We start from the raw sequence: 144,179 nt of genomic DNA on the forward strand, positions 1-144,179 counted from the left end.
TTTAATTGATCCTTTGCCAATACAAAAATAAGCATCCACAGAATGTTTATTTACTGTTTAAATTACTCCACATTTTTACATACTGTGAACAGAAAATATATTTTACCTCACATAGTAAAAGCAAATAAGTGCAATTTTTCAAACATTAAAAATCATAATCAAATCTGTACAACAGATAAATAAACATTTACTTCTAACAGTTAGCTTATAAAAAAACAAACAAAAAACATTTATTGCCCAAGTCACCAGTTTACTTAAAATTCTACTACAGTCAAACATCTCCATCATAACAATGTGAATCTTTACTGCACATGTTTAGACTGATAAATATTTTTTTTAATGGGAGGGATAATAGGAAATACCAAAATGGTTATAAAGAACTTTCCAAACATTGGAAATAATATACAAAAATTAATTAGGGAGGAGAAAACATTAAACCACAGGGTAACTGGTATTACACTGCTAGAGCTTAAGGAAAAGAAATGGGTGTATGTTTGCACTGAAAAGGAAAATTTGGCCTTTTTATAAAAAGAAGCAATGACAACATTAACAATGATAAAACCCTGTCATGGAGCCTTAGAACAATTCTGAGAGACAAAGGGTACAAAGATTTAGACTTGTATACCTGACAACCACAGTAAGGACAAAAATCATGTCAGCAAACATGAACAAGCAGAACATGAATACATATAAATTAAAGGCATACTTTATGTTCATCATTCCATGTCATTGCACATAAGAACACAATACTGCAAGTCATTCTTGAGTAGAAAAGTTTTCAATGAAGTAGAAGTTCCACAATGAAGACAGGCACAGACAATCTTATTACCACAAATTTAGTAAATATCAAAACAGTGGTGTCACTAGGCTAATTAAATCATCTATACTTTGTACTGGAAAGGTAATCATTTCCCTGCCTTCATATGTTAACTTAAAATCATTATAAATGGAAAATAGCTCCAGTAGAAAAGACTTTTCACATGCACTCCTATGTTGCATTCTGGTTCATCAATTTTTTCTTAGTATTTCACATCAGGTATGTACACTGCAGATATATACAACCACACTGTTCAACAGACATCCCTAAACTGTTCTTTTGCCACATGTTTGTATTTACACAGACATTTGTATTCCCAGATAGATCCTTTTCTTCTCCAGACAGACACAAAGTAAGCCTGAAGAGTTTTAAGATTTTTGAGATTTTAGGAACCTAATGTCTTGATTTATCTTGAATGGACGATAAGATGAGTAGTCCACAAAAAAACACAGCTATACATGCCAACCTTTTCAAGAGAGATGAGTTATCTTTAGGAATAATAATCTGTGCAAGATCATTAGTGATCTGAGAAATTTCATGTGCCACACAAACGAAGATGAAAGTGCTGACAATGATGTTGAGCATAGGGTTTCCAGGTATGAGTACCAAAATACCCCTTGTGTCGGCTGCCAGCCATATGTGATACTGACAAATAAACAGCTAGGAGAAAAAATATTTGAAGTTAGACATGTACATAGGGTCCATGAATAAATCACAGTTTTTCTTAATTCACTCAATATTGGCCCTGAAAAGTCCAGTGCCATTTACTCTCCAGAATTCCTACCTCTGTATGCTCTTTCTTACAAGTGAAGCTGAACAAAATGAAGACTAACTTGAGAATGCAAATTTTTCCTACTTTAAACTTCATAATATTAAAATTAATCTGATTATGATATAAATTCTATTGTTTTAAGACATTCTGTTTTAAATAATAAAACTCAGACTATACAGTATATATCTACTTAAACTGACTTCACAGGTAATATTATATTATGCATCTCACAAAAATGTAATGAATTTAAATATTTTCCCACAATTTTCAATCATAATAAAGGTAAATTTTATTATGATAAGCATCAATAATCTGAATTACAGAAACATGTTTAATTATGGAGATGAACAACAAATCAAAATCCCACCAGCTTGATTTCATTTATATCTGGATGAGTATTTTTCTCTTTTGATCTCAGTATCTTGTTTGTGCTCAAATGCTTAAGACATTATGAAGAATGTTTTGAAATTATCTTCATCTAGTCATTTTAAAATAAGGCTTTAAAAATATTCTAAAGTACTTTAATGTTTTTAAAAGTTCTGAGTCTTTTCATAATTTTATAAATAAAATAGTTTTGGCTTTAAAAAGGTGTGTCAGGTCTACACACTCACATTGTACACTCATACACAATATCTGGTTGTGAAAGATAAAGCAAAATATGAATGCACCAACCTCTAATGAAATTTTTCCAAACCAAGCAAAAAATGAACTGTAAACTGAACGGGCATATCCAGGAATATTCCTTATTAGGATGAAGGCTAAAATCTAAGGGAAAACCATACAGGTAAATTTCATTAACATATTTATTAAAAAGTATTTTGCATAAAGTTTTTCCTTTCAGTAAAAAGTTTGTTCTTTATGTTCTCGAATTTGACACATATACATTTAACTTTGAAAAGGTGATGTGACCATTAAGTGAGAAAATTATATGAAGTACTTACTATAGCATACATTGCAAGTCCTTTAAAGAAACATTAGGTAATTAATAGTATAGGTAGTATACATAAGTGGTTAAAAAAATCATAAAGGTGAGACCTAAGTAGAATTCTCAAACATAAAACTACTTAATAGACTATTATATTTAAAATATTACATAAGTTGTGATATAAAATACTAGAAAAATTGACACATATAAATCATTAGCCTGAGGGACAGAAAATGTGGAAATAGTCACATGACTCTTCCCTTCTTTCTGTCTGTAATCTATTATTTTCCAAGATTTATTTCATTTCTTTAGTATGTTCAAATCTTTCATTGTGTCATATTCTTAGGAATGTCATTGGGGGAGAAACTCAAAAGAAATAATAACCATGGAGAACAAAGGTGAGGTCTGAAAAATTATTACTTTAACACAAACATAATGATAATGTTTAAAATCTGACCATTATTTACCACTTGCTGGGTACTGTGCTAAGTATTTAACATACATTATTTATGATTAATCACCTGTTATACAGGTAAGCCCTTTCTGAAATTTCTAACCAGACATATAGGCAAACACAAAAGGTTGGAATTCAAGACTAATACATAAGCCTTCTGATGGGTCAGGGAAATAAGTTTCAATAGAATACTAGAAATCTTTAATATATTTAAAATTTTAAAGGAGCTGCCTCATATTTTATATATATATATATATATATATATGTGTGTGTGTGTGCATATATGTATATATTATATTACATATATATTATACACACACACATCCTTATATGACATATAATCACAATGTCCTATGATATACAAATACACACATACACACTCAATACACAAACACACACACACACACACACACAAATACATACATCTGTTCACACCTTAAAGTAAGAGTGAAATATGGGGCCGGGGATATAGCTCTGTTGGTAGAGTGCTTGCTTTGCATGCACAAGCCCCTGGGTTCAATCCCCCACACCACCACCACACAACAAAAAAAGTGAAATATGGTCTGGAATAGAATGTAACCTATAGTATATGAAGCTACTTGGATGCTGTTGACTTTTATAATGTGGGACCAATTTTCTTAAAAAGAAGTAGCAGTTGGGCTAGGGTTGTGGCTCAGCGGAAGAGCGCTCGCCTTGTACGTAAGAGGCCCTGGGTTCAATCCTTAGCACCACATAAAAGTAAATAAATGAAATAAAGACCATATTGATCCAACTAAAAATATATATATACATAAAGAAGTAGCAGTCAATGTAACTTGTGCTTGCTTCAAAATGTATGTTTTCAGTCCATTCTTTTAGTTTGCAATGGAGAAGTTAAAGCTCTCATAAAAATGGTAACTGTGAAAACAGGAATATATGGAGGATGGAGTGCTTCTATTAGTGTCATTCTATGTGCTGGTACCCTCTCCCTTTGCTTTTCTTATGTTCTTCTGTATGGGTGCACTGTAATGCTAATGTTCCCTCCTATCCTGTGAGTCATGGGGCTGATATATGATATACAAAGCATTACTAATACTGTCTATAGAAGTCATGAAAATGTTACTTGAATATAGTATAAAATTTCATTATCAGTTGAATTTGGAAAAATCTATCATCTGCTTGGTGCCACTTAGTTTACAAAGGTTTAAAGGAAACAAAATAGTCTCTGTATGGAAAAGAAGACTTAAGAGAAGATTCTCCAGGAACTCTCCCTGCTCCTCTAGGTTGGTCTACTCATCTTTTAGACTTCAACTTAGACACTATTTCCTCTAAGAACCCTGCTCTGAAGTCAAGATAAGTTAGAAAGAACTTCTACATGTTTCCAAAGCAATCTGTACTTAATCATCCCCATACTAATCACAACGTACTTACTACTAGAGGTGCTATACCTCTGCAGAATATCAATCTTATTTTAGTTGTCTCCATCTCTGTACTAAGTGCATACTTTTCTGGATTTTGGCTCTCTGAGTTCCAACCTCAGTGCCCTTTCTTCAAGTTCCTTGAATATACCATGCTCCCCTCCACTACAAGGCCTAAGTTTTTGCTTCCCACTGTGCCTTCATCCTTTCATTCTCAGTTTAATTTTCCCAGGAAAATCATCCCTGGCTCCTGATCACCTTCCCCTCAACTCCCAAGTAGGTCTCATACCCTTATTATATTCCATTATAGCATTATGTATTTCTGTTCAGACTTATGTATTTATTGTATGATTACTATCTGTATGATAAGAATGTACGCACCATGAGGGTAAAAACTATGCCTGATTTGGTAACCACCGCATCCCCGGTATAATATCTAACATATAGTATAAAAAATTGTTAAATGAATTAAAAAGTGTTAAATATTTATTGACCCATATCTCTATTAGGGTGTAATTTTCTTGTGGACAGGTTTTTATATGAGAAGGAAATTAACTTTTCTTTTTTTTTTTGGTGGTGCTGGGCATTGAACGCAGGCCCTTATGCATGCAAGGCAAGTACTCTACCAACTGAGCTATATCCCCAGCCTAGGAATTAACATTTCCTAAGTGACAAAAACCGAGTTACACGATTTCCACATGTTTAATACCACAATTCTGAGACAGATTTTAAGGAAGGCAGGTCTTGAAAAGATTAAGCTATTTCCCTACATTTTCTGGAATTTGAATTGAAATCTCTATCTCTAAAGACTATGTTGTTATAAAAAATTAAGGAGTAAAATTTTCCCTAAATCAAGATAATTACCTGCACCACAGAAACAGATGGGTGGAGTTCATTGCACTCTGCTTTGTTTTTACAACTGCTAGCCCAGATGGAATAGGTCTACAACAAAAAATGTACCCATAAGTTCATAAAAATAGGTAATTCTTAAACAGGAAATTCTCACAATTTTTAAATAGTTTTCTTCATTTAAAAGAGTATAGTTCCACCTATCTGCAGGTGTATTCATCAATATTCTAACTTTATTGTACACACAAGAAAACAGGGGAAAAGAGATTTGTGTTTTTCTGGAAATAATGATCATAAAGCAGTGATATCAAACATGAACTCTCATGTCAAACACCTTATAATATATTTTGTCCCAAACTGATTATAACTTTTGAAACTCCTATTTCACTGAACTCTCAATTATTCTTTTTAGAATTTATGTGCCACTTGGAAACTATAAGGTTAAAAATGGAATTTTAAAAGCATATATCTACTTATTAAAAATAACTGATTATGTTCCTATATCTTAAAGTTCATTTGCTATACCACTTAAGATTTTGGTAAATGAGAAGATTACATCTTAAAACTTACCAAGAAAGAAACTACTGAAATAAACAATAGAAAGTTTGAAATTTTGTTTGAAAAAAGAGGTTCACCCTTTCCTTCAGAAAGTACTTGACGCTTCTGTAAAGCCAAATAAATAAAAGCAAACAGCATTCCATGGAAGACTACCTGAAAAAGAGAAAATCTGTTTTTAATAGATACTTTCAAAACCTAGCAAATATATCTGGTTAATAAGAACTATATTAATAACAGTAAGTAGGTTGAAAGCTTTAAAATTTGGAATTCCTATCAAGAAGCTAAACTTCAAAAGTAAAACTTTAAACAACAAAATAAAGCCAATGATAGTTAAAAACCACCAGCAACAGATAGGCAAACATGACTGGCAAAACTATGAGATAAGGGCTGGGGTTGTGGCTCAGTGGTTGAGCGCTCAGCTAGCATGTGTAAGGCCCTGGGTTTGACGCTCAGCACCACATAAAAATAAACAAATAAATATTAAAAATAAAACAAACAAAAAACTATGAGATAAACCTGGTTCATTTTCAGCAATCCCACTCAATGTTTACTCAAAATCCCAACTAAAATTTAGTTTTCTAAAGTTAGAATCAAATTTAGTTTTCTAAAGTTAGCAATTGTAACAAAGGCAATTTACTTATTTAAATTTTGTTGGTATTGGGAATTGAGCCCAGCATGCTAAGTTACTGATCTATACCTACAGCCCTAAAAATTTTAAAGTAATAAGAAAATCTCATAAAGAAACATGATAAAATTTAAATATACCCAACAATGATAAAACATTTTTTACTGATCCTTTTAGTCAAATAAAAAACAATACCACCAAATCATTCTTTTAAAAAGGAGTATATGCACATAAGAATGAAAAAAATGTTGGAGCAGAAAGAACATGAACTTTTTTGTGTATGTATGTAGTCTTAAAAAAGACATACATACATACATACACAAAGACAATGTGAATTATTATTATAGAATAAATATTTGTGTCCCCCTTCCCAAATTCAAATATTGAAACATAATCCACAATATGATAGTTTTGGAGGAGGAGCCCCTTTGAGATAAGAAAAGGTCATGAAGATGGAGCCTTTATGAATGGGATTAATGCCTTATAGGGCCCTTTTGCCTTTTCCATCATGTGAGGACACAGCTAGAAGACAGCAGTCTACAGAAAGTAGGCCCTCACCAGACACCAAATCTGCCAGCACCTTATCTTGGACTTCCCAAGAGAAACAAATTTTTAAATTGTTTATGAGCCACCCAGTCTATGGTATGATGTTAAGGTAACCCAAAAAGACTAAGATAGGTATATCATGTAGAGTACTCCCATGAGACTTTAGCAAAGATTTTTTTATTTATGCAGTTTGGAAATGCATTGGAAAGAGCATAGGTACTGAAAATCAGGAATGTCACAGAATAGATAGTAAGAAAACAATTGTTGAAAGAAAAAAGAAATTGTTGTTGAGGCTGGCTTTGAACCTGCAATCCTCCTGTCTCAGTCTCGGGGGCAGGGGATTAGCAAGGATGGTGGAATGTGATAGACATTATTACCCAAAGTACGCGTATGAAGATACGAGTTGGGTGTCAAAATACTATATATACAAATAGAGAAATGAAAAATTGTGGTATATATGTGTAATAAGAATTGTAATGCATTCTGTTGTCATTTTTAAAAAATCAATTTAAAAAAGGGACAAAAAAAGAAAAAAGAGTCAAAAGATGGAAAGAAAAGAGGAATGAAATAATATTTATTGTTTAGTATTTTCCAGTGCTGTACTAGATGTTCTATATTTTCTCAGCCTGTTAAATCTTAACCATCTTTCAAAATTAAGTTCATGGAACTTAAGTTCATCCAACTCACTGCTTTTCTTCTTTGCATATATCTACCATAAAACCCATTTTCACATAGTTTAGTATCCCACTATAACTAGTTATAGTGGATTTTAAACTACATTATTAAGGCTTAGAAGCCCAGTGGTACATCTTCTTTCTTTAATATATACTTCATCACACTAACACCTAGGACATGCACTGAAACTTAGTAAATGTATATTTGTGTGTATATAGATATGTGAATCACCTATAAGTTAAAATTATAACTCAGACAAAAGTCACATACTTTATAGACAATATTTTTACATTTTCCTGCTAATAAATACACCCATGCATGGGTGGGTTTGGACTGCTTTGCCTTACTAAATCAATGTTTCTTTATTCTAAAATTAATCAAAACTAGATAGAAAATCTCCAAATCATTTTGTAACAGTATAATTTGAAAAGGCATAATATCATAAAGTAAATACATACATAACGGTCTAACCGCCATCTGAACCACCATTCATATACATTCCCTTTCAGTTCAAAACACTTGGACAATGGCCAAAGAGAAAAGATCTTCTCAAATGCACCCTAAGAAAAGAATCCAAAAAAATATTAAGCTAAGATGATATATGTCAATACTTGCTTTGTAAGCCTATTGTAAAATTTAGTTTTCTAAAGTTAGGATCAATAACGGTTCATTCACAATTTTTAAATTCTATTCATTTCATATGACAATATGACTTCATTTGAAATTCATTTTAAAATAAACTTACCCATGGCTAATAAAATGACTTAAAGCTTTTTCAACTGATTTGGATTTCACATAAAGCTACTGACACTGCAAAAATTTAAAAAACTGTAGTAATTAGGAAATTATTCTTTTCAAATTTTTAGTCTAGTATACAAAACAATTAATATTTACTAATCTACCAGAAAAATACAAAATAATTAAACTAATATGTTAATACTATTCCAAAGAATGATTGTTAATGTTAAAATATAGTTTCTGGGCTGGGGATGTGGCTCAAGCGGTGGCGCGCTCGCCTGGCATGCGTGCGGCCCGGGTTCGATCCTCAGCACCACATACCAACAAAGATGTTGTGTCCGCCGAGAACTAAAAAATAAATATTAAAAATTCTCTCTCTCACTCTCTCTCCTCTCTCACTCTCTCTTTAAAAAAAAAAATAAAAAATAAAATATAGTTTCTTTCTCTAAATATCCTTAGTAATGTATAATTTACTACTGGAGTTAAAAGAGTGCTCTGAATTAGTCACCTTACCCAAATGCCATTACTAGCCTTTGAAACAGTTTATACGTTTACTTTGGTCAAGTTAGTGAATGGTACCCTCTTAGTAATCTGACAGCTGGAAAATCTGGGAATGAAGAGGCAGAAGTCTTGGGTACATTCCTGCACATTAATGAAGTCTTTTAAAAAAGAGAACAAAACCCTCAATTTCTAGGGTAAGGAATGATGACAAACTCTATTAAGGAAAGCTCCATTTTTATCCCTAATGCCACAGCATATGGCTTTAAAAAAGTTATTAAAAAACAGGAAATAAATGAAAATAATATTTTAGGTAATGATGGATCCTTAAGTCAGAAGAACTTTATTACTTTATAACAAAATGCAATACTCTTCACTTAAGCACAGAATTAAGAAATGCATATAGCACATTAAAAATAGGTTCTATTAAAATCTACAGCTCAGAAAATTAAGGATAATTTTTACAGAGTTGCAACCTGAAATACACTGAAACATAGCTATGTTATATATATCTATATTAAATACAGATATATGTATCTCACAGATCACATGTGTAGCATATCTGACAATATATTTGATATATTTAAAATCTAAACTTTTATTATGTGATCAACAAACAAGTATTTATTGAGCATTCATTTTAAAAAAGATAGTGGGCTACACTAGACTATGTGCTTTTTTGTTATCCAGTGGTCAACACTGACCTAAAGCTGAGGAAACCCTTTTATATGTTCTATTCAATCAGCTTTCTTTTATTTCCCTTAGAAGTGCTCACAGTGTTGGGAATATTAATGAATTAATGTCATGTAGTCATTCCTGTTACCTATTTTTTTTTATACATTTGTCTGTTGCTTTCTTTTCCTTTTTTTTTAACATTTTGTTTTTTAGTTGTAGTTGGACACACTATCTTTGTTTTATATATTTTATTTTTATGTGGTGCTGAGGATCGAACCCAGCACCTTGTACGTGCTAGGTGAGTGCTCTACCACTGAGCCACAACCCCAGCCCAGTTGTTTTCTTATTACTTTATCTCCTATAAAAAACCCTGGATGTCACAGAATAGAAATGTTTTAAGTACTTTCAAGTATGAAAATAAGTACAAAATCCTCCCTTTCCTACCCCAAATCTCTCCCCCAAACATCCTTGCAGAATCACACATATACACAATGTATCTACAGTGTATTTACACCTGACACAATCAGGTATAAAACAGTGCTGGAGATGTGAGTAAACTGTAGAATGTGTCAAAACTATAGACATTCAAATTAAAATATTTTGTTATAAATATCATGCTGCCCAAATAGCATGCCTGTGGGGTAGATTTAATCAGCAGTTAGACTGTCACCCTGACAAAATAACAGAAAATCTCAACCATCAGAATAGGGGGATATAAGGTCAGAGATGGGATGATGACCAAAAATTTTAATAAATTAAACATATGACACATATACAAATCTCTCTTCGCCTAAGTTGGTTTTACTAACTGCCAAAATTTTACTTTGTGCAGTTACAGAAAAATCAAGTTACAGTTTGATGCAATGAATAATGCACAAACTAAGTTACAAATTCTGTCAAGAGAATTTTGATTTCCACTTAGAGGAGTGTCTTATAAGAGGCATTCAATAAACGTTTGATTGATCAAAGTCAAGTAAAATGGATCTTGAACAATTGGCAGAGGAAGAGCTTTAAATTGCTCTTACAACAAAAACAGTGGTAACAAAAGTAGATAGGTCTCAAAAGAACTATACTGAGTAGTCAACTACAGAGTGACACTTTTATTACAGTCATTAAAAAATGAAGCTAAAAAAAAGCTCTGATTCTTCTCACATACTTTAATAGACTTGAACTTTAAAATAAATTACAAAATATAAACTGAAAAGACTGTACCAACCTGAGAATATGCCAAAAAACATATGCATAACAGCAAAAAGCCTAGTTTCAACAATAGGCCAAAATGCCAGAAACAATTTCCTAAGAGAGAAAATATTTAGTTTACTAAGAAATAAAAATTTATATTAGAAAGCATATTAAATATTCTTAATTTAACATATTTATACCCTTAATAGTTCTTAAAATAATTTAAGGCTGCTTATAGGGATATGCAAAATATAACTACATAGTATAAATTACAGTAAAAGAAAAAAAGGCGGAGGATTCTTGTGATGAATGAGGCTACAACATATAACTGATACCCTATGTACCTGCTGTTCATGTATTATAAATATATTTAGAAATTACATCTGGGTTCAATTATACCTGTCCATTATCAAAAGATACAACACAATATAGAATGATATGCTCAATGTACTATTAAAAACTCATGCTGAATATAACTTAGGTAACATTGCTTATAACACTGAAGTTTCAAGAAGAGAGCCTAACCTCTCTAATGAACTAGGATTTAATCATAAAACATATTTTAACATGCATATTTTAAGTTATGTGTTCAAAGTTTAGGCATATTGATTGTTTAGCTGATTAATATGCTAGGTTTGTAATTAATATGTTAGGTTTGTAATAGAGAAATTACACAATAGAAACTGCACAAAGACACTAACAGACTTTAACAGAGGATGGAACTCTTTCTTGAAAATTATTCGTTATTATAATGAACACCAATGGAAAAATATTTTTGATACACAACATTTATTTGAAAGTTAGATACATTTGTAAAAATAAAAATTTCTTTATTTTTCCAAAAAGGGGAAGATTTCATTTTAAAGATATAATCTTGAGAGAAAAAAGCACTACATAAATGACCTTGGCCTTACTTTGAACATGATCAATAACAGGGTATGGTAAATCTGAAAATGACAACCCTTTGAACACTTTAGTTACTTATATATAAAACAGGTTGATAATAACTGCTTAAATGGTTGTCTAGATGATAAAGTATGCTAATGCTTTTAAACTTTGACAAAAAAATTTACAAAGTGAATGTTTACTCAAAATCTCAATATATTTAAGAAATATAAAAGGTTCTAATATTGAACCAAGATAAGAGGGGCCTGAAGCCATATTTGGCTTTCCCTTTTCTATTACAGCTACTTTTACTCTGGCTCTTTACAAGGCAGTATGAAAACTGTTTCAATTAACACGTGAATTGTTTCAAAAAATTTAAATTTAAAAAACAAACACACACCAAACATAAATGTAAATTAGTATTCTGGAGTGTTATATTACATTATATTATATTCTACAGTGAGTGACTTACATTTTAGAAACATTTTTTTTAATTTCAAAATATGAGAACTACACATAAACTGACTACTTAATAAAAATAATAGCTTTTAGTGACTAAAGAGAAATTTAATACACTGAAAGAAATTAATAAGAAAGTATACTTACCGTTTGCTCTCTTTTGGATAATCTGTGGCCACAGTGCTAAAGTAACATATATGACCATGAACCATACAGTGACCAAGGGAACAAAGTAATAGAATTGATAAGGCCGATCCATTACTATACATAACACCACTACCAGGAAATTGAGACGAAATAAGACCTATTAAAAAGGAGAAGAAAATGGTTTACATTTCAAGTATTTGTGAAAAGCAAAGACAGATTTTCTCTGACAGAGTATTAAGACGCAAATGACAGTACATTTTACTAATTTTTTTTTTTAAACAATCACTGTAAAGAGCTGATGCATCCTTATATTAACTATGTCCCAGCAAAGTCCTAGCCTGAGTTGTCAGGCTACAAGTGCCACCTTGTTAAATGTAGGGGGAAAAATAGTAACCCTCCTTCATAGGGCTATAGGTAAGCAGAGATTAGATGACCTCGAAAAAAGCGTACCTGCCCCTTTCACACAAATGATGTCATTTTACCCAATTTGGGATTAAAATTCAGTGTTGTTTTAACTATGAAGTAATATTACTCAAGAGAAAAAATGTCCCTGGGGCCTTTATAACAGTCTTTCAGATACCTGTTTGAAGTTACTCAAAGGACAAAATTTGAGCAGATTTAATTGGGAGTTCATAACCCACTTGAATCTAATGTATGAAATATGATATGTCAAGAGCTTTGTAATGTTGTGAACAACCAATAAAAAAAAAAAAGAAAAAAACTCTGAAAAAGAAACAACAAAATTTGAGCAGATTTAAATAGTGCTCTCCCACTTACTATGTGATTTGATTATTTAATCTCTCTGAACCTCAGTTTCCTCATTTATAAACATGAAGATAACTAAGAGTTGCAACAGAGGATAAATAAAAATAATGGTTAGAAACTACTTAGCATGAGGTAGAAAACAGAAATTCTCAGAGAGAAAAAACAGAATATAATAATAATTCCAGGTAACTGTGGATATCTCTACAAAACTAAATTAAAAATGTTGTTCCTTGTTGATCAGTGCTTTTATTATATATTCATAAATACTCTCTAAATTATATTTTCCTTCTATCCCTAATAAATTATTTATCTTAAATTACCAAATACAGAAATGCAACTGTGAAGTGCTATTGTATAAATTCTAATCATTCATGTTCTTAAAATGACCATATTTATATTTTCCCAACAGTTAGGCACAAAAGCATTAAAAAAAAAAAATCCATTCTTACCTGACATACTCTATGGATTCCAAAGTCTCCTTTTATCCAAAAATATGAAAAATGTCCATACCCTGTCTGAAACAGATATGCAGCAACCAGGACTCGTATGTGCATATACACAGGCAAAAACTGTTGACAAAAATAGATAAAACATAAGATGGAATAAACTATACCTTGAATCATCATAACAAGTACATTTAATGAAGATAACAAAATAGCATTTTAATTTGGTATTAGATTAATGAGAAGATTATTGTCAATAGTTAAGGATCATAGCAGGAATTACAACAATGTAGATTTTGGAATCGGACAGATGTAAGTCCAAAGTCTAGTTCTGTCACTTTTTAGCTATATGACTTCGAGACTTCTAATCTGCAGAATAGCTCAAAATATTAAAAATATTATCATTTCAACATACAAGGAGATATTTTGCATTCCTTTTTTATATAAAGTTTTTGACCTTAGTATGAATTTATTATAAATAATCATACTTAATCTGTGATGTATTTCAAATGTATAGCACATCTTAATTTTTACTACTTGTACTTCAAGTGGTCAATATGGCAGAGCTACCACAATGGAGAATCTAGCTCTGGAGCCATTTGCTTGGGTTAAATCACTTACATCTGATGGCTCTACAAGTACTTGAAAACAAATGTCAAACCTATGTTAATATCCCCAATGACTCCAACCACTCTCCTTATAACATGTTTTCAAGCTGCTTTAATACTGGGACTAAGACTGCAAAGTTGGGCTTGGTTATTATACTAAAACAGTAAATACAACTAACTTAAACTGAATTAAATACTATTACAACAATTTTCTAAATTCTTACCAATGTTGGCCTATTATAAACTTCATGAAATATTTTTCCTTTTTTTTCTTTTTGGGTACCAGAGATTGAACTTTGGGGCACTCAACCACTGAGCTACATCTCTAGCCCTGTTTTGTATTTTACTTAGAGATAGGGTCTCAGTTGCTTAGCACCTTGCTGTTACTGAGGCTGAGGCTGGCTTTGAACTCTCGATCTTCCTGCCTCAGCCTCCCAAGTTACTGGGATTGTAGGCATGCGCCACTGTGCATGAGTTTTCATAACTCTTTAAGATACTTATGCTAACAGAAAAGTTCTAAGACCAGTACAATGAACATCTATATAGCATGGTGAAAAAATTAAAATTATGTTATAGAACATGTAGCAGCACTCCTAAATATTTCACCATTTTATCTCCTAGGAAGAAAGGATAGTTTCTTACATGACCACATTATAGTGATCATATCCAAGAAATTTATATGAATATAATTTTATCTACTACACAAGCTCTACTTAAATTCTGATTATTTCAGTAATATCCTATATGATTAAAAATGCTTTTTAATCTAGGACTCTTAAATCAAGAATCATTTGCATTTAGTTGCCATAGCTCTTCAGTATCTTTTAATCACAACTGTTTTTCTGGACTCCTAAGTCTTTCATGAGTTCAGTGTTTCTTTTAACAAAATTTTAGTATTAAAATATATATATGGAATTTTAACTTCATTAGATTTAATAATTAAGCTAACTTCTGGTTCTATTGTTTTACTAGTGTCCCCAATTTTTCCTCACAAACTTTCATTCAGGTCTCTTGTGAAACTTTGAAAGGAAAAACCACTACCACTACCACGCCCCCCCCCCCCCACAAAGGCACAATGGAACACAAAATCATCTATTGTCCACACATGAATACATACATACATACATACATATTTATACACAAATATATTTGTTTGTGTTGGGGGGTCCTAGGGATTGAATACAGGAGAGGAACTCTACCATTGACCTATACCCCTTTTTTCTTTTTTATTTTGAGACAGGGTTTCATTAAGTTGCTGAGGCAGGCCTTGAACTTGTGATCTTCCTGCCTCAGTTTCCTGAGTCACTGGGATTACAGGCATGTGCGACTATGCCATGATACACTTTTTTTGGGGAGGGGGTGAATAGCAGGGATTGAACTTAGGGGCACTCAACTACCAAGCCATATCCCCAGCACTATCTTACTTATCTATTTATTTTAATTTTTGTAGTTGTCAATGGACCTTTATTTATTTATATGCAGTGCTGAGAATCAGACCCAGTGCCTCCCTCGTGCTAGGCAAGTGCTCTACCACTGAGCCACAACTCTAGCCCCCCAGCCCTATCTTGTATTTTACTTACAGACAGGGTCTTACTGAGTTGCTTAGTACCTTGGCTTTGAACTTGTGATCCTTTTGCCTCAGCCTCCCAAGCCACTGGGATTATGAGCATGTGCCACTGCACCGGGCTACACATTACATTTTTAAAGCATGTTTGTACTAACAAGTACAATGTGCCAGGCCATCTGGGTTATTTTAATAATTCTGTTGAATTTTGAAAGTTTTTCTCTTTTAGCATAAAAACAGTATAACTAAAAGTTTGGCATATTTTACTCAAAATATTCCATTTATTTATTTTAATTGTAGATGGTCACAATATTTTATTTATTTATTTTTATGTGGTTCTGAGGATGGAACCCAGGGCTTCATGCCAGCGAGGCAAATGCTCTATCACTGAGCTACAACCCCAGTTCCTGTACTCAAAATATTAGATTAGGTAATAAAAATAATCATGGCAGTCAAAAAGTTTTTAGTGAGATTAATGTCTCAATGATCTAAGAATCAGGTCCCAAAAACATCTATATTAACAATGTTTTGCTAATGGAGAAATTGGTAATTTTAACCACAAAATTTTATCTAATACAACAGGGATATTTGATTAATCATTATAAATGACCTGTTAAAGAAAAGTATATCCTTTTAGAACAGGTTTTTTTTTTTTTTTTAAATTATATATTAGAATATATTGGGATGCAGCCTAAGAAGATATATTAGAATGTTAGGCTAGTAAATGATTATAAGAAAATCCAAATTGCCTTCATTCTTTTATGATTTAAATCCTTTCTAGAATCACTGAATCGAGGAAGTTAATCTGCCATTAATTCTTTCTACCTAATTTTTTTTAATAGTAGTATCACCTTTTAATATGTCAGCAATTAATTATGTCTCTAAACGGCATTTTCAAACAAAACACTTTTTTTCCCCAAATTAATTCAGTCTTCATTCATATGTCAGATATTTCTAGGATTCAATATTCATCCCTACATCTTTCTTAGAGAACCTATGGATTTATCCAATTAATTCTCAGCTAGGTTTACAAACTAAGTCTTACCATCTCCATTTTTCTTTGTCTTGGATCTCTTTTACTTTCCTGGCTCAACCAGAGTTCCTTAAATCCACCATCCCCTTTCAGCTGCAGTAATCACAGAATTTTCACTGCTCCCACAAACATATATATCATAATCAGTAAAAATTACATTTCATTCCTTTGCCTTCTACCCTCCAAACAAAACATCCATAAAATCACCAACAGTTTTTGGAAATTATAGAGAAAATGAAGTATAATATTGTTTTCAAATTTTTAAAGTCATCTGAAAATACCCCAGTGATAATATTAGTTACCTTCTTAATTAGCTATTAAATTTTCAAATTACTCTGTTTTGAGCACTTTCTCTTATCTCAATTTATCATTGATTCAAATACTATTTATAGATATGTGCTTTATATAAGCAAATACAGCAATACAATAATTTAGTTGTTCCCAAATTGAGATTCTTAAATTTTTAAAACATGTTTTATAGAAGTCAGTTTGGATCCTTACTCTAATAGCTGTGTGAATACAGGTTGTTAGGCTCACCTGCAAAAGCATGTTTTACCTGTAAGTTAGCTGGAATGTTACAACCCAGAATGAACACATCTTTATCTAACCCTACCATATCTAAGGTAGCCACAGATCATGAAAATACTGAGTCTTTTAAGACACCTAGGAACATCAAAAGGAGTTTGCTTAGGTACAGAAGGATCAACCACAATACCAAGGAGGAAATGCTCAGGAAGTATGGTATACCCAACATAGTCTACAATCGCAGTTCATGTGTATCTGGATTCTCTAAACTGAGGAAAGAGAGTTTTGTGCTTTTTTGTTTTGGACACAATAGCTTTATTTTGTTTATTTAGTTTTTTTTATGTGGGCTGGGATCAAATCTAGTGCCTCACGCAAGCTAGGTAAGCTCTCTACCACTGAGCCATGAACTCAGCCTGACAGTTCTAAGCTTCTTAAACTTTAAAAATGTAAAATTAATTGGTAAACTTCACAAACTATAGTGAAGAGTAAAATATAAACTAATTTGTTTACTTTGATAGTTACCTGCCTATTCTAAATAGTTTGTCATCTACAAAGTTTGTTGAAAACCTTGCATTGGCTATTCAACAAGATGACATCAAATAATACCCTGAGACATCAGCTGTTCCTATTATATTAAGGCCAAGTTAATATAAATCAAGTAAAGTATTGCTTTTCTTTTTAAATTTATTTTGCTTTTAAACTAATAGATTCTCAGAGTTAGGAGAATGAGAAAGATTGAGAAATAAAAAGGGTCTATAACCCGTAGAGAGAAACAAACAAACAAAAAACCAGTATCCCTGAAAAAATGTTAAACTGACATTATTTCCTATATTTTCTGAACTTAAATTTAAAATACTCACAGTACTTGCTCCAGAGATGTGATAAATCAAAATCACAAGTTGCATCCAGCCCTTCCACTCATCTGTTTGTTCTCTATTTAATACTTTAGTCTGTAGAAAGGAATAAAAATCTGTTTTAAAATCTACCAGGAAGTAATTATTTGAACAATATATATCAACTATGTTATAGTTTTCTTATAGTATATAAAGCTAATGCTTTTGTCAAAAGACTCTTGATTATGTGAGTGGTGGAGATGGTTACAAATTATTATTTAAAAAGATCTAATAAATTATTTTGAAGTTAAAAAAACTATAAACTAAAAAGATTCTGAATGTTTAAGTTGATCCTTACATTCTTATTTGGTGATCTTTAAACTATGACAGATGTATTTATAAATCTAAAAATGGCATTCAACAATTTATCAAATTTTAGAATTTCAGAGATTAAAAAAAGATTTTACAGTTCTCTTACATTTTACTGACAGCTCTATTATTATAATTTATTTTACTACATATTCTCATTGGAGATGAATAGTCGATTAATCATCCTCATTTGAGACTTATTTTTTTAAGTTAGAATTAATTTAAGTAACTCATGCCTTAAAAAGCAATTACACAAATATTCTGAGGAATGACAGCAATTCTAAATTAGGAAATTAAGCATATTAGGAGTAGTGGCCACATCATCATGTAAATTCTAATTAGTGTGTGTATATGTATATGCATGCCCACACACGCGCGAGTGCGTGCGTGCGTACACACACACACACACACACACACACACACACACACATTTGTTAATACAATTTTTTAAATGAAAGAAAATAAAATAGTAGATTCTAGTTAAGCCTTAGATGGGGCTTAAAGACCATTATAAAATCAGAAGTGCTTCTACTTTTCTCCATCCCCAAGTAGGCAAAATAACACTAAGTCATGACTTCTTTTGCACAGGTCATACTTTTCCAACTTTTCAACAATCTTCACTCAATCCTTTGAACTTTTTCCAAACTATTTCAAAAAAATTAAGTTAAAAATCCACTAAGTGGGGAAAGGAACAAAAAGATGGAAAGGGGAGGTGTTGAAGAAAAAAATATATCAAATTATCTTAATGCATGTATAAATATGTTACAAAGCATTCCACCATTATGTGTAATTATAATGTATCAATAAAATAAATTATTTTTCTAAGAAAGAATCCACTAAGTAGAAGTACAAAATTCCTTCATCCTCATCTGTATACATGTTTGTATATTCTGGCATAATAAGTAATATTACTTCTTTAACCTAAATTTTGGAATAAAATAAGATGAACAGTAGAAACTAAAAAGAGAACGATTCTTACCTCTTTAGTATTTTCATTGTAAAATACTCCCAAAACCAAGATGTAGATAATTGGAATAAAGAAAGATGAATGTGTATAAAACTTGTTTTCCTTCATAAACAGATTTGCACGGTCACACATGTAGAAGTAAGCCATAATCAGGCCAAGTTTGCAGAAAGATTGTAAAAGTATTTCTAATGGAGATGCAGGGTTATTAATAATATTTTTCTTTTCCTCACCACTTTCCAAATCAGTACATGGCTTATTCTTTCGATAAGCATTACGATGAATTACATAAAAAATTAAATATCCAATAATAGATAAGGTGAAAAAACAAGCAGCTAGTTTCTGTATGAGAGTAAGAGGAGGCTGGGGTTGACAACAGGAACCATCTACAGGCTTCAAAATCTTATTGCAGTACACGTTCATAAGAATCATTGCACTCTGTGAACAAATCAAGTTATTTGGTTATTATCTTGTCAGTGATGTATTTCACATTTGATTTTTCTCCTATGAATATTGCTGAGTTTTAAACACTGAAACCAAAATGGACTGTATATTTTGTAACCATTTCCAAAAAAAACTCATGTAAATAAATGTATTCCACCAATCTGCAATGAGTAGCTCAGGGTGCTTCAAACTTCTAGGCTATGATCCATGATAAAAAATTCAGTTTATAATGTGACGCAGGAAGCAATTTATAGGAAACGATACCTGTCTTTATTACTTGAAATACGCTTTTGATATGGCACTATCCTTTGAGAAAAAGATGGATTTCATGGCTGCCAATGGATCATAACCTTTGGTTAAAAAAATAATGATGAGTCCAGGACCAAAGAATTTTAATTGGCAGACTTTCAAAACAGAACATACGAAAATATTTTAGCATTCCAGTCTTTTGAGGTTAAAAAAAAATGTAAAATAACTGCCATCACCAAATTAATTCTTAGCAAATTATTAATTCTAGGCATATTAGTAATAGCTTATGGACATTTAGGACTCTGCAGTTTTAAGATTTCTAATGTTAAATAAAATGTGGAATTTTCAACATGGTATGATTATAATAAAAATTTCTAGGTAAGCTGATGAGATTCTATTTGAAGACTCAAACTCTAGTTTTATGAAAACTTTTATAGTTTAGACATCTGTGAAACTCTTTGAGATCAATTATTTAATTAAGCTTAGCCATTCAAATACTCAATCAAGTGTTCAGAAATATCTCATCATTTTAGCCCTGGGACTTCAGGAAGTTCAATGCTTGGTACTGTTGTAGGTCCGAGCCTACAAATTCCATAACAAATTTCTTAAAACATTTTTGAAGGAGTCCACAACATCCTTTAAAGTATGGAGAATTATATGTATTGGCAAACATATATTTTTCTGCAGGAGATAAATAGAACCACTGTTTTTTACCAGATACCCAAAGGGCTTATATGACCCTCAAAAAGGTTAAGCACCATTGCTTTATTAGAAAAAACAAACACAAAAACACAACTGTTAAATAATCTGTTCTACTATGTGTGAAAATTTATAATTATGCAGGTTTATTTTCACATTTAATATAAGTCCCTTTCTATTGGTTAGCCTGAATTTGTTCACTGTCAACTCTATACCTTGAATAATGCTTAAAGTATAACAGCTATAAGAAAATAAAGAATTATTTTCTATATTAAAATCTGTGCTCTTCCCCGAAGTTTAATCTTATAAGCTTAAGGGTTACAATGAGAAAATAGGGCAGTAGTTTTCAAACATGAGTGAGCTACGAACTTATATCCTCCTTAGAAGATATATTAACAGTGATTAGCACTCAATAAATGAAGTTTCATTTCCTTCCTTCCCTAATTTCTTTTTCTCTTAGACTAAAATTCTCACTTATGTGTTCAGCAAGATGAGTCAAAGCAAAATTATTTCCAGATATATCTTTAGCTAGAATAACTACGAGTGATTAAGACTGTAATAAAATATGTATAATCATGTTGTGAGACTATAACCAACTGATGTTATAGTCTCCATTACAGAAAAATATAAGAATTCTTACAGTTTCTCTGCTTGATTCAGGAAGATGTAAGCCATCCAAAGACTCCATGATGGTTTCTTGAGCAATTAATTTGGAAACACTGAACATCTTAACATTTGACTTAGAATTTCTGGTGCTACTATTCAAAATACTGACTGCAGCTTCATTGTAGGCATCTATCTTCTCATTAGTGATCATTTTTCTATTTTCACTTAATAGATCTTCATAAACTGGATCTGTACATGAAACACATTTTTTAAAACAAATTTATAAAATCCCTACCAGTAGAAATTGTGATCATGTAAGTTAGTGGATCATACATTATATTTTGTTCTTAAACTTCAGTTGATAACAGGCACCAAATAATGATTTTTACATAAAGCTGACCAAGGTTTGCAATAAATTCCCTACCTTACATTTAATTTTTGAGTCAGTCGTTAGCTCCCTCAAATTTAAAGAATGTTTACTCCTTTTCCATATACACAGCTTTGAGGAACCATTTTTGTGTTCTAGTATGTCTTAAAGAGTTTAAATTTTTTTATATTGGTAATAAGAAGTTAAAACTTGATTATAAAAGATTGCCTGATAAAGAATAGCAGTTAATTTTTTTCTCTTTTCACCTAAGCTTTGTTCACATAATTCAAAAGTAATATTGAGGACTCAGGTCTGTCTATTTGCTTGTCATTTATTATAAATAATTTTTTTTTCATTTTAGTAAGAGAAATGCTATGAGTCTATGAATAAATAGGAACTGTGGAACAATATCATTGGCCTTTCTTGTTCTTTTCACCTTGACATTCAACTAGAAAGTAATCATAAGAATTTCTGACAAACAACTTCAGTCGTTAAAATATCCAAGGCATCTCATATTGTGTTAGGCATTAAGTAATGGACATTCAATAAATTCCTGAAATGAGTTGACCTAATAACTACTTTCTCTTTAAGAATTTCATTACCAAGTATAAAGTAGATGGTCTGAATTTAAATTTACTTGTCAATTTGAAAATGATTTATTTCCAATGACTGTAATGTTATAAAACAGATTTACTAATAGTTTTTTATACATTTTGCAATCACAATAAATATATTTTGTAAAATATTAAAGAATCAGAGGTAACCAACTTACTTGTTTTGGATTTATCTCTTTATTACATTCTATAGCCATTCTGCCTATTGAAGTTCTTGGAGAATATTTATTATTTATTTATTATTTATTTATTATATTTTATTAATCTGTTCCTTAAATTAAAAAAAAAAGCAAATAATTAAAGTTTATTCTAATCTTGCAAACCTTATTTCAAAGTTTATTCTCATAAAGCAATAATTTTGCTTCTTGAAGCAGGAGATAATAAAGCACATGCCTTAAAATATATACAAAATGACATTTTTTCATTACTGATCTCTTACCTTGTAAGACCCAATAAACATCACTAGTCTTTGCCAATTTTTCTAAAAGCGGTGCTATGGAGGTAATGTTCATTTTATATTGAGAAAGTGCTTCATTGCTACCATTGTGAATCTTGATGGACCACTAAGAAGTAAAAATTAGCATTTTTTCAGTATTTGTCACAGAAAGTTTAAAGTATATAATTTACCTATTGTAAATTCCCATTTTATTTAAGATTAGAATAAAATTTGGTAAAATTATTTCATGAAAATAGTTACAAAAAGCTGTTATAAAATTAGACTTTCAACATATAATACTTCAGAGGAATAAAACTATAGATATAAAATAATACTGAGATTTAACACTAGTTTATCGTTTGCTCAGATTTTCTATTAAAATTAATCTACTATAATACAAATAAGAAATTAAATATAAATACAATCAAGAATTAACTTTTTCTTAGCATGACCTTAAGTCTGAAACAAAAATCATCATGTAGAATATCAGGTAAGTACTTACTGTGGCAGCTCCTGCTACAATCACATGGGGCTTTGCAACAGAATCCTAAAGGAAAAAAAACCATTATAATTATTCTACACCAGTACAGAGACTGAATACCTTTTTCCTCAAAATTTAAGTTCTTCTTCCTCCTAAATGCATTTTAAGTTTCTAGACTTCTTCTCTGAATTCTTGTTATAACAAAGATATATATGGGATGCCTAAACTCTTACAAGGCGGTGTGGTTATACAGAATGGCAAAACACTTGTTAATTCTTTTGTTGTTCTTAGGAAAAAAAAAAACACTACTGAACTCTAACATGACCTAATATTATTCTGAATTCTGGGTAAATTGCTTAGAGTAAAGCTTTAGTCAATTATATCAACCAATTAAAAGGTATTCGTGGAAGCCTACAGGGTACACAGTGTAAGTGTTAAATAAAATACAAGATCAGTGCCCTAAGGAAATGTAATCTTTTGGAGAAGCTGAATCTAACATGTATTTAACAAATAAACTGATCATTATTAAAGGTTCCATGCAAAAAAGGGAGAAATCTCTAGAATAATACACTAAAAGTGTATTATTTACAATATGCAGTTATGCTATAATAATATATGTACATATAGTAATATATATAGCATCATGATTATATAATATTTAGTAGTTTTACTATTTTCCCTTAAATTATCTCATTTTAATATAGATTCTTACCACCCTATGAAGTAGGCACAAAGATATAAAACCTATAAAACAAGGATACAGACTCAGTTATTGCTGATCTGTAAGGTTATTGCTAGTGCCTACTAGGAACAGTCAAAAGTTCACTTTTCAACTTTTGAATTTATGCACTTTTCACCACATGAACAACCCAATATTATAATAATGTATACAAGAAACAATTTAAAAAAAGCAAGAAACCTAAAAAGATTTTTTATCTGACCCATATAAAAAATTAAAATGACAGTTATTACCTTCCCATTATCAAGATAATAAATGTTCAGTATAGTACTCTAAGAAAATAAAGAATAACAAAATGAATCATTTGTCTTCAGAGATAGGCCCATTTCTAGTCTAGCTTGCTTCATTGTATACCATTACAGAATTTGATAAAAAAAATTTCTCATTAAAATGAGATTTCATTAATTTTTCAGTAATGAAGGGAAAAAAAAAAAAAACTTCATCCTCATCCCTGGGTAGTTCCCTTTCTCATTCTTCAGGAAGAATCCCAAGTCTTAAATTCACGGTTTGTTGGTCCTATTCCCCAGCATAAAGTCTAATTCTCAAACTTTACAAAGAAACAATTCATCTAATACATGAGCTCTTGCCTTCTTGCCTTCACTCTTATGACTTCATCTACCTGACAAGAGAGGAAAGAAATGTGTCCCTGTTCCCAACAGCTCATTCCTTATGGTGTTTAAATACTTCCCTTTTCATTTCTAGGGCTATCGTCCATGATAACTTTCAAAATGTCAATTTTGTCTCCCTCTTCCACTCTCCTTCCTTCTCTTAACCTAAAAGTTCAATCATGTTTATCCTCAAAAATGTTTCCTTTAATGCTGTCTATTCTTAGTCTTCTTCATCACATGCCTCACCCATAGATTACCTGAAAGAGTATTCTGTCCTTAGCATGCCAATTTCTTTCTCTCTCAAGCATCACCTCAATTTATTATGTTTTGAGTTGTACTTCACCATCCATTTAAACTGCAATTAGAGCTCATTAACAAACTCTCGATTGCCAAATCCTGGATCTTCTTTCTATCTTATCTAGTTTCTAAGGACACACTACTGACTATCTACATTTTATTCCCCCCCCCCACATATGATATCACAGTTACTTCTTTTTTGTTTTTCTTTCTACCCCTTCTAGTACACTTCTCAGAAGCTTTTTATAATTCCACTCACCACAAACTCTTCTCTTAAATTTCTAAATTCTTTACTTTTTCAAATTATTCCATTCAAACAACTTCAAGCATCACTTGAACCAAGATTTCTCAAACCCATCTTAATAGTTGAGCTATTTTCTCCACAATTTAGCTTAAGTTTCTCCCACTTTCAACTCTTTCTCTCCAATCTGTTTAAAACTTTCAACGTTCTCTACTATCTTCAAAAGATTTGTTCCAATGTCTTTATTTCAATAAAATTAAGTTAAAGTATTTAGAATAACTAATAATCTAGTATCTGTCTACTTCATTGCTTATCAACTCTTCCCAAAATAAAGTACATAAAAAGAACACCAAAACCAAACATAAATAAATACTTTGTATGTTATTTCTAGCCACACTAAAACTGCCAATGATTCCTTGAATAGGGTACACCTTACCTTACCTGTTCTGTTTGTGTTTTGGAAACCTGAATAGATTTTTTTTTAAAGAAACAAAATTACAAATGGTGGTTAGGTTCCCACATTATCCTCCAAAGTCTATTACTGAATGATATGGTTCAGTGCTAAATATTTACTGTGAAAAGGAAAATAAACAAACAAAACAAAAAAATCAAAACAAAAAACCCCAAACCAGACCAAAAGAAAAAAACTGTTGCAAACAAGTAAGCAAAATAAGGTCAACAAAACTGAATATTGTTTATCCATACCAAATGCAAATGTCTCTAGGAAAAAATACAGGTATAGTCAAAAGACTGATCTGAAACTTTATGGAGGCTACCACAGAGATTGTAAAGAGGATTTATGACAATTAAGGGATTTTTCTGAGGTTAACAGCATACTTGCCCTTGTATCTAATTTATCTTCAAAAATTATGAGCTAAAATATACTAGTCTTATCTGCTGGGTCTTCCCTTTAAAAGGGAATAAAGTCTATACAACTAAAAAAGTTTTCTTAAGTACCTGGACAGGAGTTTGAAGGACAGTATGGAAAAATGCTCATGTATTAGAAAACATGTACTGTGCAGAAAAAAGATTACTCGGGTTTCAATTAGCTGAGTTATCTCAGTAAAAGAAAAATTTCAGTCTAGAAAATCTGGTATAAGCATCATCTGCCTTAGGATTGTAATGGTGATAACAGGGCAAAGACATAGGAGCTACACTTGCTGTTTGTTCTCAGTGAAGTGTTAGCATCAGTCTGGTACAGCTTAATTGCTCTCAAGAAGGTGGGAGAAGTACAGGAGAGTGGGACAGGTGAGTAAAGGGAAGAAAAACATGGTTGCTCATGAGTTTTTAAAAAATTTGATTGCTCACCAAAAAAAAAAAAAAAAAAAAAAAAAAAAAAAGCCTATATTTGCAAATACAGACCTCAGTCCACACTTTGATACACTGTTTCATAGAACCATTAACTTCTGGATGCCACAGAAAATCCTAAAAGAGAAATGTTAGAAATAAAAAAAAGTACAAAATACTAATATTTCCACCATTGAAAATAAACACTAACAACATTCTCTCAAAGAATACTTAAAAACACCCAGTCTAAAACATCTTCATCTCCTATCTATCTCAAACTTGCAAAAGTCTCAAGCAAGTCTCCTCATATGCACTTTTGTTCTCTTCCAGGCTCTACACTTATACCAGAGAAATCTTCAAGAAATTTAATCTGACCTTGCCACATTCTTATTTAAATATTTAATCTGATCTTGCCACATTCTTATTTAAATAAAATTGGCCTCAGAATAAAACCCAAAATTCTTTAAAATTGCTAAGAAGGTAGAGAATGTGGCCTCTACCTGTCCTGTTTGACTTTTCTCTTGCTTCCTTTTCCTTGCTCTGTTATAGTTTGAATCTAATATGTGCCCTGCTGGCCAGGTACTAAAGGTGTGGTCTTCAGCTAACAATGAACTGAAATCTCTGAAACCTAAACCAAAATAAATCTTTCCTTTATTGTTATTTTCCCCAGGTATTATGTCATAGTGACCATAAGCTGACTAACATGCTAAGTATCTTTTCAGTTCTCTTTCAGCTCCTTGAGTGCTCCACATGCTCCTTTGTCTCTAGAGTTTTCCCATACACTGCTACTTCTACACATACTGTTTTTAATGTTCGTGGACTCTTTCACTGAGTTTGACCAATCCTACTTATCCTTGAGGACTATGTTAAAACATCTCTTCTTCAGGGAAGAAAACTGTATTTAATTCTTTGCTCTGTACATTCCTACTTCTCCACTTTTTGTTTTCTGCTATCCTATCCCACCTGTATTTGCATGCAGAGAACTACAATGACCTACAAGTTCCATAGGTGAAGGACATTTACATACATTCTCGGGCTGGGGATATAGCTCAGTTGGTAGAGTGCCTGCCTCGCATGCACAAGGCCCTGGGTTCAATCCCCAGGCCCGCAAAAAAAAAAAAAAAAAAAAAAAAAAAAAAAAAAAATTATATATTCTTTTCTTAACATTAATCCTGTATACATATTCATTTCAAATTACTATACAAGGTTATTTTCTCCTGGATAAAAATTTGAGAGATAAATAATGTTTATTACATGAAACAACTTACATAAAACATTTATTCCAATTACTATATCAACTCTCAAGAATACACTTAAATCTATTTAGTACGTATAAAGCACTAGTTGATCTACAAATAAACTGACCAATGAATATAGCTTACTAGTATAGAAACTTACCACTTTAACTGATGCAATCTTGTCTTCAAAAGGAATGTTTTCATGCTGCCATTTAAAAAAGGAGACAACAGAGAAGTTTGTTGTATAGGTTAAACTTGTGTAAATAATATTCCCTTTAGCTGTTTTTGTTGATCTATTTTTACATACCAATTCTCGGTTATCTATATGTTCAACTTGAAAGGACAAAACAAATAAACGACAACAACAAAAAGTACATAACACACCAAAAAAGTAGGGGCTGGAGGCATAGCTCAGTGGTACAGCACATGCTTTAATAAGTGCAAGGTCCTAGATTCAATCCCCAGCACGAAACAAACAAAAACAAAACAAAACAAAACAAAAAAATGACACCAGTTGTTTATGTGCGATTTTCAACATCTAAGATGTGGATAAGACAAAACTTGAGCTAAAAACAAGTAGATGCATGAACATATCTATATAAATTATCTTTCTGCCAAACCTGCTATGAATCCAATTAAGTACTAGTATTACTATCTGTAGCAGAGACAGACTGCTTTCCTACATTGCCTAAAACCCGGCCAGTTAGTCAAGGCCATGATTAGTTCTGGCTAATGCAGTATGGCCAGATGTGATGTGGGTCACTTCTAGGCTGAATTTCCCAACACAGAAGGTAATTCCTCATTTAGTGCCATGTATTTTAGATGGGCTGGCAAAAGGCTTTGTTCCACACAAGTCATTCAGGGATTGCTGCTATTGGAATTTTTTACCATTTTCTAGTGTACTTTGGAACTAGCTCACCTGACTTCAGAGACTGAGGAGGCTGAATGCTCCAGAGAATACCAGGTATTAGAAATTCCAATAGCAGAAATTCCTGAATGATTGTGTGGAACAAAGCCTCTTTTCAACCTATAAAGAACATGTAGCACTAGGTGAGGAATCATCTTGCATTTTGTTCAGATTGTAGTTTGTGGCTAAAGCAACATTTCAGTCCATTCTCAATGACATATTAGTAATGGGCCCTGATTGAATAGGAATAGATGTACATGACTCTAAGTTATGACAGGTTTTACTTTGAAAACAGGAGATAAACATCCACTTGTATAAAAAAATTAAAATTTGGAGACTACAACTTCTTGTTATCAGGCAGTCTATACAAAGAATGGAAATCCTTTCAGAGTTAGACATCCTGGGAGGGTGGAAGCAGGGGTGGTCAATAAGAAGCCATTCTGTTTCTAAAAATAAGGCTGAAATGTTTTCATTAATTTAATCAAATAATATTTAAATTTATTTTCTCTATGAAATAAAGTTTACTTTTATCAACTGACTTCTAAGATTCTTGTTGATTCTCTTAAAGCTTCATTTCCCCCCCCAAATCTTGGGACCATTAAGTTAATGAAAGGTTAAGATTTGACATATGAAAAGCATTTCCTTGATGGAATAAATCTGGCAAACTAAACCAAACAATATCACTCTTTGTTCTATCCCATCCCCTATCTTTTAAATAAATTCAGAGAAGTGTGTTGTTTTTCCTTCTTTTGCATACTTTGATTAATTCTACTCAATCTCTTTCTTCCTTTCCTTTACTATTTTAATATCTGAGATATATATATATATATATATATATATATATATATATCTATATCTCACACACATTAAAGTTGCAAAGTAAAGTAAAAAGCAAATACTCATGAATCCACGATACAAAACAGAGCATTACCAATGCAATGACCTGCCTGTGTAGTTCACTCCCTTTCTTAATTCCTGGCTTTGTCAAAAGAACTCCACTGTCTTTAATTTTGTGTTATACTTTATTACATTGCTTTTATCATGTATATATGCATCCCTAAACAATACAGTGTTTAGTGCTGTTGCCTTTCCAACTTTTAATTTTGAAAAATTTTAAAGTTATAGCAAAGTAGGCAGTTAAATAAACACCTAAAACCCTTTGCCAATGCTTAATATTTCCTATGTCAGTTCCATCTCTCTCCCTCTCTATATACGCAAAGAGTTATTCTCTTTTCCTGAACTATATGAAAATATATTGTAGACACCATAACTCCATATTGTTGGCATATAAATATGCAATAATTTTTCTTGTTGACTTTATTTACTAGTGCTGGGGATTGAACCCAGAGCCCTGTGTGTGAAAGACAAGTGTTCTTCCACTGAGTATATATCCAGCCCATGCAATTAATTTTTAACAACTTTATTAAAGCATTACAACTAATGTTTGTACATTCATCTTGTAATCAGCTACCTTAAAATCTTTATTACTTCTAGTAAATTTTCCATATATTCTTTGGGTTTTTCTATGTAGATAATTGTATCGTATGGACTCTTGAGTTTTCTTTCTTTCTAATGCTTAATTTTTATCTTTCTTCAGTTAACTCTTCTAATACAATATTGAATAGAAACAGTAATAATGAATATCATCGTCTTTTTCCTAATGTAAATTATACCATATCCAATGTTGCACGTTAAAAACACTTGCTGTAGGATTCTAGAATTTTTGTCAGGTTAAGTGTGACTATAAAATACATTACCTGAAAAAAAAAATAATAATACCAATTTTCTGATACTATTGAGACATGGTTAATGGTATAAAATGTGATCAAAATGTTTCTTGTGTGCTGTGGAAAAATACATTCTTTAATTTTACATTATGACTTATTAAGCTATAAAGTTGTAAAAATCAAACATGTTAACAGTCTATTATATGTTTCCTTTAATTTTAAGGCTAATTTAGTAGATGGTTTACAAGTTTAAAATTTTAATGATTTACCTTGTTAGTCATTACCAACTTTCTGTATTCCTGATAATGTTTTTGCCTTAAAATCTATTTTGTCTTGCATTGATATGGCTTAACTTTCTTTAGCATCTGGTGAATCTTTATTCATTTTTAATTAAAATCTTTCTGTGTCCTTTTATGTTTTTAAGCAGCAGGAAGTTTTCAAATTTTTTTCAAAACATCCAAAAATCTAGCTCAAAAAATTTAGCTCAAAAGTTTAGTTCCTTGCATTTATTTGGATTATATTTCTACCATCTTACTTTTTGATTTCTATTCCCCTACACGTAGTTTGATCATATACATATTTTATTTATATATACACACACACACACACACACACACACACACTGCTTTTTATTTATACACGTGATTGTACTTATATCTATGCATGTTTTACCTGAGTATATATGTGTTTGCATGCACATATAAATACATGTTTGACACTAGATTAAATTTTGTTTTGTTCTGTTTTGTTTCCTTTTCTAGTTTAGAATTTACATCCTCATTCTCTTATTTTAGTTTTTACCCTTGAAGTTTTACTGTATTCTTTACCTTAAGTTTTAAAGAAAGATAATATATTAGTATAGAGTACAATAGAGCATTTAATTGGACAATTCTTTAGTTATCTTTTTACTAAGTGCAAAAAGACAACATTATTTTATATAGATAGGTTTATATACATATTGTTTACTATTTTCTACAATCATTGATTACTATATTTTTAGATCATTTTTTTCTGAATATTTCCCTTTTTCAAATTTATTTTTTAAATACACGACAACAGTGGAATGCATCACAATCCTTATTACACATAGAGCAGAATTTTTTGTATCTCTGTATATAAAGTATGTTCATGCCAATTTATGCCATTATACATGTAATCTTGTTTTTTTGCATTACAATTCTTAATACACATATATATCACAATTTTTCATATCTCCGTTTGTATATAAGGTATGTTGGCACCAAATTCAAATCTTCATACATGTATTTTATATAATGATGACCATCACATTCCATCATCCTTGCTAATTCCCTTCCCCTTCCCTTTCCCTTTTTATGTATGTTTGTTCTTCAGAAACTCCTTTTAATATAAATTTGTTTGAGAGTAAATCCTCATAGTTTTTGGGTATCTGAAAATGCCCTACATTTCAAGAAAAATAAAGACATTTTTATCCTAGGTATACAATTCTAATTGAAACTTAATGTTATAGCTTGGATCTAAAAGTGCTGGAAACTTTAAGAGGTGAAGCCTCCTGAGAAGTCTGTAAGTCTCTGAAGGCATGCCCTTAAAAGGGATCACAAAACCCCACTCCTCTTCTTGGCTATGAGGTGAGCAGTTTTGTTCCACGAGCCATTTTTACCATGATGTGCTGTCTCACCACAAGCCCAAAGCAAATGGGGCCAATCGATCACAGACTGAAATCTCCAAACTTTCTTATAGTAACAGAAAGCTGACTGACACATTTTCTTTCAGAAGTTTAAAGATATTATTCTACTGGCCTTTAGCTGCCAATATTGCTACTGAGAAATACCCTGGCTCAAAGCTTAGATTTCTATATAAAGGGAATTATAGCTATTGGCATCTACCTGCAGGGCTACTTGATCCTTTACTACTTGCCTACCATCACTGCTCTTATCTCTGGTTTTGCCTTATACTTTGTTTCTTTTTGAGTAGTATTTCCCATTTTCTCAAAGTCTAGAAATACATCTACAATATTTTTTAAAATTTAGGATCCAATTCGTTTCAAGTAGAAGTGGCCCCAAGAGTATCTAGTCTGAGCTATGGCTGGAAGCAACCTTAAAGGGGTTTCTTTACTGTAAGACTTCTCAAGTTTTTAATATCCTAACCTAAATTAAAACCATCTAAGAGGGAGATATGAGATCCAGCTCTGCCCAAATTCATTTGATCAGAATTTCTCACAGAACTAGTTTTTTAAGTAAAACATAATTTGAAAAACATTTGCTATGAAATCTTTAAAAAAAAAATTTTATCCCAATACAAAAAAGAAACAAAATTAAAACAAATAATATGTAATACTTCTATTCCACTCAACAATATTCATCCTGAGGCTTTAAAAAACAATTAATACACCTTTACAATACACCATACTGTGCTAGGAACAAAAAATAATTTTTTTCAAAAAACAATTAATGATAGAAAACCTCTGCCCTTGAAGGGTAGAGACAAGAAAATATGTGAACCGTAATTTGGCAAACGCTCTACTAGCACTTTGAATGAAATATTTTTATGATAACTGTCTCAAAGACTGAGACATACTGTCTTTAACTAATTTCTTTTTCAGAAACATACAGATTAAAATGTATCTTGTTTGTTAACTTTGGGATAGTGGGGCATCCCTAGAATAAAAAAAACTGAAAACCTAAGTATTATTATTAGGGTTTAAAAATAATATAACATACTGCATCTACTTTTGGCTATAGGCTAGGCCATTACAGCTTTTTCAACTATTGTCAAATCCATTAATGTAATTTTTAGAAAGTCACATGACTCTAAGCCCAGAATTATTAAAGGCTATGAAAAAAGAAATTTACTTTCTAAAATTTTACTGCAGTTTTTACTTTAAATTGTGATAATTCCCATGTCTTTAAAATGCTATAACTCTCCTGTATATTTTTTTGTGTATAAATAATAATAAAGATACATTTGTAGGTAACAAATACAAAAAGCAACTCTATTCTTTTCCACTATTCTTATGAGGAATAAGTTCATAAGAACTTAGGACCACCATCATTAGCACTATGGAATAGCTACTTGGTTATGAAGCCCTTAATTTTTCAGTTCCTTACCACAGGGTGGATTGATGTGCAAAGGCAGATTTTCATCATCAATTCATGTGCTATTACTCTTACAATTATGGATTTTCTTGTATTCTACTTTTCACCCTTTGCCATTCCCCATGTCTAATATTATGCTATTTAAAGCCAGAGATAAGAAGCTGGATCACCTAAAAGTGTATAAAAAGGAGAATATGATGAGATATGTCAACCAAAAAATAAGTAACTAATCAAATGTGGAAAGATATTAATTCTTATTAGTTTTCAAAGAAAGACACACTTTTATTCTTACTTTGCCAGGACTGGGGATTGAACCCAAGTCCTTACACATGCTAGTAAGTGCTTTACCCCTGAGCTACATCCCCAGCTAAAAACATATTTTTGAAATGAGAAATTTTCCATCAAAATAGCAGAAATTTATCACACTGTTAATGGGTAGTATGATCATCCAGTGCCTCAAAGATTGCAGAAAATTGGGTGCCAACATGATGCTAATTAAAAGACAAAGTGAAATACTTCAGTAATACAATTAATAATATTTAAATTTACATTCTTTAACATAATATTCACGTTGAGAAATTCTATCCTAAGGAAATAACTTAGAAAGCAAAATTTTTATACAAAGTAGAAATGCCCTTTTTAATTAAAAAAAAATTGAAACTAAAAAAAAAAGAAAGATTATAAGTATATTTTAAAAAGAGAGACTGAAAAAAAATATGGCGAGATATTAACAGGAAAACAAGGGATATTTTGTCTTCTAAGGAATTTTTAGAAAATTTTCCACAGTAAGAATTTATTATTCCTGAAAACTAAATGTTTAAAGTGAAAAAAAGCTTGCCAATACCTATACTCTACTTACTTATTTTCCTTATGTTCCCCATTTACAGCAATCATCCCTCTTTTCCCCTCAATTTTCTCAAAATTAAAGTAAAGCAGAGTTTTTAATGTTAATATGGAGAGGCACATTCCTCCTATAATTATTAAATTGATTAACTTCTAAAACGATACCTGAGAGAAAGGAATAAAAGACTTTTACCTTATTTCCTTCTTCTTTGAACTGAGGGTTAATTATTTTTACAAAAGAATAAAACAATTGACGAATTCTGGAATCTCCAATAAATGCAATATGTTTATCTACAAGGCAATTCTTCGCTTCACTGAAATAAAAAAAAAAATTAATTGGCATTTCAAATCACATGATTTATGACAAAAGCTGTATAGGACTGTTTTCACATTCAGTCAGGTTGCTCTAGAAGTTATGTGACCAGGTTTAACTTAACCAATCCATGTACTTAGTATGAACTAATTCATTAAGTATTTAAAAAGTACTCTAACTGTATTATGTGCCTTATATCCATTATCTCAGAATAACTCCATAAGGTAGATATCCAAGATGAAGAGCAGCAATGGTCCTTTGCTCAAGCATTAAGATTCAAACACGGTTACCTCTTACTTGACTAAAAGCAGCTTGGCTAAAACTGTTGCACTAAAGCTTTAGGGCAAAAACTTTTATCTGGAATTAAGTTCTACCCTCAATCAGGAAATCTGTCCCATATATAGAAGAAAAATATAGTACTCTACTTAACCAACATCCCTCCACTAGATATTAGGACCTAGGCAAAGAGGCAGTGATGTAAGTCTATAAATACAGCCACTATGGAGGCTAAGAGAGGAGAATTGCAATTTGAAGCCAGCCCTGGCAACTTAGTGAAACCTATCTCAAAAGGAAATCAAAAAAGGGCTGGGGATACAGTTCAGTGGTAAAATGCTCGCCTAGCATGCATGAGGCCCTGACTTCAATCAGGGACCAACAAAACACACACACACACACACACACACACACACACACACACACTCATGCTAAGGAAAGAAAACCAACAAAATAAAAAAAAAATTTACCTGATTTTATATTTATGCATCATACAACTGTGTGGTTGCCAAACTTTTTCTCCAAGAAATCTGCCACTTGAGAGAAGGTATTCACATGAATCATTGCCTATAACAGTAAAATGTGAGTGTTATAAACATCAGTTAATTTTTTATATATGGCTTTCTTGATATCATTTAAGCTCTTTGAGATCAGATAGTACACAGTTTTCTATGCTTATCTGTACTTTCCAGGTACATATAAACCATTCACGAAAAACATGGCAAATATTAATACATTAATATTCAAGAGGATAAGAGCCACTATGGTTTACACTTTACCCTGTAAGAGACTCCTAACTTCTAAATGCTGTGATCACTGCTCTGGCGGAGCCTTCCTTCTACTTCAAGTTTTCTTTCCAGAAACATCATCCCAAATTCAAACTTATACTTGAGAGAGAAAAGTTGAAGGGATAAAAGAGAAGACTTCAAAAATGACTTCCTATTCAACTATGATAATGCATAATGTGTATTAGCATATCTGGAAACCTGGTTTTAAACAGAGTCCATAGCTAGGAAACCCTTCTGCCCTGTATGAACTGGGATAGAGTCATTCTACATCCTTTGGCTATTTAACCATATATTAGCCAAATCCACATGACCAAAGAAGTGAAAAGTGGATATGGAGGCACTAAGACTCAGATATGTCAAATGAATGAAGGAAAAATGAGATGTTTAGATTAACTGTGAGGTCACAATTAAATGTATACTACATGTAATCTTTAGTTCCTTATTAATAGTCAAAAGCAAGCTAAATTTGTCTTATGATTACTTCAGGTCAGGCTAAAGAATCTGCTAAAAGGAACATACAGAATAAAATAGTATTGACCCATTCAGGGTGGAGATAGGGAAGACTCAAAGATTTAAAGCAGAACAACAATACATCTCGTTTCTCAATCCTGTTATTCATTTATTTGGCCAAAATACAAAGAAAAGGTAATATAAATGCAAGACAGGTATACAAAAATACTGAAGATATTGTTGCTTCAGTGTCCTAAATTTAAAAAAAAAAAAACAGCTAGGAAAAGTGAATACTACATTGTGTTGTTGGTGGAAAACTGTATAAAGAGGATACTTGATGATTAAGTTTTTGTAGTTATATAACTAGTCTGAACAGGTTCTTTTTTATTTCAAAGATTTTTAATAAGACATCTCTAAAGTATAAATAATTAGATCTTAATTCTTTCCAATTATTAAAAACTAATTCTAGTTCTAAAACAAAAATTAGGCTAAATAAATAACCAGGGATGAGTAAAGAAAGGACTGTAGGAACACACAATTAAGTTATTTTCCTAAAAACAGCATTCCTGCATCATTCTTTTATAATGGCCACATAGTAGAATTCCATTTAAGTCTAGTAAATGTTTAAAATCAGGATGATAATTCAGTAATTATAGCTTTTCTACCTCTTTAGACACATTTATTAAACCAAGGTAATAGCACATCTATTTTTAAAATAAGTATGAATTGCAAAAACTAGGCAATAATTCATGGCATTTTCCTTCCTTTTCTTTGTCATTTGATTTTTGTTTCTTAATAAAATCCTATATAGAAATTGAACAATGCTAAGTGTCTGGGATTATGCTGTTATGCATTCATGGGTTATCAATATGATTTTGTGGAGATGGAAGTTCTATACCAACATATTAAAATAACCACAAGAAAATGTGTTGAAAATGCAAAGTTCTTTATCAGTACTACTGGTTTTTCAAAAGTTCATCTAGAAGAAAACAACAACTCTAATCTGATGAATCCATATTAGAAAAACCTTGTACCAAAACAGGTTTTAAGAGGTCACTAACCAAAGGCACTACAGACAGTGGTGTTTTAGAAACCACTGATCCTTCAAGGAAAGAAAATCTTTTTTTTGGCGGGGGGTGGTACCAGGGATTGAACTCAGGGGCACTCAACCACTGAGCCACATTCCCAGCCCAATTTTGTATTTTATTAGAGACAGGGTCTCACTGAGTTGCTTAAGTGCCTCACTTTTGCTTAGGCTAGCTTTGAACTCATGATCCTCCTATCTCAACCTCCCAAACAGCTGGGATTGCAGGCATGTGCCACTGTGTCTGGCAGAAAATCTTAATTTACTAGTAAATGCTAGTTAATCATCATTCTTCTTAATATGTGTCATATTGCTGAGATTTTTACAAGCCTTTCATCTGAAATTAATAGTATCTATCAGAAGACAGAGATGACACCAATTACTTTAACAGTGATAATCTAATACAAAGAATTGTTAGAAAAGTAAAAGAAGTAAAAAGTCAAAAAGAAAAGTAAAAAAAGCAATAAGGTCAGAATGGCTTTTTTACATTTGTCATCAAAATAAAGATAATAGTAGTAATAAGTACTATTATAACCTGATTAAAAATAAACCTGATCTAGAAAACCCTGTAAAATTCTTTACTCTAAAACAAATTCTTTTTGATTAGGAAATATTTTTCAGATTAAATATAAATCTAGATGCCAAAATAATGTAGCCACATTTTATTGCATACATATATGTAAATATCTGCTGGCACAAAGCAAAACAAAAACTCCAGTCACTGTTTTCAATTGTCTAGCATAACTCTGATAGTTCCTTTCGTACAACCACCAAGAAATGAAAGTTGCCAAGTGCTCACATAAATCAAGCCAAGAACACAATAAAAAAAGGAACTAAAGGGACAGAGTTATCTATTTCAGCTATTTCCAATACTAAGATGAGTGGCTATCTTCCTCTTTATTCTATTTTCTTAAGGATAAGCATTCTAGTTTACCAATCCACAGCTTCAGATTTTTATACAGGATTTTTCTGTAATAGATATTTAAGAGCAAACAAACTAAGCAAGCAAGCAAGCTAACACAATAACAAACTGAAAACCAAAATGTAACAACTAGAGAAAACATCCAAGTTTCTAAATGATTCACAATTCACACTTTTTTTGAAAAGACTACCTCTGGACTTCAGTGCCTATTTATACTGAATCATCTTACTAAAGCTGTATTTCCTATACCAACCATGACAATTCCACACCATAAAGTTTACAATATGATCTGTAAAATATTTTTGTTTGCCTAAAATTCAGCAAGTTATATTTTATTCTGGGTTGAAAAACATTTAACTTTTTCTTTAGAAACACTCTTAAGTGATTCATTACAAGTAATGTCATATAGATCAGCATCTTTCTAGCAAAGAAATAAAAGACTAGAGTTGCTTTCTTGCTTTTAATTCCTAAAGCTTCAATGTCCTCTTCTCTAAAACATGCAATAATACTTAACATTGGCATTTAATATACTTAGTGACAGAAAAGAATTCAATTTCAACAAAATTAAGGCATTTGAAGTAAGTTAATTCATCAATGTAGGAAATTAAAATTTATCCAGATTGGAATTATCCTTAAGGTCACAGTTACTGGCCTCTTGTCACAGAAATTATGTTTTTAATCTGTAATCACACTATTATTAGATACTTTGTGATTGAACAATGTAAGCGATTGAATAAAATTGAGAAAAAATATGCTTAATTTTTTAAACATCATTCTAGTATTATATATGGAAGTGTTATTAATAATGAAAAAGTCTCTACTTTCTAAAATTGAGATTAGAACATGAATTTCAATAAAAGCTACAAACGAACCAAATGCAAGAAGAAAAATGGAAGGAAATAAAGACTTTGAAAATTATTTATCCAATAATTATTTATGGAGTTCCTACTGTGTGTTAGGCTCTGATGATTTAAAGATGAAGATACCCTTGGAAGCTCACAGTTTGTGTGGAAGAGGCAGATACCAATTATTACAATACATCATGATAAATAGCTGAAAGTTGTTGTGGCAGAACTGAATTTCTAATCCCTACTTCTGTTGTGGTGACATTTTAACCAGCCCTTCAAGGAAAAACCTATACTTTCTTTCAAGGGAAGAGAGGTCACTGCATCTGTGAGAAGTCTAGAAGAGAAAAGCATGCTTAGACTGTAAGCTTGGAGGTTAGGAAGAATAAGGGAAAACCACAGGTAGCAAAAGTAGGCCTGAGTCATATTTTTAAATATTACACATACAACTTTTAGAAAATTACCTCTTGACTGAAAAAAAAAGGGGGGGGGGAACTCTTGGTTTGTACTTTTACACTGAATTAGTATTTCCACATTATTTAACCCCCTAGAAAATGCTTTCTCACTTCATCTTCTATATTTCTCCATGTCTAAGAAGCTCTGAGAAGGCATACTATAAAATAATGGCATGAAGCAGTCTAACAGGACCCCAAATTCTAGCTCAGTCACTGAGTCACTGTATACGTTACGCATACACTAGTTGTGTATCCTTCCTAGAAAATTCACCCAGTCTCCAGCTTCATCTTTAGTACTGAATTCACCTAATCTAAGACCACTGATTGTAAGATTATAAGTGATATCACACTTTGTCATAGAAAAAAATGTTCCCAATTAATATTTGACATGTAAAGTCTTAAAAAGACTCATCCTGGTTACAGAGATTTTAAAGGAAAGGGGATGAACTATACTCATAGAATGGTTGTACAGACAAAATCAGTTAAAACATGTAAAACTTGAGGAAACAGTGCCTGGCATTTAATAAGTGCTCAGTGTTAGTACACAGCGTTTGCCAAGTTTTATTTTCCGTAGTGTGTAGCTCTTACTTCCTTTAGCTTGTAAACCAAGAAATATGAAATATGGATTCAAACTGTCCTTACTCCACCTTGCCAGAGCACACTCCTATCCCCACACCCAAGTTCCTAACACACAGCTTTACCTGCTTGCCCCCTCCTCCTATACAAAGTCCTTTCTTATTCTAAAGATTTACAATGTGATTCAAGAGTATGTTTCTTTATGCAAAGGGCATCATATCTGGCATAGTTTGACACTGCATAAGGATGGCTAAAATGTTCCTGCTAAGATGTTTATTTTTCCCAAACAAGTCTCTGGCTCAAGTTCTTGACATTCAGTCTGGGCAAGTACACACACCAGGTGTACTGCTTCACACTCAAGGCGCTGAAGTACCTACTGGAAACTGATGACTCGCTTCTGGAGGAGGCTTTACAAACAACCCCAGATTGCTACACTGACTCATAAGGTCCCATCTGACATTCTATTCTCCCTGCTGATGACAGTTCTTGATGAGATCCATAATCTAAATATAAAAATTAGTATTTCAAGCTTATTGAAAAGATAAAAAGCACAGTCAAAAGGGGAGGATTAGATGTTTACCTTTAGGACAATAGCATTATATATCTCTAACAGCACATACACAAAATTACCTTAGATTATTGCCATCTCATACCAAACTAGCATAAAATGATTAACAGTAGATAACAGAAACACTCTCTCCAAATTGTCACAAATCAGTGCATTAACACTGCTAGCTATATTTGCCTAAGAAAGTGTTGGGTTTCTGTCACCATGGCCTGCCAGGTTATATGGCCATCAATCTGTAGGGAGCTGGAGGAGAGAGGCCAAAAGGATAGAAAGAATCTATCTTTTTAACTCAACTTAGTATATTTATATCATGAACTGTCCATCCATATGGTACTAAAGTATAAACTTTTTAATATTCAAAAGTTGGAGATAACAACAAAAGCAGCAAAATTTATCAAAATGCCCAAGCTCTGAAAGGTCTCTTGGGATTAGACAGCTCAGATTCTAGGACACGTTTACTGCATATTTTGCCAAAGTGGGTGTGAAGTTAAATGGGCACACTGTTAATATGCACCTGTCCATTACACATTAAATCTTGACTAATTAATCTCACAGTCACCAAGAACTGTCCAGATAATGGCTTTGATAGTACTAAGAGCCAAAAATAAAAGATCCTATCATTATTAATTTTCCTCCACCTGTCAGCCTCTCTCCTGGTGGCATTTTTACAGAGGGAAAAAAAAAATCAATCAGCAAGGACAAGTAAATATCCTTGATTACTGAAAGATAATTCATTCTGAAATAAGGAGGTCATATTTCCTTTCTGCTTTTACACCAATTTCAAAATCCATACGGAAAGTCTGCTTTCCAACTGCTTACACTACCCACCCCTACTACTGTCAACTCATAATTTCTTCTCAAAACTCTGTCCCACAAAAATCTGCAACCCAAACCTTTTAAACATGTGTGAATCATAAGACTGGGTGGCACCTCCTCCATTTGGACCACAGGCATCTTTAGCCAGGGGTGGCCCTTTGGCAAGGGAAAAGGGGCAGCCCTTGTCGCTGTCCAACAGTTGGGCCTGGCTATTTCAAGGCAGAGGCCAGATTAAACAAAGGCCGCAGCGCCTGACCCCTAAGATGCAGATCTGCTACCCGGCTCCAAAAGGAGGTGCCCTTGTAGGGTGGCCTTGGCCTTCTCGCGACTAGGCAGTCTCCAGGGCTTCTTATCCGACCTCCTGCCCGAAAGCCTGGCCTGGCGCCATCCCTGAGCCTGGCTCGCGGGGGAGCCGGACCCTGAGGCCATTCAGGCCAGGCGTGGGCGAGAGCCCCTGACCTCTGCGCGGGTAGCTGGGGGGCCCAGAGTCAGGTGCCCTCAACCTGAAGGCCCGCAGAGGGGACGCGCAGTTGTCCTGGGGCGTCGGCCCGCCACTGGGGACACCTGGGACTCGTGGGGGTACCGCCTCCCCCCGCGGGCCGGGCCGGAGGGAGGCCGCGTGAGCGTGGGCGTGTGTTGGGCGAGGGGGCGGCCTCCGCAGCCGCGTCGCCGCCTCCCCCCGCCGGCCCGGGCCGGGGGGAGGGCCCGCTCACCTCGGTAGCGGCGGGAGGCGAGGTGGCATGCCGCGAGCAGCAGCACAGCCACCAGCGCCAGCACCTTGGCGCTCCTCACGCTGAAGTAGTGGTTGATCTCCCGCTTGCCCAGGTTGTAGGCCAGAGCCGCCATCTTGGTTCCTCCATGACAACAGTGCGCGGCGGAGCGGGGAAGGGGCGCCGCACAGGGGCAGCACTGGGGCTGCCGCCGCCAGCCCCCGCGGCCGCCACCCGCGCCTCCTGCCTGGGAGCCTGACCCCGAGGCCGCGGCACCCTCGGCCTCGGCCTGCCCCTCCTCGGCCGCGGCCGCCTCGGCGGCCTCCCCCCAGCCCCGCCGCCGCTGCTCCGCCGTGCCGGTTCCCCAGGCGCCCTGGACGCCTGTCTCCTCCCCTTCCTCCTCCTCCTCTTTAGCCTCCTGCCTTAATAGCGGCTGCGCCTGCGAGGGGGGTCCGGATGCCCGGTGCTCCGGGGTCACTGGCCCCATCCGGCCCCCCGGGGTCACAGGGTCACGGGCGGCGGCGGGCGGCGGCGGCGGCTGCAGAGACATGGGGCTGCTGGGCGAGGGGACCAGGGGTTCCAGCCTGGCCTGGATGGGAGCCCCTGGGCAGTCTGCTGGTTGTCGGCCGCTACCTGAGCCAGGTTGGGGCAATACAACTATAGTTCCGGGAGAAAAGTACACGTCGTTCCACTCCCTCCTTCCCTATCACACCCTTTTCTGAACTTTCTACTATCCGAACCCGCCCAGTGTCGTGGGGGCTAGCGTGAGCTTCTCCCCAACCTGTCTGGCCAGTCTGGCTGCTCCCAGGTGCTGGCCAGGTATTGGGGTTGCTGGTAGTCCTAGCACCCAATCCACGGGGTCAGATCGGTCTTAATACTGACTTGGCCCTATCTCTTGAAACTTTTACTTTTTTTTTTAACGTCCTGATTGTCCAGTTCCAGTGGACCTAGAATGCACCAAAGTACAGAGTGGAAGGTACAGAAGGAGCCTAAAGTGTAAGAAAAGAGCTGGATTCTTACCTGTATTTACACAAAGGTTGACTAGGATGTGAAAAGGAAAAACAAAATGTGCATATGACAACCATCCCTGCTCCTAAGGTTGGGCGGAGCAGGCCATTATTAATAAACGATCCCACCTTTTCCTTTGTAAATCATTTGTTATCACGAACAAGTGTGTGTGTGTGTGTGTGTGTGTGTGTACATATATACTTGGTCTTTTTTAATGATGCCTTTCATTTGGGAATGATTATTTACATTGCTTGTGGTTCTTGCCTTGCTTAGAATGAGTCACTGGTTAGTTGGAGGTGTTGTTGAGCTGAGCTTTCTTTATAACTTTCCCATTTAGCCAGCCATTCCTGAACTTGTGCTTATAGGCCCCTTGCAAAATTATAGAATGTTAGATATGAAGGGATTGTAGAGATCTTGTCTAGTCATTCCCATTCTCTTCATCCAAGGACTCTTTTTATTATATTTTCAGCCATGGGCCTCATATCTTGAAAGATTTTGTCACTTAAATGAAATCACATACATCACTGTCATGAAAGTAATGCTAATAAGCAATAAAGTTAAATAAGTGTACAAACACTTAGGCACTGTTCCCTGAAAATGGTCGCTTAATTTTGGCTGTCATTCTTCTGATCTGAGGTTGATCACTTGCTGGCAGAATTAAATCAGATATTGTAAAAACCAGATAAATAACTCTGCTAACAATATATGGTCTGCCAATCACATCGTAGACATTTCTATGATGTCATCAACAGCAAATTAGAATTTCTGATCAGACTTCAATAACCAGCGTTAGCCCACAGGGTTGATTTAATGCCTGCCAAAAGTAAAGAAACTTGACATTTTATTTAATTGCGATTTCCAGAAGGCTTTCTGAAATATTGTAAATAGCTTGTGAACCTCTTTTATTCCTTTTCCTCTAGTTTAAAGCTAATCCCTCTACTTCTGCTCTGAATTTCTTCCTGCCCTCCTTTCTTGGGGATGTTGGTGCCTCCATCAGTTATCCTCATGTAAATCACCCTTTCTGTGTGCCCTCTTTAAACTCTCCCTCTCTCCTGGCTATTTGCCTTCCACTGATAAGTTTCTCTTTTTAATGAAAAACATCCATGGGTCTATGTTCATGTGTGTTTACCTCTCCATCTCTTTTCTCCTCTGACAATCACCTTGAAAGAGTAGTGTTGACTTGCAGCTTTTACTTACTCCTTGGCACACTTCAGTTTTCTTCACCAAGATTGTGTGGAAAGATCTCTGATAATTGCAAAGAACACTTATATTCCTTATCTTCCTGAATCATTTTATAGGATCTGACATTGCTCCATTCTACTTTATTTGGTATTCATCCATCAATTTATCCTTCTTTCTTTCTAGACCCTTTCTTGGTCTCTCCTTTAAATAATGGTATTAACCAGGAATCTGTTAGCCCATGTCCGGCTATTCCTAAGCAATCTTTGAATTTCTTATCTATCATTTTGTGTATCCCCATCATGCCCATAGGATCAATTACTTTCCATACACACAGGTACACATGCACACACATTCAATTTTTCAGTCCATCTTTATTTATCTCCATATTGTAGAATGATCTGTCTTCTGCTGGGTCTCTCTATCCCTCAGGAATTTAATACTTCTCATTCCCGATACAAACTCATCACCGTCCTTCCTCTTTCATCTACTTTCAATCTATATGACTTTCCCTTTTCACCATCCACCAAATTGTACCATACTTTCTTGTTTGCCTTTGTTTAACTCATCTTCCTCAGGTCTGGCTCAAAAATCCAATGCTGTTCTCATTCTGCTATCCCTCTGGTAAGAGGAAACTTTCTTAAACTCAAATCTGATATGTCATTTCCTGATGAAAACTATTTAGTGGCTCCGTACTTATTTGGCTAACCCTAAGTTATCTAGAATGTTCACTGCTGCTTAGCAGGTTAGTTCACCTCTTAATAGTCTGAAAGAAGACGAGAGTGTGGGGTGGGGGTGGGGGTAGATGGGAAAGGAGATCCCTGTGATAGGAACTTTAAAACAAACTACCATACTTTTTCCTTTCCCTCTGACTCAATGAAAAAAAATCTCTTCACCTTTCCCCAAACTGTCACTTTCATTTCTGCCCATGATTGTATGAATCTCAGTTGAGAACCTGGTCTCATATATTTTCCCTCTTTATTTCTGTCTCCAGTTTATCCCTTTTCAGTGTTTGCCAAATGCTTCCTACTTATAAATCACCTTTCTCGATATATTGCACAATCTCTTATCTCCCTTAACCATCAAATTTCTAGAAGGAACACTCTGTGGTCACTGCCCCCAGCTTTTATCTGTTTATTGCTGCTTTAAACAACTGAAAATGTCAGCCACATCCTAAATTACCAAATCCAATGTCTTTTTCTTTGATAACATTGTTAAAATATGTTTTCTTAAATCTTCTGATTCTCATGATCCTGTATCCCTCTCGTTCTCCTCTTACCCTTCCTATGCATTTCCAGGAAGATTCCTCTTGCTTTTTCAAACCTCTTATATGAAAAAACTTTTCAGGTTTCACTTGTTCCCTTGTCCCTGTTGTTAGGGAACCTAATTACAAGTTGGCTTCACATATCACATCTGATTCAAGCATATTGCTAAGACTCCTCTCTGGTACTCTGGGCTTTTTTCACATACATCAGCTACAGCGTCCTTGACACCTCTTAGCATCTCAGACTCAAAGTATCAGAAACAAGTTTTATTTTCCTTCCAAATCCATTCTTCATGTCAGGTTTACTATTTAGTTCACCAGAACCACTACCCTTCAAATCATACCTACTCATCTTTGACTCATCCTCTTCTTCCTCTGCCTTGTCTAAAGTTCTCAGAGAAAGAGTGTTCACCATACAAGGCATTGGATAGTCAAAACAAAGTATGAAGAATTCTAAATAGTTGCTAATTAAAGTATGCCTTCATCAGTATTTCATGTAAGGACTACCTTTGCTCAACACCTATCTTCATTTATATGTAGAGTCATGTCAAGTTCATGGTGAGAGAAATCTTTAGGGGAGAGAGGGAATTTGTAATTGTGGGAAGCTTGATAATATCACACTTATTGTTCACTGTCAGTAAATTGGACCCATAAGCCCATTAAATGATTAAGAGATTATATTATTTACTTCTGCTTAAACTCATAAAATGGAAAGGAACTTTAAAAAATCCTTCTAAGGTAACTGTGAATTGTGGATAATTCTAATCATACAAATACCAGCAGACAGAAAAACCCAGAATGAATCTTCCATGAGCAGTAGCTCTTTATCAGTTATATTACAGCATTAAAAAAATCTTTGTCATGGGAGGATTAGATGAACTCTAGATAGGGCAAAGGGGTGGGAAGAGAAGGGAGGGGCATGGGGTTATAAAAGATGGTGGAATGAGATGGACATCATTACCCTAAGTACAGGTATGAAGACACAATGGTGTGAATATACTTTGTATACAACCAGAGATATGAAAAATTGTGCTGTATATGTGTAATATGAACTGTAATGCATCCTGCTACCATAAATAACAAGTTAGAATAATAAGTAAATAATAATAAAAAATCTTTGTGTCTCTATGTGTATTTATGATACATATGACACATATGATGACCGCTTAAATCTGTAAGACATTAGAAAAAAAGATTATCAAAACTATTTGAAATAATAATTCATATCAACTCATTGTTAAAGATGGATCATGCTATAAGTGTACAGGGCTTTGAGATGAGAGTTAACTACTGCTTTAAGAGCATCAAAATTAACAAGATATTTAGCAATTAAGCATCTAAAACAAAGGAATTAAATCAATACTCTTTGAGAGCAATACTCTTTGAGCACATGTGACTATTTCATACTATATACATGATCTTAGTACATTAGTATATCAGCTCACAATTCATAAATGTGCATAAGTTGGAGAGGTACATGTTCAAATTTTTAACCGATATGAGTGCATCATCAAAAACAAACCACCAAAACCACTGTAGTCACTGAATCACCATATCCTCTTTGTTCTGCCTTCCCCTAAACTCACTCTTTCTCAGAATACTCTGGTTTAGGCTCTAATCTAACCAAGGCAACAGGCTCCACAACCCTCCTTGTTTCTACTTTCTCACTTTTCAATCTCTCTCTTTTTCCAATTGCTGCTAGAATTATTTGTCTAAGACATATTTGATCTTGTCACTTGCCTGCTTAAAGATTGTGGCAGTTGTCTACTGGAACAAAAATGAATTTCCAACTCCTCTGTATGTTTAAGATTGTCAGTTATTTGACCCAAATCTCCCTTTTTCATCTTAGCTCTCATTTTATCCAATTATGAGAAACTATAAGCCAGGAAAATTACATATCTGTGGCTTTTCTCTTACTACTCCTTTAGCTTGAAATACTTTCCCCACATCTCATATTCTATTCATTCTACTTATTTAAAATCTTTTAAAGATTTTCTAGTTTGTCTCTTTCATTAATTTGTGTCTATAGCTCTTTACTGGAGTATAAATGTTTTGCTCTTCTGATTTCTCATGGCATTTTCCTTGAATTTAGTCAATAAGTCTTAATTTCAGCTTAAAGATCATTTTATGAATAACACTAGAAAACATAACTTTCATCTTAGAATTTTTATGATTATAGTAGAAAACATTTTTAAAACTGAATTTTTGCTTATCTAAATAAGAGAACAACTTCCCCTAGAAAATTGAAGAAGGCTTATTTTTATCACAATGAATTTGAATATTGATCAGCCTTTAGATCAAAGGATAAAGTTGAGTGTGTCCCAAACAAAACAAAAATCAAATATCCAATTTGTTTTTACTCATCTATTTAAAAACTAATACAAAAGAATAAGCCTAAGAAATTCTAAAGAATTTTAAAAATTATTTTCTGGTTTTAGTGTCACTTTATTTATTTATTTATTATTTTGGACATTTTCACCTTGCCAAAAAAAGATTAAAAAAATCTCAATTATTTTGAATAATTATTTTGAGTTGTACAGATAAAAGCTTCCTCCATTATATAACAATTTGTCAATGTAAGAAACACACCCTGAATGCACCCTATATTCACAATTGCCCTGTATGCCTTTAGATTGCAAGTGCTTGAGAATTTCTGGTCCTTTCTACCTAAATCCTCTTTATTCCAAGTGTATTCTGTCCTCAGTCCCTACCCTTTTTTTAAGCTTCTATTTTGTTTCTTTCTGCTTCCAGTTGTAAGGCTTACCAAATATCTGCACTTACGAGAGAACTCCTAGCCTCAGTTTCTTGTGATAACTTGGGCAAAGATGGAAGCAAAGGAAATAAGAGAAAAGTAGACAGATCAGAGACAAATTTTAGAAGTAAAATGTATTTACTGATGGATTGCAAGTGGAAGATAAGGGGGAGGAGAATCAGGGTGAGTTCTGTTTCTGTATTGGGAAACTGGTAGGGGCAATGAACACTTCCTGACTAAAATCTATTCTTGGAGTAGGGACAAGTTTAGAAGAGATTATCACGGTATTTCTTCACTTTATTCTTGTTTACATTAAAGTATACTTACAAGTTAAAACACACAAAAATATAACATATATGAAATGTTCATGTCTGAAACTCTTTCTCTAGCATCCTTAATACCTTTTCTCTCAGGACAAAAATTCAAAAAGTACATTTCTATTCCCAGCTTCCACACTTTTTTTTTTCAAGCAAAATTCACATTTTCCATCAATGAGTTCTAAGAAACTGGGAGAAAGGAATGGTAGTGTGATAATTACTTTGCCTGGAGACTTCCTCAAAGGCTAAGACAAATTCTCCCTCCTGTGGAACAGTGGTTTAGATTAGCTGGGAATTCACAGTTCATTGCTTTTTAAAAGCCACCTTGTCCCTTAGGGAAGGTGAATATGAATATGTCCATTTTTTTCTAAGGTGAAGGATGTTAACCATTGATCAGATCAGAGTGGGGTAATTTGAAGGGGAAAAGAAAATTCTAAATGACCTGCCTGGTCTCAGTCTCATGGCCCAAATGGTTCTGACATTTTCATTAAGCAGGTTAAGGAAAACAGTGGAGGTTAATTAACTTAGAGATGTCATAGCTGAAATGGCCCAAACTGCCCCAGGTCTCAGGTAAGTCTAATGCTGTTAGCTTCATCTTGGCCTCCACTTTACAGTACATCACCTTTGAATGCCTGTAAACAAATTAGGATTGCTTTTTGTGTAAGGCTGTGTAGCTCACAGGGACGGCGTGAAAATATATTAGGTAGCATTTTAAATGATTTATTCTTTAGCCACTTTTTCCTAAGGCATACTTTGTCTCACACACTTCTAATTGCCATCCAGCTAGATGATAAAGAACAATCTTCAACTAAACACTTAGTGGGTTGCAAGAGATGACTCATGGATCTTTTTACTCTATGCACACAGAACATATACTTAGATTTCTCATCACGAAATTCTGCCTTTCTAACTAGCAAATTCCTTTGTGACATTTAGATATCATTTTCAGTTTGCAGGAGTGGCAGGTATAACTTTGTGGTCGTTAGAGAAAAGTTTTTACTACGGGGGTAGAATAATGTAGTAAAAAGAGCGTAGGTTTTGAAAGAACATTTGCGTTTGACATCTGGCTCTACCATTTACCAGCTAAACAATGTGGCACATCATTTTACCTGTTGAACTTCAACTTTCTTACTTGTAAAATGAAGATAATAACATCTATCACTCAAGGTTGTTTTTATGACTAATGAGTAATGTATAGTTCTTGACATTTAGATGATCTCAATAAAAAACTCTTTCTTCCTTCAAACTTCATTGTGGCTGGTGAGTTCATGAGCACTTGCTCTTAAAATTGCCCTCCACCAGTATAAATCTACAAGTAAACCCATATTTTAGAGACTGAATGTTTAATTGGCAGAAAATTGCCAAGTGCAGATACGTACCCTTAGATATTTAAATAAACTTTTGCTGAGGCTGTTAAAAAAAAAAACAGTGTGACGTTAAAGGACCCATCTTTTGTCAATCCACCTTTCCACCTTATTTCTAAGTTTTAAATGCATTTGCTTAACAGTCACTAGTTTTTATAAAATACTCTGGAGATTATTGTTGATATATCACACTCTATTTCTCTCTTTCTCACTCACACATGCACATGCATACATACATATATACACACACACAACTAGTTTCATTATGTTTTGGCCTAATTGTTTTCATAGTTCAGTAAGAGGTATTAATTAATATGTGCTTCCTTGAGCATTCGGTATTGATCAACTACTGAGGCTGAAGAACTGAATTCTTCAGAGTAATTTCATTAAGGAATATTGAATTTGATAGTTTAAATGTTTATTATTTTTTCTTCATCCAAGACTAGGAAACAAAGGCTAATAAAATTCATCCTTGAAGATCTTACTTCCATTACTTACAGATTCTGGCAAATTCCTTTCTTCTTGAAGTCTCCAAATACACTGAGATTCCTAGTTGGCCACCAAGTGATAGTACTTATCACCTGTGAGGTTTTAACAATAAAATAGGTCTTTTTTTTGGTGATATTGGTAACATCTTTCAATATCAGTTGAAATGTCATTTATTTTCAAGTATGACTCTAGGTATGACCTTGTGTGGCTATTGAAGATGGTAAAATTGAAGATGGTAAAATTCTTTATTGGGGTTCATTAAAGAATTCTTTTTTAAAAATATTTATTTTTAGGTATAGATGGACACAACACAATGCCTCTATTTTTATGTGGTGCTGAGGATCGAATCCGGGTCCCACTCATACTAGGTGAGTGCTCTACCGATGAGCCACAATCCCAGCCCCCATAATATAATTCTTTAAAGAAGACTTTGGTACCTTGTGAGAAGGAAGACAGCTTCTTTTTGACCCTATGTAAGTAACTTTATTTTATTGAAAGTTGTGAAGATTTAGTAAAGATATTTTGGTCTAAATTCTAAAGTGGGTATTGAAAGCTTGAAATAATTTTTAAAATGTTTGATTTGATGCAAATGGTAATGGTTAGAGATAGAAATAGCTGGGTAGAATGGTGCTTGCCTATAATTCCAGGTACTCTGGAGGCTAGTGCAGGAGAATTGCAAGTTTGAGGTCAGCCTGGCAACTTAGTAAGACCCAATCTTGAAAAAATTTTTTTTTCATCTGTGAGACCCTCTGTTCAATTCCCACTGAAATAAAGAGCTTTCTTCAATATTACTCATCAATTCATTTAGTTTGAGTACTTACTTCTTATTCTACTGTGACTTGAGTCATCAGGCTGCTCCTATGAAGTCATCTGCTTTTGCTCTAATAGGAGTCCTGGGACTCCCCACAGGTTCTCCTATACATCTGACAATTGTACCAGCAATGTTATCTTCATGTTGCAAAGCTGTTAGGAACTTATTTGTTAGAATTTAAATAATTAAATGTATCAAATGCAGTCCATTCTGTGAAATTTTGAGATTCTCCATTTTTGAAGACAAAAATCTTAATTTAACCCAGGATCTCTTAAACAAGCATCAGAAGATAATAGAAAATTTCTCAATAAGACTAATGATTATGACTAATTATGGTTAATTTACTGGGTATCCAACAATATTAGATGTAAGACAGGGAAATTCGGTTTTTTTGGGTGGTGCTGGAGATTGAACTCAGGGCTTTGTGCATGCAAGGCAAGCACTCTATCTACCAACTGAACCATATCCCAGTCCCAGATAAATTCTCTATTGAGGCACAATAGGTAAATTTTTAATAGAAACTTGATTAGAATGGTTAGCACCTCAGAAAAAAGAGTATTTTATCTATAAAATTTATCCTTTAATTTGGCCATTCTCTTGAACAATTTATACAATATGTTAGCATCAATTATTTTGGGCATCACTTCTATCATAAGGCAAAAAAAAACAATTTTTAAAATGATTTTACAGGTGTTTTCTGGGAAATTTCAAGGATAGTTTTATGTATAAAGAAAATCCTAAAGATTTTATTTTTCTGAATCTGGGATATGATAGTGAGAAAGTGAAATGAGAACAGCCATCAGAGTATATCAGATCACCTATTAAGATAGGATCTAGTGTGCCTGAGAAACAATAAATTTGGCACATATTAATCAAAGTGACAATATTTTAAATAACAAAAGGTGACACAAAAGAAAGAAGTCTTAGCTCTTTCAGAAATGAGAAACTTTAAGTTTTTGTTGCTTGATGATCAAAGGCTTGACAAAATCAGTACAAAACACAGAAAAATATTTTCATGGGATATGGAATTTATGCCATATAGACAGATCACATAAAATGTGAAAGAGAAACCTTTACTATCTTATTATGGTTTGGATCTGGAATTCCCCCCTGCAAGCTCATATATTGAAATCATGGTCCCCAATATGACAAGGTTGAAGGGTGGGTCCATTATCATGAAATCTATAACCTCATCCTGAGGGTTATAACCTCATCACTGGATGGATCCATTTGATGGATTATTAATTTGAACAGACTACTGGGTGGTAAGTAGGCAGCAGGGGACTGTATCTGTCCCTGGGCCTTTCCTATCTCTCTCTGTTTCTTTGCTTCTGACTATCATAAGCTAAGCAACTTTCCTCAACCATCTCTTCCACCATGATGTTCTGATTCACATCAGGCCCAGAGAAATGGACTTGGTCAGCCATGGACTGAGACTTCTGAAACCATGAGCCAACATAAATCTTTACATCTCTAAGTTGTTCTTGTCAGGTATCTGTGTAACAGCAAAGCAAAGCTGACTCACACATATCCTTTGATAAGAGAAGACCAAGTAGTTAGCTTATGTTAATTAGCTATCATCTTAATATACATAAAACCAAATTCTAGCTTTACATTAATGTAATAGAAAAGAATTCATGAGCTCCCTGTCCTATTTTTAAATTTTTTTTATAAATAAACCCATCAAAATTTGAATATATTGGATTCTTTTAAAACTCACAATCAGCAGTTGAGGCAAATTTTTTTTGTATATCTATGACTTTCTATATTTGTCTTGCATGATCTTTTCTTATATTCTAGAAGAAAAACAGACCTTTTACTTTAAGATAAAACTATACTCCTATCCTTAAAAACAAAAGCACTTTTCATGATCTCGCATTCATAGTCATACTTTTCGGTAACTATTGCTTTACTGTAGTCTTTGATTTCCTATGTGAATTTTAACTTTCAGCCAAATTAGCTAAATTTTATTTCAAAGGGAAAACTGGGAGTATAAGAAGCACCTATCACACAGTTTAGCAAATTAGCAAAGCTCATGTCTGTACTCATAACCCCTTAAGAGTCACACACACACCTTTTAAACTTTTTAAATTAGCAAAGTAAGCATACTCATTAACTTGCCAACAGATGTATTCACTATAAGAAAAAAAAGTGCATATATTGAAAACTGGGTGGCCAAATTTCAGTATTCTATGTTGCTTAAAAACTACCAAGATGTTCAGGGTTATCCATTAAATAACTTAAGAATAGTAGAAGGTGCACTCAAATTCCAAAAAGACTGTTTCTGGGACCATTAATTCCTCTAATAATTATTCCCATGTCTTAGAAATTCCCTATCCTCCTCCTCTCTTATAGAAAAAAAAAGTTATAAAAGCTTATGAGTCATGTTAAGCAGATGAATAATCACATTCCTCTTATTTTCCCCGTACTGTGATTTTCCCCTTTTGCACATTAATAAATTTGTGTGTTTTCTAAAAACAGAAAAAACAAAAAATAGTCCAAGGTTTCAGAGTTGAATAAGGATCTTGGTTAAGTTGACAAACTACAACTTTTTCTATTATAGGTACAGTATGATAATTTAAGAATTTAGAGCATTGTATTCACACAATTTAATGATTGGAACTGAGAACTGAGATCCCCAATATAAATTTTTCCTTCTTTTTGAAAACCCTGTATCAATTTGACTTCACTATTTGTTATAAGAAATTCTTGTCCAGGAAGCTAAAGCTCTAAACCCATAAATAACTTCACTGTTGACTAAGAAATTTCTGAAAAGCAATTTATTGATATACTTTGTTTATCTGATCAAGAGCTCTCCTATGTAGATAAGTGTTTGATCACCTAGACAAATAATTAGCTTGTTAAACAAAAATTACCTATCAAGATTCATGTCAAGAAGATGGCCTTCCTTGGGCGATGTGGTGGTGCATGTAGCTTAGGAGGCTGAGGCTGGAGGATGGCAAGTTCAAGGTCCTAAGCAATTCAGTGAGACCCTGTCTCAAAATAAAATATAAAAAAGGGCTGGGGATGTGGCTCAGTGGTTAAGCATCCCTGGATTCAATACCTGGTACCACAACAAATCAAAACAAAAACAATGCAAAAAAGAAAACACTTCCTCATATCTCCCAGTCCTCAACTATCATGTCATGCATTGTCCCCCTGCTTCAGTTTCCTGTCTTACAAACCTGCCTCAACCAATCTACAAACCTTGTAAACATTTATCTCTGACCTTTCCATTTTGAGCAATACAAGGATCTCTCAAGGTGGTGGTCTTTCAAGTGTAGTGTGCCTAATAAATTTAGTTTTGATTAATTAACAGAAACTGTGAGTTAATAAATGTTTGCTGTATTAAGCTGAGAAGTATGTTAATATTCTTATGGCAAGGGGAAGCCAGTTCAACCACATTGATAAACCCAGAGAGTCATACAGCTGTTCCCACCTCAAAAGTTGTCAAACAAGCCTAATCTGTTAAAAATTCACCTATGTGATGTGAATTTGTGTTTTCATCCAAACTCCCTCTGACATTCAGGTTTCCATAAGAATTTTGAAGCCAGTTTTAGATGTTCAATTTTCTTTATTTCCTGGGAAATTTGAGAATACTATTTATATAAGTACTTGTTTTTTCTCTATATACCAATTAGAATGTAGTACTTTAGATGTGAGAGTCTTTATAATTTATTTATATACTCCAAGGTTGTTAAAATGTCAAACTCATACAAATAGAGGTAAATGTTTTTCACAATTAAAGATGCACAGACCTACTGACAATTTTCAGTTTTTGTCCTATAACTTCAGGAAGCAGCAGACATGGAACCATAAAACATCACTAGGGCAGATGTCAAAGAAATGACTTTACTTTCCAGGGACGGTAAATATTTTCATGACTGAGTTGTATTCACATATTGTCAAAATGATAAATAGATGGAAAAAGGCTAATAAACCAGATTTTTCCTCATTTCTCATCCAATAGAAACTGATCCTGAGGGACATCACCAAATGACTATATCACAAAACCAGATTTCTAAATGAAACAGCAGTATTTGGAAATATGGCTTTGTACCATCAGACTTAGATATAGTGAGATGCTTTCTGGACTATGAAATCAAGACTATCTTAGTGTTCCAATGTACCCACTTGTTCCTCCATCCATCATGGAGGAAGACATCAACATTTGATTATTCTTGGCTGAGTAAAAAAAGAAAGAAAGAAAGAAATGAAAGATCTTGAGGTCTATTCAGAACCATAATTTAGGCTGTTTTAATATTAAAGTTTACATGGGGAGTACTATGTGAAAAAGGGCCACATTACTGATGACCTTGAATGTTAAGAAATGACAGTATGTCACTATTAAATATGTTAAAATAGGTAAAGTCATGGCTGGTGGTAGAGCACATGCTAAGCATGGTCAAGGATCCCATTTCTCAAAAAGATAAAATATCACAATTTTCATATTAATATAAAAATAAATATATATTAAAGATATTATTTAGCTTTAGGTGAAATGTTTAAGTTCAAGAGAGAACTTTTTGAAAAATTACAATTCAGAAATATTTAAATAAATGTGCAAATGAAGGTAAAATTGGTCTTTGGGGGCAGATGGGAAGAAATTCAATTGATCTCTACCAGATAGAATTGACTCATTGATAGACAATGAGCATTGTTATCTTTTATCTATATCTTTCAGAGTTGTAATATAGCTCAAGGATAAGGAAGTACAAGAATCAGCTTCCTGGAGGGGTAAAATCTAAATAAAACATACTTTTTACACTGAAGTGCAATTCTTTCCCTATAGTGGGCTGGAATTGTCTGATGATATGGGAAAGTGCTGGGACAGATTTGGGAACTACTTTAGGGAAGAAACCAAAAATTGGTAGTTTCTTGGATGTAGTTAGTGGGAAAAGGGATTTAAAGATCATCTATTGAGAGTGTGGCTGTTGCCAGTGCTGGATGGGTTGTTTCACGTGTGCTACGATAATGACTTAACACTGGCTTTGGGGTCAATAATGGAAATAGGTAGGAAACTTTTAAAGAAGGGATCATTTTGGAAACTCAAATTCTGTGACATTGAAATGGAGCCTCTTGGGTGGAGGTTGCCATCCACTCCATCATTATCAGCCTCACCCTCTTACAGCCACTTCAATTAATAATGGGATCCCATCGCAAATAGTGTCTGCTTTTTCTAGCTGCTCCTTGCCTTTCCTTTCAGAACTGGCAGAGAGTATGTCACCTTTTGATGCACTTGGTCAGAAATCATTTATGAACCCAGAGAAAATATTTTGAAGGGAGTTTAGGAAAATCCTAAAGTGAGCAAGAGAGACATTGCTTGGTGCCTTACCTTCCTTGTTGTAAAATTGATAGGTGAGAATATTCTAAGTTAAAAAAGAAAGGTTAATAGGAGGAATTATGGAGATATTATCCTTTTTCTAAAAGTTTGGCTGAGAAGGTAATTACGTGACTAGGGATCGTTTTCATATTAAAGATATAAACAATATCAGAATCTTCCTTTATAGTGAAATTACTGTTTGCTTAGCTTAAGGTCATTTAAAGTTATGTTGTATATCAAAGATCACTCTAGTCAATTTGCTGTTCTCGTTTTTCAACATTTCAAAATTTCATCTTTTATTAATACAGTCTCTTCTGTTTATATATGGGAATGGGGTACTATTTTTTTTTTTTGTTGTTGTTGTTGTTCCAGGTTAAGAAAGAAGGAAGAGAAAAGGGAGGGATGAGTCAGAAAGAAAGCAAGGAGAGAGAGAAGGAGGAAGATGAGGAGAAGAGAAAGACAAGGAGAGAAAGAGGAGGAGGGGCAGGGATGGGGGAACAAAACACCCTGAAGACAATTAAAGCAAAGAAAAGAGAAAGAAGGAAAGAAAGGAGCAACAAGGAACCTGACTCTAGTTCCAGTTTTATCACTAGTGCGTTAGAGGAATATCATCTGGTCATTACTGCAGTCCTGGATGCCCGTTTTCTTCTCTTGAGCATTGAGTAGTGATGGAACCCTCAACCTACAATCTTCCTTAAACTCCTTGACTGAGAAGAGACATTCCCTCAGGGATTATGATTGCTTTGCTGGGTTCTCTTCAACTTCTCACTAGCTCCTTTTTCTTTGACTGTAGTCACTCTCTGGAAGAGGGTTTTAGATAAGGTGGGGAGAAAGAAAGAGAACCAGTCTGAAGTGAGAGTAATTGACATTTGCTTTTCTTCTACTTGATGGAGTTGGGGAGACAGCTCATAAAAGTCAAGTGAGCATTTTTTAACCCCCAAAACCAAATGAGGGAGTTCAAGAGAACCACCCATAGAGACTGGGGGTATGTGCAACAACAGTGAGACTGCAGCTCATTTTCTTATGGATCATTTGCTTATGCAAGTACTTGTGGATCTGCCTCAATGCCACAATGACATAGAGAAAAAAAAAAACTCTTAAGTGATCGAGTAGAGAGGGGCAGTGGCCTGTTCTAATACCTTTGCATGGCGACAATGTGAAGCTTTCCCAGTTCACATGGACTCTATAAAATGTAATGAACTTGACTGACCTCTTGGCTCACTTAGTTGGTGAGTAAGAACTTTGTGGAGAGCCTCCAACCACTGCTGGAAGGTTAGAAGAGGAAAGCCAGAGTAGTTGGTCTGTGTCCAAGATTCCTCAGCACCACATAAAAATAAGTAAATAAAAATAAAGATATTGTGTCCATCTACAAATAAAAATATTTTTAAAAAATGAGTTAGACTGCCTTTTTAATAACTGAAAGTCACCCAACAGCTTTGAGAGCTGCCTGAGAGATTGGTAAGAGACAAGAAAATAAAAGTGCCCCGTGCAAGGCTGAAGGCAGTGACTGGAAAAGTCTAAAACCATTTCATGTTTGTTCTTCCATTGAGATGCAACTGTGAATAAACTTATTGCAAATAAGTGGGCTAATTTTGCTTAGAGTAAATGCTGTGAAGAGGTAATGAGTAGAAAGTGACTATGAAGATGGGAGTGGGTAGAAGGCTAATACAGTTGTGGTGGTCTGAAAGACCCTATTTGGGCGGAGAGCTTCCATGATATGTTGCTCAGCTTTACACCACCTTGACCAAAGTACCCCACAAGAACAACTTCTAGGGCTGGGGATGTGGCTCAAGCGGTAGTGCGGTTGCTTGGCATGTGTGCGGCCCAGGTTTGATCCTCAGCACCACATACAAACAAAGATGTTGTGTCTGCCAAAAACTAAAAAATAAATATTAAAAAATTCTCTCTCTCTCAAAAAAAAAAAAAAAAAAAAGGAACAACTTCTATTTATTTTGGCTCACAGTTTTAGCAGTCTCAGCCATAGTCACTCTGGACCCCAGTGAGGTGGAACATCCTGGCAGAAAGGCATGGCAGAGGAAAGCTGCTCACTTCATCGTGGCTGGGGAGGAGAGAGAGAGAGAGAGAGAGAGAGAGAGAGAGAGAGGGAGGACCCAGGGGACAAGATATAATCCTCCTCCAACAATGCCCCACTTGCCTAAATTACTACCCAGTATGGTGGTCCTTTTAAATTATTAATCTATCAAATGGATGAATCCACTGATTAGGTAGCAGCTCTCATAATCTAATCATTTTGCCTCTGAACATTCCTGCATTAACACAGGAGTTTTGGGAGACTTTTATACCTAAAGCATAACACATGAGAAAAAGCCACTCCTTCCAAGAGTGGCAAGAGAGAAAATGAGATAAAAGTATAAAATGCCCCAAGGCTAACACTGAGAAGGAAGCCCTGTGTGAGTGGAGTTTGATGTGTGAAGTGAGCTGGGCAGGGAGAGAAAACACTTCTGACCAAGTGGGCAGAGGCCAAGTAACACAAGACTTTATGGGCCATAGTAAAATATTTTGATGACAAATTTGCCTTCCTTAAAATTTTTTAAGCATTTTTTGTCCCTTAGATCCTGGTAGAAGGCTCTAGATTTATTAATCTAATTTTATTTAATGGATCACATAAATAATTTTGATCTCAGAGGAAAGAAACAACTAAGATATCTCACATTTGTTTCCTTGTGATTTTTTTTGTACTACTGTACCTAAAAAGTTGTGAAAAATTCATTTATACTCTTCTAATTTTCATCTCAGGCAGCTCTTGGTACCCAAGGATTCAATCCTTGTCCTTCAAGTGTGTACACATACTCAAGTAGTTACAATTGACATGTAGGATCTGAATGAAGTATCAGTTTGTTCATAGATTGAAATAATAGGTCCAAGTATTGCTATAAATACTTCATCTTAGTCATGCCAAGAGAAAGGTACTAATTTGCTAGCATATGGAAAAGAATGAAAACACAGCAACTAAAAGTTCTACTCTTTGATATTTATGACTTAAAACCCTGGACAGGAAAGCTTTCCTCCTTAGACTTAACTTTAAACCCCAAAGATGGAAATCTCTGCCATCTGCATCATCCCTCATTAGGGGACACTTCTATAACCATGTTAAGGAATGCACAGACTACAAGAGACGTGTGCTTAGCTCTTTTGCAGCAATGTTCCTGGATTCTCCTCTAATATGAATTACAGACCTCTCAGCACAATCCTTAAACTTCTACCTGCTACACTTATGCTAATAGTCACTCTGTATCCAACATGATACCTTTTAGTTAATCCTGGAATATTAGGTATTGGAGCTGTCTCATGGAAGAAACTGAGAAAAAAAATTTTCTGTTCAGTATGGAAATAACTCTATAAAGCTCATGATAAATGAAGGCTTATGAATAGTATATCAGTTATTGCAGTCATCACTATAGCAGTATATTTCCTTAGGTTCTTAAGGGAAATTACTTTCTTTGGCACATTCTTGGGAATTATTTCCTGTGTTCCATTAGCTCCACGGGATGACATCCTAAAATGACGGATGCAGTTCCATTGTTTTGCTAGAGTGCTCTGTAACTGCTCTTAGGGCTCCTTGTTGAATGCATATTATATTCTATTTGAATATTATCTGAGAATATGATTCACAGTTTAGTCTTAATATTTTTTTAAAATCACTTAATGAATAAGAAGGAAACTTGTTCTGATAGAAAGAGTAATAAGTAGCAGAACAGGTAATCCTTGTTCTAGTTCTGACTCTACTATTGTGTGGCCTATAGCAAATTACTAACTGCAGTGTCCACTTTTTCATTTGTAACTTATTTTTAAATTTCCCTTTGATTTGTGCTTTCTAGTATACTGAGATTTTCAGTATTTATTAAATATTAATTAGGTAATTTAAAATCCTGTTGGTGGGACAACATTTAAATATAAAAATTAGGGAAAATATATTAGCAATGGCTGCCATATTTGATATATTAACAAGAAATATTAGTTGCAAGCAACAGAAGCCCAATAATAATTAAGCAAAAATGGAGGTTGTTTTGAAAGTGTCAGGTGCTCTCAAAATCATTTGGAGGCCAGATTGACAGGGGGGAGGGTTGGGGGGGAATGGGGGGGCATGCTTGGGGCTGGGGAAGACTCCAGGGAGTTGTGAAGAGCAGAAAAGCAGGAACACAGCCATAGCATGGCTGGAATAATCTTGTCAGGACTCTGCTGCTATGTGGACACTGCTGTGTATATCAACCATTCATTTTACTCTTGCCTTGCTTGCTCAGATTTATTGTGTATAACAGGAGAACTTATGGGCTGAGGTTAGATCGCCTGCCCACCCTCTCACTATGCTTACAGATGGGAATCTGTTAAGGCAGAAACCTCCAATTATTCTTCCACCAGGATAATTCACAAACAGGGGAAATTATTCCCTAAAAGGGAGTGAGTGCATGAGTAGGAAGTACATAGTAAGTCATGAAGACGAGAGAAGAAAGTTCACTTTGGAATTATGGAGAGATTTTTTGGAAGAGACAGGATAAGTAGAAATTTAAATGAGGCTAATGAAAGGAGATTAAAATTGTCACACTAAAGAAAGAAACAACCAAACCTAGAAGCATATATCTAAACCATATAAATTCAATCCGTGGGACTTTCAATATTGCTCCAAATCAGGCATATTACATCTTTTAGTTCTTAGGGGGGCTTTATGGTCAGTCATGTGAAAGAGAACATTAACTCTTGGCGTAGTCTGTTCATTAAGTCTAACAAAATTTTTTCTTCTCATCACCGTACACTCTCATTCTTTCCCCAAAGTCATTCTGACAATGAATAGGCACATTACTAGGATACCGAAGAATTTGTGGCTCCTCAGTCTTCCCACCCATTCAGAAGATACAGTATCCCTAACAATAGAGAATAATAAGTAGGACAATATATCTTAAGAGGAGCTAATATAAGAAACAGTTCACTTTTGTTAGGGAGATCACTTATTATTTATGTAACATTTTTTCTTCTCCTTTCACTATGATTTTATCCTTGGATTTGAAGAGGGTAGCTTATACAGGATATTGCTTATAGTTTCTAGCAATAGCAGCATCATTCTTTCTTTTCTCAGGACTGCATAGTATGCTTGGCAACAGCAATACCTTGTTTAATAGGTTTCAAAGGCTATTAATGACTACTAGGACTGAAAGGACTTCTGTGGTTGATGTGTTTGAGTTAAATTTTAATTCTCCTTCACCCATCATATGGCTAGGACAGAGGCCTATTGATGAAATTTAATTTTTTACAGAAAAAGAAATACTTTAGCTTTTTATGAGAATGGCATGTGGGTGGGAAAAAAATGACCCTATTCGTCACTGTCACAATTTCAAACAAACACATAAAATCTACTTCAAATGTAACATTTTCATGAATATAAACTTGGGAATTCTTGTAGGCCGAACATGCATATTAAGGAGTCAATAAATATCTGTTGATTTTGTTCAAAATACATCTGGAAACCGATAGAGAAGTACCTCCTCATTCTGATTGTCATGAAATTACATTACTATTGTTTGTGATAGTCCTGCAAAGTAGAGCTCTCACTTTCCCTCAGAAACAGCAGGAAGAGCAAACAATCCTCCAGATGACATGAGTAAACATGAATAAAGTATATTTACAGTATCCTGGTTTGATGATGAATTTGCAAATCTGCCTCTTTTCAGACGTTCAAGATAGAGAAAAGTTTCACAGGAAAAAAAATCTTGTATTTTGTTATCAAAACGGGAAAAATTCAGCATATATACTGAAATGCAAAAGGCCTATAAGACTGGAATATTTTTTAAAAATCATTATCTTTTATGTATTAACTTGATGTTCTCAGTATCAAGGGAGGGCAATGGTTATTGACTTTCTCAACTTTAGTTTTTCTCACTAAAAATGACAATTGACATAAGGTGGGCTGAGAAAACAACAAAAGTGCAATTTTCTCCCAATTAAATGTGAAGAATATGTTCTGTGTGTGGTAAATTCCTGCACATAAGGCCGATTAGGATGCCAACAATTAACAGGGTGTGATGGTTAACACTGTTGCTCAGAAGCAATGGAAATGTGAAGACAGCCCCCTGACTGAGTGGTGTGTTGTCAAGGCCAGGCCAGCAGCTGGCTTTCAAGACACCTCACAGAGTCCCGCAAGGGGGCTTTGCTTTGGTGAATTTATCTCAGCAAATGATCTGGCCCTGAACTTGTCGAGGCTTGAAACCCTGAAGTTCTTGTCAACTCAAAAGAATAGATGTGTTTCTCAGAGACAGATTCACATAAATCAAGCTCTCAAAGTTGATGTCTAAAATTGAGTGCCAATTTATTAATTTTTAATGGAAAATACAATTGTCCCACTAACTACAAAAACATAGTCTATGATCAGGCTATTCTATCGTGTCAATCACTGAACATAAGATGTCAAAGTGTAACCTGAAGCTTACTTGATAAACATGAAATCAGAACAGAGAAACTTGGTTAAATCAACATTCTTTAACTGTTAATTTATCTCAAGATACAGTCCATAATACTGGCCTGAGAACTTTACTTCTTGTGTTTTATATCGTATTTGTCATTGTGTGCTAAGTTTAACCATTTAACATCCATCTTCTGCCATATCTCAATCTTGGGGTAAACTAGAATCCTTCATGTATTGATTAAAGGGGAATTTTACTTTAAAATTTTTTTTTTATTATTAGTTGTTCAAAACATTACATAGCTCTTGACATATCATATTTCATACATTTGATTCAAGTGGGTTATGAACTCCCATTTTTCCCCCCATATACAGATTGCAGAATCACATCGGTTATACATCCACGTTTTTACATACTGCCATACTAGTGTCTGTTGTATTCTGCTGCCTTTCCTATCCTCTACTATCCCCCCTCCCACCCTCTCCCCTCCCATCTTCTCTCTCTACCCTATCTACTGTACTTAATTTCTCTCCCTTGTTTTTTTTTCCACTTTCCCCTCACTTCCTCTTATATGTAATTTTATATAACGATGAGGGTCTCCTTCCATTTCCATGCAATTTCCCTTCTATCTCCCTTTCCCTCCTACCTCTCGTCCCTGTTTAATGTTAATCTTCTTCTCATGCTCTTCCTCCCTGCTCTGTTCTTAGTTGCTCTCCTTATATCAAAGATGACATTTGGCATTTGTTTTTTAGGGATTAGCTAGCTTCACTTAGCATAATCTGCTCTAGTGCCATCCATTTCCCTGCAAATGCCATGATTTTGTCATTTTTTATTTTACTTTTAAATTTTGTTTTATCCAGGTATCATTTGTGAAATAAAGTTTAAATTAGGTTTACAAGAAGAGTTTTAAAAATATGTGTACAGGCATCAATAGAAGTGCCAAGTATTCATAGATGGCAGAGAGTTTAATAAAGATAAATAATACTGACTATGTGAAAGAATGTGTTAGCTTTTATCCACTGTTAAAGAAAGGATTGTTCAATTGCATACTGGGAGAGACATCACATATGAAGGTCTGAAAACAGTCTGGTCCTGAGATGGTAAGTTGATTTTATCATGCCTCTTTATGAATCAAATGAAATATACATAAATATTATCCATGTAATTCTTCTTGGACTTCAGACCTTTGCATGCCTTAGTAGCAGCAAAAGAGGAATTTCAAATTGTGGAAACTATGATAGAACTACTATGGAGGTAAAATTAAACTCTGCTGTGACTTATGTCTTATTGATTTCTAAACTGTTAGCAAAGTCATATCAAATATCTTATGTCATACTAATTTTAATTTTCTCTTACACTTTCAGTAAAGACTAGTATATGGCAAAGACCAAGGCAGAAAATAGAGGAAGGACTTGAAGATAGCCTATCATCCATTTCCATATTCCCCATCCCAAGATACATCCCTATACCCTTGTGGAACAGCATCCTCTGAGGAGGCCTATCATCTAGGCATTCTTAGCCATGATTGACACATGGGCACACAGGTACCACTTTGATCCAGAATAGACCTAAATCTAAACCATCAGAATTTATTTACAACACAGTAAAACAATTTCCATTCTCTGTATTTCACAAAGCACATTTAAAAAAGGGTGTTGTCCTTTTGTCCTGACTCTATTGCATGCCGATGGCATTTCTTAAAGATGTTCAAGGAAACAGTTGATTGAAGAGGAACCTCTGTTTGAGGGGAGGCAGGGATATTCTATTTGGAAAATGCATGATTCAGATAAGGGAGAAGAGCATGGGTTATATTTTTAAGAGAGTCCAAAAGGAACCTGGTTGGCAGGTCGTTGTTTCTCATATGCTGTGGGAGGAGCACATACTTCCATGTCACACAGCCGCTATTTGAATCCCATCTTACCACTTGGTAGTAGAGTGACGGTGGACAAGTTATCCCCATAATTGCCTTGTGGAGGCTTCTCTGGTTTAGTCTCATTGGTATGAGAGAAGAACAAGACCAAGTCACAGAATTTATGATATTATCAAATGAGATCATACAAACAGTTACCTTGGTGTCTCACCCATTGTGTTGTTCCAATGCTAGTTTCCTCCTTCTTAACTTGCCATGTTTAATTGTAAACAGGTGAAAAAGAGGACTTATGGGATAATAACCTATTCTTCCTAGTTGATTGAAAGCTTCTCTTACCTTAATGTGATTGCCCTGGTAAAAACCAGAAAAGAGCTCTTTCCCACCTTGTCTTCAGACATCCCTGCAGGCATTCTCTTTCCCTGATTCACTTAGTGTATTTACCCTTGCTGTGATCACCCATATGAAAGGCAGATTGGTTCAATTCTGCAAGGAGGAGAATATTTCACTCTCCCACAGCGGCAGTAATGGCCCTTCTGCCCTTGGGGAGAGAGATAATAGGGGCTACTGAGTTATTTGAAAGTTTCATCTGCGTAGTTTTGTCCTTTTCTACTTTTGTCCATTTGATCTTAAGCTACCTCATTAAAAAAATTTTAAATACTTCTTGATGGTATCCAAGTCTGGGATAGAGAGATATAACAAGCTCACTTGTTATATTCTCATTTGTTTTTCAGATGGACACAGTTTAACTTTGCTTTTCCATTGTTTTAGAATTAAGTCACTTCTTATACCCTTTGATTCTGAGACTTCTTTGCTGTGGATACCATAAATATAATATTACAGTGAACTAACATTTTTACTGAGGAGGATCAAATCTAATCTCACAAAACTTGTTTTTCAAATGTAAAAGCCAAAGCTATGATTACCTGGGGGCCCAGGGCATGAAATGAGAATAGGAAAACAAGAGTATAAAAATAAAGTAGATTGTTTTCCAATAGAAATATAGACATATAATTAAAATGATTTTCAACCTTCTAGACACAACCAAGATTTGACTGTATCTGGGATGGCAAGGGACACAATGAATACCTTGTTTCTTTGGCTGACAGTGAAAGTATCTAATTAAAAAAACATTTTTTTAACTGTAATGTCCATTCTATTACAAAGTCAATCACCTAAACAGAAGGTATTTGGACAGAATATAATTACTATATACTCACAAAGGAAACTAATTTGGAAGATGTTGATCACTTGATCAAGAAGAGGTAACGATTTGCCACAGTTACTACAGAGACCTCAAAAGAAGCCATTACACATTTGTAGTTGAATTTGAGATACAGAAAATTCTGGTAAAGCTTTTCAAGTTGTATTTAATACATTGAGTGAATCAGAGGTGAGAAATGTTCTAAATCAATAACCAGCATTCTAATGTGATTTTTATGTAATTCCTCAAGAGGAGGTCCAGGAGATTCGATGTAATGTGACTTCTAGTCAAGCCCAGACAACTTGCTACCCCGTTCTCCCAAGAGAGAAAATGAACACATGGGAACGAGAAAAGGCGATCCACTTGGGACTCTGTTGCTTTTCACATGTTATTTTCCATCCTGCTCGCCTCCTCCACCAATTTCTCACCCCCTGCTATTTCCATCACTGCCAGCATGGTGGAGAAAAACAAATGTGGTTATTGGTACATATTGGTGGATATTGTACATATTGGCACTTTGAGTGAGGTTTTCTATTTCTGTTCAGAGTGCAAGAGTGCACACAGAGCAGGGGAATTTTTCTATAGCTCTAATGGTCTCTTTGGCCAGAAGCTGACTGATATCCTATAAATTGTTATTTAGCATGACCTTTAAATGTGTTGCATTGTAGATAATTGGGGCTTAGATTAGATTTCAGCATAGCATGGTGCTTATGCCCTGGAACAGAATTATCATTGTATGCCTTATTAAGTATGTAACATAGGGTAAACTCCTTAACTTCTTTTTGCCTCAGTTTCTTATTTATGAAAGGGAAAGTCTAATAGAGTTTTTGTGGGTCAATATTTGCAAAGCATTTAAAACATACCTGGCTCATAACAATTGTAATTTGTGTTTGCTATCACAGGTCTACCATCCCTTATTTGTAATTTTAAAGTTGAAAAACTGCAAAATAAATAGGTGCATAGTGTAGCAAACTTGTTTAGAGGCAAGATCTGACTGGAATTGATTTGTAACAACTTAAGGTATTTATTTACGCCATCATGTATGAGTATTCACCTGTATAATTGAGGGATTATTAACATATTTGGTTAAGAGCTACCGCCATCTCCCCTCGGGTTGTTAGATAAGACATCCATAACTTTCTTAAATTCAAAGCATTCTGAATTCCAAAAAACATCAGGGCCTACGGGTTTTTCAAAGGGGTTGGTGTTTTGTATTGCTCTTATTTCATGTGATGAGATAATAGGGTTACTTAAGTTTTTTATTTGGTGGAACAAAACAAATGCTTTGAAAGTAGCTTTCATGATACCGTAGAGTTGTGTAACACAGTGATCCATCAAGCTCGGAGAACAGAAGTTCTAATCAGCACAGAATTAATTGTGTGATTTTCCAAGAATTACAAAGTTTTAAAGAGTTTGTTTCGAGTATCATCAATCCCAAAACTTCCATCAATAAATATACCCTATATAAATTGAGCACTTTCTTCATGCCAACAGTTCAATTAAGCTATTGACTTGACCTTTCTTTTATCTTTTTGGCAGCCCTTTATAGTGAGTTTTAGCATCATCTTGCTTAACACATAAGTAAAATGAGATGTCACATAGGTAAACAAGAAGTTACTTAATTCTAAAACAATGGAAAAATCTAAGTTAAACTGTATCCATCCTGAAACTCAAACAAAAGTCTGGGCACTCAAAAACAAACCTGTTCTATTACAAATAAATTGGTTATCCTTTGATGATTCAGAAAACATGACCCATGACATTATTGTGTTCCAAAGACATGATAGGACACCAATAATAATAATATCTGCATCTATTTTACCTTTTCTATCTGTGAAATATGATGCTTAGAGTATAATCATAAGCCAGCTGTGAGTGATCCTAGTAAAAGGAGTAGATTTTAAACACCTCAACAAATATTGTTTCATTTTATTCCTTCCGTTTTACTTTGCAGAGTAGTGAATGATTCAGGAAGGAAGCTGAATAAGGCAAAGGTCTGTCTTTTTAAAAGATTATAATTCCAGGCAAACTGGTTACTTAGGGAGATAATGTAGAATATACATCTCTCTATATCTACCCCTATATATTATGTGTGTGTGTTATGCATATACATATTTATGTATATATAAAACCTTTTACTCTCAATTTAGAGTTAATAGTTCACTAGACTATACATTCTATCATATAAGATTATTATTCTCCTACATGTGCTTCACATGATAATTATCAGATGTGTTTCCTTACACTACAAATCAATAAGGAATTTTATAATTTTTTTAAAAAATATTTATTTCTTTTAGTTGTACACAATACCTTTGCTTTTATTTATTTATTTTTATGTGGTGCTGAGAATAGACCCCAGGGCCTTGTACACACTAGGTGAGCACTCTACCGCTGAGCCACAAGCCCAGCCTGAATTTTATAATTTTTGACGTAAACACTTGATGTGTTTAAAAGAGATTGTGGTAAATAATATTTTATATTTACCCAAATATGTATTTTTCCAAGTTTCCTCATTTCTTTCTATGGATCTAAGTTTTCATCTGGAATCACTTCCCTTTATAAAAACTTCACTTAGGATTCCAGCAGATCTGTTGGGTAACAAGTTTTCTTAGTTTCTTTTATTTAAAAGTCTTGTTATTTCACTTTGTTTTTGCAAAATGTGGAATGCATTTGGAATTCTTGGTTGATGCTTTTTTCTGTCAGCTCTTTATAGATAGTTTTATGGAATTCTGGCCTCAAAAGTTTCAAATGAGAAATGTGTGATCTTTGGAAACACTGTTCCCATGTATACTTACATCTTCCATCTTATTATTTTTTTTTTTAAATTTGCTTTAATGATTTTCTCTTCTCATTTGGTTTTCAGCAGTTAGACTATGATATGTGTGTGCATAGCTTCTTTGAACTTATCATATTTATCACCAAGCTCCTTAAGTATGTGTACTTGGCTACTTCTTCAATTTTTTTTTTCCAGATGTATTCATTCCTCTCATTCTGGGATTCCAATTACAGATATGTTAGATCTTGTTCTATGGTTCCAGAGTTCTCTGAGACTTTGTTCATTTTCTTCCAGTCTTTTTTTTTTGTTGTTGTTTTGTTCTTCAGATTTAGCAATTTCTACTATTTTATCATCAAGGGCACCATTCCCTCTGTTATCTTTATTTTTACTACGATTATCAGATGCAGTTTTATTTGAAATTTTAGAATTCGTTTCTTTTCCATGATTACCATATCTTTACTGAGATTTCCTATCGTTTTTATTCATTACTGGCATATTTTTTATTTACCTCACAGGACATAGTTATAATTCTTACCTGCTATTTCCAACTTTTTTCTTTTAAAAATACCTTCCCTCTCCCCTTGGGTAACATTTTCCATTTTAAAAAATTGGGTTCAATAATACTTTTTAAATGTTCAGTATCTGTGAATTGTATCCTGAGCATAGCACTGGTATTTTGTGTATTCTGCCATAATCTTCCAAAAGTTCTGATCTTTTTGCTTTAACAGTTAATAAACTTGGTTGGACTCAAAGTCCAAGCTCTATTTCTTTTGTGGTAACTCAAATAATGGTTAAATTCCTTTTCTCATTAATTGGATTGTTTTCTAGCACATGTATAATTTAGGAGTAATCTAGAGATTTAAAAATATAGATATGGATATAGATATAATTTATGATTTTACATAGAACAAATTCACACAGAGTAAACGTACAATTTTGTATATTTTAGTAAATTTATGCATTTGTGCAAATGTTTTAGAACATTTTCATCATCTCATAAAGTTTTTTTCTGCATACTTGTTGTCTATCTTCAACCTGAGCCCAACCCTGAGCCCCAAATAACCATTGATCTGCTTTTGTGTGTATAGATTTCCCTTTTAGAAATTTCATACAAATGTAATGATATATAGGCATTTGTGTCTCTTTTCTTTCATTTAGCATATGTTTACATATATGTGTATGTGCATGTGCGTGTGTGTGTGTGTGTATTTTTTAAACTCTCTTGTGTTGGAGACTGAACCCAGGGTCTTGAATATTCTAAGCAAGCAGTTTGCCACTGAACTACACTCTCAAACCTTCTTTTTTAATTTTTATTTTGAGACAGGGTCTTGCTAAATTGCCCAGACTGGCCTCAAACTTGCTATCCTTCTGCTCCAACCTCCTGAGTAACTGAGATTACACTAATATGCCACCATGCCAGGCTTCAATTAGCATATTTTTGAGGTTCATCTATGCTGTTGAATATACTAGTAGTTTTTTCCTTTTTCTTGCTAAAGTATATATCATTGTGTTCATATACTATCATTGCGTTCATCCATTCATCAGTTGATAGACATTTGGACTCTTTCTTGTTTTCAGCTATTTTAAATAATACTGTTATGGTATTTATGTACAAATTTTTGTGTAGACAGATGTTTTTATTATTTGCCTATCTACTTTTAGACCCAGGTATTGTATTCTTATTTCAGTTACTATCTTTTTTAATTTACAACATCCATTTTATTCTTTAGTAGCTAATTGTCTTCTAATTTTTCTCAGTTTTCATGAATATATTAGATATCATTATTTCAAATTCTCTAGTGATAACTCTACTATCTGGATAGTCTTTAGTTCTCTCTCTCTCGCTCTCTTTTTATTCTCCATTTGTTTTTCTTGTCTTTGTCTTGTTTTTGTTTCTGATCTTGCCTAGCAACATTCAATAAAACATTGGATATCCTTGACATCATTGAAACATCATTGGGCATCTTTAAAAAACTGATGGAGACCCTGGATTATAGTGTATTCCCTGGAGATTATTTAGCTTCATTTTGGAAAGCAGATAGAGATAATGGCAGAGAAGCTGGATTCTGTCAAGAATGGATTCTATATTCTGAACTAGACTGGGCCATACCAGTCTAGTTTGAATTTGCCTTCATTCCTGCAAAATAGCACTTATTTCTAGGGTATAGTCTGTTTCAAGTGAAATAATGGGGTTCCTTTCCATTTTGTGAACCCCAAATTATAATCTCTGTGTCTTCAGCACTACCATACTGCTAAAATCTCTCCAGCTCTTTGGCACACCACTACTTTCTGCTAGGTTTCTGGGAGTCTCATTCATGTAACTGCAATTTTTTTTTGGATGGAAATTAAGGCAGAATTTCAGGTTTACTCTTATGTGTTTTCTCTTTAAATCTTAACCCCACTAGATGCCCTCAACACCCAAACCTGTCTCTTTGGCCCAGTGAGAGTGTTGTCAGCCAGGTTTGTCTTTGTTTCTCTCAGCTGCAAATCTAGAGATGCTCTCAAAGAAAAAAAGGGCAAAAGTTCACCTCATCATAGCAGTCTCTTCTCTCCTACTACTTAAGTCCTACCTGACTTGGCTGCCTTCTGAGGTTGTCAAACTCATGCTTTTCATAGTTAGCATTTAGAAAGAGGGTTACTCTGTTACAAGCACTTCTGAAATAACTACAAATACAGTTTCCCCAGCTTCCTTTGGAAAAATACACAGGAAAACCCCTACTTTACACTGCATTAGAATTTTGTTATATCCAGCAAAGAAACAAATAGCCCAGCAAAATAATGGGCAAAGCACCTGAGTAAACATTTCTCAAAACAAGATATACAAGCAACCGATAGGTATATGAAAAACTCATCAACATCCTTAATCATTGGGCAATTAAAATTAAAGCCACAATGGAGTATCACCTCATGTATGCTATATATGGACAAAAATATGGAATACTGCTCATCCATGAAAAGTATATTATTTCATTTGCAAAATATGCATGAGCATGGAGGTCATTATGTTAACTGAAGTCATGAGGCACAGAAATACAATTACCACATAATCGTACAGATACTTTGATTCTCAAAAAGTGGATTTTATACTAATTAGGGAGTAGAATGGCAAGCATCAGGAGCTGGGATTGTTGTTAGGTAAAGTTGGGGATATACTATTGGTCAAAGGATACAAAATTCCAATTAGATATGAAGAATAAGTTAAATAGACATATTAAGTAACACAGAATATACAGCAAGCAAGCATTATATTCTTGAAAAATGTTGAGTGGATATAAAATATTTGCACTACAAAAATGATAACTATGTGAAGTAACGATGTCTCTCAAATAAATACTTATGTAGGGTTTATTAATCTTAAAAAAGAATTTTGTTATATCAATAAATAAAGTTTTTAAAAATCAGATTCTTTCATGGTTCTTTAATTTAGAATTTTATTTTGATTGAAAGAGTTGGCATCAAATGAATTCTAATGGGAGCCCCCCAAAGTATAAATCAATGCTATAAAATTTATATAAGGACATGATCATTTAGATTTGTAAAAATGGTTTGACTTTCTTTGTACTTTATAAAAGGGAACTCAACATATGTGATGTACATCAAAGACAAAACCTACTATACCAATATTTTGACCAGTATTTCATATGCCAACAGCTGTTAGCATTTAGTTGACTATAATTTTATGTTAGAATGTAATACAAATTAAGGAATGACTATGTGAGTGACCCAGTTCTCTTTAAAATACATCTAGCAAAGTTTGAACTTTTGCCACATTTTTCTGTAAGTTGCTCTTGTTGAAAATTGACAGGATTCTTCCATTAATTGTATTTCTATCCCCAAATATTATAGCATATACAAAAATTCCTATTGATATTGCTGTTGATGACTATCAAGAAATTTCTTATTTGGACATTATTTTAAAAGTAATGTTTGACAAAATATTTTTCTTTTTCTTTATTCTTACTCAACCTTTGCAAACTCTAAGTGTAGCTACTAAGTATCAGAAGGGGAAATAGTAATTTCTGCCTACTCACTGTCATTGATACTTTGACAATTATCAAAAGACTTGACATTTTATTATAATCTACATGAATGATGAATATTTCCTTTAGAAAACCTTCAGCTTGACTTATAGAATTGTGGAATTAGCTATGACAGTTTAAAGATTGTATACAAGTGATATGTATAAAGGAAAATGTAGGAGTTTGGAATAAGCAAAGGAGATCAAGGAAATGAGTCCATAAGATTACAGACACTCCTCTGAGTTTTTTTGCTTGTTTATTTATTTTGCAAGTGTTTATACAAAAATCTGTGCATGAAATCTGTTACGTAGGCTGCAACCATTCTTAATGATTCTTTGTTTTTATTTTTTATTTCAAAGTTTATCAGTTGGTTCAGTAACTAAAATTGCCCACACTTCTGATAACAAGTATCAATAAAGAAGTAGTGGAATAGCCAGAAGCATTAAATATCATTTTTGCAAATTGTTTAAATGCAGGACAGTCTGTCAGGTCACTTACAAAACAAAGCTTCTGAAGTTCTGTACCCTTATCTCTGCAAAAAGATAGGAATGATTTTCCCATCACTTCTACTACACTACATGTCCTCAATCTCACCTCTCTTAGCTTGGGATTGGATGAACCCTGAAGTGTCATAATCAGGGTGGACAATTGGTCATGGGTTATTCTGACAAAGCAGAGTAAAATCTTATAACCAGGAGGCATCATGACCCAAAACCAGTAGATAAAACACTGGGTTATAATTAAGTTCTTTCTTGTTTGTTAAGGAGAGGATCAGCTGGGGTAGTGACTTCAGGCAAATGAAGACTCCCTCTTACTCAGTTTCCATTTGATACTTAGTCACTGAATTGTGCCCTTGGCAGTGGCCCTTGGTTAGGCCCACCTACTTGTTTCTTCTCAGGCAGCAAGTCCCCTTCTCCTTTTTTTTTTTTTTTTTTTTTTTTTTTAACTCATAAGCTCCAGGGGCTCCTTCCAGTAACCCTTTATATTTATTCACCTCTTTCTAAGTTCCCTTCAACCAAGAGGGAGAGAAGAGAAAAATCCTTTCTTTATGCAGATTTCTCTCCGAGGCACTGTCTTTTCCCTCAAATTTAGTTCTGTTCTTTTCATAATAAACCTTGATGTTTCATTACCCTTAGAGACTAAATCATTAACAACCAAAATATTAGTTATTTTTGTTAATATTCAAACACTGCCTCTAGGAGAGAGAAAATATTTGCATTCCATTATTCTCTGCATGAAAGAAAGAAAAAAACCTAACAGTTTGAGTTTGCATATTATAATAGTTACAAAATTATTGTCTTGATGAAGAAAAATGGTTGATTGGGAAGTTCTAGGCAGTGGAAAAATAGGCATTAGAGCTGAAATTCTCCCTTAATTACCCTATTTTTCTCAGGTTAAGAATATAGAAGAAGTACTATGCCAGTCTAGAATTCCTTATACAAACCACTTACGGGCTTATGTGCATTTCAGAGTTCAAAAATTTTTAGATTTCAAAATTGTAAGAGAAATTCATGTACCATACATAAAATTAATGTGTAATTTCTCCCAGAGCACCTGGGCAGCACTCATATATATATATATATATATATATATATATATATATATATATATATGTATTATAGTTATGAATGAATATTCATATTCACATTCTATAGAATAGTTAAAGACTTTAGATGGCCTCTTGTCAGTTAAGATCAGCTTTTGTTACTAAATGATTGCAGGTCAGATTGCATTTTGCTACCAAATAATTTTTTTTTAAATTACATTAGATTTCCAGATTTTTCTGGGTCTGGGAATTTTCAGAAATTCATTGAGGCTTTTAATTCCTCAGTTTTAAGATGCCTTCAATTGGAAAATTCACTATTCATGTAAAAACAGTTTTGAGTCTCAAAAAAAATTGCTTCATTTATTATTCATGTGTTTTTACTTTAAAAGTTTTTTTTTTTGCTTAGTGTATATATGTAATTTCATTGCTTTGTGAACATGGTACACATAACAGAATATTTTTTTGTGTGTGTATATTTTAATTTTTTGAAACTTCCTTTGTGGGTAGCATATGGTTATTTATTATAAATTTCCAATTTATATTAAAAATGTTCATTTGTCCTCAGAGTGTGAATAATTTTAAGTTATATTCTTTAGACATTTCCCATATGTATTTTGAATCTGCTTATCTATTGCTGTCCAAGATAGTTGTCTTAAGAATTCTTACAATAATTATAAAGTTATCAATTTCTCTTTGGAATTCTGAACTTTATTTATTTATTTTTATAAATGTTATATATATCAGTGTCCAATATATCATGAATTCTATGAATGTATGAATGAAATATTTTTCTTAATTTATTATTTGCTTTTTCCTTGAAAATTATATTTTTGGTCTGACCTTATATCTTTCTTTTTATTAGAATTTTCCTGGTATATTTTCCCTCTACTCTTTTAAAACCTGCCTGTGTCATTTAGTTTAAGATGTATCAAGTAAACAACACTCATTTTTTGTTGCTGTTGTTCACAGAGCTAGATTAATTTAAATCTATTTTGAATGTTTTACTCATTAATATTTATTGTAATTACTGATATGTTTAATTACCATTACATTTAGAATTATTTATGCCTTCTCATTTTGAATTTAGTATGATTCTCATTTCTTTTTTCTCTCATTTACTTTTTAATGTTGTATAAAATAAGCAAAGCAGAAAGAATAAAGTGTATTATATTGTGTCATACTAGGTGATACTAAGAAGTATTCACAGATTACCTAGTGATCTAGAGGAATATGCCAGAGCTTATCTCTGCTCTTCATTGTTTGACTAAAGTTTGGATACTATGCAGTTACATGAGAATTTGTAAATGTTTGTCCATTAAAAGTAATAACCCTACCCATAAATGCTTTATTTTATTTTGTTTTTCTTCTGAAGTGCATATTGTGTTTCTAACATATAATTTTCAAAAAGTAAAATCACAACTCTCATAAAAATAAGTTTTGAGGCAAAGATTTTATTCAACCTATTAATGAGGGTTCCAGTTGGATATTAAAATAAGATCAAACAACATTTGAGGAACTATACATTTATGCCACTTAATAAAATATTGTTAGAATAAAATTTAAATACAAAACTCATTAATGGTCTATGGGGCAAAAAACCATAACCTTTGAGGTTACAGTTTCTACCAAAAGAAATTATTTACATCTCCACTGGGATAAAATATACAAATTAATATGTAAAGTCATTAAATCTGGGACCTTTCATCAATAATAAACAGTGAGTCAACAAAATGCATTCCTATAGATCAGAGGCTGGTTTATCTACAGCCCGCAGGGCAGATCTGGCCGTGCCTTTTGGTTGATGTACCGCCTGTTTTTGTGCTACATTAGAGGAGCTAAGTACTTGTGATAGAGAACCTGTGACCTGCAACATCAAAAATAAAAACTCTTTTCTTTTACAGAGAAAAATATGCAGAAACCTGCCTTAAATCACCCTTTGACTCTCACTACACTTAAAGGATGTGCTACCTTATTTCCAAGTGTTGGAAAATTCTTCTTAAAGTTCTCTAATCTAGCAATTTTATCCTAACATTTAAAAAATGCTTTCAAATAAAGACTTTGTAAATCTTTGACACATGCTCTATATTTCTGAGTCATGTCTTTAACTTTTGGAAAATTAGACTTTGATGCTTTGTTCTTCTGCCCGAACATTTTTAGCATGCATGCTATATTTTGAATGATCAGTATGTCTCTTTCTTCTCTCCGAAAAAGATAAGAACTAGGCTTGTTTTGTCCTTTTGTCCTTTTCTTTCTTACTTACCTGAACTCCTACCACTTCACTTGATGAAAGTTTTATATCATCTGGGATTAATGTTCAAGTTTGTCCTTAAAGACAGGTTTTTAAAAAATGATCAGTACTTACATGGATGTAGCAGTAATGGTTCACTTACTAAGTCTGTTGCTTCTTGCATACTGTTAATTTCTATTAGTCTATTTGGTATTTTGTTATTAGCAATATTTCAAAGAGAGTTGAAGAATGTAAATTTTCTGAGTTCAATGTATGAAAGTATGTTGATTTCAGTTTTGGGACATATTTGGCTGAATATAGATTTTTATTTTCAAAGTTATATACCTTAAATATATAAAGAACCACATTATTCCCTTTATCCCAATTCCACAATGTTCACTCTGTGTCTTCTCTATGTCTTCAAATATCCATTACTATTATTTTTTCTAAATAGTTTAATAGCCTATTGCAAACATGAAACTTTATTACACCTAAATATTTGAATAAATATTTCCCTAAAACAAAAACTCTACTACATAATGAAAGTACAGAAATCCAAGTTAGAAATGGGCATTAGGCAACATAGTCCAATCTGCAGGTCTAGTTTGTCAAATATTCCAATAGTGTGTGTGGTCTTTTTTTCTTTTACTGGATCAGATGTGTGTAGTTGTCATTTAAAGTGACTTTGGTTTCTCTCAATTTGGAGCAGTTCCTCAGTCTTCCCATCTTTTGTGATCTTTACCCTTTCTTCCTGTATAACTGTTTAAATATTTTGGAAGATGATATTAGATTATACTGACAAATTAATAGAAAGAATTTCAAAGAATATTGAATACTGTAGAAGAAATAAAACAGAGAATTTAGTCAAATTAAAAAAATAAGAACAAATGCTCATCAAACTTCTACACAGAAGACTCAGCAGCAGTTGATGACTCCAGTCTGAATCAATTACCACTCGGATGGTTGCCATATGGTAATTTTCTATTTCTATCTTACTTTCTGCTTTTATCAACAGAATTTTACTAAGAAAGAGCTTTCCTTTATACATGTGCCTATATATCTATAATAACTCAGAAAATTTTATTTCATTCATTGGGTTGTAATAAATTCCTATCATTATTTTAACACTTTGATTTGACCAACATGAATCTCTTCAAGGCTGGCTCCTGGGTCCTTTTGACATACCCAGTTATTCCTTAAGCACCTTCTTACTTTCTGGTACATTGAGATATTCCAATCTTATTCTGTACTTTTCTCATTCCCAACTTGAAGTCAGCTAATTCCCCCCAAATCTTGAATTCCTTTTAGTGGACAAAGAAATTTTGAAACTAAAACCTGGGCACTCACTTGTGTTCGTTGTTAGCTACTAGAATGTCTCTGTTTCTAGATCTTCTCAGTGGATGGTCCTAGAAAATCTGTATGTATGTATAAACACACATGCATATTATCTGGGCACATAATCCTTATGCCTACTTACGGCTACACCCATATGAATGTATAAAAACAAACATGAGTTCACATTGGCATCTCCAATGTTCATTTAACAACTTGGCGCTCTTTCTAGCCTTTCCCTTTTTCATATTTGTAACTCATTTTTTCAACCTTGAGAAATCTGGCTCCCACTTTCATTACTATATTTACCTCTTTACTCAATCTCCTGTAGGTACCTCATTTGTTTCACCATTATCTCCACGCTCACCTCTTCAAGGCCTCTTTTTCAGACCCCAGGGCTACTTTGCACCATCTCTGTGGTCACGTCCTTGAATGCACTGGTGACCCCTTAGTCCCACAATCTCTTCATTCCCAATCCCACTGCTCCCTCCAGTGCCTCTGGCCGTGATTCCACCTCCAAGAGAAAGACGGGGAAGGAAGAAAATCAATTTGTAGAGGAGAAAGAGAGGAATATAAAACTTTTTTTCTTTTTTATGTTTGGAAATTTTACTCCAATTGTTTAGATTTTTTTTGTACTAAATGTAGCTTCTAGCAGCACTTGGTAAAACATTATGACAAAGGAATTCCAACTCTTTCTGTTCTCAAAAATTCTTTGCCTCTGTTTCTGCCACATAGCTATTTCTCTTTGCCCTTTTCCCCTCTTATGGAAATTCTTTAAGTCGAATATTCAAACTCTTGAATCTACTTGCTATTCTCTTAAAAGTTTCTCCACAATTTATATCTCATTACCTCTGCTTTATGTTCTGGAAGAATTCATCAGCAATATATATCACCAATTTACTCTGAAGTAGAGTTAATATGTTATTCAGTCTATTTATTAAATTGTATATTTTTAATGAGTATATTTTAAATTTTTAAAACTTTTTGTTGGTTACTTCTATTACCACTTATTTCATAAGCATTTGTTCTTATTTTTTTAATTTGACTAAATTCTCTGTTTTATTTCTTCTACAGTATTCAATATTCCTTGAAATTCTTTCTATTAATTTGTTTCCTCAGGTGTAAGTTCTTTCTGGTGCAGTGAGGGGCTGAGTTTATTGACAATATTTCATGGTGTTGCCAGGGGTTTGTAAATCTTTGGACTTTTATCTCCATGACAGAATTCTCCTGCATATAGGCTGGGCTGTGGCAGTCTCCTGCATGGAATCCAATTTGACTCCCCGTGGGAATGATGTAATTCTTATACAATGAGACACGGCTATAGTAAGGGTAGTATTTTCTTTCAGGATGTCTGTCTTGACTCCTTAGCCTAGTAGCTGTGACATACTCCAGATGTAAAGGGCCCAAAGATTTCCTGCCCCAAAGGTCACAAAGATTTCCTGCCCCAAAGGCCCCAAATTGTAATGACTTCCAATTACAATGCCTTCCCACACAGTGGATGCCTCCTAAGTTTATGGCTGTAATTTTGACTCATTGCAATGGCTGCCAGTCTTTCTTTTAAGAATCTTATGAAGTTTCCTGTCCTGTTAACAATCTTCTCTCTTTTCTCCCTCCCTTCCTCCCTTCTTTCTTTCTTTCTTTTATTCTCTGGTTTGGTATGGGAAGAGATATATGTTAGAATCAGAAATAAAATTTAGTACCTGTATGTCAATAAATTTATGAAAGCAATGGCATTTTACGTCTGTAACTTCATAAGGATTGGTTTTAACTCTTCTTCATATTTTGGGTCTAAATGCTCTACTGAATCATTCTCATATACAGATAATCATATATAACACCATACAGAAAATATACTTCCTAGAAGACTAAGTTTTTTAACATGTCTGGGATCAATACTTTGATACCACAACATGGGAGAGCACTGGAAATTTTGTCTGCATTTCCTATTTGATGAAACTCATCCTTTCTTTTTATTTTTAATTGAATTAAAGATTTCTGGAAGTTGAATAGCTTCTCTTGAAAGTCTGCCAAAGATTTTTTTGACAGATATCTATTTGGGGGCCTGACTGTGTTCTTTCTAAGCATGTATCATTTTCACAAATCTCTTCTAGCTTTGAAAATGTGATGATCTGTTTAAAAGATTTGGCAATTTCTGTTGCCTCTAATTGCATTGCCTGACTTCTGCCAGGTAATCTTTAGTTCCTGTTATCACAATAGCCTTTCAATTCAGTGCTGCATCACAATGCGGTCCTTTTCAAAGCATATTTAGTGAAAATTTGGAATCTGAATTTAAGTCAATGTGCAGCTAAATAGTGTGTAATGGCAATGCATGTACCAGAGTCACGGGCCAAAGACAAAGAGTCCTTTTTAACTCAGCTATATGCAGGGGATGCCAGTTATGTCACGACTTACTACTGAAAAATTTGGAGGGCAGAATGAAGTGAGAAAAAATATGTTTTAGAGCCAAGGAAGTATGGCATCTTTGTTAAATATTTAATATGCTGAATGAAGGAATTGTTCAGGGTAAGCAGAGGCAATCAAATTGGTTTCTATATCTGATAGGGCTCCTTTGGCTACATGGGAAAGGAAACTTAATTACAAATAGCTTAAGAAAAGAATATATTAGCTAACATGACAGAAAATTCTAAAGGTTTAATACAGGACCCGGTGTCACTGGGACCTCATCTTTCCACAACTCTCTAGTCTGCTGTTTCCTTCGTTGGCTTCAGTCTCAGGCTCGCTCTTGGCCTGACTTCCCCAGGTTCAATTCCAACAGACAAGGGAGAAAATATCTCCTCAGCAGTTTCCACACTGATCCTGGGCACCAACTTGGGTCATGTGGCTTCTGGCCCAGTCTCTGGGTGACTTTTTGCTTCCACTGGCCAGGGACAAGAATGATGTGCCTCCCAAAACACATAGATTGAGAGTTGCGGGGTTGAGAAATAATTCTCCAAGTAAATTTGTGTAATTTGACTTATAAAAGCCACAGATGGGTATTAGGAACTAAGAATAACAAAATGTCTTATAGATATCATTGGGAATGGAGGACACAAAAACAATAGGATTTTTGTTGTTTAGTTCCTGTTGAAGGCTTCAAAGGTGGCTATGGGTTTCTGTTTTATTACAGAAGCAATTGAATTATGAAGTTGTTTAAAAGTCTCTAATTAGTTTTCTGTCATCAATCTTACCTAATTCTTCTGTTAACTTCTAAATAGACTAAATAGTACTTATTTAGGATAAAGTGGTGGGAGGAGGAAGAAAAGAAACATATAGTATAAAATAGAAAAAGTAATTACTTCCTTATTTGATTCAAATGTACTCAAGACTCTGATTTTGTTTATTTTGATGACCTGGAAAACTTTGGTTACATTGCTCCATTTGCCTCTGGTAAGTAGGTAAATAATAGTAAAAAAAATAAATAAATAAAACTTCTAGCAAACTAGGAATAAACCAAACTATATTGTTTATTTTTCCTGTAAGTCTGATTAGAGTGTACTGCTTTTAATCAGATCTCAATTATTCTTGTTTACTGACCCACCCGGTGGCAAATATGTAAAACATGATTGTAATATAATATTCTAGCTTCAAAATTAATCTATAACATTTTTCCTCTGAGGTCTTAACATAGGTACAAATAGAAAGTTTGAAAAACTATAAGAATATAAGCAATTCACGGCTTCCTTAAAAAAAAAGAACTCTTTTTGCCTTTCTCTAATCACTCTTCTGCCCACATCCAGGCCCCCGGGACAAAAAACCCCACAGGCCCTGTTGCTCTCTCTTTGGAGTGCAAGATCTTAACTCTGCTGTTACCTGACTCTCAGCTTCTCTGAGACTTTTGCAATAATAAATGTTAAGATACGGTCTGTCATAAGGGTATTTGCCTTGTAAAAGAAAATTCCTGAGTTCTAAGCCCTGGGGTCATAAATAGGATTCTGTGTGAGGAGCTTTTTCGGGAAGGGTGTCCTAGCCATTTTTTTTTTTTTTTTTTTTTTTTTTTTTTTTATGGAGCAGCAAACTTGACCCAGGAATCTGTTGCTGTGTTTATGCTTGTAGAGGTAACCTAGCTGCCTCAAAGTCATCCACTTCTGGGCAAGAGTGTGCGAGTGACCTAAAGAGATTAGTGTCCTCCCCTCTTCCAGTTGGTGAGAGTAGGAATAAATAGAGACTTGGCAGCCATCTCAGGGAGACCGCTGACACCTGCTCTGGACGGATCCCAGGGCAGTGTGCTTTCTATCTTCATTGCATGTTCTGCACGAAGGACTAAACTTTGTTTATCCTCCATCCAGCTAAAGGGATTATATTTCATGGCCAGCTGGTTCCCTTTGAGGCAGCTTTTGGCTCCTTAAATATAGTCCTTGTCTAGAGAAATGTTTTAAGTCTTTTAACAAAAAACATAAAATCACAGTTTCTTTGGTAGTTTTCTTCACTTTCCATTAGCCTCGTAGTAATTATTTGCAAGTTTGTTGGCGAGTTCTTTGTTTTGTTCACCTGGCCCTAAGAACAGTGTCAAAAGGATCCCATATTTTATTTCTGGAGAAGAGATTCCTTTTACTTTGTCATTTTTCTTGACTCTTTCTTCTTGACATTGTGAGCATTATCATAATAAGTCTAAGGCTATTGGTTTTCAATTGATACGAATATTCTTAACTAATTGGGGAGAAAGCCCCCTTCTTTTTTGGTATATTTCCTCCTGCTGCTATATAGAATTTTCCATACTCCTCTTTCTCATGATTACCTTGTATGCTTCCAATAAAAATCCCCAAAGAGAGTATCTACTTCTACAGAGCCCCAAACATCTCCTCAAGCCCTGGGGTAAATACTCACTCATAGCATCTAGTGCAATAGGCTTCTACACAATATGCAATCTGTCTTGCTTGTTATTTGAGTGAAAAATATGTAAATAGTTTTGAATTATCTGTGTTATTATCCTCAAATAAAAAGTGAATGGTAATAACAACTCTTTTTCATAAAACTGCTATCATGTGCCTTTTGGACACTTAGGCTGCTCATTTTCACAGAGCCCTAATCTGCCACTCTGGGTGGATCCTCATGAATGCAATGGACTTAGATGTGACAGAGCTTCAGACTATTTCATTACGATCAGTTTGCCTGGTTTCACATAAAAAGGGAGCTGGGAAGTGCCAGTCCCTGCAGATCAGAAAGCAGCCACCATGAACCAGGCTAAATGAGACACCTCTGATTTTTCGGGCATGACTGAGACGGATGGTGCCACAGCTGTGCAGGGAGAATGCAGAGTTGAGTGTTTCTGAGAATCTCTGGAGTCAGGCTGTCTAGGTTCAGGACACAGATATTTCCAGTTACTTGCTGTGTACTTTTGGACAAGTTATTTAATATCTCTAAGCCTCAGTTTCCTTGCTTGTAAACGGAAGGTAATAATAGCATCTAACTCACAGGGTTGATGTGAGGATTAAATGAGCTCATGCTACTAGAACAAGGTCTGGCACCAAAGAAGCACTCCGTGAATGTTAGCTGTTAAGTCCTCCTGTCTGCTGCAGCTACTCCTCGACTCTGAACTAGTAAAGCTCTTGGCATCTTGACTTGCTCAGTTTGGCACTTGATCATGCATTATTTCATTCATCACCATCTACTGAGGCCATTTTAATCCCTCTTAGGTTGCTGAATATGGTTGAAATATCAAGATAGCGGACTGCCTATTTTAGTGCTGTTCACAATTATACTGACCTCTAATAAATATGCACTCAAAACTCTAGGTCAATTCTAAAAAATCTGAAGGAATACTTTATCCTACTAATGAAGAAAAAGTATCCAACTTACAGAAACCCTGTTTTATTCCTCATTGCTAGAGGCACTGGATTTCACCACATGAAGACAAATAAATAAAATAAAGATCTTGTGTCCAACTTGAACTGTTTTATGCCTCATTGGTTTAATAATGGGAATCTACACCTTAAAGACATAGTGATACAAGAGGCAAGGAGAGGAAGGTAATTGTAATTATTTTAAAAAATATTTTTAGTTGTATATAGACACAGTACCTTTATTTTATTTATTTGATTTTATGTGGTGCTGAGGATCAAATTCAGTGCCTCTACGTGCTAGGCAAGTGCTATACCACTGAGCCACAAACTCAGCCTGAGGAGGGTAATTATGATGAGATAGTCTAGAAACCCAATTACTTTATGCAAATATTTATTTATTTATTTATTTATTTTTAATCACAAGATTGTGGGGAGCCATTCTGACACGTGATTGGGTGACTCCCGTTAAGGGCCTGAGGCGCTCTGGCTGTGTCGGAGCTTTCCTGACCCTTTCCTGATGAGAGAGCCCATCCGTGTGGGGGTGTGCCTGACCACTGACCCCGGGGACCCAATCACTGACCCTGACCTTGGAGTGCAGCCCCCCCTCAACCTTCATTGGATGGAATTCTCCCCTGAATCTCTTGTTCCCCAAATAAAAGGCTACTCCCCGGCGTGTTCGCTCTCTCTTTCTCCTGCTAGCCCAGAGTAATCCTCGCTGCCCTGCTGGGCGGCTGGAGGCGGGAACCAGGGAGGTGAGCCGTCTCGGACCTAGCAATATAAATAAGGTAACTGGTTTGTGTGTTTTATTTCGATCTCTTCTAACTAACTTTATGCCTAGAACCTCATTAATGAAACCACTGCGCAGTCCGCGTGGTAGACAAGATGGTGATTTCTTGGGATTAATAAACTTAAGCAAGCAAACAAGCATGTTGTGAATTTTCAGCAAGAAACAATTTATTCAGATATTAGAGCAGGAAGAACTGGATGGTGATGGGGGAATCAGATTTCCTCTTTCTTTGATGTTATGTGCTTTTGGAGAGATCTGAAGTTTTTAGACTTCTGCTTATGATTGAATTTTAAAATCTCTGTGACTGGGATGAGGGTAGCTCCCACCTCATTCTAGTAGTCCTTCCTTTTGCAGGTACAATGGCTCTATTTCTAGGTTGGTTCTATCACCATTACCATTTTTCTTTGCTTAAGTAATTCTCCCCAGAGGCTCCTTAATCTTGATTCCCTGAGCTTCCTGAAGGAGTGCCTACCATTTTGCCAGAGAGTCTAAGCACCGCTGATTCTGAGTCAAACACACTTTCTGCTCTGCTCTCCCAGACCCAATAAGCTCTAGATCAACAGAACAGAAATAACTGAAATTAACAAACTGTAGATAGCCAAGGGACTGGGATTCATGGTCAGTAAGAGAGCACTGGATAGGCCAGAGTGGATGCAAAGTCCTGAGCTATTTGGAAGCATGCTCTTGGTTTGAAGATGAACTCTCTAACTTTATTGCTGATGTATCATATATTTTTTAAATATTTATTTATTTATTAGTTATAGTTGGACACAATATCTTTATTTTATTTTTATGTGGTGCTGAGGATTGAACCCAGGGCCTTGCACATGCTAGGCCAGCACTCCACTGCTGAGCCACAATCCTAGCCCCTGATGTATCATATTTTTAAGACCTTCCGTTTTTCAAAGATTTTCTCTCTTGAGTAATTTTTTTCCCATTTAGTTTCTTTTACATTAATAGTACATGAAAGAGTATGCTTTAATCTACAATTTTTTTTTAAAATTTGTGTTTGTACTATATTTGGTTTGGGGACAGATATCTAAATTTATAGATCAAAACTATCTGGGGCTGAGGTTGCAGCTCAGTGGTAGAGTGCTTGCCTAGCATGTAGAGGCACTGGATTTGATCCTCAGCACAACATGAAGACAAATAAATAAAGATCTTGTGTCCAACTACAACTAAGAATATATATTTATTTAAAAAAAAACTATCTGGGAAAATATCCCAAGCTGCTGTCTTTCAAGATCTGATTGGGGCTACTTAACTGTGCACTTAAAAAAATTAATTTTACATTCATTTTCATTTCTAAAATCAGAGATAAGTATTATTTTAGAGACTCCACTCCTCTAAAGTTGGTTTAGCTCTGTGTTTTGATAGCAACTCAAATTTGCTGTTTTCTCATGATTGTATTCACCACAATTTTTTTTTAATGCAACAGTTAAAATTCACACAACTATGGAAAATTTGATGTAAATTTCAATCTCAATTCTAGCTGGAAATATACAAAAAACTCATTTTTGTTTTTTTATGAACACATGAGAAATAGTATTTGAACACAGCTTTTATTTTCACCAAGCCAGCATTAAACCAAGGTAATTTTGTTTCCTGTTGGGTAATGTGTTCACTTGTGATTATTCCTGCAGGTTTTTCTTTTTTTTCTTTTAATCACAACAACTAAAGAGTAAAAACAGCTGCTGGAGTTATGGTTGTCAGACATTTTAGGTGATTTTCCTTTTTTGCAAAAAGCTGTTTTGTAGAAAATGTCAAGCTGTGTATATGTTGAGATTGCCACCCGCTGGTGAAAACAGATAATTTCCATTTTAATGAGTAATTAAAAAACAAAAAACAAACAACAACAACCAAACTGTTTTCTATTTTCAGAGTATGAATTTGTAAGGTGAGACTTAAAAAAAACTTTCAAAACTCACTCAAATAATAAAGAATTTCATTATTAGTAGCCAATTTAAGATCCTGCTGGAAGAATAAAATGGTCATCATTATGAAACCATTAAAGAACCTTTGTTTACATCTCTTGCAGTGTCTACAAAGAGAAAACTGAAAAAAAAAGATCACAGAATTAAATATGTCAAAGTGTTCTCAGTAGTTGCTGTTGAATATCATAATGAAAAGGGATTAAGCTGATTTTTGTTGCTTTTTTACAATTTATTATCGTTTCATGCTTTTTGTGCATGTGCGCTACAGAAAGTTTGTATTGCTTTAAAAGAAAATGTAAATCTGAAGAGGAAAAGCATCTATTTATGTGCATGTAAGCTGAAATGTAAGTCTTTAATAACCATGCCTTACGGAGTGGAAGGAACAAAGCATGACTTTAAATTGATGCCACATTTAGCTAAGCAGGTACAGAAGGAACTGTAGCCCAGAGATTGAACTGCAACTTTCATCACTCCACTAGCACAAATTTAAATTCAAATGCATGCGTAAGAATTTATGGCGTGATGAAGATGACTTTTCAAACCCATGCGCGAGGATACTTGGTTACGTCACATCATATACCAAACAAATTCCAGATGTGAAAAATTAAAAATTAAACACCTAAAAACATACAATTGCAAATTTAGGTTAAGCAAAAATGTCAACAATTATAAAGAAGATTATAAGGAAAAACTCTGGTCCATCAAAATCAACATGAAACAAATGAAAAAATTGGAAAAATACTTGTAACATACAGAACTCACAAGATAAATGAGATGTCTTTTAAAAGGCTTATGATCATTTGAAAACCTCATTTAACCTCATAACTAATCAAAGAAGTGCACATTCTTAAAAAATGAAAAATTTAGCTATAAAACTAAGAGTTTAAATATTTTATTATACCCAGAATTATAAAAACACTCTATATTATAGGGTGATTCTACCATTTTAAATTATTCCTTATAATATATGATAACATAGAAAATACTCATACCAAATTTAGACTTAAGGTAATGTTGAAGTAGTACGTGGTTCTGTCTATAGCTATCTGTTCAAAAGAACATTATTCCAAAGTTTAAGTAGTGATTACCTGTGTAACTAGGTTTTGCTTTCTCGTCACTTATGTAATTTTTAACTTTTGTTAAAAACATACATACTGCTTATTAAAATTTCTTTAAAATTAGGGTATACAATAATACATGTAATTTGATTATTATTTTAATAAAAAATATACACACATATACACCTATGATTGTGTGTCAATTTATAGTGCTGTCCAATAAAATATAAAAATACCTTTTATCTATCCTGTCTAAAAATAATACTAATAGTTAAAAATGCAGAACATTTACTTTTTACTAGCTCACTGTTCCTTTTATCCCGTTTGTTGTATACTCAAGACATTTTAAAATATTTCTTTGTTGGCATTTTAGCACAATAATGAATAAGCATGTTTATATGAATTTGGATCAGCACATTCTCTGCAAGTGTGGCACAGAATGTCTACTTATCAAAAAATATATACAAGTCCCTAAAAAGAAATTAATACCATGTGGAAGAGCCAATTACTTTATGCAAACATTCATTTACTTATTTTTTTAATCACAAGATGGTGATTTCTTGGGATTAATAAACTTAAGCAAGCAAACAAGCATGTTGTGAATTTTCAGCAAGAAACAATTTATTCAGATGTTAGAGTCTCTCATTAATACACCCTGTGCATTAGCAGTAATTTTATTGATTATGTGAACTGTTAAATAGTCCATCTGCAATGCAAATGTAACTGTAAAATTAAAAACATCAATTTATTTTCCTCAAACAACTGCAGAGCTAAATTAAATAAAAGCTTTCATTTGAGGCAGCCAGCCTTTTCTGATAAAGCTTTCAAATATCCGGCATGGTTAAAGTGTGCTGCTAGATACATGAAAGATGACACTAGACAAAGAATGACACTGTCTCAATCATTTTTTAATAAAGGAAAATATACGGCTCTCTTGTGCAGCTGCACACTGCTTGACTGGTGGGAAATACTAATATGTGTTCAGAGATACGATGATATAGCCTCTTGTCTTGCTGAGCTGTGGCGGAGACCTCTCGCACAGATGCTCCTGTGTGACAGCTGGTGGCATGGTCTGTTCTGCCGCTTCTGCAAGGCTCACAGCCTAAAAGCCAAGCAGCTAATTTTTCAATACTAAAGCACAGATCTCAAGAATGAATAAAAATATTCATCCCTGAAGCATGTCATGAGTTGATTATAATAAGAATTGCTTAATTATTTATTAGTAGTTGCTTTATAAATTACTCACTGTGGTTTTGCTGGAGGGCATAAGCTATGAGAAGGGAGAGAGGAGCTTGAGAGGTGAACAGGCAGGGGACAACTGTGGTTACGGGGCTTTCCATACCACACAGATGCCTTTTGGCTTTATCCTGTGAGTGTTGTGGAAACAGAAATCTTTTAACAGGGGATTGAATGGTCAGATTTGTGTTTTCTCTGTGTAATGAATGACTAATTAGAAGAGGCAGGTTGTAGTCCAAACTGGGTAAGGCTGGACTTGAAAAGTTGCACGACAGTTGAAAAAGAAGGGAGAAAGCCCCCAAATATCCACAGAGTAAAACAAGTAGGAAAAACAGTTAGAATTTGATAACTGATGGGATATGAGGGCCAGAGATAGAGGAAAGAACTGAGTTTTCTGCTTTGTAAATCTGGGCAGATAATGAAATCACAGGTGCTGATGCAGATTAGAGGGGGAACCTAAGTGGCTGATTGACCTACTTTCCTAATGGATACATGCAGTCACCCAGAAATTTTACAAGAGCAAATTGTATGGACAAACATACAATAAACAATGACAGTGAAATTACAGACAAAGCCCTTCAACTAAACCACAAAAGGCCAGGAAAACCTAAGAACCTTTTTATGAAGCTGATGTGAGGGACATGGACAAAGACAGAACAATTATATTGTATTAATTGTGTTTGTTATGTGGCAATGGGAATGATTTTCACTTGCTACACTAATTAGCTCTGCTATAATGGCCATTCTCCTTGTAGCTCACCTATTCATTCATTAGAATGAGGTTTTAGGTTTTTTTTTTTTTTTTGCAAAGTAAATATGCAATAAGATCAAATAAATTTTGATGATTGCCAACAGATGGTGAGGGGCTCAACTTTAGGACCATCTGATCTTTAGCTTTTCAGTCCTTTCCGGCTGTTCTTTCTACTTAATTACCTTCCCCTCACTTCCTAATCCCCTCCATGTAATTCTACACCAAGATTGGGTCTAGCACTCTATTAATTTTCCACAGCCTACACTGCTTTCTGATAAGATATTCTTTCTTTGTAGCTGTGTTGCTAATGGATCTAAACAGTCTGGATTTAGCAGAACTTTTCAATCCTACTTGAACCGTGTCTTTGCTCAATTTATTAATTCAGTTTAATGCTGAGAATTTAAAACTTACTCTTACAATTTGATCTTGTTTCACATTTGACATAATGGCTCAACCACTAGTCATTTTACATCATCAAAAAACTATTTTAACTGACCTGTCTTTTAAATCCTTCTCATATGAGACATTTAATTTTTTTCTATCATTAAAACAGACTTACTAGAGTGATATATATGTGTTTCAGTAAGAAATTTTCTTGATGACATAAATGCATTTATGCATCTTTTATGAATGAAGGAGAGGAAGTATTGCTGAAATACATATTGGAATGGTATTTCAGGGAAGCACCTAAAGGGTAGGGATTTGTGGAGGCTTAGAAAGCACCACCTAAGGCAACTTCCAGTAGACTTTGCATGTATCTTTATATAATCCATATCTAGCTAGAATCTCTTTTCCTTGACAAGTGCATTTTAATGTCCAGTTCAATATAAGGAGGCTGTTTCCATGTCCTGTTCAATAGTCCCTGATAGCCTCACCTCACCAAGGTAGTCTAATAGAATCCTTTTGATTTAAACATCACACAGCACAGTCATGCCCTCATGCTTTTGCAGTTGTTTAGCTGTGATTTGTTTAACCAAGTGCTTTTCCTTTTGATATAAAAATTGCACACTTGAAATTATACATTGGTAAGGATTTGTAATAAAATAAGGCTTAATTTTTTTTGGATATCTATGTTTTATGAGTGCTCTTTTAAAACAAGCAGTTTTTTTCTAATAATGAAAGCAATACTTGTTCATTTACATTTTTAAAAAGATTACAAAAAGATCAAAGCAAAAACCCTAGCAATACTCATAGTGTAGTGGTGATGACTGTAAATATTTTTGCATACATTCTTTCTGAATGTTTGTGCATATCTGTGTAAAAGAAAATGCTTTCAGCAAACTTGGACTTGTATATATTGATTTATACAGATAATCACCATACACTTTTAACTTTGTTTTTCTGCTGTGTGTGTGAGACTATAATTTAAATAGATTTTTAAAATTCCTCCTTCATTTTCCTATGAGCATATGCTCTAGAATAAGCACGAGATGGGGATAAGGATTTGTTTTCTCAATCAGTTCCAGCTTCTCAAGTATGTGCATCTTGCTACAGTGACTGTGGTGCTTCTGATGATAAAATATCCACGTTTTTCTTATAACACGATCCTCAACTCAAACCATGAATTTTGATGCTTATTCACAGAAACAGCCATCTATTCTAAAACAAAAAGGGAAATTGTGTTGAAGTTATAGTATTTGGTTCCCAATCTGGAGATTTTCAAGGATAGTGTGGACTATACAAAATATTGATTTTTTTATCATGCACTGATTTTAAAGCTTAACTTTTGTATGAGGTGCAACTCCATTGTATTCTACTTGTTTATTTTAGCAGTCATTAATTTTTTGCATCTCATTAGGTATATTTTGAGAACATTTAAAATAGCTGTGTTGCAATCCATCTTATGGATGTCCTGAATATACTTTTACCAATCTACTATTATTAGACAGTTGGTTAATTTCCAATGTTTTGTTATAAATAAGGCCATGACAACTGTTGTGCCTGAGACCCGATATGAGGTTCAGTCATTATTTTTGCACACTTACTTGGTGCTGTTTTAATATCTTTTTTTTTAAGCACTTTTACTACTCTCATGCTGATAAGATATAGGAATAAGGGGCATGTGTCTTCACAATAACCAATTAGGGAGTGCCTTCAAAGGAAGCAGAGGCAATAAAACATGAATTGTTTAATACTACGTTTTGGTGTTATTTTGCAGATTTCTGGCCATGTCACCTGTTCAGAGGGTCAGATTGGCACTTAGTTATGTGAGCTTGTTCAAAGAGTATATTTGCTGGGACATTTTGAGAGCTGCAGTGTTCTAGCTCTTTCTGTTAGATCTGTGCTACAAATAGCCACGGCATTTCCCAAACTTAGAAGACTTCTGTGATCCATGTGCTTGTTCTTCAGACCTGCATAGCTCTCCTTCCAAGTTTAGGTTCCTTGGACAGCTGCTCTGGAGGGCAGCTCTGTGCTGTTCTGATGTGAGCAGTGGAGGGAAAATTAGTCTCAGACCTTTATGAGCAACTGTGTATACAGACTCTCCTTTTTCAAAAGTCTTTTGAAAAATCAAGGATTCATTTCCAAAGAGACATTCCTAAGTGTTGAATAAATAATGGGTCGAAAGTATAAATATTTTAAGGCTTTGCATAGGTATTGATATATTCTTCTCTGGAAATTTTATGCCAAATCATTCATATAATAACTGGATATGACAGCAATCTTTTGGCAAAACCCTTGTCAACACTAGTTTAAAAAGAAGCATAACCAAAAATGCAGTGAGTTTTTACTCTATTTCTTTATTTGCCAAAGGAGTTAAACAATTTTATTTTATTTTTTATTTTTTGCATCTGAACAGCCTTTAGTCCTTCATTTTCTTTGTTCCCCCACATCCCAGAATTTTCCTTTCAATGGTTGTCTGAGAAATCTTTGTATTTTAATCTTTATCTAAAGATACTGCTCAAACCATGTGAATTCAGATCCCTATTTTTGAGGAGAAAGATACGACAGAAAGAGGGTGAGAAAGGAACAGGGGCAGCTGACATTCAAATACAAAGTATTTGTTTTAAGTGAAGTTTTCATTTTCTCCAGAACATTGTGGCTTTTGTGACGCAGCTCATAAGAGAGATATTACTTATGGCCTTTCCTACTGTCACCTCCTTTAAAAATGGCCCCACCCATGGTTGTTCATGCTGAGGTCACGTTTTCATAACAAGTGACTCTCAGGATGTGATGTCTACTCAAAGGTCACAGTTAATCGGCTACCTAGGGATTTACAAACTGTGCCAGAAAGCCTTTGCACAGGAATTAGGAGAAAAGAAGAAAAAAAGAGATTACCAATTAATAGCAGGTCTGAAAGAAGAAACATGCCGAAATTGAATGAAGCAGATTAGTGGTGGAACTTGGAGAGGGAAACACCTCAAATTCCTGCTGCAGAGATTGCTGAAGCCACCTGAAATAGAGAGCTGGCCAGGTTACAGCTCTAGTTTCAGCAGGTCATTTATCTTTCCTGCTCTTTATTTCTCTACATACGTCCCTGTCACTTGAGCTTCCTTGAATGGATCTCTGTTATTTCTGGTTAAATGAACCTAAAGAAACAGGATGATTCTAAGGCAAAGTACTTAGGATACGGATTTAAAACTATCTTAGTCACTATAACTCTATACGTACCCCAGCAGAGTCATTTTATAGTTAGCTCTTTCCTTTAACAATGGTTGGACATAGAATCTTCGGGAATAGTTATTGCGTGAGGTGGTAGAGGTACACAGGTGAATCAGACAATCTCCAGGAGCATCCAGCGCAATCACACATTTCTACATAGCGTGGCCGTTCATTACTGCAGATTGTCAGATTAATGGTGACCAGCTAGTTGCTAGGCAACTCGAAGGACAGGAATACAGAACGGATGCAGCTCCATTCTGATATGAATTCTTCTTTGAAAGGTTTGTCAAGAACTGTGAAGGATCTGAAATTTTCTCTACTTTAAAGCTAAGATGTTAGCCTGCCACAGCTTAATAGATGCTGGCACAGGACATGTGACTTCTGGGTCACAGAGACAAAGGACTTTATTACAACAAGGCAAGGAACATAAGCTTTATGTTTGTTTTAGGCTCCCTTGCCCCCGAGTCCTGTGGGGGTAATGCAAAGCAACCCAAGTGGATGTGTCACAGTTGAGTAACACTGAGCAGAGGGGAACCAAATCTTTTCCAATGTGCTGCAAGCCAACCTGCCTGACATTTGCCCTGCAGAGAGACATTATCTTTATTATACTGGACAGTAACTTGCCCTCTGCTGTGGAGGGAAACACTATCTCTGCCTTCCAAGGTTGCTCACTATCATTATACAAACATCCTTGAATGGAGAGTCCAGAACAAATGTTGTCAGTTCCTCTGCTTGCAAGAAATGAAGAAAATGCCAAACACCCATGGAGAATGACTTCCCAACCATGTTCTTTCTCTGGGTGCATTTTGAAATTATTTGAAAATTTAGTTCTTATTTCTGATTACTTGAGGCAACTGCTGATCTAAGACTGTCTTGTATTCCTCCATTTTTTTTCCATATCCTGTTTAAAAAAGATACATTTTTTAAAAAATATGTTTTATTTTTATTTCTTTATTTAAGAAATAAAAAGCAGGAAAGATACATGGCCTGATGAAACTGGAGTTATAACCTGGGCAGCTCTCTAAAAAAAAAAAAAAAAAGATTTTTGCTTTATTTAACAGAAATTAACTTTCTCTAACTTAAAGAAAAGTTAGTCAAAGGACTATTATTATTATTATTAATTATTCAAAGAACATCTAAGAACCCAGAGCTATTTGGGGTCTCACCTGCAGAAATTCATGACAATGCAGTCATTTACATGCCTTAACACAGTGGATCCATCATTCCCTGCTATTCTCCACTCCAAGTTTTAGATTCTCAGAAGAGAGGAGCTGACTAGGCCAGCTCTTCCTCTAGCTCTTCAATTATGCCCAGGAGGGAAGGGTCACGATTGCCTGGAGGATCTAGTGCATCTTGGCTGTTGCCCTGGAGGAGAGAGATGGTTTCTTGGGAGCTTGGAGGCCTTCCCAATTGCTTTCTATTATATCTAGATTCATTTTGATTTATTTTGCATTGCTCATAAGAGAAACACAGTTATTATTTTGAACATTACTTTATTTCATTTCTTAAATCAATTAGGCACAAATTCATTTTGTATGTCATTTTCTTGGCCATCTTCTGCCATTTTCCTTTTTTTTTTTGAGTCATTTTGTGAACTGATCTTAGCCAATTTAGTGATTCAAGAGTTTTTGGTAAATGTAAGTAGCCTCTGGGGGTGGAAGAAAGATAGGATTATATGTTTTGTTTTTGTTAATCTTGCTACTGGGTGTCATGCTACAAGTAGAGAAAGACTTATCCCAAATTGTGTTACTATTAAATATCAGCTAGCCAAGTATCTTCAAGACAATCATTTCAACAATGAAAAATTATTTTAAACATTTTAATGCTTAATTAGTATACTTTCTGCTGTAGATTTCAGTGATGGTATCTGAAATGCCAGAGCAGCCACCTCTGAAGCTGTAGGTTTTCCTAATTGTGGCATTTCCAAGGTTACTTAATCAGCCCTGGAGTTTGGACTAATGTTACCTTATTGCCCACACGCACATACATAAGACCTCCTGAGGAAGCATTTTTAAAGTAAATGACTAGACAGATACTATAATAGGCCAGAAGTTAGGCATTTAGTCATGCACTCATGCTAATTTCCATACTCCTTTGTAATTAACATTCCTCCTGACTGGATTAATTGGGTTTGCAATAAGTAATCACATTTGTAATACTGCAACTGTTCCCAAATTAATTGCTCATGTGTTCAATGAGCCATTACATGTTCTCTTTTAAAGCTGCTTAGAGAGCCCACAATTTGAGAGCTATGGTCCTAAACATTTTGGGGAGAGTGACGTGGAATAGCCCAAGAATGTGATGACAGTGATAAACTGGTGGTTCCTAAATTTTGAGAGTATGTGAGAATCATCTTGGATGTCTGATTGAAAATGCAGATATGTTTGGCTGCACACTCAGCAAGTGTGGTTTGGTGGATATCAGGTAGGGTCTGGAAAATCTTCGAGATATGCTTTACACTGGCTTCCCAGAAAATGGTATATATGTCCATATTTCCAACTTTGTCAGTGATTTGAAAGGAGGGCTTCAGAACTGTGTGGCTTCTGTCTAGCATGAGTGAAGTTTTTCTTAAGACATATGGCAAATTACAATTGCCGAAGGAGTATTAAAAAATATCTCAGACCAATTAAATTATAATGAGTGGTATAGCGGTTGTATGGGGTGACTAAACCATCCGCATGTTTTTTTTTCCAACCTGGGATGAAGACTACAGAAATTTTCCCCCCAATATATCCATTTATTCTACTGAATTAGACTCATGTGGCAGATACCTCACATAAGTGAGAATAAAAAGATATCAAGTAACCCTATAAATCTTGCAAATACACAGTTTAATTTGTGTATTGGTGAGAAAGCATGTCATTTTTGGCATTGATTTGTCTTTCTTCTTCAAAGGTTCAAAGGATTTAGTGGACTTTTACTGTGTTTGATAGATAGCCCTTCCCAGTTTGAGAGAAGAAAAGCAAGGCTATTTTTTATAATTTACAGTGGCCAGTTGACTGTTTATTGTGATAGTTTAGTTGAAGAAAGTCTAAAAAATTGTGGAGCTTAAAATTGACTGTAAGTTCACTATATTTTAACAGCATGCTGAGTAGTAACTTAAAGAAAATATTCTTTATGAATAATTTGTTATATGGGCAATTTTCTAGATGGTATCTGAGGATTTTTTTTTATTCCTTTGATTAGGAACAAATCTTATGATGAGCAAAGTAGTAGATGAAACTTTAATTTAGTTACATTGACAAAGTTTTCAAAATTATTTTAGACTTCTGTGTTATAAGGGAAAGTAGATCTATAATCAGCAATAGAAAAACCATGTTGGAAATAACTATAATCAAAGCTTCTTCTATGTGTCTTTGAAGTGGATCCATTATAATATTACTCATATAGACGCTCAAAGAACTGGCAATAATAGGTGATTTAGTGATGTTTAAAGCCCTTGAGCAAATTCATATAGGCCAAGAAATTTCTCCGAAGACATGAATTTAATAATTATGATTATTTCTTGTGCTTATAACTCTTGAGTTAGGATTTTCACTGCCAGAGACAAAGTTTCAGAAAATCAAATTGTACAAATGAAGTGTCAGAAGTTTGGCAGATTCAAAATGTATGAGTTATAGTCCATTTGTGTAGAAGAACCAATTCCAAGTAAGCAAAGGGGACATTTCTAACCTCAGGAACTCTTTTTTTTTCCTCCAAAATTGTATACACCTAATAGCCTATGACAGTGACCAATTAAATGCAATCCATTATTTTTGCCAGCAACTTTATTTATCTTTTTTACTGTGAAGATAGGATTGTCAGTTTATTTTTGTAAAACATTGAAATGATTTTCACACTTTTAATAAAAGCTGGGGACTTCTTCATTAGGTTGTGGAGGAGAACTTACCAAAACCATGAGGGTTTGCAAGTCTGTTGGAATCTCTCTGTGGTAGGAGAAGGTGAAGTATAGCTGAATTATTGAATTTCAAATGTGCTATTAATGTTAAGTCACTATTGCTGGAGAAGATAGTATCTGTGAAGTTGAAGGCTTTTAGGGAGAAACCAGCCTTGTAAGGACAACTACAGTAATAGTGCTCATGGTGCCTGCTACTGTTCCTATCTCTCATCTTTACAGTCCCATCTTTAGTGATGATACCACTATCCCCATTTTACAGATGAGGAAATTGTTAGATTTCTTCAAGATTAAAATTAAGATAGCTCTGTGTCCTGAACTCTTATTCTTTTCGTCACATCCTTTTGCCTTTGTTCTAAACAGTCTCTGAAACGCGCCCACCCACTCTTTGCTGAAATCCTCAAGGGTCGCTGGCTCTCTGAATCTTGAGATATTTGTAGAGTTAGCCCCACTCAACGCCAAAAGCCACTCTCTGTGGGACTTAGGTCTGCCTCTTGGCGACTTCCACTTGCCAGTTCCAAGGAAGAGATATTGAAACAGATCAACGAAGGCAATTAAAGAGAGGGCACTGAGTGCCTGAGACAGACCACCACGGAAGCTGGAGAGAAGGCTGTGTGTCTGCAACAGGAAATAGGCACAGAAAGCGGGTCTGTTTTCTCTGGAATTTTCATTCTCCAGTGATGTTTGCTTACGGCAGTGAAAGGACCAGGGTGTTCTATTATCCAACCAGCAGGGGGAGCAGTGCACTTGAAGTGACATCTGCAGGGGAGAAGCCATCCATCCACTGGGCGGAGTAGGTATGAGCAGGTGCTTTTATCCTTCCTGGCATAATACATTCTATCGCCACAAGATTATTTCTGTTCTTTTTTCTCCCGTTCAGTTTATGGTTAATTAAGCCATGGGTACCAAGAGCAATACTACACTTAGAAAGAAATGTTCACTTTGATGGTAAAATGCATTTTGTGTTTATGAATTTTTGTATACATGGTGAAATTGAAGTTTTAAGTTTATCTTTTAGATTCCAGTAGGATTCCTAATTCTGGCCCAAATTATTCTTGTACCTTGGACTCAGAATAATACGTTTTCTTAGGAGCAGCCAGATGAGGAGACTTGGTTCTATGAAGAGATTTGGAGGTCCCTGGAAAACACATTTTATAGTGCCAAGAAGTACACTTATTTCTAGGCTAAACTCTATCACTATTTTTTAAATTAAATTAAATAACTTAGGAAAACTTATATTTTGCCTAAAAGAAATAGCTCATTAGTTGACCTCCATTATTTAATTTGTTTGATTTTGAAGAGCTTTTATGGGCTGGGCCTGTAATCCCAGAGACTTATAAATTCAAAGCCAACCTCTGTGACTTAGTGAGGCCCTAGTCAACTTAATGAGACCCTGTCTCAAAATTAGAAAATAAAAATTGCTGGGGATGTGGCTCAGTGGTTAAGCACCCCTATGTTCAGTCCCTGGTACAAACAAACAAACAAATAAACAAAAACCAAAAACCAAACCAAAACAAAACAAAAAACCAAAAAAACAAGAGCTCCTATGGGCAGGTGCATTTTGATGTTGCTAAGTGTAAATTTGTGCCTTACGGTACCTATTGAACCTGGTAAGACACAGGATATAAAGCTTACAACAAAGAAGTAGAAGAATTAAAGGAAACATTTTATTTTAATTTGAGCTGGTTAGTTCTCTTGTGTCTTAAGAGAAGCCACATATTTTATCTAAGATGCCCAAGACGAGATATGAAGACCATAGTTCAAAAAGTCCAAATTTTAATAAAGTGAAAAATATTTTTTGAGTCATAGATCCCATGGGAATATTTGAAGAAAGTTGTGGATATTATTCTAAGAAAAATGCATGTACATATAAAATTTTACATGCTATTTGAGGAGTTCATTGATTGACCCTTCCGAAGCCCGTCATAAATCCTTGTTCAGAGCAATAGTCTAAAATGGCAGATGGGGTGGGTGGGAGTGCAAAATTATCCACAGAGATATGGACTTTACTATTCATATTTATTTTCTGTAGAAGTTTTATATTGCACATAATATATTAGACCATAGTACATGTATAACATTTATATGTAAATAGATAAACAAAATTAGTTGTAAGAGCTCAAATTTTTATTGATAGGGAGGCACAACTCAAAATGGACAGACTATCAATTTAGAGAGTAGTGCTAATCAAATTTAAATTCTAGATTCCCTTCTCTCTAAATTGGTGGGCTGGTGATAATAAATCAAGAGGTTACTGCTGGTGACTGAGCATTTGGGACCTAATGATAACAAGTAACATTGCCTGTATTTTACTCCATGCTTTTGCACAGGCCACATTTGTCCCCTCCCTAGCTGTTCTGCGAGATAGGCAGAGTCCCTATGCTAATTGAGATCTCTGAGAGCAGGGATGTTAATCCGATCCTCAAATAAGAGACTTTCCCAAGGGCCCTTGACTAGTCAATGGTGGAGCTAGTGCTGCTGCCTATGGCCCCCTTGCTGCAGTTACTGGTGCTCCCTGAGGATACAGAGTTGTTGAATCCCTTGCTGATCCAGGCCCAGGGCTAGGAAACATATTTTAGCTATATGATCAGAGGACCAGGAAGCTGAGCTAACAATTCAGCATTAGCTCTCTCCTGTTGGTACTGTAATTCCAACATATTTCAAAACAGATAGAGGGCTCTAGAAGGGTTTAGATACATCTATGTACAAAGAAGATTTACAAGGGGTTATTAAATGGGAGTTCTGAGGCTGGCTTCACGAGAAGTGCCAACCACTCTTTCTCCCGAATTTCCCTTGGTGCCACTGTCAAAGGCAAAGTGCTCATCTAGATGGATTGTTGTTCTGACCCAGAATGACATTTCTAACTTTTCTTATCTATAATCCAATTTCTGAACTTCCTTTTCAGTGATATTAAGTGGAATAGCATAAAAAAGTCTCATGGCATTAAAGATAATAAATGTGTTCAGCATTGTTCAGGTGTCTTTGCTCTTTGCCAGTGCATTAGCTGTATTGATTTTAGAATTTTAAATGACCATTTTTACCAGACTTGATTAATATCCCCTCCCCACAACTTGGCTACCCGATTCTTCCCTCTATTGTGTGAAATCTTCTTCCCTTTCACACTCACACAAGTTAAAGGTGGCTGACCTTCTCTCAGTCAAGGATCAGGAAATGTCATGAGAAGTATCCCTTAGGCCTGGTGATTAGCTTCACAGGGGAGACTGAATATGGAAGAGTCAAGTCTTCAGGACATTTCTCTATTTCCACTCTTTTGAATCCAGACCCTGGTCTACTCAAGGTAGACCACTTGGCTTGGAAAGTACCATACTGTTTTAACATGTGGCTTCCACAGAAGAAGCATTTAGCCACACAGAGGGTTTGAAGGTGAAATGAGATCTCTAGCAAGAGGGGCCAGTTCAATCTAAATATCACTGTATTACATGAGACTGAGGTTAATTTCCTGAGAGTCCCTCTAATGAATTAATAGTGGCCTCTGCCATCCTCAGAGGACACGTTGTTTAAAATTCTATTCACACATTAGTTTATTCTGATTTGCAACCGAACTGAGAACTCTAAGGATGCTGCTGTCTGCTATGGCTTTGTGCAGCTACCGATGTCTTCCAGGGTGTTTGGTGCTTGGCTGATGACACTCAGGTGGGGCTTTTCCTTCCCTTTCAGGAACTAGGCGTCTGGGAAGTTGGCCACCCTTTTTCCCTGGAGATAATCATTCTTCCACGGACATTGTTTTTATTTGTTGACTACTAATTTCATTTCATACCATTTTGAGTTAATTTGTTGTAAATGATACAAGTAATAAAATCACATTATAGCAAATTTAGAAAACTTAGGCCTAGAAATCATTCCTAACGTTACTCCACTAGAGCACCAACTCTCTCATTTTTTTTAAAAAATGCACGTTTTAATATATTTCTATGACAGTGACACTGAACTTGGAAATTACATTTTAAAGACTGGCAGTTTCAAAAGGCAGTTTTTCTTCTGTTCAGTCATCCTCCTAAATGTCATTAGGATACCCCAAATTTATTTATCCTAATGTTATTTATTAGATACACCATAAAGTACATTTCTGCATGTTATCCATTAAAAATACCCTTATTAATTTGACTTTTTCCTGTTCACACTGATGAATGATTTAAATAGTAAGATACTGTTGGCTTGGAAATTTGCTGATTCAGATTCATTTTATCAAAGGTTGTTATTATTATTTCAGTAGCATTTGACCTATAGTTGGTACTTAATACATGGTGTTTTCTTTTTTTCCCTTGCACTATAAGCCTGAGGACATAGCTTATATTTCATTCAGAGATTTCTGTTTTATCATATAAATTTGCCTTGCCTGTTCCGATTGCTCATTTATAGGGGCTACTAACATTCTGATTCCAGGGTCTAGTTTTCTCTGTGTTGCTGATGTAGAACATTAGAGCCAAGCAGGACTATGGAGATAACATAATCTGGTGTTCCCTCAATTGGTGCACTTGGAATTTCCCATGGTGCTTATGAATACCAATTCCTTATGAAATCTGATTTTTGGTGGATGAAAATTGTGCATCTGCATTTTAACAACACCTCAGTGTTCTGATCTGGTGGTAGAAGGACCATAGTTTTAGGTTAGCATTTGGTTAGCAGATTTTGATAACTTTTTAGAGCTAATGTTAGATTTTCCTCATGTTCAGTCTTTTGCTTTAAAAACTAATTGAATCTTGAGATGACTTATAACAGGAGGCAAATATTACAATCACAATTATGTTCTGCAACAGGAAATAAGTTCTAAATGAATCTTAACATTTTACTTGACACATTACTATGTTTAAGTGTATTAAAGATGTCATTGAAAGGTGCAGGGGAGGAAAATGAACTTGATTTGGCAGATAGGTGTTCATGGTACTATTATCCACAACTGTCTATGCTGATTGACAGCACACACATTACCTCTTAACAGGCATTGTACTCAGTTGCATCAGATTTAAGTGTATGGCATTTTTACTGAATATTTGAAACTGTTTTAGTTAATAATATTAATTGTGCATAGACCAGCTTTCAGCCATTTTCAGTTGCAAAGTGCTTAATGGATAATAAACCAAAAGTTTTTATTGACCTTTGCTTATAGTAAACTTAGGTTGACGATGCTGTGCTGCTTAAGCTTTACATATTCTGAGCAGGGCTAATGTTTAATAATGCAGAGAAGGACTCCCCTCTGAATTATAGATAAGAAACTGAAACACAGGGCTCAGAAGCTCCAATCACTCAGCCACAAGGAACAGAGTCAGAATTAAAGCTCAGATCTCCCGGTCCTTGTGTTCTGCTCTTAACACCCGATTACACTGCCCTTTTTTGCACAATTTCTATCTAATGAGAGGCACTTAGTCTAATGGCTGGTAGAGATGCATATTTACATTGCAAAGAGCATTGAAGCAAGGAATTTTACTCAATATATTCTTTTGGAAAACCAAACATGCTTTATTTCATTTTTCACAATTTATTTAAACATCTCACATATACAAAATAGGTACAATTTAATTTTTTTCTGCTTGTCTAAGAAACAAGGCTTCTTTGGAACCATGGAAGAGAATGAAAATGAGACTGGCAAAGAACAAATGCTGAATCTAAGAAGAGGGCGATTTTGGGCAAATGATGTGCATACCTTTAGTTGGGGATGAGATGAAACATACGGAATCTAAGTCAAATTAAAAAAAAAAAAAACCACACAATACAACTCAATACAGAGGAGTATTTCTTCTCTGATTCTTCTAGCACCTTCAACATTCTTCAAGTATCTGAAATACTATTAGTTAGCACCTTTGTATTATGAACAAAAACAAGTACCTCAGTTCATGTCTGTCTAGGTCAGCATGAATGAGGTGGATCGCACTCACAGGAAAGCATTTTGAGGTAGTTTAAACCTTTGGAAGTTCTGGTTTTAAACTTCCCTCTGTGGAAGATATTCAGAAGCCACAAGTGGTGCGAATGTTCACAATTTTTATTTTTCAATTTTTATTTTAGTTTTTTTTACAAAGGTTGACATTTTCCACAATAGGTGTGAGAGTGTTGAAAAAAAAACACAAAATTCCAGATCTTTTGGGGAGGGGGAGAGGGAGTGGGAGTTAATTAAATCTTATTGCACAATGCTCTGATCAATCCTGCTTCTCTTTTGCCCACAATTTAAGCAAGGAGTTGTGCAGAAGAAATGGAAGAATTCAGCTTTCAGTTAAAAAAGAAGAAAAAGAAGAAATGGTAAAGAAAAAGTGTTTTTTCCCCCCAGATTTCTTTTTTGATTTTTAATTTAGGTTGAGTTCATTTATTTGAAACAGACTGGGCCAATGTCCACACCAATTTCTTGGTCAGCGCCACCGATGTCCAAAGGTGCAATATCAAGGAAGGGCAAGCGAGACGGCTTGTTTGTTTTGTATTCAATGATCGTCTTTCCCCATTCATTTGTCTTTTTCTGTTAAAAAAAAAAAAAAGGAAGGAAAGAGATATGTAAAGTAGGATTATTCCTGCATTGGATAACATCCTCACTTTAGATTTTATAATAAGCACTTTTTGACTTGTTTATAGCATTCTGACGATTTTGTTCCAGATCAACAAACTCGTCTCTGAGAGTGTAGTGTCAAGCATTTCTTTACGGAGAGGTTCTGCCCAGCCCAGCCTAAGTTTTGATGCATTTAAATATAGTCCAAGAGGCTTATTTCTACAATATCATTTTCAAAATTGGGATGTGTGTGTGTGTGTGTGTGTGTGTGTGTGTGTGTGTGTGTGTGTGTATTTGGGAAGAGGGAGTTGGGTACGTATGTAGTACTGCCATGAATGAAGTCTAAATTTTATCCTAATTGTAACATATTGAAGGGAATATGTTACATATTTTCTTTTTTATAAAGAAAATTATCTAAAGAAAAAAATTAAATATAGGCCATACTAAGAAGTAAAATAAAAATACAACATGACTGCAAATTTTAAAATTATAGGCTCTGTAAATCTCAAAATTTAAATTCTTGGCATACATTGTAATATAAGAATTAAGCTAAAGGAAAAACAACTAATGCATACACATAGTAGTTATTTCTGTACTTCAGAGTACTTCTGAAGGCAGTTATCTGATAAGAATTCTCTGGATTTATCCATCTGAATTTAAGTAAATATCTTTATGAAAAAGAGTGAATAAGTTAGGTTTGTCATTTATCTGTTCATCTAATGATCTAAGCTAGAACTCCCCCAACCCCACTTGCCAAACAAATACTATTCCCACATTTTACTATTACTTACAGAGCAGCCATCTACAAGAACAGTGTAAGTGAACCTGCTGTTGCCATCGGCAACAAATTCAACATCATTGGAGCCTTGCAGAAGGATAGCCTTATCCAGACTGCCAGTCTCCCCATCCATGTATGCAATGCTGTTCTTGCAGTGGTAGGTGATGTTCTGAGAGGCATGGTTGGCCAGCAGGCGCATAAAGGCAAGTTGAGTAGCCATTTCCTTGGAGGTCACTCCTTCTACATTGTATTCAAACTGCAGAGGATAAAATGGGAATCCCAGTTAAGTGGAGAACTCAGATTCTAAAAGTAAAATTAAAACAACAACAACAACAACAAAGAACCAAACCAGTCTGGTAAAAGGAGGAGTAATGGACTTATATCCAAGTAAGGAAGTACTTAGGAAGTAAGTACTTTTTAAGGAAATTCAGGTTCACTTGTCTTTGAAGCATATGGTGGACATAAGATCTACTAGGCTAAGGTGATATTATTTAATAATGGCACCTGTTTTAGGTAAGCATTAATGTGCACATAGCAATGAGATAGAGATTCAGAAGTCAACCTTTTTCTATACTATATCTCTAATATGTGGAAATCTAAAAGGGATTCAACAAAGTTGGTGAAAAAAGTTTGATTAAAAATTCAGGAAAACTGCTTTTGTTCTGAAAGCACATATGCATAGCTATTTGCTGGCCAGCACACCTTCACATTAAATGACATTGGCCTGCTTTTCCAATGATTATCAACCAAGTCAAATTTGGACAAAAACTTGGAATTACGTGTTTGATCCATTCAACCCATCTTTCACAGTCAAGGACAGAACTGGTAAGATATCGAAACACAGACAAGTAAAACACAAACAATCTTAAGAAAATAACATTTTATAGAGTGAGGAGTGTTTGTAGGACACCTCACCTGGCTACCACCATTCATGATTTCTGCTAACCAGACGTGCTTCTTGGCCTTGGTGCTCCTGTACCAGTTCTTGGCTGGGATATGTTCAGGTTGGGCCTTGATGCAGGTTTCACCAGTAGAGAAATCACAGTATACTTTGATAGCATCCATAGTGCATCCTTGGTTCGGGTCAATCCAGTAGTAACCTTTTCAGAAAACAAGACCCAGATAATTAACCTTCTTACTGAGTAGAACATAGATTCTAATAATAATTAGTCAAAAATACTGATTTTCATAAGTAACTTTTTTATGGTACTGTGATATTATCTGTTCCACATTTATCAGGAAGAAAGAGGAGGCTATGTTTCGGATTAGACAGTTCCTTCTCATATCTCCTCCATGCAAAATCAGAGCAGGGTATTTACCCATGAGAAGGTCAAAAATCTATGTTAAGGGAATTCTGAGGATGCTCACTGGTTGGGAGAAGAAAATGATGCTTCATAAATTGGCTAAAATTTCACATACTGTGAGTTTTATACCAAAAACATTTTCACTTGAGATATCAGTGGGAATTGAGTTTGATGAGCTCAACCTGTTAGAACAGTCAGTGTGGCTGGGACATTTTGACCTACCGCTGCTCCACTCTGGGTGGCTGAGTCTTAAGTCTCGGCATGTGCGAGCTGGGTTCTTCCTAGAGCCTTCAGGAGTAAGAAGGGTCTCAATCTGGTTGTTGAGGGACTTCAGGGTGGCATCCACTTCATAATCCTTGGGTCTGAGAGAAGGTGATGAGCGAGGCTGGTCAGCCCTGTAGAAGTCTCCTTCATAACCAAAGTCGTAACCACCACCGCTTACACCAGGAGGCCCAGGAGGCCCAGGGGGACCAGGAGGGCCCTGTGAAGGTAGAAGTGAGAAAGGAAAAGCTTTGAATGCAGCTGCAGTGAGAGAGACATCCATGCCAGCAGATTTTCAATGGAGCTTCATACAAAAGCAACAAGGAATCAAGTTAAAGTAAATAACTTGTTCCGGGGCACACTTATAGGCATGGGCTTACAAACCTCAATGCATATAGTCCATATTCAGATACCTTAGAAAATATATTGAAGTGGGGCTACTTCAATGTGTTATCAAAACTGCCTTGGTTTAGTCTGAAGAAAATTTTCCTCTAGTCAGTGATGTTCTTTCTCATTTCACCAAATCATACTTACAGCAGGTCCTTGGCTACCCTGAGATCCTCGAACACCAGCAGGTCCGACACTACCAGGATGTCCAGAGCGACCATCTTTGCCAACAGGGCCAGAAGGACCAGCAGGACCCTAAAGAAGAAGGAAAACAAGTGCATGTGAATGAGCAAATCCACACCAGGCAGATGTGGCCTGGGCCTTACTGCCCTTGTTGGCCTCAATTTCAGAGATGACCTATCTTTTGGATGCACCTACCCTAGGGCCAGCAGGACCGACAGGGCCAGGAGAACCTTGATCACCATGTTGACCCTTGAAAGAGAGAACAACAACAACAGAAAAATCACACTTTCAGAACACATGTCAATAGACAGATTTTCTCCCCCCCCTAAATTGAATAGAAAACTTTAGTTTGGACTCTGGACTGAGAAAATTGAAAATGTAAAGTGGGGCTCTTTTCTCCCATTATGTCTATTACATTCAATTATTTTTTTTTTCCACGAGCTATTTCAACAGTGCAATATTAGTCATTCCTCTAATTATATTTATTTTAAGTGGGGTTGAAGGACATTGTTGCCAGGAGATTTTAATATATGTATTTTTCTATCTCCCTTAACCCTCACCTTTTCGTCTGGGGATGAAATAGCATCATCACTGACAGACATGGAATTAGCCAGAGTGGGAAATGGGCACGAGGCAGGATGTTTTAGAACAATAGCAGTGAAAATGCGGAGGAGGTCCTTCTGAGCTCAAGGCCTTTGAGGTCAGTGTACATGTGGAATGGCCACGTTTTACTTACAGCGAGACCTGGAAGACCCTGTAATCCATTGTGTCCTTTTATGCCAGGAAGACCTCTGGGCCCTTTATCACCAGGCTCTCCCTTGTCACCTCGAACGCCTTGTGGGCCCTGTAAGAAAAGAGAACAACAGAGAGGACTTTTAGCTTTTTAAAAATGATGCTCACTTTTCTATAAATTCTGTTTACCCTGTTTGTGAAGGTAACTTGAGATATGCAAAGGTCTAGATAGGTTCTCAATTCTTCTGATAATCTCTGCTTTAGTTGAGCTGTGGGTGAAAGGGCTAGATGCCGACGATTGTGTAATACAAACAAGCAGAAAAGCCTTCAAATAGATCGAGCTATCTGAATCAAATCTTTTTTTATAGAGTAAAATATTTTAAAATTTGAAGTCTAGCCTATATATATTATCAAACTTCTGAATAGATAATGTGTAGTTATAGATAATATATAATAGATATAGATAATAGATAATTTGGATGGATTCTTCCTAAGGGTTAATTTGTATAAAATCTCACTGTGTACGTACACTAGGACCTCTTGGACCGACAGCACCAACAGGACCAACAGAACCAGCAGGACCCTGTAAATGGGAAAAGAGAAACAAGTCATCAGCTAAGCCCAAGATCCTTCTCTCATGCTCCTGCTCTCTCCCACTGTGGAGAAGACAAGAGGAGTCCTGAGGATGATAGCATTAAGGGAATGGTATTTAGACTTACAGGTTCACCGCGGTTTCCATGTTTGCCAGCGGGACCCACAGTGCCATGGGGACCAGGTGCACCTGCAGCACCAGCAGGACCAATGTTGCCAGGGTAACCGCGTTCTCCCTACCGAAGGCAAAATGAAGCTTAGCATCAATCTGTATTTTCATCACTTTTAAGTTAGTGAAAAATGAAAACATGTACTGACCTTGTGTCCAGGTTGACCATCACGACCTGGAGGACCATCACTTCCAGGATTGCCCTGTGAAGACACCATGCAAATTAATGCTCTTGATGAGGCTCTGTGGCCTACTAGCCCCTTCATCTCCCAACCCCTTCAAGGGAACTTCTTTCAGACTGTTAAAGGGATAGGGTCTTCAAAGCTAGGTTTTCTTTGAGATATTTTTAATATTTAAGCTCCAAATTTAAAGTGTGATAGTTAAAGACCCATTCTGCGGCCGAAGAAGCGGTTCATATCTTTCAGTCCTGAGAGTTCATTACATGTAGATGTTATGGAGAAACAGATCATCTAGTTCAGAAACTTGGAACAAGAGAACTTTAGCTCAGCACGCGAAGTTCCACACAATGAAATCCTTCTCGGTATTATTTTACAAACCAAGTGTTGTACTCACATCACGACCAGCTTCACCAGGAGCACCATTGACTCCAGGACTGCCCACTGCACCAGGGGGACCACGGGCCCCAGGAGGGCCTGCAATGCCCAGAGGACCAGGTTCACCCTAAAGAAGATAAAGCAACATTTCTCTCATTAGATGAAATGCTAACCTCACTCTCCAAAAACAACCTTCAGGAGATTCTAGTTTGAAAAAAAAAAAAAAGGCAAACTGGACTGCAAAACGTCAGGAGGTGTCAGTAGTGTTGTGCTTGCCTGCCTTCTATACACTCAGAAGGTCAGTATTGAGTAGTTATAGAATTTTGCTCTGTATAAAGCAAACCTAGTTGCATCCAATATCCCAAATGAAAATAATTCAGATAGTTGATAAGAGTTTATGGAGATGATTTCTGGCTGCTGTCACATATAAGGTTAAATGGGATGATTCAGAATTTCCAGAATTTCATTCTTCCTGCACGATAAATGATGCCAGCATTTCATATTGCAGAGGAGTAAATGCAATTAGAGCTTATATAGTTCTTAAGCGTGTAGAAAGAACAAAAATCATTCTGCATAATGTTAAGCTGTGTCTTTATAGTGTGTGTCTAAGTAAGGTGGTATTAAAGCTTCTTAGATAAGTGACATGTGATCTGTATAAAGAAAATGCCATGAATAAAAATCTTAAGTGGAGTTATTCAGTGATCAATCTGTCACATTTGAAGTGGCAGCTTTTAAAATCTTTTATTATGTTAATGAGAATCAGAGTGGTGTCAAACACTCACCAAAGCACCAGCAATACCTGGCAGACCACGTTCGCCCCTAGAGCCAGGGAGACCCAGAATACCAGGAGCACCAAGAAGACCCTGAGGACCTGGGGTGCCAGGAGGTCCCTAAGCAAGAGAAAAAATACTGAGTATTACTGGTAAGACCCTGGTTGATAATACAGTTTAGTTTGAGGATTATGAAAATGAGTTTACAAAAAGGTTTATGTCCTAATAGTGGGATGTATCTTTGATATCTTTTCTCTAGTGATGACAGTGAGCTTATATCTTGGCATGTATGTATTTTTTTGTACCCAATTCCTCCTTAAGATCAATGGTACAACATTTAACAATATGTAGTTGAAATTAATGAGGCCATTTGCAAGGGGGATAGAGTTTTCACACACTCCATGCAGGGAAGCAAATCTTGATTTTGGCCTCTAAGGTCTAATAAAGGCACTTTTTCACTTTTTTTTTTTTTAAGGAAAACTTTACTGAAAAAAAAAATTTTGAGGGGAGTGGTACTAGGGATGGAAGTGAGGGGCACTCAACCACTGAGCCAATCTCTAGCCCTATTTTGTATTTCATTTAGAGACAGGGTCTCACTGAGTTTCTTAGTGTCTTGCTTTTGCTGAAGCTGGCTTTGAACTCTCTATCCTCCTGCCTCAGCCTCCCCAGCATCTGGGATTACAGGCGTGTGCCACTGTGCCTGGCAACTTTACTGACATTTAAAACACATATATGATAAAGCACTTTCAAAGCATCAATCATACTGGATGATGCATGTTTGAGAAATCAGTAGCTTACTGATATTGATGAATGTCCAGTAGGATGGCCACAGCAATGGAATTCTCTTAATTCTAGAAACTTAGGTACTCTCGACAAACAGCTTAAGGGCTGTCGTGATAAAGAGTGAGTTCCCTCCTTTGCTGCAATTCCTGTTATGTGCTTTCTGAGTATCTGCTGAAGCCTCAGCACCTTAATGTGTGCTGGACAGATTTCCTGGCTCAACTGAGCTCTACGCGAGAGCTTGCAATACTCATTAACAAACATATGCCAAATTGAGGATTCGCGTAGGGGCTTTATTTTAGCTCAACAATAGGCAATAAGAAAAAGGAGTTTGAAATTACTTACAGCAGTACCAGGCTCTCCAGAGGGACCCTTTTCACCAGTGAAGCCAGGTGGGCCAGATGCACCTGTTTCTCCAGTTCGGCCAACGGGACCTTGGTCACCACGAGGACCTCGAACCCCTTCTTTACCAGCAGCACCAGGGGGACCAGGAGGGCCAGTGATACCCTGTAGGCAAATTTACAAGGTTATTTACTTTCTGTTGAGTATAATGGACCTGGAAGAGAGCCACGACGTTTTACATACCAAGACTCAAGTAGTGAGAGGAAGCAAAACTACCCTGGCTGTTGTTTGGATTTAGAGTTTTTAACAACCTCATAGAAAGAAGCAACTTCTGTTATACATTTCCTGAGGCTATGACACAGCAAACAATCGAGGCAGAGTTAGTGTCAAACTTCTGTGAGGAAACGTAATGTCATGCCACCAGGACCCTAGCATATTAGAATCAGAACCATGCGAAGTTATGAGAGTTAATTTTAAGTGAACGGGACTTTGGGTTTTGGAAGATTCTGCCCATTTCTTTTTGAAGAAAGCCAATACTGGCATTTTGTTCATAACTTAGGAACCACATATGCTCTCAACTAGGTTTAATTAAATGCCTACAGGGAATGAAGATTTTTCTGTTATGAACCTGTAAAAGGATTCCAAGAAATCAACATCTTTGCTATTTCCACCCCCCCCTGAAACCTCAACCAGAAGACTTAATCCTTGGTAATTAATTAAATTCTCTTGAGTCCTGACAGGAGAGTCTGAATCAGAATTAAATTAGAGGCCAAACCACCTTTAAATTTAGGAACAATTATACCTTAACAACGGAGGTAGAATGTTAGCCATAAAGGGTAATTAGATATAGAAATATCTGATATGTGACTAAAACCGTACTGTTTCTTTATTTTTAACAGAGATCATGCCCTCAAAATGAGATTGGTGTTTGCATGAGTAAAAGCCTCTTAAATTGATATTATAAAATATAATTTGTGATGGTTTTGCCTTAATGATTGAGAAAAACTGATTTTACATCAGGAAAGTAATAGCAAATATTAGCGATATGTTTTTATAGAGAGTTGCTCACTACTTTTAAGTTGCTCGCTAGTTTCTTATCAGAGGCCGGATTTTTTGGCTAGTGTAAATGAAGACATATTTGGAGTGATTTACTTACAGAGGGCCCAGGGGGACCAGTTCGTCCAGCAGCACCAGGGAAACCAGTCATACCCTAAGAATGAAGCACATTAAAATTCCAGTCAAACTAACTCCAAAAATTTGGATGAGAGGAATTTCTCCTGTGGAAAATCCTGATGGGACTAGGGATGGACCAAAGAGTAAGTAGTAGGCTGTTTCCTATTGGTATTATTCAACCAGGACTCTGAAGACCCTCCTCCCCACCTATTCCTTATCAACATGCCACCAGTTACTGTGCCCATGTTTTGCATTAAGGTTTTGACTGTTCTTTTTGAAATACATCTTAACTCATGGTTGTAACAGCAAGAATATAAGACACTATGTCACTGTTACACATTAATGTCGTATACATTAGTGACTATCTTAACTACCTGACTAAGAGAATGGGAACAAAATAACTAAAGGAGAAATGTTATTTATAGAGGGTGTGTGTAGAAAGAATAAATGACCTAGGGCACTATACACAGCCACCCACTCCCACTACTCAGTAGAATCCATTTCTGGGGAGCTCTGCGTCTCTAGAAAGTCAAACTGGCAACACTAGATACAAGGGTAAGAACTAGGACAGGTAGGAAAAGGGAGAAATCAAAAACTACTCTGTGGGTTGTGTTGAAAATAATAAATTAAAGACATATCATTTCATTAAAAAAAAAAGGGATAAAGAACTATTTTATCCACTTCACAGTTAAACCACTAGGGGTCGACCTTGAGTATTACCTCAAGTGAGGTGGTAGAAACATATCCTGCATTGAGCCTCAGCTGGGATTAACATCCAGAGTGGCTGACCTTACCTTCAATATCAGAATTGCTCTGATTAGAATGAACTTGAATCTCAAGAATCTTCTAGTAAGAGTTTAAATTAACTAAAGACTTCAAAACTTTCAAGTTATTCCTAATAGAATCTGAAGAAAGAAGAGTGATCAGAGTCCATTGTAGATACTTACAGGGGGTCCTCCATCACCACGACCTCCAGCAGGACCAGGGGGACCATTTGGACCCTAAGTGCAAACAGAAAGATGAGGTCAAACTCCAAAAGAAATGATTCTTATACATGTTACTCTTTTTCCAAAAGGATCATTCCCATATCCATTAGAAGAAAATCCATAAATGAAAAATTATTATCTGTGTCATATAAAATAAATATTCTTACTTAAATATTACCACCCTGTGGTTAATTGAAGAATACAAATAAGATGATACTAGCAAAACTTTAATGTTAATTGGTGTGCAAAGGTTAACTTTAAAAAAAATCATCTTTCTGGTATATTCCCTAGTATACAGTAGGTACTTGATTGATGTGTGTTGAATTATAAATCTCATGGATAACTATACAGGCTATGTTGACCACCAGTGAATTCAACTTACAGATGGGCCAGCAGCTCCAACGGGGCCGGCGGGACCAACAACACCATTTTCACCCTTAGGTCCTTTGGTTCCTCTCTCTCCTTTAGCACCAGGTTGACCAGCGGCACCCTGTTGGAAAGGATCTGTTATAGCTCTGGTATTCTGATTCACTCTGCTTCCCAACCTGGTATGGTGTCAGATCAATCTTCATTATGTGATACTCACAGCAGGACCAGCAAATCCATTGGGACCAGCAGGACCAACCTCACCACGTTCACCCTAGATGGAAGAAGGGATTTTAAAAAGCCTTAGCAATCCTAAATTCATGAATGTTTAAAAGTTGTGAGGTATGAGAGTCCAAATGATCCAGATTTTTACTTACAGGGCTACCCCGAGGACCAGCTGGACCAGCAGGACCAGCAGCACCAGCTTCACCCTGTAATGGAACAAATGATGAATCTGCTAATGTGCCTAATGCAGGTGCTCCAAGAGGCAGGAAGGACGAAGAACAGCAGTAGACAGGGCTGTTGTCAGAGTTTGCAGATTTCTTGGAAGAGATAACTAATGTACATCTCACAGAGCAAAATGAAGTGGATTCTTACTTTACTTAATGCTGTATTCATTTTAAGAGTTGAAGTGGTATTGGTTGTTCTCTTGCAAAAACACTATAAATCAGAACCCACAATACCAGGAGGAGGACATTTTAATTTTTAGATGGACACAGAGCTGATCTATTTGCTGCACTCTTTGCAATACAATAAATAAGGTCTATTTTAAGTGGACTGCTTGATGTGAAATGGGCACAGTATGTATTTTATTGATTTTTTACAATTGAAGGCTTTGAGAAGGCTTAGTGCATTAGGATATTGTTAATGGGCAACAGGGAAAGTCTGTAAAACAAACGATAGGGATTAAAGTATAGATCAGATAGCTGGCACATCTATAGGATGGGAAAGAGAACTTTAAACACAGAGCATTTGTTTCCTGCTGCCCTATCACAACAGCTAGGTTTTTAAATAAGTGGGCTTTATACCAAGCCATAAAAATGAATTGCTGGGGCTCTTTGGGACTAGGGAAGGCAGGAAATTTTAGATAGTGCTATCAGCTCATAGAGTTACACTTAGTGAAAATGCAAGCTTACCCGGTCACCTGTAGCTCCAGCAGGACCAGGGGCACCTACAGCACCAGGAGCACCCTAGTAACAAAAGGAAACATGTCTTATTAATTAAAAACACTCCACACCTTCAAAAGTGAACCTTGTCATTCCTGCTGCTAGGCCTATGCAGAGACTGAGCACTGTTACTGCACATTGTGGTTGGACATCAAGAAATCTTGGATCCATTTCAGTTCTAATTATTAAGACTATGAGAAGCCACTTTCAGGAGAACAGAACTCTAGTAATAAAAGCTACGAAAAATGTGTAAATCGGGGGCAGGCTAAGAATTTGGGAGATCTGAATTCTGCTCTTATAAAAATTACTTGGAGATCAGTAAATTGATTAGCCTTGTTTGGAAATGTCAGAACTCTATGGTTCAAAGGAAAGAATGGGCTACAGAAAATCATCTCTGAGGGAGAAGTGAAAGAAAGAACCAAGGCAGACTGTGGCCTGCAAGTGTCATGATGCTGATACCCTTGGTAGGGTAATTATGCTTTTATGTATTTTCTTTGGCATCTCTATGGCATTAACAGCTGATCTTTATGGCTGCTCTTAGACAAAGTCTCAAGGCAGACATCTGAGTAACTACAGGACCTTGTTAAGAGTTCTGGCTTTTTAAATGTAAAGGCATTTACATTTGTTATTTGTTTAAAGCCTCATTATCACTTCAAATACTTGTTTAATGTTCTATTAAACCCAGAGCTTTTTGTCTGTAGGTGGTATATTTAATATTAGGGAAGTTAGAAAATTCCAGATGTGATTTCCAAAGGAGTATGTCCTGTTGAATTTTTCTTTTGGAACATAAAAAATGACATTATTAGTGGTGGATCCAGGAAGGAATGCAATACTATCTTACTAAATTTGCTATTTTTGAAAACTTTCTCAATTCAAATAAAATTCAACTTACACGAGCACCATCTCTGCCAGGGTTACCAATTTCACCTCTGAGGCCAGGTTCACCCTGAAAGTATAAAGCAAGAGCAACTTTTTATTTTCTGAACACATTTTTGAATCAAAATTAATCTGAAGTGATTTTATAGAAGACTCTATAATACCATTCATCATTTAAGATATTTAGTACATTTCTCAATTCCCTACCCTTCCATAGGATGTTGAACAAGGAAAGAAATTTTAAAAATAATAATAATTCAAGATCCATTCCAGATTATTGTCAAACATTTCCCCCCTAATTTCCATATACCCTTCTGACGCATAATCAAGCAAGGTACAAATTCATGTGGACAGAATTGTAAGACAACATCACAATGGGTTGCAGGGCCTGATCACTCTTACGGCATAACTAATGCAGCAGCACGGTTGACAGCTGTTCAATAGAGCTTCTTCCCATTAATTAGGGCAGGATGAGGCATTATTGTTAGTGGCATTAAAATGAGCCTCATGTATTACTCAACACCATCTGTTTGCGTGAAATTCCATGGTAGTGAGGAATTTTGCCAGATTAGTGAGTTTAGAAATGCGTAGGTGCTAGGTGGCAGAGGGAAATGTACATAGATAGATATCAAAATGCTACCAGACCACCTGCCAAGAATTGTAAAAAAAACTGGGCATCCTTGTGAGGTCCCTTTGCCAGGGTTCATCAATAGTATGTATTAAGGGCCAACACTGAGAGGATACCTTTTCTCCCTTGCCTCCAGGTATGCCAGCAGCACCCCTCTCTCCTGGGAGTCCACCAGGACCAGATGCACCAGCAGTGCCTGGAGCACCAACCACACCGGGTTCACCCTTGAATCAAACACATGCAAAATCAATTATTTCAGTGGCAAAAGGAAAAAAAAAATGAAGAAATAAACTCTTGAAGAATTCCAATTTAAACATTTAATAGGTAGCATTCCTGCTTGCTTAGAGACACAAAGGAGGGCCATTGAAAGAGGGAGAATGTAACAGGGAGATGCTATCAATGACACAATGACTAAAGAAAAGAGAGTTGTGGGAGTAGGTGGCTGTGATTCTTCTATAACCTGCTTCCAATCCTCTTAAGGAAGACTGGCCTGGAGAAGGAAATGATGGGGACAATGGGAAGCAGAGAGTGAAAAATGTTTGTCCATAAACCTTTTTCAAGGATAAGTCTCTTAACCCGGGGGGGGGGGGGGGGGCATGGAAAGAGACCTTATCAACTGGGGAGATATTTGTGGTTTTAGTTTTCTTAAAAGAGGAGACTATAGATTCCATTTTGTATGAACCTTCACAATTTCATGTACTTAAAACTATTGACTAGCTTCTGAGATGAATAAGTCCCTATGAAAGGATCATCTAACACAACTCTATTTCCTTTCTTATTTCTTCTCTCCCTCTTACCTTGTTTTCATTTATTCCCTATAATATACTTCCACATACTAAAATAACCTACTGCAACGACTCTACACATTTTCTGCCTTGAAGGTAAGAATCAGAAGTTAATACGAATTGCCTTCTTCTTCCTGTGTTTCAAGTAATCTGTTTTCCAAACGTGTATAATTCCATCCACTTTAAAATCTGAACTACAGATTCTGCTTCAAAACACAAACTTTCAAATTTATTTTTTTGGGGGGGAGGGTGAATATAGTATCCAGTTAATGTTCATTATTATAAACTCTCATTGTTAAAATTTAACTTTTAAAAATTTTAATTCAAGGGTGGGATATTGAAAGGATAAAGTTTGTTTTCTGAAAATAATGTCCCCATATATAGGATGGTTCTTGTTTCAAACAAAGGCATAAACAATGTAATGAGAAAAGGGTAAAACCACACTAATTCATTACTGTTTGAGGCCTCTCTGCCTCAGTTTTCTTTTGGAATAATTTAGGTCCCCTGGACTGCTTACTAAGGTGGAAATCATCACAGAATTGGAAATAAATAAAAATATGAAAATTTTTCCTTTTCTTATAAAGAGTGTATTTATTATTGGGTATAATGCCAACAAAGTATACAACCCAAAGTTTTACCTTGTTTCCATCAGGCCCTGGGGGTCCAGAAGGACCTCGGCTTCCAATGGGACCAGCAGGACCAACAGCCCCACTCTCACCTGGGGGACCACGTTCCCCCTGTAAAGCAGAAATTAGGAGATGTCACTTTCAGAGCTACCATGTTAAACCCACAGTTCACATTTGTTCTGCCATCTTTCAGCAAATTAAAATTTTTTTGTTTCTAATTTCTCCATTTGTAAAATGATGAGATGGGATGAGATAATCTATAAAGTCTCAATTAGTTCTAATGTTCTGGGATTATGATTCTAAAATGTGTTACTTCTAAAGTATAATGTCCAACCTTTGGAATTTATTTCCTTTTTTTGCATCTGTGATAAATCCATAGGTAAAAATAGAAGTTGATTACACATAGCAGTCAAAGGAAAAGATTGTGGCATTAGAGTGGAATAGCAATGTCAGATATAGATAAAGATTATATCTCTGCCCCCTTTTTCAACCTCATGCAATAATGATGTAACAGTTATAATATTCAACTCCTCAGTTGTGTGTATATATGTATCTATCAATTTACTATATATGTAGTATCTCTCAACTCACATCTAAATATCACTATAATGTGGCATTCTGTGACCCAGAATATTTATCACCTAGGTTAACATTGCAACAGTATCAAAGGTCTTTGTTATAACTTGCTTTTATTGTACTATGGACTTTTAAAATACTAACTCTGGGCTTCCTAGGTCTATGATCACAAGCAACATAATGGGATACTTCAGTGGCAAATTAATCATTCCAGTTATGTTAATATCCACAAACTATATCTTTATTTTATTTTTCTGTATAAATTAGATATATACAATCAGCTTTAGACTGTGAATATCAACAAACATTGCAAAAACTGACTTTAGATCTTAGTAAGTTATTAATTTCCCTTGGGTTAAGTTGAGCCACTGTCATGAATGTCTCACACTTGTCTATATAAATCACTGACTACAATACTTGCATTAGTTCATTTATGTGTCTTACGACCATGTAGTTATTGAATAGGAAATTTGAGTAACTAAACAGAAAAGTCAACTATCAACTTAGAAATCTACTGATCTCTATGGATCACATTTGATAATAAAAGAGGTGTGCAAGGAAGGTCATCAGTGGCTTTAGGAGAAAGTGTGCCTTCTTTTAAAAACACATTGCCAGAAATTGTTGAAAGTTAATTAAATAACACTTACTCTTGGACCAGCAGGACCAGGGAGACCAAATTCACCAGGGATACCCTAGGCAAAATCCAAGAATATGTCAAACATGAAGTGTATAGGTGATTTCTAAATTCACTTATGATTATGATATTTGAAAGGTTCTGAAAAAGTGAAATAAAGCTGCGTGGGCTCTACTTATAAAAAGCCTAAGTATAGAGGGTAATGCAATACATACAACAGAACTCTCAGTGGTCTATGAAAATCTATAAAAAGAGAAGTCCATGGATATCAAAGATGTATCTATTCTAGGACAGGACCTGCTATCAGAAAATTTAAATTTACATTATTTAGTCCATTGTCTTTAAAAAAGTGACAAAGCAGACTATCTCTTTTGATAATATGATAAATAATAATGAACACTATCAGACATTGCCTATTTTTAGCTATATAACAGACTGCCTTCTTAATAGAAATTATCATATTCTGTACATTACCTAGTTAATTGTATACCCAAGTGTATCTCTTTTATTACTGACCAGCTGTCTCCTTAATGTGCCCCACTGTTGACAAAGGAGACCAGGCCACAGAATGTAACTAAATTGAGGCACATTCATCACAATTACAGAGAAAATGACTCAGAACTCATGCTCTGATTGTGGATAGCACTGTCATGTCTGAATGCCAAGAAAAACATTAAAAGCAATTTTTCAGGGTCCAGTTTGATGAAAAATCAGTGCATTTATGTTCTCACTCTAGAAAAGGAAATAATTTGTATTTTAACATTACCAAGGACAAAACAAAAAGTAAGGCTATTACATGAAATATTCATTGATAGATTTTACTTTCATAATGTGATGTTTCATTGAATCCATAAAACAAAGTAATTTGAACTAATATCAGTAACTCATTTCACTCTCTCCCTCAGCACCAACATAGACAGAACACTATCATTAACAGATGAAATATGAAACTTCCCTTTACATATTGTAATTGTGTTGCAATAGGGCATTAAACAGAAGGAAATTCTCAAGTGAATTTACTATCACTTGTTTTACTCACCCTTTCTCCTGGTTTGCCAACTTCACCGGTGGTACCTGAGGGGCCAGGCAGACCCTAAATGCAAAGAAACACAAATCTCAATCTCATGATAATATGCAGGGGATTTTCTAATACTCTGGGTTTGGTAGGAGGGGAAACAACCTATTAAGTGTTATAAACACACTATTAAGTGTTATAAAAAGCACTCCACCAAAGTTTGTTTTGAAAAAAAAAATGCACTCTCTGCTTTAGTTCTGAAGTCATAATATGTGTGATGGGGGAAAGGAGACAGTGAATCATAGGTGTACCATCTGGCCAAGGCAGTGTTTCATTTTTTTTTTTTTTTTGACTCACCTGGAAGCCTGGAGGACCAGCCGGACCCTGTTCACCTTTGCCACCTTGGACACCCTGAAAGTGACAGCAGAGATAGTATCAATAGAGACATTAGCCACATTGCTGTCTAGCTATATTACTTATGGACTGGAAAATGGAGAAGGTTGTTTTGAGGGATTAGGTACATTATATTGCAGAAGTGCACAGGAGAGGGAGAAATACCAACCTGGGGTCCAGGGGGGCCCTGAGCACCATTGTTTCCATCAGGACCAGGAGCACCCTAGAAATGTTCAACAGAAAGACCAATGGTTACATGTAAGCCAGGCAGTTCAAAATGCTTCAGAGCATCATTGAAGTGAGTTCCTCAAAGCAAATTTGTCATTTTAGCATGAATTATACTCACTTCACCAAAGCCTGAATACTTTCTAGTAAATTTCCATATGGTTCGAGGGAAGTCCACGGATGGAAGGCAATTTATAAAGGCCAGATAATACTACTAAATATTTATATTCTTTTAATCACAAGATGAATAAAATAAAGACTAAATGCTTTTGTAAGTATCTTTGACTTAACATATATTCTGATTTGTTATAGCTCATTGCTTTATATGTGTGGTTAAAGAAAAAAAGACATTTCATGATGGTAAAAGGACCCTTGGGGATACCCTCTGGGAAAGAAAGTGACAGAAAGATATCAGATGGCCTCAAAGGATGTGTGTTCTTTGGGTGAATTCTACATGAATAGATATGTACAGCAGTTAGCACCTACCCGAGCACCAGCAAGTCCAGGGTGACCTTTATCACCACTTTTGCCAGGATCACCCTACGATAAAAATGAAAACAAAACAAAATAAAAAACGATCGTATTACACATTTAATGTTGAATGAGCCATACCAATTTTGAAATGCTAATTTCTTGCTTGTGTGTGTGTGTGTGTGTGTGTGTGTGTGTGTGTGTTTTAGATTCCTAGTCCTGGATTTCTATTATCTAAGGCATGATCCATCATCAGGCAGCTCTGGGTACAGTAAGGGGCACCTGTGTCTGAGGAGGCAGTGACTCAGGAGATGGATTTTCAGCAGGTATGTAACGGATATATCCCTTTACTGTAGTGAGTGCCCTTCAGTTTTCCTGTGCTGAAAGGACATGCCTTGAGGTAGTTTGGACTGATAAATGGGAGAAAATACTAGATCTTTGGTGAACTGTAGCAAAAAAACTGATGAGGGAGAGGAAGTTGTGGTGATTCTTACAGTGGGTCCTTTGGGTCCGGGGAATCCGATGTTGCCAGCCTCGCCTCTTGCTCCAGCTGGGCCAATTGGGCCAGGCCTGCCGTCAATACCAGGGAGACCCTGAAATCAGAGTTTCATATTTAAAGTTTACTCTGCATCAGCATGGCCTCCCTACTTCAAACTCATGATGCTTCCTGGGATAAAACAGAATAGCTTTCTGGATGCACAGAGCTTCTTGTATACAGCGCCAATAAATTATGAATCCATTTTCCTTTTCTAAATAGGATGTCGGTACACACATGGCCAATTCAATCTCATATGTACACAATTTCCCTCTCTCCCCCACCTCTCTGTACCCTTGTCACCTGCTTCAATTTTCCCTGCCACGTTTTTCTCTTCCCTTTTCTGCTTTCAGTCCTGCGTTCATTTGGACTCCATAATTACAATCTATTACTTTGCATTCCCAGGTGATGTAGGTGGCTGATATTTATTTTCAATGTATTCATGTATAAATAAGCCACAAAATAGACTTGATAAGGGTGCAATAAGTGTCCTTGAAAACATAATGGAAAATGAGCAATACTTACCACAGGACCTTCTTTACCAGCTGGGCCAACATTTCCAGGGGATCCAGGAAGACCCTATAAAACAAATGAGGAAGGTTTCATGTTGGCACTTTAACTCACATACTTGAGGCTCAGATTAATTGAAATCTCACAAAAGCACTTTCCCCTCCAATTTTTGTTTGTTGCCGAGGGTAAATCTTTAGGGATATTAGCCACAAGTCTGGAGGTATGAAAAGAGCCCTGAAATTTTTCTTCTATTTTTTGTGCCTTTCCCTTTATTGAATTTTAATGAAACTGATCCATTTATCGATATCACAAGAAACTGTTAAGCAACATGCTATATGGGCAAATGTATCATGCTATTTACCTCATAATAGAAAAACTAATACTTTTAGTAAGCAATTTCCAAAGTGGATTTTTATTGCTATATTTGGTATCCCTATTACATGTTTATGGTACAATTATAGTTGATATTCACCCATAAGAGATAATGGAGCAAAAAAATTACTCTATTGCTATGGATTAGAGTGTCTACAGATCTAAAGGTCATTTCTCCATAGCTAGTGTGATGCTGAATACATTATAGCACTTTGTGATTGCTTGAAAAATGATTTCACTTATGAATCTAATAAACTAATAATGTATAGCCCTAATACATTTCATGAACACCTTATATAAAACTTACAAATTAAGATAAAAGATTCATGCTGATAGGAGAACCAACCTAATTTGGATATATTAAAGTAGATCTATGCTTCCAAAGAATAGATCAAGCCATTGTATCAAGTATAATAAATAGGAAATTGATGAACTAACTAAATACATTAAAAAATCTACAGAGCTTTGATAAAGTTAAATTAAAAATTAAATTAAAAAGACATCTGTCGGCAAGTCTAGCAACAAATTTACTTTAGATGTTTTTGTTATCCTCAATTTTAGCCAACAATACACACTGCCAGATGTGACTTGCTCAGAATATATCTGAAACTTACTCTGGGTCCCATGAGACCAGGCTCCCCAGGGCGACCAGAGTCTCCGTTGGGACCTCGAACTCCAGCAGGGCCAGTTGCACCACGATTACCAGGAGGTCCCTATTGAAAAGGAAGGGGCACAGAGAGAAAATGATAAAGTTAGTGACACAGTCACCAGAATAGTTTCAAGTTCCTTCCAGGGAAATGAGGGGTAGACTACTAACCATGACACCAGCTCTGCCATCAGCTCCAGGAAGACCACGAGAACCAGGATTACCCTGCAAAAAAGTACATGAAACAGAAGGGAATTAGAGAAAACCCTGGAATCTGATCAGGCACAGTTTATGAAAACATGGCATGTTTTGTGTCTGTATCTCCCTAAGGCTGAGATACAGACACAAACCAAGCCAAATCACTTCACCCAAACCCCAAAGGAATGCGTGGATGAGCATCCTGCAAAAGTAGGTCAACATTGTTTTCAGACCAATTTAAAAACATACCAAATTGGGAGTCACTGATTTAATAAAACAGATGGAAAGCAGATGCTTCTTTCGTCTAGAAAAAGCACTCCCAGTAATTTTGACAATTTCCAATGAAGGGGTATCCTCATCTGCCTCTGGAGTATCTAGGTGTTAAGGAGTATATGGAACCTACTCTCAGTCCAGGAGGTCCTGCGGGACCAGCGGATCCAGGTTCACCATTGGGGCCTCTCTTTCCTTCTTCACCACTGGGACCAGGAGGACCTTGGGGGCCAGCAGAACCCTGTTGAGTGAAAAGAATAGGAGAAGGGAAGAGAAAAGATTTTTTAAAAATATTATATCCAGCTAAAGAAACTGGATTTAAAGGATAACAACCCCACAGAATTGTGGTTATAGAACTACTTACTGGCTCTCCCTTGTTACCACTCTCTCCTTTGGAGCCAGCTGGACCAGGCTCACCCTAGGAACCAATACAAAACAGTGGTCAAAAAACAAACATATGTCAAAACTCTCTTACAGACAAATTTTCTGGAATATTTATAAGTTAAGGTAAGGAGAAGCTTAGGTTCTCTAAGGGATTTCAGTATGACCCAGTTCATGCTCAAATGGCCTACAGGGGAATAGCATTGGTGGAAGGATCAGACTGAGGTTGTAGGACTTGGTCTCATCTATTTTTACATTAAGGTTCGGATGATTGCAGGAGGAATGCATCTGTGTGCATGCGAGGAAGAGGGAATGTACATACATATGCATACAGTTTACAAACTAAAAATGCCAACGAAGGAAAAATAAAACTGTTAAGAAAAAGTCTAGATAGTGATAAAATGATGGTAGCCCTAGTATTTCAGGATGATGAAAGCCACAGCTATGACCACTTACAACAAGTCCTCTGGCACCAGTAGCACCAGCAGCACCAACAGGACCAGGAATACCACGGGGGCCAGGGAGGCCAGGAGCCCCAGCAACACCAGGAAGACCCTGTTGAAGGAAAGCAAAACCTGGTCCATCATGTGATGATGAGCTGTAGAGGCAGCACTTATCAAATTTCTTTAAAACCACAGTAGCACGTTTTAGCTACCCAGGTATACTCACAGCGGCACCCTTAGCACCAGTAAGGCCATTGGCTCCAGGATTACCCTATGAGAAAGAGGAAGAAGGATATCAATTCACTGGAATATATCTGATCTTCTTCAATTCCACCTTCATTTCTCTTTTTCATTTTTTTCCTTGCCTTCTTCTACTTTATAAGATTAACAACAACAGCTACTTACAGGAGGTCCAACTGGGCCAGAAAGACCAGGAAGACCCACTTCACCACGAGGACCAGCAGGACCAGAAGGACCAGGGTTACCCACAGGTCCAATTTCACCCTAAAAGAGAAAATGACAATGAACAATCGGCCAGCAAATAATGAAACAGCATATCCCTGTTATTAGGACACCAAATTTTGGTGGAACTTCTTCAGAATTGCAATCATTTTCCTTATCTCATTTGTAACCCCAAGATTTGGGGTTCTTTTCCTACTTTTTTTTTAAGCCTACTTCTGCCACTTGGCAGAATTCAGATTACTACCTGTTGCTATCATTGCTACCTTGACTCCACCTCTGACTCTCTGTGGCCGACTAGTTCTCAGTCCTGACTAGTCTGGGACCCAATGGAATCAATTTCCATATTGCCAGTGATCTTTATGCTCATAGTTTACAAGTGCAGAGAGATGATTGATTTTGAACTTGAAGTGGAAAATCCATCATCCTCTATCCATTTTGAAGGGGACACAATTACGGTAACTATTCTGTAATTATCTCTGCCACCACTGTTCTGATCTTTCACATCAGAGTAAAAAGTCTATCAAGGCAATGATTATAGGCACGAATGTTTTTACCTTGGGACCAGGGGCACCTGGGAAGCCTGGGGGGCCAGCAGATCCAATAGGACCCTGGAATCAAAGCAGAAAAAGAAATTTCCTCTAAGTAAACTGAAAAGGCAACAGCAACAGAAGAGAGAAGCCGTTTAGAGTGTCTTGATCTTATTTGATATTGGCAAAGAAAGAATTGGCTGCTAGCCTTAGACATGAGGGTCATATTCAGGGAAGGCAAAACAGGTATCCAAGGTAGGGTGGATTTTACTTTACACATCCACCCATAGCCTCAGGTATTTGGAAGTAGGCTATGCAACTTATAAATGGAAACATCAAAAGACCTCCCAGAACATTTGGTAAAGTGTCTGGAGTGATGTTATTTCATAGGAAATGAGTGAGGGAAGTGGCTACCACCACCACACTTTCAACCCTCCCAAATTCCCTAGTGTTAACACTTACAGCAGGACCCACGGGACCAACACTGCCATCACTGCCACGGGCACCCTATGAAGAAAATAAGAAAAAGAGTCAATAGGAAAGTTAAAGGGAAGCCATTAGAAGATTATTTTAAAAAAGGGTAAGAACAAACAAAAATGGGATACTTACAGCTGGGCCAGGGGCACCGACACGTCCTCTCTCACCAGGAAGCCCACGGGCTCCCTAGAAGCAGAAATCTTTTTAGTAAAATCCAGAATGCTAATCTTTAAAATGTCATAGGCATAATTTGCCTTGTTCATTTTCTAACACACACAAAAATCCACTAAAAATTAATAGGTCTTATTCTAATACCAACTAAAAGGGAGTATAGTTTGATTAAGTATGCAGATTAGAAACCTATCAAAGAATACAGTGCTGAGGGAAAGGGTAACTAGCAAAAACATCAAGGAAGTTCTAGTTCACAAAGAACACAACACCTTTAGATTTACAATAAATTAATAAATACTTACTGCTTGACCTGGAGTTCCATTTTCACCTGGGGCACCGGGTTCACCCTGCGTGGAGAAGAAAGATTGAGTTTCTGATATATATATATATATGTCAGAAAAAATATATATATTTCCTGATTGTGCAATTTTTGACCCTATTATTTCAATTTGAACCATTCACATAATTTTTAATGTTTTTTACACATAAAGATTATTTCTCAATTGTGTGTTTTTAAAATTTGTTAAAATACAAGTTTTTATTTAAACATACTAAATGTCATGGTACTAAGGAAATGTGGTTATTTCCTTAGTGTCCCATTTTTCTCTTCATATACTGAACATCATTTAGAATAGGCTTATTTATTTGGCATGATAATATAAAATAGACATGGAAGTATAATCATATTTATCCTCTTTAAAATTATTTTGAACACTCAACCTTACCATTTTCATAAAATATGCAAGACAATTTGAAGCTTCATAATATATTTTAGAGCTGCGATACTTATTTCCGATCTATATTTAATCCCTAGTAGTGACCATGGTGGCAGTGGCAGTGGTGGGGTGATTTAATCCTACAGCACATGTAAAGAACTTTCCTTCAATATAATCTGATTTAGATATGGAAAGAACATGCTATATGAGACCATTAAGGACCTTCATTTGTAGGATTCTACCTGAAGCAAGTTAGTTATGAATAAGCCCTGAAATGAGCATCAGGAGTTTTAGCATGTGCCCTTCCAGCCACTAGATGTGTGACTTTGGGAGAGTCACTAGCTCTTGTCAAGCCTCAGTTTCCCTCTTCTGCAAAAAAATGAGGGAGTCTACAAAGCTCCTTGCAGCCCTAACACTTTATGATACTGTGATTAGTAGTCTGAGCTGTTATATTGGGCCCCTGGGAGAATGAGTTTGACCTTATCCATTTGTGTGGCAGCTGGAAAGTTAGAACAGATTCTCCATATTCATGTTCATTTCTGGTCCCGCTAGTATTCGTTACTCATTAATTTGTAATTACGTTGGTATTCACTTTAATATCACATTATCTCCTTAATAGGAAAGAGAACATTTTATAGTTGAAAATGCTGTCAGAGAAGAGCCTAGCCAAGAGATAACACACTTCTGAGACTTTAATTACCTAATTAAAATTTTTTTGAGTGTGCAAGGATAAATCACAGGAAAGAGGTTGAAAAGTGTATTGTGACATGAATGTACCTATCTAATTAGTGCATGGCAAAGGAGAATTTACAGTTTAAAATAACACGTAATATTCTAATATCTGATTATATGTTTATTTACTTTTATTTTGGTTGCAGAGATCGATTGAGATTATAGGAAGAGGAAAGGAAATGGAGGAAGAAACTATTGACATTATTTTTGTCTCAACTGTTTAATAGATATTAAACTAAATAAACATTAATAATTGGCCTTTTGTCATAGAATCTCATAGTCCACACCATTGAGGGGGTTGAAACACAGAAGAGGAGACAAGATACCATTTACAATTTGGGTAGTCCTCAGCATAAATATACTTTTTGTTTATGGGTTGGGGAATTTTAATAAGTTGTTTACAAACTTTCTAATTCAATATTTACCTTCACACCTTGAGCACCAGGCTGTCCCTTTAATCCATCCAGACCATTGTGTCCCTGAAAGGCAATCCTTATTATTAAATGCTATCCCATTATAGTGCTTTCTCAAATCAAAGTCTTCTATCTTTGCAATAAATATCTCCCTGGTGAATCCTGTGACTGCTTTCTTAGGATGGACTCCAGTGCTCTAGGAGTCCAGGTGAGCTGGATCCAGGGCACCAGGTAAGTCATCTAAACAAACTCCCAGAATGTGGAAGCAAGAATGTGTCATCCAGGAGTTTAAATACAATTGAACCCCCCGCATCCCCACCCCAGCCCAAATAATCAGCATTTTCTTTTTCTCATCTGGGCAAAGAATGTGCTCACCCTAATGCCCTTGAAGCCAGGAAGTCCAGGAGTTCCAGGGAAACCACGAGCACCCTTAGAAAGAAACACAGAAGAATATGAATAATATTTTTGTCACAAATGAAAGGACAATGACTTCCTCCTTCCCAAGAAATTCTCACTTAAGCTCAATCTTGGAATCAGAGGCTATGATGTTTTAAAGCACAGAGCCACAACTAGCTCTAACATGAATAGCTAAGACTATATTATTTATGGAAAACAGTTTTCTTGCTTATGCACGCTTGTTACCATTATATTACATTATTCGCATTAATAGAAATGTATGCGTTCTTTCCCAGGTTCTTTCAGATGCCTTTAAGTAGTGTGACAAGCATGAGTAATGTCTACAGTACTATTTAGATGGATGTTTGCCTGAGCAACTATCTTATCTGTGAGACCTCTGACGTTTGGATTATACACTGTTGTAAAAAGTCTCACCTGTGGTCCAACAACTCCTCTCTCACCAGGTCGTCCAGGTTTTCCAGGGTGACCCTAAAACATGAAAGCATCATAGAATCAACCTCAACTTGGTAAACCATCAGACAAAAGTAGGGGCATCTCGGTTTTTCACAATAGAAGAGAAAGGTATCACATAAAAATGTGAATTCAAGTACTTCTTTAATTAACAATTATATTTCCCTAAATACAAGCAAGTTAATTAATATTTCATTAACAATAATATTTCCCATATGAGGAGAATTATGTCAAGCATATTTTGGAAGAATATTAAATTTAGATCTGGGGTATTTAAATGGTGTTTTGGAAGTCCTTCAGGTAAGCACTTACATCCTCACCAGCCTTGCCAGGAGCACCAGGTGGACCACGAGCACCTGCAGGACCCTAAGGAAAGAGGAGACTCATTATTTAGTTAAGGGAATATGTCCAAATTTTCTGAAAAAAATTTATCACAAAGGAATAAAAATGTACTCACAGTCTGACCAGGTTCACCAGGCTCACCGGCAGGTCCTTGGAAACCTTGAGGGCCCTAAAAGAAGAAAAATAAAAGTAACATTCCAAACTTTATTTTTTAATTCTCTCTTTTTGCAGAAGAAAGATTATGAGCTTTCCATACTTACAGGGGCTCCAGCTGCACCTGGAGGGCCTCTAGGTCCCATTAAACCCTACAAAGATGACAGACATGGTTAGCACTGATAAGTTGTCATGGCCTTGGATGAATTAGCTAAGACACTACTGTGCCACAGATATTTTGTGATAGACAAATGAACAGAACTGTCCTGATTTTATTTCATATTTTTGTTCTTTCCAAAGAACCCATGTTTTCCCTCTCCCTTTGATTCTCCTTTTATCTCAACCTGAATTAGTGAAACTCAATGAGCTCTGGATAGGATGGTCATCGTTCCCTTAAAATTGTGCACAATTGTGCATATTGAGGTTGTTCTGATACAATGAAGTGAATTGATCTTTGCACAAGTACAGAATGTATGATTGCCTTGTATCAGCTGACAAAGAATTTCATTTAGATTCCCTTGATCATATGTCATCTTCCAATGTCATACTTAGCTAAGAAATTGATATTTTTATTGCCACAAGGGGCATAAATTGAAAAGGATCAAAAGTCCTTCTTAATGATTACAGGGAGGTGCGTTATAACCTTATAGCTCCTTTAAGGGCTGTTGGTGACTGATGAAAATGTCAAAGGAAAGTGGATGTAATGAGGGGTGAAGGAACAATGAAATATTATTGAAACAGCCTACTGGAAGAGTCCAGCCTATGATATTAGTATTGAAAATATGGCCCAAATGACAGCAGATTGTTTCCCTGTTGTTCTTTATTCTGTAATACCTAAAGAAGGTAAAACAGAATGTTACTGGTTTGCAAGCTGAATACATACTCTTGACCCCCCTTTGCAGTAATCAATGCCTGGATGAGCTCGTCGGTGAGACCCATCCCTCATAATGCTGAAAATATTTCTCCTGCATGTCTTGAGCAATCTGTTTATGACAGATCAACTGAGGGGACTCTTTAGTCAAATGGCCCCACTATATTAATGCCTATAGTGAAACCCTATAAATGTCATTTAAAATGCACATTATTTTAATTATAGGAATTATTTATTTGGTTTTGGAAATGTGCTTCAACTTTAAAAGAAGCTGTCTCTCTTCAATAAAAATAATTTTTAGATATACATTCAAATAATTTCCTTTGCCATCATAAATTTTTAATATTGTATTTATTCATTTTTCCATGTATTTGCAACAATTTCATTTACATAAAAGGTAGTTTATTTTGTAGGGACTGTGAGACACACTATGATTACTCATTAATTCAGAAAAGAACCCTGTGGGGTTTTAGAGTTATTGATTTTCCAACATGGAAAATTATTTTAATGCTTTATTGCTGCCTATCTTCCCTTTTTGTGAAACACATATCTGTTGATTACATATGTCTGAGCATGTGTGTGGATGTGCAAGCTTCAATTATATTTCACTGATATTTAAAAGTAAAATACTCTGCTTTATGCCCCCCAGAGAGATTTTCCAAAGACAGGGGAATCTGAAATCCATATTAATTTTCCCAGTTGATATGTGCTTTTGGTTTTAAAATGACATCCACAGTCACTTTATTTTATTTCCCCCTTTGCTTCTTCTTGAGAAATAGGTACTGCTTCACAACTAACTAATGTCCAGCATTAGCAGAAACAGCTAATTTCATACATCCAATACAAACAAAGCCAAAAGAACCCCCCCATACATATTCATTTAAGATATGAGCATTCTAAATTACCAGGAAAAATCATGAAATTGGAAAACATCAATTAAAGGTACATTATTTCTCAAGTCAGATTTTAATTTACAGAAAATATTATCTTGCCCTTATAGTATATTAGCTTATTGTGGACCATTAGTTCCAGTAGAATATCTTTTGAATATAGAGCACTGAATGCGTGATCCAGGTAAGATTTATATTTTAAAGACCATACTCACTTTGGGCAGATAAATATCTTTGGAAACAAGTAATTAGAATCACCAAATTGTGTGTGTATCTATGTGTATTAAATTCTGCAATGCTTAATCAAACTAATATTTTTTACTGCTGGTAATTTTCCCCTCATTTGCATATATATATATATATATAGTATACATTTTGCATGATCATATCAGTTTTTTGCCTAACACATCTCACTAATATTTGGTAGAGGCTTCATTCGTTCAAAAAGTCACCGTCACCAACATAAGCTCCTATGGAATTTTTATAAACGTTTACTCAAATGATAGGATATGTTCCCATATTTTGTGCTGAGTGATAGAAGGGCTAAATTTTACTCATTATTGTCTTCTACATCAATTTGTCATTGATATTCTAACAACAGGTTTTTTTTTATCAAAATGGAGAATAAAGAAAAATTCCAACATTGTCAACTCCTTGAGGGAGAGTCAGAATCTGTCATTCATTCATTCATTCATGGCTATCTCTCCAAATGCATACTACCATTAATATCCCATTGAATGCCTCTGATAAAATTCTTGTGATTAAATGAACATTATATATGAGAACTAGGAACATGAGCCACGCTGTTGTTGGCTACCTTACATCTTGCCTGGTGGTTAATTCTAGTTCTGCATGACCTTGGGAAAAGGGATTGAAGTCTCTAGTCATAAAATAAATGAACCAGATTAGAACTCGTTGATCCTTTCCACCAAGTTCAGGGAACTTAAGAAATAAATAGCTCTATATTTCTAAGTGTTGCTTAATATTCTAAACAATGTTAAGAAATGTAAAAAAAAAAGTGAATTGAAATTTTAATATTTTGAATGAAACTGATTTTCCTAAGTTACGGTTATGACATCCAAAGATTATTTCTTGGACATAAATATCTCACTTATTTTATTATATTTGAGCTATTTTATTTTTAAAAAATTTATTGGCTAATCTATTTTAATGAGGCTTGTTTGTAGAGAAAATTGACATAGTTAACCTAGGCTTGGGTTTTGATATATTTAAACACAGAAAGAATTATTGTTTTTATTTTATCTAAGGTTTGAATGTTTACCTAAGTAGCTAAATGTATGGCACTGCAAAATTTACCATAAAATAAATTTTAAAGAGTATACATTTTTGCCAAGACAAAAAGAGGTAAGCATACCATTGGTCCAGGGCCCATTCCAACTCCTTTTCCATCATACTGAGCAGCAAAGAGCTAGAAGGGTGAAAAAAAAGTACATGTGTATAGATATATGTTTTTACTGGTCATGCAGCTCATTTTTTCTATTCTACTTATAAAGGTTTTTTTTGTTGCTATAATTAGTTTACAATTCCAAACTGAATTAGATTTCTAAAAACTCAGGAGAAATATAAGTTTAAAATAGAGTCCACACCTAGTCTGAAGTTCAGAGCCTTCCTGTCTTATTTTTCATACTTTCTTCTGCTCTGTTAACTCAGTTTATTTGCCCCTAACCCTTAACTACATCTGCAGTGAGAAAGGGAAGCTTCTTAAACTTTAAAGTGTCCTAGAGCCATGAATAAATTAAGCAGAGATCAAGAGGACACCTTTGCATTTTCACCTGTTGCCCTTTCCTACAAAACTCACAAAAAATAACTGAAAGACCTTTTTCTTGCTGGAGTTTCAGAAAGGATATAAAGTTTTCAAGTTTAGAGGAAAATTAAATTAAAATGCCCCTTGGAAGATTAAACTTTTTAAAAATAGTTCACAGTAATAACTTTACTGTTAAAGATCTCTCTTAGAGTGGTAGCTCTATTAAAGAAGGTGCTTTTTAATGTACTCAGTAGATAAGCAATCATAATAAGATCTTTGGGGAGAAAGGTCTTATTTTACTGGCATACAGTTGGGTATTAGAATCAGGCTTCTGATTCATAGTGCTAACCAATTAAGCAAATATGTTTTCCTTCCTGCAGTGAGGCCATTTGGCACTCATACCATTGTTAAAGACATAAAGCTAAAAGAAGATATTAATGAAAAAGGGAAATGTACTTTTCTCAAATTAGTTTCAAGCAAATTAAACCTAAAACCACTTTGAATGTTGGTTCAGCAGACTTCAAGCCAAGAAGAATAAAAAGGGTAGGATGTTTGTGAAATTGCTTAAGATCAGGGATTTCACTTATGTAATTCAATCTAATCAAACTCTTTAATAATGCAACACCTCTTATTTGTGCCTTACTGAAAAAAGATATTAAATCCCCAAATTAAATAATGGCGCTGATGGCTGCAGCTACCTTCAGTGAACACAAAGACCAGTCCTATAATTGACAAGAGTTCACAAAGAGAACAGGCAAAGCTGAAACTTGAATGAAGAAACCCAAGAAATGAAATAAAATATACTAATTTCCAAAGAGCAGACTTTCCCTTAATTGCTAAAAATAAATTCTATAATAAGCCTTCTTCCAACAGAAGTATAAGAAACTAAGTTATAAAAAGTTAAAAGTACTTAAGACACCTTACCCCGCCAAGACCAGGGGGGCCAGGAGGGCCAGGTGGACCAGGAGGGCCATTGGGGCCATTTTCACCATCTTTGCCTGGGGGTCCTGGTGGACCCTGTTGTGTATAGAGTGAATTAAAATAGGATTAGACAGGTTCCATGGAAACCTATGCAGTAAATGAAAAGGAGACCTAAGAATACATAAGGTAAAAGTAGTTGTTCAGACTTTTCAATGTACATGAAGAGTGGAAATTTAATACACTGTATTTATCATTCACTGAAATGTACTTAGGTATGGGTCTGTCTTAGAACAAACTTTAGTAACAGCAGGTAGTTTTCCTAAAGGAATATCTTAGTCATGGAATATTAATTTGAAACGGAGGTCCACTATTCAAACGAAGATAGAAATTATAGCTAAAGTGTATGCCCTTCATTTTTCACAATGCACAAAAATATACTATGTTTGTTGATGGCTGATTTCTGATTTTGATGAAGGCATTCAAGCAATTTGGTATGTTAAATGTGAGTAGTAGATTAATTGATAGTCATTTTATCAGAATATAGAAAATCTTGAAGATTTCCTATTACAAATACAATTTAAGTTGTTAAGGTAATTAACTGAAATAATTTATCTCTAATAAAATGTTTGAGTGGAATACATGTAAATCTGCACTTCAGGACTGATATGAGATATCAGCATTTATGTCTTGACGAAAGTATCCTATAACGCAAAATCTTGTAGTTATTATAAATGTCAAGTAAGCATTTCAGGGAGATCTAAGAAAGCCACAAATAAAATGTAAGGCTGACTTGTACATGTATGAATTTAGACAGAGAAACATGTTACTGACTATCACTTTATTATTATTCCCAAACCATAGAAGAGATCTTACTTCAAAAGCAAACAGAACATATTAAAAAGAGGACTGTGTGGTGGTGTGTAGATACATTGCCATTATGTATGTGTCGGGCAGGTCCATTAAAAACAAAGGAAGAAAGACCAGACAAAGAATATGGCTGTCCGTAATAGTTTTTCTTTTTAAAGGATAATGTTGACCTAAAAAGAATATTGATTATATATAATAATGCTCATTCACCCTTTCGGCAGGGCATTTCCTATTTAAAAGGTGGCACAATTATCTGGATAGATAATATTCTAATGAATTGTCAGTCTCCTTTAGTTTCTAATATGTGGTTTTTCCAATATGGGCTAAAGCCATTTAGTAGTTCAAAAATTACATACCCTTTCTCCACGTGGTCCTCTATCTCCAGTTGGGCCCTACAAGGAAGATGCAAACGGCACAATAATAGGTGTCTACATAATTTCCAGCAAAGAAACAAGTCATTATGGATAATAATTAGTTGGTAAGTCTGACCTAAGCCCAACATTATTAGATAGTAGCTAAAAATTGTCACAATACAATAGATAAAAGTATATTGCTTTTATTATAATTATATGTAATTTTTTTAAAAAACTGAAGAACCGGAGGCTGCTATAGTCTCTAGTAATTAGGCCAATATTAAGCATAGTATTTTTAATAAGATGATTACTATAGATAAGATGACCATTTTGTTACAGTTTAACAGCATATTTGTATAGTCAAAGTTCTTTAAAATAACTTTTGTTTACTACCTTTAATTAACATAATACCATTCAATCTTCAAGAAAAAAGTCTTTTTTCCTGTAGTATGTAAATAATCAGTTTGTATAACATAAATATAATTAGAGATGATTTTGAAAGGTAATAAAACTTTATTACCTTAAACATCAAAGCTACTTTATGTTTCAACTAATGCATATTCATGTGGGCAAAATCTTGACAAAGTATTTTCCTTTTATAGTTTACTTTAAATTTAGTTAAACTAAGGTATCTTGATAATCTCAGATATTTATGGAGAAATATTGGACTCTTACCTTTTTTGCAGTTCCCTAGAAAAGAAAAGAATAAGTAAAAGATTATTATGAGAACTATATATACATATATATTTTAAAAACAATTATATCTACAGATTGCATTATATACCCATTTACTATTATCTTAATCTACTCTCAAAATACAATGTAAAATTTTACCAATACGTTAAATAAAATGTATTTTGTACAGAAACAAATATGTATACTTATCTATAATACTGCTGCAAGTTCAATTCACAAAGAATTAGCTCATAATTATTTTGCAAAGAAATGAAAAATTCTGTAGCTTAGTGAAGTCTTATCCTTTGTAGTAGCTAATGCTAAAACCCAAACTTAAACTGGATTATTTACTCTTTCTATTTCTCATGGGTATTTTATGAAACTACCCTTATGCAGAAGCACCACCCATTTTGGAAAATGGGGTGGGCACTTACTCTGGAAGCCAAAAAGGGTTTGACTCCCATAATATCTCATGGTTTTCTTTGGAAGCTGGGTTAGTCAATACCAGGGTAGCTTCACCTTCCCTTCCCAGAGAAGCAATCACTATGACCAAGGATATCAAAGTAGATAATTTTTTTTATAAATATAATTTTACTAACCTCTTGTAAAGCTGTAGAGAAAAGAGAAAAGTAGAAAATTATTATTAGTATAATTTCATTGATCATTAACAGTAATTGCCAAATAGATACACAAGTTTACAAAATTCAGTTACCTAATTAAAGGGCCAATTATATTTTTTATTAAGAATATTATAATGACTTGGAAATTATGCAGGTCAAAAAATATGGCAGGGATCAGCAGGGTGATTTGTTTGCTATATTAATATGTAAATATATTTTGAATGAAATTGTTAATTATTTACTATTTTATAAATGCTGTGAAATATTCATGTGTCTGAAGGATATTTCTAATGCTTAGCAATTAGGCTGGAAATTGCACAGATGAATCACTGACTGTAAGACAAGACCAGTGGATGGAGGAGGAAATAATTTATGGTTTAGATCATTTTTAATATTTAAATGTCAAAAACAGAAAATTTAGGAAAGTTTGTTAGCTAAAGCAGACTTTGTCTTTTATAAAACATTAACGTCACTTAGTAGTTCGCTAAGTTTTTACCATTTTCAATGTCTTTTTTTTTAAGGTCTAATTTGTACGTTAGTAACTATGAAAATGGATTAATTCAGACATCTGAGTTTTGGCTTTAAATTAGTTCACTTAAGTTAGCCAACGCCATTTTCCTAACATGTATCACTTTTGTCTCTAAGAAAGGGTTACTTTGTGGAAAAAGTGTGGATTAAAGAGCTTGAAATATAATGGGAAAAACAAACTAAAGTAAAATTCCTCCTTTGTCATTACTACTTTTCAGTCTTTAAAGACTGACTTTCATTTCTACAGTATAAAAATTATGGGTTAATATGGGATACAAGTGTGGGTAAGCTTCCAATAGAATGAATCACCCCTAAAAATTGCTTTAATTAGGTGGCCAAGAAGTGTGTCATTTGAATTGAGAACATCTCTTGCAACAGTCACAGTTCAGGAGGGTGGGCGATATCCAGCACTGGCATTTAAGGGCAATTTATGAGAATTACTGTTAAATTATAAAAATGATATGTTTACTTCTTTGTGTCCATTAATAAATAGGAAGACTAATTAGGCTCCATTTGATTAATAAGACCCCTTAAGATTTTGGAAATTTGCCCTTTTAATTACTTAGACGTGAGCCATTTTGAAGAATGTGTGTTTGGTAACCTTTATTACAGATGCTGGGTAGCTGTTGATTAGGTGAGATGCCATGGGTGCCTTCAAACTTCCCTAGTTCGCTTTCCAATTTTTCCTATAGGACTCAACTCTTCCCTTCCACTCTCAGGTTCCATAAAAAAACGAACTTGGTAATGTGAATCTGTTCAATGAATTTACTCCTTGGTATCCACAGTGTGTACACTAAAAGGGGCTGAAGGAAAATTGCGCGCGCGCGCACACACACACACACACACACACACACACACACACAGAAATGCATCAGTAAGAATGCAGTGGAAGACACCGTGGCATGTGGGCGGAGCAAGTTTTTGAAGTGTTGGGTGTGGCCTGATCCCCCTCATCCAGTCTCAAGTGAACGTCTTTGTCTAGTAGTAGTAATTAGGCAGCCATTTTTAAGATAAAAACGGACTGATTTTCTTCATTCTATCCTGACGTGGAAGACTGGTCATAAAATCCAAACCAAGAAGTGACCTTGGAGACCATTTAGCTCCACTCCACATTTTGGAACAGGCCCAGTTTGAGTAGCCCAAGGTCATGGGAAGAAGAACCCTGTCCCTTGAGTCTCAAGACAAGGTTGGTATTTCCCAACCTGCTGTGCTCAGCGTTTGATGATCACTAGGAACAGTGATCATCTGTTTAGGTTTAGGGTCAACTCCAAGACTCAAAAGGTAAAGCAAATTTTAGTTAAATATAATTTCACCATTACCATATAAAGTGTTGAGAAGCTAATTTTACTTCCTAGAAGGTGTCCACTCCAAGTAGAATCCTTCGCAGGATATGCTGACTAGCCACTGGGAATGTCTCCAACCAGAAATTAAATAATTTTGTACAAACCTGTGGAGTCTTAAATTGGGATGCCATTAGCTTAAGGCCTGGTCCCCTGTACTTTCATGTTCCCCCCTCCAGAGGGCGCCGTATCACCATCACCACCACCATCATCACCATCATCCAGACCAACCTCAAGACGACCAGAAGATAAATTCAATGGTTGAGCTCTGTATGATTGAATTAAAGGGCTTTCTAAAGCAGGCCTCAAGTCTTAAAATGTGTGTATGAGGATAGTTATGGGACATAACTGGTGTAGGCCTGTATTTTTTTTTTCGCCAAGTCAGCTGTTAATAGCTAGCTCATCCTTAGGGGAAAAGACCTTCTGCTCCCTGTGCGCTTCTCTAACTGAGGATCCAGATTAAGTTAACTGTGTTACTGAGTTAAAAGTTCCTAACTTGTAGGGAGAGTTGTTGAGTCCTTCATGTTTTCATTTTTAAAGTACTTTCCATGTTCCTGATCAATTCCAGCGTTTCTCCACATGCCAGAGAGCCTTCCCTCCAAGCTGTGCAAGGAATTGAGGTTTAGGTTTCCCCTTTTCAGACCAGGGCGTCCACCCATCTAACTTCTCTCCCCCACCTCCCCGAACAAGCTGAAGGCACTTACATTGGCATGTTGCTAGGCACGAAGTTACTGCAAGCAGCAACAAAGTCCGCGTATCCACAAAGCTGAGCATGTCTACCACTTAGACATGCAGACTCCTTGTGTCGCAGAGCCCCTGGGTCACCGACGGAGGTATCACCTGGCAGGAGCAGGCATGCAGTCGCGGCCAGTACCTCCAACTTAGCCGAAACCTCCTGCCGCCGTGGTGCTAAAATAATAAAGCCGGGATCTGCCCTATTTATATGGCAAAAGTTTCCCTGGCCCGAGGGTGCCTCCAAAAGCGCCTCCGCCAATGAGAGGGCTGGGGCTGGGGGCCCGGGCAGCCACACTGGGAGGAGACTGCGGGGGCGCAGAGGAGGGAGCGAAGTGGGGGAGGGACGTGGCCACGGGGCTGGCTTCTTAAATTGGTTCCATTCTTTTTGAGGACGTGGACACTTTTGAGGCTTTCGAGGGGAAACTCTGACTCGCTGTCTGCATACCTCCTCCCTCCCCATCCACCCGCCTCCCCCCGCCCTTTCCAAGTTTGGAAACACTTTTGGACACGTCGGAGCGCTTTGCTGACTCCGACGTGGGCACAAGTTTGAGGATCTCTGGGCAACTGGGCAGCTGGGCAGCTGTAGAGGGACCTGAAGCCCGGAGATCAAAGCAGGAGCTGTCCAGTCCTGCCTCACCTTGTGCCCTATGGGCCACCTGCAGGGTGGAGGGGGCTGGGCGGGCGCGGAGGGGGCTGGGCGGGCGCGGAGGGGGCAGGGCGGGAGGGAGGGAAGATCCGACTGCGTGGCGCAGCCCGAGGCCGCCCTCCCAAGCCTCCTCCACCCTGCCCCCTGCTCGAGTCCAGCTTTTCTCCAGCTTTAGGGCAAGTGTGCCCACTTTTTTTTTTTTTTTTTTATCAGTCTCTCCTTTCTCCTTCTGCCCCCCCCTCTTTCTCTCTCCCCTCAGTGCAAAGGGACTGGGGAGGGGGGCGAGAGCAACTGCTTGGGTGGGGAGCAGGAAGACACGGCGTGGCACCCAGCACCAGAAAGGGAAGGCGTCGTGCACACTAGCCTAGATCAAGCCATCAGGAAAGCACTGGTTTGCTTCTGCTAAGGCTAATTCTAAATTGTATCTTGGGGACTATCTGGACCTGTAAAATGTCTGCAACTGACTTGGTGACTTCACTTCCTCAGTTTCTCCTCTGTAAGGTGGCCGTAGGGAACCTACTTCCCTTCATATTTCTCCTCTTCTTTACAGTCCAGGTTTACCAGCTGTACCCTGAGCCTGGACCCAGATAACCCTCCTCTGAGTCCCCAGTTCTCTTAGCCTTGCTGTCCATTCACTGACACCTCTCTTAAAGCTGACACCTTCATTCTCTAGCCTCTCTTCTCTCTCACACAGGAGAAAACATCTAGGGCATCTAGAGGACCTTCTGAGGTTGAGTTGTGCACAGTCTTTTGTCAACACTCCAAGATTGTCCCCTGCAACGTGGATGTTAACACTTTCCCTGACACCTAACCTCCTTCTTCCCTTACCTTCATTCAGTTCTCAACTCCCCACCAGGGAGAGGATGACATGGAACCTTGACCTGAGACTTGAGAGGCTGAAGGCCAGGTCTCCCCAAAATTGTATCCTTAATACTGTCTCCAAAATCCTCTTGGGATGTCATTCTTGGACCAGGGTTTGGAAGACTATGGGTCTCAACTTCTCAGTCTGCCAAACATCCCTAATGAAATAGTGATGGACTAGTCAGATTGTCATTCTATCCCAGAAGTTATCACAAAAGGAACATCTTTAGGTCAATTCTGTGTCCACTAGAAACAGAAACGGATGGATTTCCTTGGGAATCTTCCCTTTTCTTTATCCACTCCTCTCCCTTTCTTGCTTTGCTGTGAGGAAGAATGTCTGCATAAATTAACTCCATCAGCAGCTGCTATAAACCAAAGGGCTGGAATATTCTTAAATGAACTGCTTTTTCAAAACTTCAAAGAATAAAAACAGTTAGCAGAAGTAAAATAATAACTATAGTAAACTTCAATAAACAGTTTGTTCTTATAGACTTGGGAGACAACATTGGAAGATACTTTGAAATAACTTGGAGTAAAAGAATTTGAAAGGGTGTCTGGTCAGTCCTAGGAGGATGTTTACAAGAAGAAATCCACTTTCTGGTTTGTTCCTAACTAGGTGACAGTGTTTGAAGTCTCATAGGTTCTGGTAACAACCACAAAAGAGCTGAGGTTGAATTGCATAGTCCAAGACCATTTTTACCCTTTCCCTAAATTATTGCTGTCATAGAACTAACCAAAAACTTTAAAAGTAGAAATCACTTTTATAGAAAAGAAAAACTTCAGTGCTACATAGCCAATTTTTTTTTGTATTAATCAGAAGAGTGAGTTATGATTTTTGCCACGGTGTTGAATTGCTTTTGCAGAACATTATTTGTACATTTGTCCTATGATGCTGAAAGTCAGAGATTAATCCTGAACAAAATGACTTAAGATTGTAAGAAAATAGATTTATGAAAGAAATACTTCAATGCCCTTCAGGGAAAGTTATCTCATGCTTCTGGGGTCAAGTTGGCCAAATCATTGGACTGCAGTAGCTATCTAAGACCTTAAACATTTAATTGTGGGTTTTTTTTGTTGTCAAAATAGTTTAAAATGTAGAATATTTTTTGAAAGTGATTATAATTTCCCTTTTAGCAAACAAACCAACCAACAAAAAGTCCACTAGTTTTTGAGAATTAGAGAAACAGAAGTTCAAGCACACACATCTACACTGAGAAGAAAAACATCTCTGCTAACAGTAGAGTGAACTGATATCTTGAAAAGCATTCCTGGAAACTGATGCAAATACCAAGTGCTTCTGGGCTCCCTCCCTGCTGATGTGGCAGGGCATGCAGCAGGCAGTCGTCAGCATTTGGTGGGAGGCCCTGGTTCTAGACAGGAACAATGAAAACAGAGAAAAACGGAAGGGGAATTTTTCTTTTTTTAAGTGGGAGACAGATTCCAATTTCAGCTATTTTCATGTGTAATTTCATCTAGCTCTCTGTTAAATATATTGCACCTCCCAATAACAAGGTATTTGTGTGTGTGTGTGTGTGTGTGTGGATGGGGGCGGGACTGAGAGAGCTGGGAGAGCTGACCCAAAGCTTGAACTGAGGGTCCTGGATATGGCCTGGATGGTATGTGGAATGGAGAAGGCAGAGAGCAAAACTAAGCGGACAAAAAAGGAGAAAGAGAGTGGGTGGGGCCTGGATTGAGTGTGGGGGGATTGAAGAAGGGAAGCAGAAGCTATCCAATACTTCAGTGACTTGGCTACTGCAGTTAATGCTACTAGACAGTCAATCTCCCTATCATTCTCTAGTAAGAGAAAAGATGATCTTTTCAGCTTTCAACAACCCACAGACTACAGCTGGAGCATACCTCTAGGTATGGAAAACTGGTTAGAGTCAGTGGTTAGAGAGATGCAGGACAGTAGGGGAAGACCATGTTTTCCTATGTTTACATTCTTCTCTTTGGTAAAGATTACACATCTGCCTGTCATATCCTTTCAAATCTTTACTGAGGATGTTCTCTTGAGGATCCACACTTGGTGAAAAGCACCAACACTATGCTACCTTGCTGAGTTCCAGTTCTAGAAGGCTTTTGCTAATAGTCAAGGTGGTAGCTGAGAAGGCTTAAGTGTTTGGAGGGTATGGAGATACTACTCTATACTATATCAAGTTTGATATTCAGTTCCTTTTATTTGAATGGAACTAGCTGTATATTCACTCAAGTGATATTTAGCATTATGTCAGAGAGTTGCTGGATATATAACTGTGAAACAAAATGACATGGTTATTAATTGCCCTCAGGGAGCTTATAGTCTATTGGAGGATAGACAAGAATGGGGTGACTACATATGTCTATATTTAAGGAGTTGCATCAGGGAGGGCTTTGTGGAAGCTGCGACCTTCTTGTTCCAGCCTTAAATATGAATAGGATGTTTAAAAGAGGAGGGGGAGTGATCTATGCACCCAGGTACTAGGAAATTTGGCAGTCTGAGAAATGGGAAGCTTCAATTGTGGAGGGAAAATGGGGAAGAAAAAGAAAGGAGCTAGATATGAGATTGGCAGATTTAGTGGGGATTAGATTAAAAAGGACCTTTTAAACTGTATTCTGGTATTTGTAGTCTTAAATGTCCTGTGGGAATGTTTGGTTGACTTGAAGTGGAGAAAGTAAGCATTTAGAGAGTGCTTTTAAAAAGCTGGCTTTGACCAGGTATGTTGGTGCACACCTGTAATCCCAGTGTTTTAGGAGGTCAAGACAGGATTACAGGTGTGCACCAACATACCTGGTGACAAGTTCAAAGCCAGCCTCAGCAATTTAGAGAGGCCCTAAGCAACTTATCGAGATCCTGTCTCAAAATAAATAAATAAATAAAAAGGGCTGGGGATGTGGCTCAGTGGTTCAGTGCCCTGAGTTCAATTCCTGGTACCCACCTCTAAACAAACAAACAAACAAACAAACAAACAACAACAACAACAACAAAGACGGCTTTGGAGACGTGGTTAGAAGGAGAACGCAGAAGAGATGGGGAAAACAGTTAGGAGGCTGCAGCAGTATTTCTGAGGAAAAATGACAGTGGCCTGAACTAGGACAGCGGTAGAAGAGTTTGAGAGAGGTTGGTGAGCTTTAGAAATATTTTACAGGTAGAAGAAACACTCTGATGTTTGATTGTAGAAATTGAGGAGAGGGAGGAATCCAGGAGCATCATCAAGTTTTTGTCTTTGGTAAATGACTGACTGGAGATACCATCCATTGAGTTGGGGAACATTTGAGGAAAGAATGACTTGGGGATGAGGCAAGGGAGGATTAAGAGATCAATTCATATGCAGTTTGGGGTGTTTACAGATCATCCAGGTGCATAGGTCTCAGATAATATTTAGGCCTGAAGTACAAAATTTGGGTTATAGTTTAAAAATAATGTTAGGATGAATGTGCAAGAGAACTATCCATGTGTAGAATAAAATCATACCAAAAAGCTGTTAAATTTTAACACTAGATTGCATTTTAAAACCTCCCATTGAAAATGTTCTTCTTCAGGTTCTCTATGTTATAATTCTCCTCATTTGCTTTTTAGTATTGAAACAAAGAACATTTAAGTGGGTATAGATTTTTTTCCAATTTGGTAGTGAATGAAGTCCCTTTAAAATGTAAGTGCATAATGCATTCTGTTGTCATGTATAACTAATTAAAACAAATAAATTTTTTTAAATGTGTAGACAGAGTCAATTTGTCTCATATTTTATGAATCCCAGTCCAATCTTCAGTGCCCCATTTTTCAAGTCCAGAAATATGAAATAGACAAACTACTTCTTTACTTCTGCAGAGCATTTTTGTGTACAGATGATTTGGAAATAGTTGTTTTGTGGTATCTTGTTATTGGCTATTCCAAGCCCCATAACTCAGAGGGATGTACTGGGGAACACAAATTTCAGCTTTCAATTAAGCTTACCTGTTTCTTTGAGAGATTCCTGATTGCATTTATGCAGGCAGTTCCCAATCCATCTCTAAATTGAAGAGCTCCAGAGTGCTGATGTATTCCAAAATTCCATTCTGGCTTATTAGAACTTCGACTGGCTTGGATTCCAAACTTGTATTTTTTAATTCTTCTCAAGTGACCAAAAAAAAAAAAAAAAAAAAGAAAAGAAAAGAAAAAAGAAAGAAAGAAAAACTTTTACTTAAGTTGCAAGAAAGGGTTTGGGTGTTGGATAATACTCTTAGATGATTCATACATTACATATAAAAAGAATTATAAAGATAATTTTGTGATAGCACTTTTAGAATTAATACAATTCTTTTTTGTGTGTGTGTGTGCCAGGGTTTGAACTCAGGGGCACTTGACCACTGAGCATGCACATCCCCAGCCCTATTTTGTATTTTATTTACCGACAGAGTCTCACTGAGTTGCTTAGTGCCTTGCTTTTGCTAAGGCTGGCTTTGAACTCATGATCCTCCTGCCTCAGCCTCCCAAGCTGCTAGAATTGCAAGTGGGCGCTACTGCACTTGGCTATATAATTCTTTTTTTTTAATAACTAGAAAAATAAGTTAATGATATATCAATGAACTCTTAAAGCTTAAAATTTGATTTTGACCTTTGAAATTCCTACTTGTAGGAATAATTCTCCAGTTAGTTAATGTGACATTACAACTACGTATTATATCGTGGTATAAGGACTGTGGAAAGAACTTTTCATAAATTATCTCAAATCATCACAATTGCTATCTAAATCTTGGTGTGGTGTATTTTATCATTT

General features: G+C 35.5%; 2 protein-coding genes across 4 annotated transcripts; both read right to left on the reverse strand.

Moving 5' to 3' along the window:
• Positions 1 to 770: 770 nt before the first annotated feature.
• Positions 771 to 42,470, reverse strand: CASD1 (CAS1 domain containing 1). Of its 3 annotated transcripts, XM_081283091.1 has the most exons (18): positions 41,967 to 42,469; positions 35,220 to 35,316; positions 34,357 to 34,477; positions 27,773 to 27,817; positions 26,450 to 26,512; positions 23,224 to 23,268; positions 22,725 to 22,848; positions 21,339 to 21,553; positions 19,322 to 19,744; positions 18,001 to 18,090; positions 13,417 to 13,536; positions 12,203 to 12,359; positions 10,746 to 10,825; positions 8,077 to 8,178; positions 5,785 to 5,925; positions 5,230 to 5,307; positions 2,262 to 2,354; positions 771 to 1,477 (listed from the first exon to the last, which is right to left on the reverse strand). In XM_081283091.1, exons 1-18 carry the CDS (start codon positions 42,448 to 42,450, stop codon positions 1,211 to 1,213), a joined length of 2,745 nt encoding a protein of 914 aa, XP_081139217.1. In that variant the 5' UTR covers positions 42,451 to 42,469; the 3' UTR covers positions 771 to 1,210. The 3 variants fall into 3 exon arrangements, with proteins under 3 accessions (XP_081139217.1, XP_081139218.1, XP_081139219.1); XM_081283092.1 differs by lacking the exon at positions 26,450 to 26,512 and having other exon boundaries at positions 41,967 to 42,470; XM_081283093.1 differs by lacking the exons at positions 26,450 to 26,512; positions 27,773 to 27,817; positions 34,357 to 34,477; positions 35,220 to 35,316; positions 41,967 to 42,469 and adding an exon at positions 24,175 to 25,002.
• Positions 42,471 to 102,881: 60,411 nt separating this feature from the next.
• COL1A2 (collagen type I alpha 2 chain) lies at positions 102,882 to 138,255 on the reverse strand. The gene is given in 51 exon segments (XM_081284437.1): positions 102,882 to 103,361; positions 104,180 to 104,422; positions 105,082 to 105,266; positions 105,693 to 105,951; positions 106,266 to 106,373; positions 106,497 to 106,550; positions 107,038 to 107,145; positions 107,563 to 107,616; positions 107,753 to 107,860; positions 107,943 to 107,996; positions 108,367 to 108,474; positions 109,130 to 109,237; positions 110,243 to 110,404; positions 111,396 to 111,449; positions 112,360 to 112,413; positions 112,781 to 112,888; positions 112,985 to 113,038; positions 113,142 to 113,195; positions 113,901 to 113,954; positions 114,823 to 114,876; positions 115,551 to 115,658; positions 116,858 to 116,956; positions 118,069 to 118,113; positions 119,095 to 119,148; positions 119,428 to 119,481; positions 119,633 to 119,686; positions 120,175 to 120,228; positions 120,654 to 120,752; positions 121,220 to 121,273; positions 122,191 to 122,289; positions 122,394 to 122,447; positions 122,824 to 122,931; positions 123,055 to 123,108; positions 123,528 to 123,626; positions 123,741 to 123,785; positions 123,920 to 124,018; positions 124,531 to 124,584; positions 124,966 to 125,010; positions 125,113 to 125,166; positions 125,454 to 125,498; positions 127,025 to 127,078; positions 127,388 to 127,441; positions 127,844 to 127,897; positions 128,192 to 128,245; positions 128,337 to 128,390; positions 128,482 to 128,526; positions 131,511 to 131,564; positions 132,825 to 132,917; positions 134,045 to 134,080; positions 137,882 to 137,884; positions 137,886 to 138,255. Coding segments are annotated over 51 exon segments (4,101 nt in total). The 5' UTR covers positions 137,979 to 138,255; the 3' UTR covers positions 102,882 to 103,214.
• Between the last annotated feature and the right edge of the window lie 5,924 nt (positions 138,256 to 144,179).

Source organism: Spermophilus citellus (genome assembly GCF_964194105.1).
Source record: "Spermophilus citellus genome assembly, chromosome: 3".
In the NCBI taxonomy this organism is placed as follows: domain Eukaryota; kingdom Metazoa; phylum Chordata; class Mammalia; order Rodentia; family Sciuridae; genus Spermophilus; species Spermophilus citellus.

Bases quoted from the DNA above. Each gene is read 5' to 3' on its own strand.
- CASD1 (XM_081283091.1), bottom strand. From the start codon at position 42,450: ATGGGGCCAGTGACCCCGGAGCACCGGGCATCCGGACCCCCCTCGCAG. The intron at 19,745-21,338 runs GTAAGAATTCTT...ATTTGTTCACAG, and splicing joins CTGAATCAAGCAGAGAAACT to AGTGCAATGATTCTTATGAA. The intron at 12,360-13,416 runs GTAAGAATGGAT...CCTTTTTAATAG, and splicing joins GAATCCATAGAGTATGTCAG to GTCTTATTTCGTCTCAATTT.